Source organism: Siphateles boraxobius, unplaced genomic scaffold (assembly GCF_051911475.1).
Source record: "Siphateles boraxobius isolate OS27281-9 unplaced genomic scaffold, OSU_SipBor_1 49, whole genome shotgun sequence".
Classification (NCBI taxonomy): domain Eukaryota; kingdom Metazoa; phylum Chordata; class Actinopteri; order Cypriniformes; family Leuciscidae; genus Siphateles; species Siphateles boraxobius.
Genome location: NW_027509130.1, coordinates 665,165 through 774,863, shown reverse-complemented (window position 1 = coordinate 774,863; position 109,699 = coordinate 665,165). Strand labels below are relative to the sequence as shown.

The 109,699-nt window shown below is 40.2% G+C and overlaps 6 protein-coding genes across 7 annotated transcripts; all 6 read left to right on the top strand.

Moving 5' to 3' along the window:
* Positions 1 to 3,576: 3,576 nt before the first annotated feature.
* Positions 3,577 to 27,694, top strand: mei1 (meiotic double-stranded break formation protein 1). The gene is made up of 31 exons (XM_077202361.1): positions 3,577 to 3,752; positions 3,846 to 3,951; positions 4,243 to 4,293; positions 4,607 to 4,680; positions 5,158 to 5,263; positions 7,369 to 7,572; positions 7,965 to 8,077; positions 8,576 to 8,690; positions 13,318 to 13,437; positions 14,234 to 14,333; positions 17,068 to 17,202; positions 17,478 to 17,553; positions 17,640 to 17,719; positions 18,687 to 18,825; positions 18,901 to 19,012; positions 19,920 to 19,980; positions 20,115 to 20,212; positions 20,425 to 20,575; positions 21,332 to 21,482; positions 21,905 to 22,123; positions 22,463 to 22,625; positions 23,484 to 23,576; positions 23,643 to 23,753; positions 24,143 to 24,294; positions 24,377 to 24,461; positions 24,643 to 24,815; positions 24,911 to 24,992; positions 26,401 to 26,504; positions 26,755 to 26,886; positions 27,028 to 27,131; positions 27,273 to 27,694. The coding sequence occupies exons 1-31, from the start codon at positions 3,636 to 3,638 to the stop codon at positions 27,331 to 27,333; spliced, it is 3,588 nt and encodes a 1,195-aa protein (XP_077058476.1). The 5' UTR covers positions 3,577 to 3,635; the 3' UTR covers positions 27,334 to 27,694.
* Positions 27,695 to 27,831: 137 nt separating this feature from the next.
* On the top strand, positions 27,832 to 42,574 carry ccdc134 (coiled-coil domain containing 134). Its single transcript, XM_077202508.1, has 9 exons — positions 27,832 to 27,997; positions 32,586 to 32,690; positions 32,772 to 32,893; positions 33,350 to 33,434; positions 39,877 to 40,058; positions 40,144 to 40,215; positions 41,226 to 41,696; positions 41,810 to 41,868; positions 41,970 to 42,574. The coding sequence occupies exons 2-7, from the start codon at positions 32,591 to 32,593 to the stop codon at positions 41,349 to 41,351; spliced, it is 687 nt and encodes a 228-aa protein (XP_077058623.1). The 5' UTR covers positions 27,832 to 27,997; positions 32,586 to 32,590; the 3' UTR covers positions 41,352 to 41,696; positions 41,810 to 41,868; positions 41,970 to 42,574.
* Positions 42,575 to 42,657: 83 nt separating this feature from the next.
* On the top strand, positions 42,658 to 83,771 carry LOC143711106 (GTPase IMAP family member 8). Of its 2 annotated transcripts, XM_077202434.1 has the most exons (3): positions 71,373 to 71,594; positions 79,382 to 80,026; positions 80,179 to 83,771. In XM_077202434.1, exons 1-3 carry the CDS (start codon positions 71,570 to 71,572, stop codon positions 81,141 to 81,143), a joined length of 1,635 nt encoding a protein of 544 aa, XP_077058549.1. In that variant the 5' UTR covers positions 71,373 to 71,569; the 3' UTR covers positions 81,144 to 83,771. The 2 variants fall into 2 exon arrangements, 1 of the variants encoding a protein (XP_077058549.1); XR_013194745.1 differs by lacking the exons at positions 71,373 to 71,594; positions 79,382 to 80,026; positions 80,179 to 83,771 and adding exons at positions 42,658 to 42,874; positions 43,444 to 46,196.
* LOC143711152 (ecto-ADP-ribosyltransferase 5-like) lies at positions 55,774 to 58,861 on the top strand. The gene is made up of 3 exons (XM_077202499.1): positions 55,774 to 55,834; positions 57,688 to 57,774; positions 57,850 to 58,861. Exons 2-3 carry the CDS (start codon positions 57,727 to 57,729, stop codon positions 58,642 to 58,644), a joined length of 843 nt encoding a protein of 280 aa, XP_077058614.1. The 5' UTR covers positions 55,774 to 55,834; positions 57,688 to 57,726; the 3' UTR covers positions 58,645 to 58,861.
* LOC143711151 (NAD(P)(+)--arginine ADP-ribosyltransferase 1-like) lies at positions 67,124 to 70,653 on the top strand. The gene is made up of 3 exons (XM_077202498.1): positions 67,124 to 67,655; positions 69,504 to 69,593; positions 69,672 to 70,653. The coding sequence occupies exons 2-3, from the start codon at positions 69,543 to 69,545 to the stop codon at positions 70,461 to 70,463; spliced, it is 843 nt and encodes a 280-aa protein (XP_077058613.1). The 5' UTR covers positions 67,124 to 67,655; positions 69,504 to 69,542; the 3' UTR covers positions 70,464 to 70,653.
* Positions 83,772 to 108,886: 25,115 nt separating the features above from the next.
* LOC143711013 (ecto-ADP-ribosyltransferase 5-like) lies at positions 108,887 to 109,668 on the top strand. Its single transcript, XM_077202307.1, is given in 2 exon segments — positions 108,887 to 108,966; positions 109,042 to 109,668. Coding segments are annotated over 2 exon segments (678 nt in total). The 5' UTR covers positions 108,887 to 108,915.
* Positions 109,669 to 109,699: the final 31 nt, after the last annotated feature.

The following is a 109,699-nucleotide window of genomic DNA, read 5'->3' as shown; positions in this document are numbered from 1 at the left end:
TGATTGTGCTAGAATCAGCCAATCGTCGAGATAATTCAGTATTCGCACTCCCCTTCGCCTTAGGGGGGAAAGTGCTGCATCCATACATTTCGTGAATGTACGGGGAGCCAGGGACAGGCCGAACGGAAGTACTGTGTACTGGTACGACTGTCCCTCGAAAGCGAATCTCAGAAACGGCCTGTGATGAGGCGCTATTGGAATGTGAAAGTAAGCATCTTTCAGATCCACTGAGAGAAACCAATCTCCTGGGCGTACTTGCGCGAGGATATGCTTGGTTGTTAACATTCTGAACGAGCGAATCATTAGTGCTTTGTTCAGGTGTCTGAGATCTAGGATGGGGCGGAGACCGCCATCCTTTTTCGGGACGAGAAAATAGCGGCTGTAAAAACCTGCCTCGCTCAGAGAGGGGGGAACAGTTTCCACAGCGCCCTTTTCTATTAGTTTGCGCACCTCGGTGCGTAGAACATGTGAGCACTCTTTTCTCACTTTCGTCTCGACCACAGTCGTAAAACGTGGTGGTCTGCGAGCGAACTGGAGCGAGTATCCGTGCTTTACTATATTCAATACCCATTTCGGCATATCTGGAATATTTTCCCATGCCGCTGCGTGTACAGATATGGGCTGAATACAGGCTAGGGGCGGGCCGCTGTGACGCAGGGACCCGGCCAGCGAATCGCCTGAGCTCATAGCTCTCAGAGGCGCGGGCGCGCGCTGAGCAGCTGAGTGAATGGGCGCGTGTGTGATTACAGCAGCGCGCGCTGTGTCTGTAAAACTCGCAGCCTGGGCTGGGGTTGTGTTTGACACTGTAAGGACAGTGTTTATAAGTGGGGGTGCATAAACAGTGGTAGGCACACGCGTCACTTTTATAATGTTTCCCGCTTTTACTGGGGATGAATTTATAACTGTGTGAACAGTGCTTGTGTGTAGTGGTGCGTACATGACCGTAGGCAGGTGATCTACATTCATGGGGTGCGCAGCTTGAGCTGGGAATGAATTTGGCACTGTTTTGACAGTATCTGGGAATGCACACTTTGTGGACATGTGAACCCTTAGTGACACAGGCAGAAAAAGACTCTTTTTGTGTTTTCTGTGCGTCGCCGTAAAAACGGCGTTTGTTTGCAGGTGAGCGAGCTCTGTGACTGGCCCATTGACTGCTGTATGAACATATCCAGCCGCCTGTAAGGGGACTGGGTAATGCTTGAGCTTTTGCAGAGAGAGTGGTCCGGCTTTTGCGAGACACGCACTCTCTCTTTTCATTCTTGTGGCTAGGACGGCTTTCGAGGCTCGGGGTTCAGCACAATCTTGGGCCGAGGACCCCGTCGCTCAGAAGGCAGCTTGCGGTTGTGAGAGCGCGAGCGGCGTCGAGCGTCAGCCTGAGGCGCGGGCTGAGAGGCGGTGGGGGCTGTTCTAGCCCGCTGCGGCTGCGGCGGCCTCTGTCTGCTCTGCGATGAGCTGGAGCGCTTGGGCAGGAAATGCCGCATAGCTTGTGAAGCATTCTGGGCCTCAGTGAAGCGTTCGGCGAAACCCTTAACCGCCGGTCCAAACAGCCCGCTGGTGGAGATAGGCGCGTCGAGAAATGGCGCCTTATCCGCGTCCTTCATCTCAGTCAGAGTCAACCACAGATGGCGCTCGAGAACAGTCAAATTAGCCATGGCACGGCCGATAGACTGGGCGGTGGCCTTCGTGGCTCGCAGGGCTATGTCAGTCGCGCTGCGTAGGTCCTTAAAGGCTTCGGGTTCGGGGCCAGACTCGTCCATAGAGCGGAGAAGCTTGGCTTGGAACACTTGAAGTACCGCCATAGAGTGAAGCGCTGATGCAGCTTGGCCGGCGGCGGCGTAGGCGCGACCGGCGAGAGCTGAAGTAGTGCGGCAGGGCTTCGAGGGGTGGGAAGCTTTGGCTTTCCATCCGGTGGTGGAGGGCGGGCAGAGATGATTGGCCACGGCCTCCTCGAGGGGCGGTGTTCCCTCGTAGCCTCTTTCCTTCGCGCCGTCCACAGAGGAGAGCGAGGAAGAAAAAGAAGGCTTTAGGCGCGCAGAGTGGGGGGCTTTCCACGACTTGGTGAGTTCGTCGTGAACTTCCGGGAAGAAGGGAGAAGGCCTTTGCCGAGGGGCCTGCTGGCGCCCCTGCAGAAACCATTCATCCAGTCGGCTCCGGGTTGGTTCTTCGGGAGAAGACCAATCGAGCCCGAGGTCTTCCACGGCCTTAGAGAGAACGCGGATAATCTCGCTATCCATGGTGGAGCCCCCGCTCGCGCTAGCTAGCGTCGACGGGGCGGGGTCGAGAGTGGAGCCCGGCCAGTCGTCCGATGCAGCGTCGATTGACAAGCTGTCATCCATTCCCCCGTCGTCCTCGGACGCGCCGAAAGTCACAAGGCCCACCGCTCTGCTAGAGGGGTGTGGGTCCGGCTGGGTGAACTGAACCGGCGGTGGGGAAGGCAAGAGCGGCGGTGAAGCACGCGGAGACTGGCTCGGCGTGACGTCACTGAGCTCAGGTTCAGGAAGCCTCTGTGAGCGGCGCTTTTTCTTAGTGCGCGGCTCGAACAGAGGGATGGCGGCGATGGGCTCGCTCACGGCGAAAGCGGCGAGGCGAGCCCGCAGTGCGGAGAGACCCAGGTCGTCACATTCGGGGCATCCGCCCTTGGTCAAAGCAGCTTCTGCGTGGTCCCGGCCCAGGCAGCGAGCGCAGATGATGTGACGATCCCCGTCCGGGAGAAGGTCTCTGCACGACGCGCAGGAAGGCATTTGAAACAACGCCTTGGAATTTGCTCTTTTACAAGTGTCGCAGAGCGAACAGATGTAAATACTTGCGTGAGCAGTACGCCGGATGGCTCAGTAGGATCGCGTTAGAAGGCGGCTGAAGGTGCCGACGTCCTCGTAGCAAATCCCGCTGGTATGCTTTTCGACGGCGAAGCTTCAATAATCCGGAGGATCCAGCGAAGAAGGTGTTCGCTGAAGGAGATTAAATCTAAAGAACTCTCATGACGGGGCGCCCAATATATAGCTCTTGGCCACGCCCATCTTGGCGGGCTCTGACGCGCGCGGGCGCGAAGCGCGCTCATTGGTCGCGCATTCAGAGTCGCCCCGTCATTGGTTCGAGCAAGTTGCCGCAGCACAGCCAATGACCGAGCTGCCTTCGTTCATTGCTGTCAGCTGTGCAGCTGCAATGCGTTTTACATAAAGACTTCAATATTCTCGAGAAAAGGAGTTTTCCCATAGCGTAAGCTACTTACGCAATAGGAGAGACCTCTCGAAAGGGAACTGATTTTACTTCAGTGCTGTGACAAGTGAAATGGAACTTACACTTTGATTTAACGTTTGAAAATATTGTTAATACATGTTGTATATTGTATACAAAGTTATGTCATAAACATGTTATCTCTGTATGTTTTACGAGGAAAAAATAGATTAATTTTTAAAATAGATTAATAATTAACTTATTTTTCCCATTGTTGGATTTGATTGGTTAATGGGTCTCGTGACCTCGCTTTTATTGGTCAGACCGAATCGTCCTCGCGCGCGTTTACATTAGTGTCGTGATTGTAGTCTTTTAATCCTCTATGTTTTAATCTGTGTAAAACTGATCTTTCGTACTCAGAATCATCACATCAGTCAACTTCGTGTCGAATAACCTAAAACATGTCGAGTTCAGACGCGATCTGTGAGAAGATACACGACGCACACGGGTCGCGGTGGGAGCGCGGGGGCATTTGCGTCGCGTGCGTCCTGGAGATGATGGACAGATCGGATGTATCGGTAAGAACAGTAATTTTTGGATGAATATGAAATAATAAACGCGTTTAACGAACGTCACCGTGGGGAATTTCATGATTGACGTTCACATTGCAGGCGGTGCGCAAGCGCGCGGCGCTCGTGTCCGTAATGCGCGTGGCCGCGGTTCGTGAGCTGCTGTATCGCGAAGAAGGAAGAATAAACTTCATCTCATCATTACTGAGTAAGAGAAACGGTGTTATCTATTAAATACAGTCTACCCATCATTAAATACCACCAAATATGACATTTTTGTTACTCTGACATATTGTGCAATATGTTACAAAATGTCTAGATTATATTTGATTTGTCATTGGCTTTTGGACTATTGTACAGAAAATAAGCTCTGTGACCAACAAAAGTTTATGATTCTTATGTGTTTTTGTTGATGATAATCTTCACAAACTTTAAAAAGAATCACTTTGACATATCGAAACAACATAACTAACTTCCGAATATAAAACATATGTTTCAGGAATGCTGTTCAGCGCCGTGGATTCATCACTGCTCGATCAGACCGTACAGGGTGATCAATATTTAGATTTGTTTGAGATTTTGTGTACATTTATGACATGTAATTTCTGTTATTTCAATCAATCTCTCCATATTTTTTTCTCTCTTTTGAAAAGACGAAGACATTGTTTGTGTTTTTTTTTTCTTTAGCTATTGTAGCAAATATGAACACAAAAATCATATTCGCTGTCGTCTCCCATTCACCACCTTGGTTCACACAACTGTGACCCTGGAAATGTGGGAAAGAGGGTCTATCAGTTTTTGCTCATGTTTTGAGTTCTGCAGCGTCGATGAGATTGAGAAGTGTGTTTGTGTTTGTGTTTCAGTTCTGCTGCAGGTGACGCTGGATGTCCCGAATCAAGCACTTCTGCTCTTTATCCTGGACCAGATCCACTCACGGGTGTGAACACACACACACACACACACACACACACACACACACACACAGAGACACTAATTTTTTAACACTAGTCAAGCCGGTGTGATTCTTACCTGAATCTCTCTCTCTCTCTCTCTCTCTCTCTCACACACACACACACACACACACACACTCTGTCTCTCTCTATCTCTATCTCTCACACACACACACACACACACACTCTCTCTCTCTCTCTCTCTCTCTCTCACACACACACACACACACACACTCTGTCTCTCTCTATCTCTCACACACACACACACACACACTCTCTCTCTCTCTCTCTCTCTCTCTCTCTCACTCTCACACACACACACACACACACACACACACACTCTGTCTCTCTCTCACACACACACACACACACACACACACACACACACACACACACACACACACACACACACACACACTCTCACTCTGTCTCTCTCTCTCACACACACACACTCTCTCTCTCAGTGGACTGATGTCGGGGGTCTGAAAGCGTCTCTGTCCTCTGTCATGTTTCTGGGGAAACTGCTGGACGCTCATCCTGCTCTGAGCCAAACACTCACGTCCAGCCGCTGTAAGACTGTCTGATGAACACACTCACACTTGATGCAGTGTTTACTGCCTTCGTAGACTTGATTTATGCCAGCGATTGTCAAACATGTTTTCTCAGCAAAATATCTTTGGACTAAAATATTAAAGGGGTCATTAACTGGGTTATTTTATTATTGTATAATGTTGCCTAGGGTGGCCTTATAATGTTAGTATGATTTTTACATCAAAAAATGTCATAATTAAGAAATAAAAGGAAATTTTTCCTAGCCTGATTTTAGCCCCTGATTTAACCACTCTGTTTGAAGGGGTGTGTCTGTGTGAGTTTTCAGTGTAAAAGTGTAAACTGCTGTGATTGGCTGTGAGAGTTCAGTGTAAACGCCCACTGCTGTGATTGGCTGTGAGACTTAAGTGTAAACGCCCACTGCTGTGATTGGCTGTGAGCCTTCAGTGTAAATGCCCACTGTTGTGATTGGCTGACATCTTTGCATATGAAATAGCTAGTATTACTACATGTGGAATAACTCTCGAAAACTTTTACTAAGTTTTTACTATAACACCTATTGAGATGTATGAATCATGAAAAGTGTTGATTATATATTTAGATCTATTCCCATCACATGAAACATTAGCATTGCAACGCAATTTATGCACTCTCACAAATGTTTTCACCAAATAACAATGCAAACACAATGTAAATTCAGTAAGAGCTTCGTTGTGCAGTGTAACAGCGTCATAGATTTCATAATGAGTTTTGGCAAATGTCCAGATAAACTTGCGCTGTGTGATTGACAGCTTGGGCTGGGATCGTTCTTTGATCGATTTCTGTTTGTAATTTAAACACTGATCACAGATCAGGCATTAGAATAAACATGGTCACTTATGGCGCTTTTCCATTACCAGTACCAGCTCGACTCGACTCGCCTTGGCTCGCCTCGACTCGGCTCGCTTTTCGTTCCGTTTTCCATTGCAGAAAGTATCGCCACAAATAGTACCCGGTCGTCATAGCGACGCCTTTCGTTCCTCGTTGCCCCATCAAGCTCTCGCTGGATCCTCTCTAGTTCGGCAACCAAACAAAGGAATGTCTGCACCTCCTCGTTTGACCACGGCGTATTCTTCCGAGTTGCCATAATAATAGTTGTAAGTTTAGTAACTATCTCTGGCTAAACTATTTAAAAAAGGCGGGGTTATTCTGGATACTCCATCTGGCGCGTGCAATGATGACGCATTGAATAGTGACGATTCTCTCTGACCAATCAGCAGTCGGCATTGTTTTCACGTCACATTTTAGTATCGCCTTAGCTCGCCTCAGCTCGCTTAGAACCTCGCCGGAGGTGGTACGAAAAAAAGTACCCGAAAGCAGGTACAGGTACAACTTTTACACAGTGGAAAACCAAACAAAGGCGAGTCGAGTCGAGCCGAGCCAAGGCGAGCTGGTACTGTGTAGTGGAAAAGCGCCATTACATGTTTGTTTACATGTTACTTACAACACTTTCCTAGCATCAGGATTTTCGGAAGGTAATGGTATTGATCTTGTGTCGATCTTTTCACGTTCTCATGTAATTGTTCACTAACGCTCCAGTGGGCGGGGCCAAAGACGCGGTGATGTAGACGTAGGCGTTGATATTCTTCTAAAGGCGGCGGTCTTTCGCTGCTCTGTGACGTCACAAGTCTCCACTTGATCCTGTCGGTTTCTGGCCATAGTTTCAATAAAAGCTGTTTTTGTCAAAACTGTCAAAAGAGCAAGGAAAATTTTAATTCTGAGTTTTTAACGTAAGATATAAGAATAATATAACAACAAATTCACATATGATAGCGGTTCTCTGGCGCCAATTTATTACATGCAGGTAAACATAAAATATTTAATCTTTTTGAAGTAAGTGATTTATTTTGATTGTTTTTCTTCAAAAAAAGTTTACATTTTAATTAAATAATAATTATTGTTTTATTTAAAATGTGTTTATATAAGGATTTTAATATTATTAGACGTTTTTATTTGAATTATTTGTATTTAAAAAATTATTATTTTTCAATGATTTGATATTAATAAAAAAAGTTTTATTTAGATTTTTTTTATGTATGTGTGTGTGTTATCTGTGTGATGTGATGTGTGTGTGTGTGTGTGCGCAGCGCGTGTGCTGGAGTGTGTGTGTGCCGCTCTGCTCCTCTCAGATGAGGACCTGAAGGCCGGTGTGTGTTACGTGTTGTTGAGGATCTGGAGCTCCGCCTCCGCCGTCCAGATGCTAACAGACACTCTCCGCCAGCGCATGTGTGTGTTACTGCTGCACACGCTCTCAAACACGCACACCACAGCGCTCACCGTCAACTGCCTGGGTGAGAGTCCCTCTCAGAAACATGCACACACTTACATATAAACACCAGTTTATGAGCATGTTTAGCTAAGGACTATGGCTGGGCATTGACACATCACGATTCAATGTTGATTCACAATCTTGATTTTCGATTCAGTTCCGCTCTTGATTTGATGCAATATCGATTCATTTGGATATATATCAGGCACAGAACAGAAGAAAGTTTTTCTCAAGAAAAACAATTTCTCTGTCTGAACTAATGCTGTTAACTGTACAGGAATCGTCTTTTTTATTTCTGTGACTTATCCATGCATGGGATCTAAAAACATTTATTGTGAAATATGAGTGATTACCTGTACATGTGTGTGAAGCAGATGTGTCAGTACTCTGAAGTGGTGTGTGTGTGTGTTGCAGGTGTTGTGAAGCAGATGTGTCAGTACTCTGAGGTGGTGTGTGTGCTGATGAATCTGAAGGATGGCGCTGAAGATCCACTGCCGTATCAACCACTGCCGCTCATTCTGAAGAAGGTCTGAACACACACACTCTTTTTAAAAAACACTGATTATTGCAGAAGTAGCTTAAAAATTTTAAGCGTTTACAGAGATGCACTGAACAAAACATTTCTTATTTTATACAAAATATGTTTTACAAAATAATTTGGACTTTAATTTTGCTAGTTAATCAACATCTAACCAATTCGTGTTTCACATTTTTTCACAAAAATTGATGTTCCTGATTCTGTTATTGCGCTTGTCACAGATTAATACATTTCTCTCTCAATATCACATCCATGACAAAACAGCAGCCAGATAAGGAACCCTGAGAGCTTTCCAATGATTTTGCCATAATCAGAGAAAGATTTGATTATACAATAGTGCAGTAAACTGTATAACATGATATAAGGATTTAAGCACCACTAAAATATGTGATAGGGGAAAAAAGGCAAGTTAGATAACTGTAATGTATTTGTAATATGTATTTTGTATGTAATTGTTGATGTAAATGTGTGTGTGTGTGTGTTGTAGCTGTTGTTGAGCGCTCAGGACTCTCTTCAGGTGGTGTCAGTGCGCTGTGTGTGTGCCGTACTGATTCACGCTCCTCGACGCTTCACTGCCGCCTTCATTCAGGCCGATCTACCTGGTGAGATGCTTCACTAACTACCACATCAACCATACAAACCAACTGATCGCACCGCAGAACCAGTGTAAACATGAATGAATTAAATCATAACATAGTTAACATACATAAGACGTAAGACGTGACATACATTAGACGTAACATACATTAGACGTAACATACATGAGACGTAACATACATTAGTAGGGATGGGTACCGAAACCCGGTATTAAACGGGCCCCGGGGCTGAATTTTGAAAGACCGCTGTATCGATAAGCTCGGACGTTATCGGTTCTGTTGTCGGTCCTGGAGAAATTAAGAAAATACACATACTATTTATTATTGCTATAAAGACGTAATCTAGAACATGTTTATCTCGCAAGCCAGTTCTGTATATAATAATATTAAACCATTTGTCTGTTGTGCAATTTTGCTGAAGAGAGAGAGAGCGATCTCTCACGCGGAGCCACAGCGCGCACAACACGACAGCCCTGCTCAATGAGTGACACTGAGGACAGAACTAAACATTCAAACGTGGTTACACTTTAGATCTGGGATATTATTCTAATTTTATTTTAGATTTCGGATTTCAGAGATTATAAAAAGAAGATATTTGAGATGAAACCATTACAGACTAGACGCATTCTGTCTAGCGCAACTTCCTTCCCTTCACAGCGAAGCGCTGTCAGTTCATCCTAAAACCCAAACGTACCGTCAGAATCAGCACGATCGGTGATTGTTGTAAAATGCGGACGCGTTTAATCATTAAAAGAGCTATTAAAAGCACAAAAATCTGCGCAAGAGACACTGTTCACAAGGCGACGCGCGCTCCGAAATGGACTGCAACGAGACAAGAAAAGTATACCTAACTTTGGGCTTCATGTGCGCTGTGGCGAGGGACGGCCGAGGGACGTGAGAGAACGGCGCGAGGCCGGTGGTGCGATTGCTAATGAGCAACGACTGTATAGCACACCGGTCTCGCATCTCTCACGGAGGAGCGGAAGCATAAAGGGGGAGCGACGACATTAATGATCGAGAGAGGAACAGGCCTGATTTTAGTTGTTCTGGTTTTTGTATTTGTGTTTAATTTTAGCCAGCAGTCGTCTGCGAGTGGCTGCTGGCCGTTATGTTTTATTTTGGGTAAGCCAGCAGTCGTCCGCGAGGGGCTGCTGGCGGTATTTTAGTTTGTTTGTTTTATTTTAAATAAAGTTTATTTTGATTGTTCGCCGGTTCCCGCCTCCTTCTTCCCTGAACATTGTTACACTGGTGCCGAAACCCGGGAAGAGGGAGGAACGCGCTGTCAGAGAGTCCTCGCCGTTGTGGGGAATCCGCGGTGCCATCGAGCGGGTGCGCGAGTCGCCGCCGCTCGCCATGGGCCGGAGCCTGCTGCCATCCGCCGGACAGGGGAGGAGCAGGGAGCGGGGGACTCGCGGCCATTGACGCTCGAGGCGGTGCGCTGGAGTGAGTCGCCGGGGGGACGGCCGAGCTCGCTGCCGGCCGCCTGGGAGTTGGAGGGGCGGCTACCGTCCGGGAGGGAGCGGGGAAGTCGCCGCCGCTCGCCGTGGGCCGGAGCCTGCTGCCGTCCACCAGCAAAGGGGAGGAGCAGGGAGCGGGGGACTCCTGCCGACTGCCCTAGAGCCCAAGGAGCCGTCGCCGTCCACCGGGCGGCGGAGGAGTGTCGAGCCGTCCACCGAGGGCTACCCAGCGTCACCGCCAGGCACCGCGGAGGAGATCGCCCAGCTGGTGGAGGACCATGATGGCAGCGCGTTGTGGGAACCGGACCATGTTTTTTTTTCTTTTTTTTTTTTTTCTCTCCCCTCTCTCGATCTGTCGCTCTTCATGCTTCCGTCTCCGTTTCCCTCGGCTTGTCGGTCCATACCCCCAGGGATCGCCGCCGCCGGGGGGGAGTAGGCACAGGCTCGTGGGTGCCCCCCGGCCTGTGAGGGGCGATGGGGGTATGTGGCGAGGGACGGCCGAGGGACGTGAGAGAACGGCGCGAGGCCGGTGGTGCGATTGCTAATGAGCAACACCTGTTTAGCACACCGGTCTCGCATCTCTCACGGAGGAGCGGAAGCATAAAGGGGGAGCGACGACATTAATGATCGAGAGAGGAACAGGCCTGATTTTAGTTGTTCTGGTTTTTGTATTTGTGTTTTATTTTAGCCAGCAGTCGTCCGCGAGGGGCTGCTGGCCGTTATGTTTTATTTTGGGTAAGCCAGCAGTCGTCCGCAAGGGGCTGCTGGCGGTATTTTAGTTTGTTTGTTTTATTTTAAATAAAGTTTATTTTGATTGTTCGCCGGTTCCCGCCTCCTTCTTCCCTGAACATTGTTACATGCGCATCTAAACTATATAATATACATAAAAATATAAAAATGACTAGCTCTGAGATTCACTGAAGCACAGTTTATTCACTTAAACACTGTTTATGTCTTAAATGGACGTAAATAGTTGGGAGAAAATTATGGTGCATCAGTCACCTATTATGGTGCTTTTCCACTGCATGGTACAGCTCAGTACGGCTCGGCGCGGCACGGTTCGGCTCGCTTCGCTTTTCCACTGCGTGGTACGACTCGGCGCGGCACGTCTCGGTTCGCTTTAGCGCGGTTGGTTTTTCACTGCAGTTAGTTCCGCTTCAAAGTGGGTGGGATTATGACTGATCATTATAGTTTATCCGCTCCTCGGCAACCAACAAGAGGAACGTCTGCACTTCTCGTCCACTGACCACGATTCAGCCATTTCGTTTTTGGACGTTTTTTTTCTTCAAGCAAGTAGTTTTAAAACCGGTGCTACAGCGGTGGCTGTTATTGGTTATTTAAATTCAGCGGGTTTGATGGCTCGCAAATACAATGACGCTGGTAGTGACGATTCTGTCTGTCTGACCAATCAGTGGTCTGCAGTGTTTCACGTCACATTTTAGTATCGGTACGGTACCATTTAAAGCGAGCCGAAGCGAGCCGTACCGTACCATGCAGTGGAAAAGCGCCACAAGCGAGCCGTACCGTACCATGCAGTGGAAAAGCGCCAAAGCGTGCCGTACCGAGTCGAGCCGTACCGTACTATGCAGTGGAAAGCTCAAAAGCGTGCCGTACTGAACCGAACCGTACCGTACCATGCAGTGGAAAAGCGGCACAAGCGAGCCGTACCGAGTCGAGCCGTACCGTACCATGCAGTGGAAAAGCGCCATAAGATCTGCACTCGGTCTTAAAGGGGCAGCAGTCTAATAAACCTGCTGACGATTGAGCCATTAATGCAAAATTGCGAATCAAACAACAAAAGGCAGAGAAAATCACTCACAGCGCTTGAATGAATAGCTTAAACTTTAATAAGCATTAATCTATCTATGATAAACTATGCAGTGTTATTTTACATTCGATTACTAAATTAGATTTATTTTCAGACAGAAACACTTACCTGAAAAGTAATTTTAGTAGACCTTTGTGAAATTAAAGCACTGTGTATATAATTTGTATCTGTTTAATTGTATTCTTTTTGACCATGTGTTTGTACTTGCTTTTGCTTATCGTATCCTATCTCATGTATATAAAACAAAAAAGCCTGCACACTGCTCCATAACAAATAGATATTTTATTCGTTTTATTAAAGCATTGCTTTTTCTTTTGCTATAGATATTTTACATTTCAAAATATAAAGCAAATGTTAATTATTACCCAAATGTAAAAAAACACCAAAAAGAACCGATAAGAATACCGTTAAAGTACCGGATCGATAAGCAGTATCGGTAAGAGTAGTAATACCGTTAAAACCTTAACAATACCCATCCCTATACATAAGACGTAACATACATTAAACGTAACATACATAAGACGTAACATACATTAAACGTAACATACATAAGACGTAACATACATAAGACGAAACATACATAAGACGTTACATACATTAGACGTAACATACATAAGACGTAACATACCGAAGACGTTACATACATTAGACGTAACATACATAAGATGTAACATACATAAGACGTAACATACCGAAGACGTTACATACATTAGACGTAACATACATAAGATGTAACATACCTAAGCCGTAAAACGTAACATACATAAGACGTAACATACATAAGACATAACATACATAAGATGTAAGACATAACATACCTAAGACGTAACACCCAAGGCGTAACATATATAAGATGTAACATAAGATCTAAAACGTAACATACGTAAGACATAACATTCATAAGATTTAACATACGTAACACGTAACATACACAAGACGTAACATGTATAAGATGTAACACGTAACATACATAAGACGTAACAAATATATGACGTAACACGTAACATACACAATACGTAACATATGTAAGATGTACCACGTAACATACACAAGACGTAACATTCATAAGATTTAACATACGTAACACGTAACATACACAAGATGTAACATATATAAGATGTAACACGTAACATACATAAGACGTAACAAATATATGACGTAACACGTAACATACACAAGACGTAACATATGTAAGATGTAACACGTAACATACACAAGACGTAACATAGATAAGACGTCACATTACACAAGCTGATGTTGCACCATGTCAGAGTGTCTTCCATTCATTCCCACACATAAACAGGACAGCATATATATATGTGTGTGTGTGTGTGTGTGTGTGTGTCAGAGTTTCTGCTGGAGGTGATGAGCAGCGGCTGCACTGACGTGTTGCTGTGGTCCATCTTCAGCTGTTTACTGCTGCTGTCCGAAGACCCGCTCTTCTTCTCACAGTGCCACGCGGTCTACGGTGAGATCCAGCAGCTGCTGAACCCAAACTCATCCCTCTCCGCTCATCGAACACCAGATCATGAGCAGACGCGCATCACAAGCCGCGTTTCCATTACCCTTCAAATTGCGCAAATTGAAATTTCAAATTGAATTACGCCCAATGGAAACACGTCAATTTCGCAAAAACTCCCATATATTGCAAAAAAGTTTTTACGCTCGCATGAGGTGTTTTTTTTCAGGCATTTCGAAAATTGAATATTTCGCAAAACTGCAATGGAAACAGTTTTTTGTTCATTCACAGATCACCTGATGTAGATGGTGCGGTGTGTTTGGGCAGAAGACGAGACAGAGTTCTTTATTAAACTAATTAAACCACAAAGAAATGCCACAGTTTATCAAGAGCTTGAAGCAGAAATGAGGGAGAAACACCCAGAAACACTCATATGAGCCGCTCTCAGTATAAGAGTCTTTCCTTGCCAGTAATGCTTGGATACATGCCTACGTCTCCTTCTATTAATAATAATGGGTAGTGCGGTGGCTGGGATATAGCCTACGTAAAACTACCAATATCAGTCGCCATGATTTTTGGAATGACTTATCGCAAGAGAAAATAATTACGTTTTAGTCGCATATAATCAGTTAGTGGAAACGGCATCATTTCTAAATTGCGCAAATCTGTAATGGAAACACGGCTATAGAGAGTTCACTGCCATTAACGGCTGCTCTTTATACATTAATAATAATCAGAATCCATCATTCTTCAGAAGTGTAAGTGTAAGTGTAAATGTGTGTGTGTGTGTGTGTGTGTGTTTGAGGTATGGAGCCGTTAGTGCGATGTCTGAAAGAGACTCTGGGAAAGTCCAACACTGAGGTGCAGAAACAAGGACTGGAGCTGCTGTCGGCCATATTGGACAGGTCAAACATCACACGTTTGCTTCTCTCTTTCTTCTGACTTCTGTTGTCTTTATTAGGTTCAGGGCTCCAGACCGTGACCAAATGATGGCAATAGGTTTACTCGAATTCTCTGTCATAAACCACAGATATCAGATCAAATGAACAAGTTATAGAAGGATTTTTTTTTAGATTTTTCAATCCACAAATCACCAACAGTCACCATGGATTTAATGTAGTAACACTAACTGTAATCATGGTATTGTGGCAGACATTTTTTCACATTATTCATGTCAGGGTCCATACAACCTTTAGAGAGTGAATTTCAAGCACTAATGAAGGACTTTCAGGTGCTTCACATTATTTCCAGCACTTCAAAGCTAAATATTTAATATAAAATATTATCCAATTTCAATGCTATTTTTAATGTGATGACCAAAAAATCATTATTTGTTCATCTATCAAAGATTGTCCCCATTTGTAAAACTAAAAAGTTTCACGATGTAGGAAAACGTACACGTGTCAAACAAATGCTTTTGTTTAAAAAAAAATATATATATATATATGAAATGACCACTATAACCAGTAGATGGCGGCAGAGGAGCACTCACACTTATTAGCCATTTCCACTCCCTAATATAGGTTTTTCCACACGTTTTGCTTTTATATTTATATTTTGATATTATGAAAACCCTATTATATAATATCAAATCCTCAAGGAATCTATTTTTGTCAAAGACTGAAGTACTGAAGTAAGAAGTAGGACAAGTCACATGAAAAACAAAAACTTCCTCAAATTGCATTTAATAAGAGGAGAATATTATTTGAATGTTTCCTATAAAACTTTGGTTGTTGTTAAAAACAGGGGCGCAACTACCCAGTGTTAGAGGGGTATGCAGCAACAATTTTGGCGCCCCCCCAATACACACACACACATATATATATATATATATATATATATATATATGTCAGCTTTATTGTCGATTCTTCGCATGCTCTAGACATACAAGCAATCGAAATTACGTTTCCCTCCATCCCACGGTGAAGACAGAGAAAAAGAAAGAAATATATATATATATATATATATTTATATGAACAATGTTAACAAATAATAAAAGTTACAGAATAAACAGATACAAACATACACATATACACATACATACACACACATATATATATATATATATATATATAAAATAATAATAATCATATTGTGTGTAGCTGTCATTTGTATCAAAATGATCATCCATCAAATCTTCCTTATCCCAGAAAATGTTCTTTTTTTCTTTGCAAATCCCTGTACTTGTGACAATAACAACAATGATGACATAAATTATGTCAGTGAAAAAAAAAAAAAAAACAGAAACAGATTTTATCCAAGTGGTCAACAAAAGCCTTGTTGCTGTTTGCCAATTGATCATACATATTATATAGCACAGATCTTTAAAGAGAGAGAGAGATGTGACCCTAAATACAGCTTCCATGTCACCCAGTAGATGTAACTATAGTTTGTATTTCTGATAGCACAGCTAACATGAACATACATGAATGGTAAAACAAAATCTATTTGTTTCCATGATAAACCAGCCTTATTGCAAGTCATGTTTTCCAGCTTCTAGTCATTTATTGTGCATGCTACCTTATATTTACCAGTTGTTATTTTACTTTAATAAAATTGAGATATGTCATGCATGGGATTGGTACCATAAGGTTTAACCAAAATCTAAATGTAGATATCAGCAATATTATTTTGCATTAAGTTAGCAAACACTTGCTGTTAACATTAATATTTGCAAGCCTCCAAGCTTGGTAGCAAATCTACGCATGATTCCATGGTAAACCAGAGATATTGCATTAGTTGTTTTCCAGATTCTTGTCATTTATTGTACATGCTACCTTATATTTTTCAGTTTTCAGCTCAGCAACCTCGGTTTTGCATATTCTAAACTAGCTAGCTCTGGCTGCTACATTCCCAGAGTTAGCAAACGTTAGTCTGTTAACATGAATATTTGCAAGCCTTCTCCAAGCACAAACATCACATACCTGTTGCATTTCACCATCCACTTATTTAGCTGCTGTCGCATCCCTTGACATGCCATCTCCATAACCTCCTTCTTTTTCTATTTTTAGCCCCCGACCGCTTTTTTGCTTCATTCATCTGTTTCGAGTTTCAACGATAACGCACTGTGCTGCTCACTCAGCGCTCACGCGCGCGCCCCCGCCCACTCGCGATATTACCCTTCTATCTCAAAATAAATTCTATGATGGAATATTATGAGGGCGCCGGCGCCTACTCTAGCCTGTTAGTCCTCTAAAATGTATATAACTTTTTTATATTTAACTTGTATAACTTTTATATAAATGTATATAGCTTATAAAAAAATAAAAAAAATTTTAACCATCGCTTTGTCGCCCCCATGATGCTGCGCCCCTATGCGCCGCATATAGCGCATACCCACTTTTTGCGCCACTGGTTAAAAATGAGTTTATCTGCATCTAAACTCAAGCTCAGTGCTTTACTGTCAAACGTGCTTTTCAGGAAATAAACATGTAATTATATTTAGTAACTGCACTGATTAATGCAAAAAATTATTCATTTTATGATTAAATTAACTTTATGATTAAAAACACCCCAGCGCTATCGAATCAGGTGCTGGTGCCTACATCTGTAGGATCAGTGTGTGTGTGTGTGTTTAATCAGTAATAATGTGTTAAATAGTGTGTTTGTGTGTGTGTGTGTGTGTGTGTGTGTGTGCAGGCAGCCTGCAGCTGTGCGCTTGTTCCCGACCGCCTCTGAGTTTACAGGTGTGTGTGATGTCATTGTGGAGGGCGTGGCCACTTCCTGTATGCAGGTGTCCATGTGTGCAGTCCGAGCCGCCACCATCCTGCTCAGGTCACTCACACACACACACACACACACACACACACACTCAAACACACACACCTGTGTTGTACGAGCTGTCGCCGTCCTGCTCAGGTCACACACACACTCTCACACACACACACACTCACACTCACACACACACACTCACCCCTGTGCAGTACGAGCCACCACCGTCCTGCTCAGTTCTCACACACACCTGATACTGATGTAAAACGAACACTCACTGTTGTGTTTGTGTGTGTGTGTGTGTGTGTGTGTGTGTGTGTGTGTGTGTGTTTTCACAGGCCGAACCACCAGTCCAGTCCGGTTCAGTTCTCAGACGTCAGGAGAGTCGTGGAGGCCGTGATGTCCAAGTGCAGAGTGAGTGTGTGTGTTCTGATCAGTGGTCATGTGATCAGTCTGATCCACTCATGATCGTGTGTATGTGTGTGTGTGTGTGTGTTCAGGAGATCAGCTCTGGTTCAGAATCAGTGTCAGCAGCAGGAGTTTTACTGCAAACGCTCACATGCTTCGATGCTGCTTGCAGGTCAGACACACACACACACACACACACACACTCTCTCTGACAGCAGACGTCATGTGTGAGATAAACCATTCACACTTTTTTAAGTTAATATTTTAATTATTTATAAACCATGTTCATGGTTCTCTGATGTGCATTTTTATGGTTTAAAACATTTTTTTTAATCTTTTTTTTATATTCAATTCAATTCACGTTTATTTGTATAGCGCTTTTCACAATACACATCATTTCATTGAATTTAGTTCTGTTATCAGAGGTGACTAAGTTATGTATTTCAGAAATGCACATATACAATATCACAGTTAGCTAAGCTATATTAATTAAACAATGTAATATTTTAATGCAGTAATGAATACTTGTATGGCTCATTTTAATTTGAAATTTTTATGATTAAATGTTTCGTTTTAGTTTTTCATTTTGAAATGATTTATTTTAATTGAACATTTTTGTGATAATATTTTTTATTATGATCTTTTTAAATTTATTTATTAATTCTACATTTTTACGATTTCATGAATTTTTGGTAAACGTTTTATTTTGATTGTTTTTATTTTTAAATTAGTTAAATAATTTTTGTAATAAATATTCACATTTTCGTGATTAATTTTTTTAAAACGTTTTTTACTTTTTTTATATTTATTTAAATGTACATTTTTGTGATATATTGTTGGGTTTTATTTTGTGTTGTATTATTTTACAATTATTCATTTTAATTTAACTAATGTATAAGTCTATTAATTTAAATTACGTGTTTATTGAGTTTTGTATTGTTTTAATTTTATTAATCAATGTTTAATTTGAGTTTTTATTTAGAAAAAAAAATATTTTTCAATGGAATTACATATATATATATATATATGTATGAGAAAGCCTTGTTTGTGAAAGCCTGTGTTAGAGCATCCGAACACATCTCTGTGTGTGTGTGTGTGTGTGTGTGTGTTTGTGTGTGTGTGTGTGTGTGTGTGTGTAGGTTGCTGGAGGTGTGTGTGTGTGAGTCGGCTCTGACGGATGGTGTGTGTTCAGCTCCAGCGCAGCAGCAGGAGACGCTGGAGTCGGTGTGTGTGTTTCTGCTGCACTGCTGCGACACCACCTGCATCCCTGCATTCACTGTGAGTCTCACACACACACACACACACACACACACGTGCTGAACTCTACAGGTACACTGACCTCTGTGTGTGTAGGGCGTGTGTGAGCGGCTCTCGTCTCCACAGACGCTGCAGCTCTTCCTCTCGGTTCTGTCTCGTCAGTTCGCTCTGTGTCCCGCTCACATGACCTCCTTCTCCAAGAAGCTCGGTAAGACCAGGGGTCAGAGGTCACGGCTACTCTGAATCAGATACTCGATAAAACCGGCATGAGCTTCTTTTAGGGTTGGACAATAATTCAATATCAATAAATATCGCAATATAATTTTTTTCAATAACGGTCATATGATTTTTAAACACATTTTCGATATTTCACTATGCATTACAGCATTTGTCACTGAAGCACTTTTACATGCAACCAAATAATCTGTTAGTAATCGGATTGACGGCTCAATCGATGACGTAGAAATAGTGTAATGACGTGTTCATGTAAAAACTACATTTAGATTCATCAGTTGGAATGAATTCAGATTCATAAACACTCAATGTCCCTCAGCAACTTGTGTTTGTGTTGTTGATCACTCTTTTTTTCTGTTTTCTGCAGCAACGCTGAGCACGTTTCATATTCTTTATCCTGGCTGAGGCACTTTTGTTTCAATCTATAAGAATAATATATGTTATAGTTTAAAGTTAAATGTATTAATATTAATAAGTTGAGAGTCTTATGTTTATTTGACAGTGATTTCACATTTCTTGTTTGGATGAAGGCTAAATACAATTAAAAGGTGAACATTATTTTATTTGTACGTTTTTTATTGTATAAAATGTGATCGTTTTATAGGAGGAGGTTTCATAGACTTGTAAAATTAATTTGTCAGAAGTTTGTAGTTACAGACATCCGTTGTGGGCGTTTTATATTGTTAATTTCAATATCGGAATTATATCATATCGACCGAAATTAAGAAATATATCGTGATTTAAATTCTGGCCACATCGTCCAGCCGAGCTTCTGTTATTGGACTCGCACAATCATTTGCGTTATTCTCTTTGCCAATGGTTCTGATTCAGTGTTCATCTGTGTGTGTGTGTGTGTGTGTGTGTGTGTGTGTGTTTGTCAGCTGCGTCTGGATTCATCAGACTGACTGTGGATAGTAAAGCCCAGCTGTGTTCAGGGAACAGGTGAGACACACATACACACAGAGAGTGAGTGTGTTGAACTGCAGGTGTTTATGATTATGTATTGTGTGTGTGTGTGTGTGTGTGTGTGTGTGTGTGTGTGTGTGTGTGTGTGTGTGTGTGTGTGTGTGTGTCAGGAACGCATCTCTGAATCAGATCTGCTGTGATTTCCTCCTGAAACTCTGCATGTGTCTGATCTCAAACACTGACACCTGGAACCATGAAGACACGCAGGGTAACATCTGTCTGTGTGTGTGTGGATGTGTGTTGTTTTACAGTGTTTTATATTATGGTTTTTATATCAGTTTTTATATAGTGTCTCTCCAGCAAACAAACAACGCTCTCCTAACATTTTGAAAACCTAAAAAGAACGTTCTACTTTTGTAAAGATCACTGTTGAGTGTGTGTGTGTGTGTGTGTGTGTGTGTGTGTGTGTGTGTTGCGCAGATGTGCAGCATGTCCTGCAGGAGTCTCTGCCGTCTCTGTGCTGCAGTGTGTCCGACTGGCCCTCCCTTCTCCCTGATATCCCACAATCCCTCAGGAACACGCAGTTCTGCATCATCCACCTGCTCCACCTCTCGCTGCTGCACGGAGACAGGTGTGTGTGTGTGTGTGTGTGTGTGTGAGAGTGAGTGAGTGAGTGTAAGTGTGATAGAGTGTGTGAGAGAGTGAGAGTGATAAAGTGTGTGAGAGTGATATGAGTGTGAGAGTGTGAGAGAGTGTAAGTGTGAGAGAGTGAGTGAGTGTGAGAGAGAGAGATAAAGTGTGAGTGTGTGAGAGTGATATGAGTGTGTGAGAGTGATAAAGTGTGTGAGTGTGAGAGTGATAAAGTGTGTGAGAGTGATAAAGTGTGTGAGAGTGATAGAGTGTGTGAGAAAGTGTGAGTGATAAAGTATGTGAGAGTGATATGAGTGTGAGAGAGTGTGAAAGTGACATGAGTGTGTTTGTCTGAGAGAGTGATAGAGTGTGTGAGAGATTGTGAGAGTGATAGAGATTGTGAGAGTGATAGAGTGTGTGAGAGTGATATGAGTGTGAGAGAGTGTGAAAGTGACATGAGTGTGTGAGTCTGAGAGAGTGATAGAGTGTGTGAGAGTGATAGAGATTGTGAGAGTGATAGAGTGTGTGAGAGTGATAGAGTTTGTGGGAGTGATAAGTGTGTGAGAGTCTGAGAGTGTGTGAGAGTGATAGAGTGTGAGAGTCTGAGAGAGTGAGAGAGTGTGTGAGAGATTGTGAGAGTGATAGAGTGTGTGAGAGTGATAGAGTGTGAGAGAGTGAGAGTCTGAGAGTGAAAGTCTCAGTCATTGAGTAATGGAGAGGAGATGATAACCTTCGTGATCATGTGACACTGTGACAGGTTTCTGTGTGACTCGGCCATGTTCTCCTGCGTTCTGCGCTTCATCGTGTGTGTTCAGGATCAGTGTGACGACGCTCTTCCTGCGTGTGTGTTGAGTTCAGTCCTCTATCTGCTGTCTGTCAATCAACACAGCGGCCCTCGCCTGGACATGGTGACCGCACACACACACACACACACACACACACACACACACACACACACACACACACACACACACACACCTCATCTCTGTGACCTCACTCACACTTTCTACACATGAGGAAACATATAAATTGCAATCCCTTTGGAACCTCATCTGTTCCGAGAAACTTCACCGGTAACACACTTACTGTGTGTGATGAACATATCTGTCAGTCTGATGAGCACATAGCAACACCTTAGCAACCCCTCAGCACTCTGAGATTGAGTGTGAACAGCGACTGAAGCATGTGTGTGTGTTGTGTGTGTCTGTGTGTCTGTGTGTGTGTGTGTGTGTGTGTGTGTGTGTGTGTGTGTGTGTGTGTGTGTGTGTGTGTGTGTGTGTGTGTGTGTGTGTGTGTGTGTGTGTGTGTGTGTGTGTGTGTGTGTGTGCAGGTGTCGGTGAGCGTGGTCAGTAAAGCCCTGTCCTCCTGTCCTGCGCTCTTCTCGCACGCTCTTCCTCTCTGCGTGCTGAGCTTCATCTTCCAGTATCCCGAGCTCTCGGAGCGCTTCGGGGCGCCGGCTCTGACGGGACGACTCTCTCGCGGGCCAGAGGAGGAGCAGGAGCTGCTGGAGCTGCTATACACACACCCTGCAGCGCTGCTGAACATGCTGGTGACTCACACACTCACACACACATGCTCTCACACACACACACACACACACCCACACACACACCCTGCAGCGCTGCTGAACATGCTGGTGACACACTCACACACACCCTGCAGCGCTGCTGAACATGCTGGTGACACACACACTCATACACACACACTCACACACACGCGCACACACACACACAAAAACTTCAAATGAACTTCTTTTCTCCTAGATTTAAACTAACATTGTCTACTATGATGATCAACACACATAACTCTGTTCAAATCCCAGAAAATGTAGTTTAGTGTTTCCTGTGTGTGTGTGTGTGTGTGTGTGTGTGTGTGTGTGTGTGTTGAGGGCGTGGCATGTGATGCCGAGACCACAGTGTCTCAGTCAGCCGTCGGTGTGTTGCGATCGTTCCTGTGTTCAGTCGACGGCGTCAACATCAGCAGGACAACTGATCTCTCCGATCACATCCGATCCGCACTCATGAACGTCCTGCAGAGACACACACACACAGGTCAGACACACACACACACACACACACACACACACACAAACTCACACACATGTCAGACTCACACACACAGGTCAGACACACACACACAAAGGTCAGACACACACACACACACACACACACACACACACAGGTCAGACACACACACACAGGTCAGACAGACACACACACACACACACACACACACAGGTCAGGACTCAATGTTACGTGTTAAACATCATAAATAATGACATTATTTCACTCATTAATTGTTGTTAATGTTCATGCTGATGCGTCTCCTCACTGTTGGCTGTAACCAGTGTTACTTTAGTATAATAGTATATTAAATTTTACTATTTTATTTGTTACATAGTATTATTATATTATTTATTAAAATAATTAAATTAATTTATTGTAATATTTGGTCATTTAAATTTTATTTAAAGTTTTAATAATCTTGTTGTGACTTTTTTAATCTATTTAGTTTATATAAATTCTCTTCTGTTGTAGTTTATACACTTCTTGATTTAAGCACACACCGATCCTTCATCTACTAGTCAGAGGTGTCAAACGTATTCACATTCACATTACTCAGGTAGAAGTGTAGATACTAGGGTTTAAAAAGACTTCTGTAAAAGTTGAAGTATCAACTCAAGCTTTTTACTCAAGTCAAAATGTAAATGTAATTGTTTCAAAACTACTTAAAGTATAAAAGCAACTCTGGTACCGAGCCCTCTCCTCGGACAGCATGCCAAATATGCATACCATTTATTCTAGCTCGTTTCATACCATTTGTTTAGCTCATAACTGGTGTATGTGTGTTTGTATCTGGTGTGTTTAACTCATAACTGGTGTGTGTGTGTGTGTGTGTGTGTGTTTCAGACGGGCTGTCGGTGCTGCTGGATGTGTTGTCTGTGATTCAGAGTCACTCGTCCAGTCAGATGAACCATACAGACTTCAAACTGCTTTACCACGGTAAGAACAGAGTTTGTCTGCGGTTTTGAACGTCAGTATCACTCATACGTGTGTGTGTGTGTGTAGTCAGTAATCTGGTAGGAAAGATGGACTCCAGTGACTCTGAGCTGCTGCTGTCTGGGTTCAACTGTCTGTACTGCTTCCTGTGTGTGTGTCCGTCACACGCCACTGACAGAGGTAACACACACACACACGCGCACACTCACACACAAACACACTCACACATTCAGTCACTCTCTCTCACACACACACACACACACTCGCACACACTCTCACACACACACATAGACATGCGCACAATGTCACACACTCTCACACTCACTCACACACACACACACACACACACACTCACACACAATCTCACACAGACATGCACACACTCACTCACACACACTCGTACACAAATACACTCACAGACACACACACACACATATAGACACACGCACACTCTCACTCACTCACTCACACACACACTCACTCTCTCATACTCTCTCATACTCACACACACACACTCACTCACTCACACACACACACACCTACCTGATGGCTGTGTGTGTGTGTTGCAGTGGCGTCTCTGCTGCTGGGGAACGTGAGGCTGCTGGAGCTGCTGGAGGAGGTCTTATCTTCCTCTCCCTCTTCATCATCTTCATCCCTGCACTGCTCCTCTCTGCTCCTGCTCTCCTCCCTCGTGCTCCTGCAGCACAAACACGACGCTCAGGTGAGACACACACACGCGTCCTGCTCAGGTGAGGTGTGTGTGTCGCAGCGCTAAACACCTGATGTGTGTGTGTGTGTTAAAGGTGCACAAGAGCATCAGTGTGGATCTTCATCAGATACTGAGACGACTGGCCTTCAACAAGAGAGAGACGGACGCGCTGCTGCTCGGTTAGACACACACACACACACAAACACACACAGAGTTTAATAATGTAGAAAGTTCAATGAGCCTCAGGTTTGATTCTGGGAGAAAACACTGATCTGATTCCTCAAGTGATCAAGTTACAGGTTATCTGATTTAATGTGTCTGTGTTTGTGTGTGTGTGTGTGTGTGTGTGTGTGTGTGTAGTGTGCAGTGTGCGATTCGTGCAGGTGTGTTTGGATGTGGACGAGTCTGGTCTGGTGTGTGTGTGTGACGCAGCGCTGGAACGACCCCTTCAGACAGCAGACGGTGCTTTACACCCACTGGGACACAGCGGCACTACCAGCCTCATGACGGCCCTCAGCGCTCTCATGCTACAGGTACACAGACACACACACACACTCATGCTGCAGGTACACATGCTGTGAGTGACAGTACATCAGTGATTGATGTGTGTGTGTGTGTGTGTGAGCAGAAGCAGGATCTGCTGGTCAGCGCGGCTTTGAACTGTCTGACGTCTCTGATGGAGTTTCTGTGCCGAAGGACTCCTGAATCAGGTACACACACACACACACACACACCTCTTCACATGCGTGTGTTTGAGTCAGGTTTATAGTGTTTCAGTTATCAGTGTTTACCGGGATTATCAGTGAGGTTTCAGATCAGACATAGTGAAGCATAATGACAACGGTTCATCATTTTACTGTTTCTAAGAGTGAGCAGTGCGATCAAATAAAATGGCATGGTCACATATTTTAGAAATCCTCATAAATTAAGTATAATTCGAAAGCTTAAAAACTAGGGGTGTAACGGTACACAAAGATGACGGTTGGCAGAGAAACTAAACATAGAATTGCGTTTTTTTTATATTTTATCAAACAGTGGTTTACTAAACAAATTGTAAACCACGGACAAGTCGCTTTGGATAAAAGCGTCTGCCAAATGCATAAATGTAAATGTACATTTACCCAAATGATCCCGACGGCTAGTTTTCATCGGTAGTCCTTTGCCAGACGTTATTAGAGAAGCAGGTAAAACATAACAACAACAATAGAACTAGAACTTGTGAACAACCTCTCAATTTAACATATTATACAAAAAGACGATGTACACAATAAAAAAAAAAAAAGAAGATATTTAAGGGAAAAAAAGGATATTGTTATGAGTTAAATAATACTAATTATAATGAAATTATTAATAATAATGATAGAGGCAGCAGCATTAATGTTACGTTGTGTGTGATATAGGTCATTATTTATTTAAGCCACACTACTTATTGGCAACATTTTCGTGCTAGAACGCTGGTTTTTAGCGGGAATGCTATTAATTTGCTCAAATCAACACCGATTTGACCAATTGCCTTACAGCTACACTAACAGGACAGTTATTGTAATGTAGGCTGCACACAAACTAATGTTTATTAAAGACCAAGGCTAGTAAACGGCTCCTGTAAAACTGCTTGTTGGAATTAGACTAGCACTTAAGCCACACCACACACATGGCTTTTAATTGGTTTATTTCGTTAGCAAACATGTCACTATAATTAAATTCTTTTCATCGATCAATTTCTTTCTTTCACGTTTAAAAGATTCCATGAGGTTCACACTCTTACCACTCAATGGGGATTTGTGTCAGTCATTCGGGAAACGAGTGTTACGACGATAACCGAGATGATACTGTGGCAGAAATGTATTAATTGGTGACAGGAAAACACATCTGTGTGTGTTTCATTTTTTGGTATAGCGAGAAAACTCGACATTTACAAAGTCCTGCTGCTGACTATATTTACATTTATAATATTGTGAATTATTCCTTGTGCTGTGTGGGAAATATAGAGACTGAATATGGCTGCTTTATATGGAGAAATGCATGTGTGTGTGTGTGTGTGTGTGTGTGTGTGTGTGTGTGTGTGTGTGTGTGTGTGTGTGTGTGTGTGTGTGTGTGTGTGTGTGTGTGTGTGTGTAGTGCAGCACATGGTGGTTCATCAGCCGTGGACTCGTTTCCTGCTCTTCTCTTTACTGTCGTGTGACGGGAGCCTGAGACCTGCTGCACTGCAGCTGCTCACACTGGTAACACACACACACACACACACACACACACACACACACTCACGCACACACTCATGTTTGTACATCTATCTTTGTGAGGACATTCACTGACACCTCTAGCTCTTTACCCTAAACCTTAACCTAATTATAACCTACTATAATCAAACTGGTCCTCACAAAGAGTTATAGAAGTGTGTGTGTGTGTGTGTGTGTGTGTGTGTGTGTGTGTGTGTGTGTGTGTGTGTGTGTGTGTGTGTGTGTGTGTTTGCAGCTGGTGCGCTTCAGCGGCAGTGTCTCGCACTGGAAGTCAGAAGTTGAGTCGGTGTGTGAGGAGGTGGAGAGACGAGGAGTGACGGACCTCACTGACCACAGCAAACACACACTGAGCACGATGCTCACACAGGTCTGCAACACACACACACACTCACTCACTCATTATTTTGATACAATATTTGTTTTATATATTATATTTATTTGATCAGAAATACAGGAAAACAGTAAAATTGTCATTGGTGTATGTGTGTGTGTGTGTGTGTGTGTGTAGTGTTGTGCTGTTGCTCCTCCTGATGATCTGAGTATGAGGATGGATGCTTTACTGGAGTCTCTCCAACCTCTTCCTCCCTCTGACGCCTCGAACAGACACATGCTGTATCCTTCACACACACACACACACACACACACACACACACACACACACACACACACACACACACACACACACACACACACACACACACACACACACACATTCCCCTGACCCGTGTGTGTCCTTAACACAGAGTGTGTCAGTCGGGTTGGACGGGTCTCTGTCTGTCTGTCGGACCTCACAGCCAGCGCTCAGGACCTCTGATACGCACACACACACACACACACACACACACACACACACAATAACTCACACCTCTGCACAGTTGTACTTCTTTTTCTACTGAAGAGATTTCCTACTGAAATATGTTCATATGGTTATTTACATTAATGACTTTCAGTTACTCGTTTTATAATTTATGTTGTAACAAAAATGGTTATTGATTAATATTCATTATTATTGTTAAGAATAACTATACTTGTTTTATATTTTGTGAGTAGTAGCAAAAATGGTTATTGATTAATATAAATTATTATTGTTAAGAATAACTACTCGTTGTATATTTTGTGAGTTGTAGCAAAAAATGTTTTTAGTAGAAAAAAATAATTATTTCATGTTTCTGTTGTAATCTGTGTCACGTATTGATAAATCTCAGTATTGATCAGTTTTCATCCGCTGCGTCTAAAGAATTAACGCCTATCAAATGCTATCGATGATCGATCGTGATGACGCAAGGCTGACGTCAGCGTGCGTGCGGTGCGTCCCTCTAATCGCTCCGTGCGGAAATCGCGTGGCATCAGCGGACTGGAGGACGCGCGCGGCATGTGAATGACCCGATCGCACGCGACGCTCGCATCGCAACACGAGCGTTTGAATCGGCGGAGGGTCGACGCGTTATCCCGATGATCACGCGCGTTTCGCGTTGAAGGTGAAGGTGAGTGCGATCCGCATCACGCACGCGTTCACCGCTGCAACATCTGCACTGATAATGACGCGACGCGATGTAGGGATGCATTGAAACGGTGTCGTGATTTATACACTATATTACACACTTAATCCCAGTTCAGCTGCTAATGGTACTGATGGTGGACTCTAATACCATGATGGTGCTGTTGGAATAAACCAGGGTCGATAATATGGTAATCATTCAGTACTGCGGTATTTCCATGTGAATTATGGTGCTGGAACCTCTGTGTATGAATGATTATTTCTATGATATGAGACACTAGATAGTGAACACGAATAACCAGCTGGACTGGTTAACCCTTTGCTTTGCACTATGAGGAGGGGTTACATTATCTGACTGACTTCTAAATAATCAGTAGGCCTATATTGGTTATTAATAATATTGTTTACTATTAGTAATAGTGAAATAATATTCCTAATTATTATATGTGTTGTATGAAAGTGATTATTGATTAATAACTAGTCTGTTTGAGCGCTGTGACAGGAAGTAGAGCTGAAGCTGTGGGTTTAGCTCTGAGCAAACGCATATTAATATATTAATAGCATATGAAATATTAAACAGTCAGTCTGAAGTGGATGCTGGAGGATCACGTCTAAACAACAAACACACACTTCAGACAGTTTAAACCGTGTGTGTATCCAGTGTTGGGAAGGATAGTTTCAAAACGTATTTCGTTACAGAATACATGCCCAAAAATGTAATTTGTAACGTATTCCGTTACTCAATCTGAGTAACGTATTCTGGATACTTGGATTACTTCCACATTGAATTGCATTTTTCCTGCTTACTAAACAGGCCTATTCTGGTGTTTTTCTGTTCCAACTGGCTGAATGTGTTAGGCCCATGTCTTCCTGAAAGTGCAATATATTATAATTTGCTATAGAAGAACAAAGACTATAAGTGTATGTTGCGATCACCGGTGCGGTGATGAGGTGGTGAGGCGTTCATGTAACATGTAAGGGTGGCGCTGCCAATAAAGCACCTAAAAGCTGTCTCAAAGAACCGGCAAAAGTAATGACTGAATATGTTAGTGTCGGCTGCAAAAATGAAATTGACGATGCTGACTCGCGATCTTCGCAGCACTCTAGTGAACGCGCCAGAGAGAAATGCACATTTCATACGGATTACATAAACAGAGAGCAGTCTGTTTTCTTTCGTTTTTAATTGTTCTGTTTAAAAGTAGACATGTCTGTGAGGCTAGTAGGCTAGCCTACCTTATACGCTAAGTTTCGATTAATTTATGAGACGAGCCCCAGTTCACGTACCAGCGCCTCCGTGCCATGATGTCTATTGTCTGCTATATTTACTACTTATTTATTAATTCCAGGCAATTGGTTGATGAAACATTGATTAAAATTAAGATACAATTAATACAAATCGAAATTCACTTTAAAGAAAGGCTTTGTGCATCTGTTTGATGTCTCTGTGAAAGTTTTAAAGCAGTCTTTTAATGCCGCTTTCAGAGTGGTCACGTCCGTAACATTGTTTTTTCCTCATAAATGCGAACAAGAAAAATAAAATAAAATGAATATTTTATGTTCTGTGGAGAGCCAACCCTTCTTCATCTGGTGGGTATTACTTTTGGTTTTCGCAGTGTAGCCTAATTCACAGAAGTACTAAAAAATATTTGGCCTAAAAGTGAAATATTTTTTGTGTCACGCATGTTTATTTCCCTCATATTAAATATAAAACCCATGTGTAGACAGATATTTTTCTAATCTCTGGACTCCTTTATTAAGGGAGTATGGATATACAAACAGACGTTTCGATATATTGGTATTAAATGCATTTTCTGAGAATTTATATTTCAAGTTTTGACTGCAAATGTCACGTCCATAACGCAATTGCTAAATTTTACATAATTATTCCGCAACTAGTTTTGTGGTGTAGGTCTACGTATTTTATAATCTTAACTTCAAATAATACTAATAGTAATTTAAAGATGTGGTAGCATTGGATCTGGATGGGAAGGATAACTCTGGGAGTTGGAAGGGGTAAGTCGCAATTCTGACTTCTCGCACGCGACGCAGGTTCGTGGATCTGAGTGTCGCGATTTCGGTTTCATATCGCATATCGTTACAGCCCTGTAGCTAGTAGCCTACCTGATACAACTATAAAATAGCAAGGTGACCAGTAAAACTATAGCAGACGACTACCCCTGGCTAATTAAACAAAAAAAAAACTTTAAGATGCTTCTTCAGTTTGGAGGTGGAGTCTTTGGATGCTGAAAGGAGGATGGTTGCTTGCAAGCAGAGGTTGCATTGCACAGTTATATTTGTTCTCCCTTCTCTTTCTTTAATGTGAAATGCTGTTTGAATTTCCAAGATAGAAACGCATTCTTGCCCTGGCTCTGTTATTCCGGATCCATCTCTACATCTAGCTCCCACTGCTCCTCTTCCGACTCCATTGTGACTGATTACGCAAACCGCGCATCTTTTCGTTTTCATATTGGGACTTCTGGGAAATGCATGGAGTTGCCTTAATTTATTTAGAGAGTGAATAAACTCATGAAACAGAAAAGTATCGTCATGTAATCCATTGATCTCAACAATGTAACTGTATTATAAATACCAACTATTTAAATTGTAACTGTAACGGAATACAGTTACTCATAATTTGTATTCTGAATACGTAACGCCGGTACATGTATTCCGTTACTCCCCAACACTGCCAGCCAGTGTGGCGACTCTCTCCTGCCGAACGCTGAAGAAGATATTCTGGAGAACGCCGGGGATCAAACTACTTTGACTTCATTACATGGACAAAGACTAGAGATGCACCGATGTATCGACTGATTTATTATTATCAATTCACAACCAGCGGCTATAGCATGAGAACAGGCCGTATAACACACCGATTCATTAACTGCGTGAAGAAGGCACTGAGCTGTGTAATAGCTGATGCATAATCCAACGTTTTCTGGGTAAAATAACGAAACGCTTGCCAAAACTAAATGAAATCTGTACAAAATGCAGCATGCAATCCTTCGCATGTGGTTTTAAGCCTTTCGAATTAAAATATATTTAAGCGCAATAAAACACGGAAGATTCTCCGTTCTACTCACTGTGAGAAATTAGCACACATTAAGATAAAATCAGTCACTACTCAAGACTAAATAACTTTTTTTAACTTTAATAAGGATTAGTATGCGTTTAATGTATACAGTGCGGAATATGAAGTGATATTTTACAGTAGTGTACTTTATTTCTGTACCTGAAAACTACTGTTAAACCAGCTAAAAAAAAAGCACTGTTTATGTCACCTGTGTCTTGTTGTGTTTGTGTGTGTATGTTGCCCTGCTGAGTGTTTACTGGATTCAATCCATTAGAAATTATTTGATGATACAGCAATAAATTAAGCAGTACTCCTACCTTAATGTATACATTAATGAACTCTGCTAATTTAAACATGATCAAAACACTGTCCGTTTTAATGACGAAACTTCAAACAAGAGAGAAAGTGACTAATATCGGTTTGTTCAAATAGTTTGTTAAAATCTATATATGCAAAAAAAAAAAAAAAATCTATCTGTGTGCAATTCTGCTGAAATTTATTAGTATCGCGCTTTTCACAATATATATATATATATATATATATATATATATATATATATATATATATATATATATATATATAGTTTTAAAAAAGCTTCACAGAAAATGCATGTTTCAGTGATTCCCGGCTCAAATAAACAGAAACTCGAGCATTAAATCTAGAAATCACCTTTAATTAGGTCCAGGAGCGGAAAACTCTGGTTTATATCTCGGTCTTCTCGTGTTTCCACTTCAATCTGATGTTAAATTGGAATCATACATTATTCATTCATTTTATTTTAGTGAAAGGTTCAATAGTTTTTTGAACTGTAGAGAAGACTTGAGTAATTCAAACTCTTTTATAATTATGTAACTCTTTTTCCCATTATGTTGTTGATCAGATACATTTGTGATGTTTATTTATGCAATTTTAATTATTGATTACATAATTATTTTTGTTTTATATAGTATATTTTGTCGTCTTGTAACTGTACAGTATGAAAGCTTGTTTCATACTGTAAAGTATTTTATTTCATATTGTAAAGTATAGACACAATTTTGCATTTTTTCTCACAATGTGATATAAACTCTGAATTGCGAGAATAAATAGTACAAATATATAGAAGACTATTGCATCTTTTTATCTCGCAATTCCAACTTTTCTTCTCAGAATTGAACACGGAATTGCGAGAAGTCAAAATTGTGAGGAAAAATTTGCGCTTACCTTTTAAAATATTATATTTAATGGCGAAAACAAGCTTATGTAGTCTGGCACGTCAGTGTTCTTGTAGCTGTACAGTGTGAACGCTTGTTTCTGCAGATTTTTTCCCTCACAAATCTTGAGTTTATATCTCACTATTCTGAGGTTTTCACGCAATTAACTCATTTATAAAAAAAATTACTTTTTTTCTCTTCCGAGTTTATATCTCGCAATTTAGACTTTTCCTCACAATTCAGAGTTTATATCTCACTATTTCTGTGATTGTTCTCCTGTGTGTGTGTGTGTGTCCCTCTAGTGGTCATGTTGAGTGTTTGCGCTCTGCTTCTGCTGGCGGCTCCGGCGGCCCTCGGCTCCGACTCGGACACGCCGAGGCACCGACACGACTCCAACCTGGAGATCTGTATCCTCCTCACACACAGCAGTGAGTGAGTGTGTGTATGAGTGTGAGTGTGTGGTTTGTTGTCCTGAACGTCTCCCTCAGATAAGCGTCTGTTCGAAACCAAGAGGAAAGATCAGCTGAACGCTCTGAAGAACCTGGTGGAGCTCAACGACGTCAACCAGCAGTACAAGATCATCGACATCATGCTGAAGGGCCTCTTCAAGGTGTGTGTGTGTGTGTGTGTGTGTGTGTGTGTGTGTGTGTGTGTGTGTGTGTGTGTGAGTGAGTGAGAGCCTCAGTCTGATGAAGAGTGTCTGATCGAGTCTGTTCTGTGTGTGTGTGTGTGTGTGTGTGTGTGTGTGTGTGTGAGAGCCTCAGTCTGATGAAGAGCGTCTGATCTGTGTGTGTGTGTGTGAGAGAGCCTCAGTCTGATATAGAGCGTCTGATCTGTGTGTGTGTGTGTGTGTGTGTGAGAGAGCCTCAGTCTGATGAAGAGCGTCTGATCTGTTTGTGTGTGTGTGTGAGAGAGAGCCTCAGTCTGATATAGAGCGTCTGATCTGTGTGTGTGTGTGTGTGTGTGTGTGTGTGTGTGTGTGTGTGTGTGTGTGTGTGTGTGAGAGAGAGAGAGCCTCAGTCTGATATAGAGCATTTGATCGAGTCTGATCTGTGTGTGTGTGCAGGTGCTGGAGGACTCCAGAGCTGTTCTTATCGCTGCTAACATGCAGCCGGACGATCCGTTTCCACTCGACGACAAACTCAAAGAAGGTGAAGAGACTCTTACTGATATTTCTCTTATTATCTTCATGTCAGGCGTCTGAGAGCTCTTCACAAGACCTTACACTGATGTGTGAACGCTCACAACACACACACACACCCTCTGAAATCATGTCATTTATGTGTGTAGCGCTTCATGCTGTTCAGAGATAAACAGGAAAAACAAGATTCTTCAATCGCTTGTTTCATTCTGAGCTACAGAAGATTATAGAGATGAAAGATCATCGATCAAAAACAAGCTGAGTGTGATTACACTCATAAATCAGTGTTTGCTGAGCTAAAGTCCCCAAATCAGCTCAAATACATTAATATATTCATCAATATACTGTTTCATTTCATTATAGATTGACGTCTATCAGTTTCTAAACACAAGAACTACTGTCTGATCTTATTATGAATACATGTAAATGTGATATTGAGATTAATATCAACTATAGAGACACACTACTGGTCAAAAGTTTGTTATAACTGACATGTTTTCATGTTTTTGAAAGAGTCTCTTCTGCTCACCGAGACTGCATTTATGTGATCAAAATACAGTAAAAACAAATGATGAAATGAAATATTATTAAATGTAAAACCAGTTGTTTCATCAAAGTCTACACCGCCGTTCAGAAGATTTGGATCGGGAAGATTTGTAATGTTTGTAAAAGAAGTCTCTGTTCACCAAGACTGCATTTATTTGATTAAAACATACATAAAAGAAACAGTGAAATACTATTTTAATTTAAAACAGCGGTTTTCTATGTGAATATAGAAAACCGCTGTTTTAAAATAGTATTTCACTGTTTCTTTTATGTATGTTTTACATTCCAATGTAATATATGTAATACATGTAATATTTCACACTATTACTGTTTTCTTTTTTAATCAAATAAATGCAGCATTGGTGAACAGAGGAGACTTATTTTAAAAACATTACAAAATCTTCCAGATCCAAATCTTTTGAACGGCGGTGTAGATCATATATCATATATAGATCATAATATAGTACAGATGCACCGAATCCAGATTTTTGGGGTTCGGCCGAATCCTACTCCCATCCTCAGTCCATTAACCCAGTAAACACATTAGTGAAGTGAACAACGTCCACAGCAGTGTATTTCTCACTTTATTATAGTTTAACTGTGAAAAAAAAGAAGAAGAAGAATAGGCAACATTATGCCAGGATGACAAGTGTGAAAAACTATTTTGAAAATGACCATAGGCCTATATTTACCCTATCTCAAGATCCAATCAATATCCACGATATTAGCCTTTTAGATTTATAATCCCATAAAGAAGATGCTACCCCCGAGTACAGATGCAAAGAAAAGTTTTTTTGTTTGTTTTTATCAGAATATGTTTGGTGACTTAACTGAAATAAATGTTATTGAACAATTACTCAATAAACATGGATAGTAGGCTGTTGTTTAGTTTATAACAGTATAGGCAACGTTTGGAACAGTAGCCAAATATTACAAAAAATCACACGCGTCTCCTGCATCATAATTAAATGAACCTAAAACCTTTCACATGAAATTAGAGTTTCAGGCATTAACACAGAGGTTGGTGGCGCACAGAGGTGGATCGTTGCCGAAATCACTGCTGGTTTGTCCACCACCAATGAAGAGGAATCAGAGGCGCGCTCATCTCCACGTCATGTGACGGCCTCAGTATCGCTGCGGTACAGGTCGCCCCAGCCGCTCCAGATTCCTGAACAGTGTCGTTTACTGCGAAGTAGGGCTGTCACTTTACGCTCGATAATCGATTGCACAATCGATCGGACCAACCAACACAAGCTTCAAAACGAAAATAGGGAATCGATTTTAACGGCCTTTTTTCTTTTCTTTTTTTACCAAAAATGTGTTTTAGGTGGACAGATCAATACAGCACACAGAACATGTAGGATGTTGGAAAATAACAATGTCTTTTCTGTTAACCAAATGCTTTTTAATATTTGCTATTAGCCTACTTCAATGCAAGTGAACAAGCGTGCCGTTATTTGTTAGTGACGTGTGTTCAAGTGAGCCAGAAATGCGCAGATTCTGCAATACGCTGTATTTAATATATCATGAGGACTCACGAGTTGCGTATTTGCGCTAAATCCGCGCAGATTTGGCTTACACGAACTTCCCCAGCAAAGTGAGTGAACATAGAAACACGCCAGATTGGCTCGTGATTTGACAGCGTTACCCGCCAGAGTTAATTTTTACCCTCATTTGGCGGGTCGGAGGGTGTTAATTTCAATCCCTGAATGTTGCACTCTTGTTTGTCATTGTGCACGAAACTTCACGCCAATAAAACATCAGAAATATTGCTGACTTGTTCGCGTTTCCAGCGCCCTCGTTACGTTCGTCCTAATGCCTGTTAGTTGTTCGTGGATTTGCGTATATATATTTGGTGTTGAAAATGACATGGAAAATCGATTTTACAATCGATTCAATGATCACTTATGTCTCAAAAATCGAACAGCCCTAATGCTGTCAGGCCGTGTTCCTCCTCAGGCTGTTCGGTTGAAGCCTAGCAGATGCGTCTCGATCGGATTCAGATAAACAGGATACAGTTTATCCATCGGTCTTGAACACGTAGATGTTTGTGGCACGTTTTTGTTCTGTTAAACGATCGAACATCAGATTTGTCGAATTGCATGGTGTTGACGCGTCCTGGATTAAATGGTGATTCGGCGGCCCGAACTCCTGCTGTAGAGCAGAAAGCCTTGATTTAGCACTTGAAGAGTGCTTAGATACCTCGTTTCCACCAGAAAAGAACTGGTTCGTAACTGGTGCTGGTTCAAAGTTGGTTCAACTTGCGACCCTTCTCAGAACCTGTTTGTTTTTCCACTGTCTAGAGAGCCCAGCGAACGCCGTCGTTACATCAATAGCCAAGTTTCCATACACTTGTCAATCGAATTATCTGAGGTTCGGTAAAAAAACTCATGTGAATAAAGCTGGTGAAAGTGTGTTTCCATCCAACGGCTTTAAAGCGGATAAAAACCTGTGTGTGATGACATGCTGTCACATGCTGTTTTGCGATCAAATTGGTATATCGAATTGATTTGAGACATTTTAAGGTGTTTCCATTCATTTTCGTACTGAATTGCACAACATTCAAGCAAACATTTGCGAACAAAGTTTTGCTAGACAAAATGGATCGCGCATCTACCAACAAATGATCAGTATTGCACAAGTTGTAGCCTAATACTGCTTATGTGCCAGCTGATAGAGACACATCAAGCTATAATAAGACAACAACAACGCTATCAACACATTGCTATGATGATGCAGATGCACGTAAATTATGGCATTTCTTAGATTTTTGCTATCTAAAATAGCTGTTATATTTTTCTGTTAAATTAAATTCAAAAAGTATCTTGTCTCCTCGTTTGTCCACTTACATCTGTCTTTGTTGACACAGCTGCCATGTGTGCGCAAATAGAGCGTAAATACTGGGCGGAAATGAACTAAAACTTCTTCTTCAAATGTTTTGTGGCGGATTGCAACCATAAAATGACCTAAAACTTAATCGCAATTCATTATTTATTCGGCAAATAACGTTTCCATTAGCGTTTGTCGCATAAGCCGTATATCAATCAAGATAAAATCCGGTGAGTATTTAATTTGAGTCGATATTTATGAAATTCAATCGAATTTTACTGTTTCCACTTTCCATAAGGCATTTTTCATTCTATATCACTTAATTCGGATAAAAACGTGTGGATGGAAACATAGCTATTGTGTACGTCGCCATACGTCTTAGCTTTCCTGTCGTGTTGTTGGTCACAGTAACCCCCCCCCCCCCGCCCCCGACGTAAGCATGACGTGGTGAAAGAACGCTTCTAGTCCAGTAAAGAGTTGGTGGCGCTTTGGAACCAGTTTTCCTGGCCGAGAACTGGTTCTTTGACTGTCGAAACACAGAACTGGTTCGCGAGTATAGACACCGGCTCTCGAAGTGTTTTGGTGGAAAAGGGGTAAAGGTGACCAGCAGTTTTCCTGACCAGTGCGATCATGTCAGAGACACTTTGTAGTGATAACAGACTGTCGTGAAACACTTTGCGCACGTTTGCAGCATTGTCCCTCGAGACCAGGTGACGCTTGTTAACAGATCATCATTTCTTGCAGTGCATCGGCAATGTTTATTGCGGTTTGCCTTCCATCGAAGAATAGCACGTGTGTGCTTAAAATCAGCATCAACCCAGTGTGAGTTCACACTGATGTAGTGTAACTGATGTAGCAACGTGTGCTGTTATGCGGGAAGTGATGGATTCGTGATGTTTTTGTACCGTGTCTCAAGCAGACGGAGTAGCTCGTTGAATCCAGCGTCTCTCTCTATGCTATAGGGCTGTAAGTCAATGGCTATCATTTTCCCAGTCGCTGCATGATTGGCTTCGGCTCGTGTGTGTGAGCTGAGGGCCACTGTTTGTTCGGTGTTAGCAAGGCTGGTAATGGGCGTCTGGTTAACACAAGTTTTTAGCTGTGACTGTCCTTCCTTACTCTTATTCTTTCGGATGTTTTATGCGCGAATGTTTTAACAGCGGCGATGTTTTATGTATTATTTAGTGTGCTTGCCACCACGAGACGATGCAAATTCGGCAATGCAAATTGAACATGTAGCTCGACTTGAATCGCCTTCTTTTGACTGAAAGTACTGCCAAATAACACTTATTCTGCTCACGAGTTCCACTTTCACATTCTCACTGCATTCGAGCAGTCCTTATACCATGTTCTGGCTGAATACTCGATTCTGATTGGCTGCAGGGTGTCCATTGTCAGGTATTAATGGACGACGGCGAGGCGTGAACCGTCCGATGCGCAGCGGAGGTTTATAAACAGTTTATACCATGGTCTGGGTGAATACTCGATTCTGATTGGCTGCAGGGTGTCCATTAATAAGTGATAGAGGACACCTAGTAAAGGAGATCTGGTGAAACTGACTGTTTACCGTTCGAAATTAATAAATAAATGCGCTGGCTACATCAGCTGTGAGTAACCATAGCAACAGGCAGTCAAAGTAAACTGAAGGCTTCTACGAGCTGAGCGGACTATAAATATCAGGTGTAACCAGGGAAACCAAGTTATTGTTTGTAAAAACTTTAGATTTTGATTGTAAAACTAATTAAAATATAAACTAATGTTTTAAAAATGTGTTATTTGGCAAGTGACCATGGTATAAGCGGGTTAATGCCCTTCGAGCAGGGGTTAAAGTGGACCGGAACGGTCCGGAACTGCGTTCCGGCACCTCAGATAAATTATTAAATAAATAGATTCATTAATCTCAACGAATCTCGCTGGTCCCGAGATGGACCGACTGGCCGACCAACCTCCCTTCCTCCCCGCTGAACGCGAGTGATTATAAATGCGTGAAATGCACTCACGGTGGTTGAGCGCGGTAAAGTTAGTTTAATGTTCGATATTTCGCCGGACATTGTTTTCCCTTGCCACTGTTATAGGGTCGGCAGTCTTACAAAGATATCAACAGCAGGATTAGTTTTAACATTATGTAACCATTATCGACATTAAATATTCGTTCAAAATCACAGTGCATTAATGCTGCATATTTATACCCGAGAATGCTTTGATGCGTTTCCACAACGCATGCCTAAGGGAACGTCTGCCAATTTCATTAACTGCGTTAAACGTAGCCTATAATTTGTATTATTGAAAATTACTTTTCAAATTCCAAAGCTTGTAGAAGGTTCCTATTGGCAATGCTGATCTGAGTAAATTAACTTATCTAAGAAAATTATTCATAAAACTCATCAGTTGAGCCTATGTTTACTTTCTTCACTGACACAGACGAAAATGAAAAGACTATCAGTCAAAGTTCAGCTTTAGGAGGGGAAGAAATACAAGCTATTTATTATCCATTTTTTTGGCCTTCAAAAGTCTTAAATTGCACAAATGTAGGTCAGAGAAATCAAAATTTTCTTGGTGAGTCATTTTTCCCTGTTGCACCTACACAAAATTTGAGGGTTCCCCCACATACCAGATCCCACTTTAACCACTGCCTTCGAGGTGTCCATTGTCTAGGTATTAATCCGCTGCGCGTCGGACTGTTCACGCCTAGCCGTCGTCCATTGATACCTGACAATGGACACCTCGTCGGGCATTAACCCTTACATAATCAACGCCGGCGTGACATCGACCAGCGTAGCGCAATCCTAGGGTTCGGTTCGGGGGGGAAAAAATCTACGGTTAGGCAGAAACCGAAGCCCGTCAAAAAGCCCAATATTCGGCCGAATCCGAAGCCAAATCCTGGATTCGGTGCATCCCTATAATATAGTTCATTTTATTAACCAGAATAAACATTATTATCTGCTATTTTAAAACACAACCTGTTAGTAATGAGTTCCAGAAACTTTAAATACCTTGAGTGTAAAGGTGTATCACATCAGTATTGTAAAAATAAATATACAGTATATATTTATATAATATTTGACTGTGTGTGTTTGTAGCGTACTCTCACGTGGTGGAGAACACGGCGTTCTTCGGGGACGTGGCGCTGCGGTTCCCGCGTATCGTCCATCATTACTACGAGCGTCACGAGGACTGGAGCGCTCTGCTGCGCTGGGGCCTGCGCTTCTGCAACCAGACCGGCGTCTTCAGCGGAGGAGCGCATCAGCACGTGCTCACGCTGGTCAGCGCTCGGCATCATGGGAAATAGCAGCATCACTCGCACTGCTGAGGGGTTAATGAGTTTTACTTGTGTGTGTTTGCTTCAGATGTCACAGGAACTGGGCATCACCGAGAAATCTGCTGACTTCCTCAACCCGTATCGCACTGAACGAGACGACGTGAGTCACACACACACTCGCTCACACACACACACACACACTCATACAAATGTATGTGTATAGATGGATATTATATATTATAATAATCTAATTATAATGTGTTAAGGTGATGTTATTGTCATGTTTCTTATGTCCACTGCATTTTTTATAATTAAATTGGGGGTTAACCAATGTGTTTTTCAGTCACCGTACAAATTAAAATGTACATTAAATGTAAAGAAATGTTTTTCTTTATAATTTTACATTGAAATTCAATTTACTCAAATATTTGAAAACATAGTCTGAACTTACTCGTTTCATAAATTACAATAAAAAATGTTTTTAAAAATAATTTAAGGTCATTTATGGTTAATTTTATTTTCATTTAAAATAATATTCTAAAAACCCACTCATTTTACTCATGTAAACTCATTTTAACTAAATATTTGACATGTAGTCTGAATGTACTCAATTTAAAATAATTATCTGACCAGTTAATTAAAAACTGGAACACTTTACTCAAATATTACTCAAATATTAAAAAAAAAGTCTTCATATAAAAATAAAAGTATAAATTTATAAAAATATCTAACATTAAAAAAAAATCTGGAAAATTTTACTCAAATATATGAAACAGTCTGAACTTATTAAAGTTTAAATTAAATTGATAACAAAATCTAACTAATCAATCTCAAATTAGTTTTAATGCACTTTATTCATTCATATTAAAATATTAAAGTATTTATGGGACAAAGTCAGTGTGATTGATGGGCTGTAGTGTGTAGATGGAGCCAGTAGGTGTCAGTAGAGCTTCAGATGTTCATCAGTCAGTAATATAAACTCAGATTGTGTTTATAAAGACTTCTATGTATTCTCCTGTTAAATTTTCAGTAAATAAACCTTAATAATAATTAGCCATTAGATTTATTATAACTGTTTTGCTTTGATTTCTACTTGATTGTTCGACAGTGTACATGTATTTTCATGTACAGTACGAGTGTGTTGTGCTGAAGTGAGTCTGTGTGTTTCAGGTGCTGCACACGGCCGAAGCCTTCCAGAAGATTCTGCGTGAGGAAGAGAAGAGGAGGAGGAAGGAGGAGAAGAGGAAAGAGATCCGCAAAGGCCCGCGCATCTCTCGCTCTCGCAGCGAGTTATAGAGGCGGGAGAAGCTCACTCAATCAGGGAGCCTGTGCTGGATCTCTCACGGGCCTCGACAGGTTTACAGGTTTCACAACGAGTCTCTGAACACTTCAATCACTTCTGTTTGATTGAGGAGGCTCTGCGTTAGATCCTCTGCTGGTAATGTGTGTGTGTGTGTTTAGTGCTGTAGCTCTGTACTGGTTTAAGGGGGAGGGGCCATGGTAGGGTAAGGGGTCAGTGGGCGGGGCCACATAAGCGTTTGCGTTGACTGGGCGGGGTCAGATTAATGGGGTAGGTAAGAGTGGGAGGAGTGATCTGAGTGGGTGGGGTCATGTATAGTGGGTGGAGTCATCAGTGGAAGAGTTAAGGGGGTGGGAGTGGTCTCAGTGGGTGGGAGTGATATAAATGGGCGGAGTCTCCTTTGCAAGGGTAGGCAGAGTGGGCGGGTTTCATGTATAGTGGGTGGAGTCATCAGTGGAAGAGTGAGTGGGAGTGGTCTAAGTGGGCGGAAACTTCTTTGCAAGGGTAGGCAGAGTGGGTGGGGTCATGTATAGTGGGTGGAGTCATCATTGGGAGAATTAAGAGTGAGTGGGAGTGTTCTAAGTGGGCGGATTCTTCTTTGCAAGGGTAGGCAGAGTGGGGGGGACAAGTATAGTGGGCGGAGTCTTATCAAGGGTAGACAGAGTGGGTGGGGTCTGTTGAGTGGGCGGAGTCTAAGTGGGTTTGTGTCTCAGATGAAGGTATTTTGGACACTGCAGTGGCAGATTATTTCGATATTTAACACAAACTTGATACTTTTTGATAATATAAAGTCAGAAACTGTTGAAGTTTATATGAAATCCATTTGTTTAGATTCAGTATAAATGCTTTATTTGGGGGTACCTTATAGTCTAATAAGAGAAATGTTGGTGATTTAATGTCTTTCTGCTTTCTTTAGCAACTATTATTGATTTAAAGAGTTGTATATTTAGCCCATTGTCTGTGTGGACGGTGTGAAACTCAGATCAGAGCTGCACTGCCAGAGAAACTCTTTAACCATGAATCTGAATTAAACTGATGAATGCGGTTCAGTGCTGATTCTCTTTAGTTTGTCCAACAGCTGGAGAAGTTTCAGGCGATCGAGATGCTTTCATGCAGGGCCTTATCGATCCGGTCATGTGACTGTTAGTGGAATAAGTCTGTTCAGCATCTGTGGGAGATTATTACTGAGAGAATTAATAAAGTTTATTGAACAAACTCATGCTGATTCTCGTGTTCATTTGTGCTGAATGTCTCGTGATCATTCTTGCTCTCAACTATCAGTCAAGGACATTTTGCACACTGTACTAAAAATAGTAAGGAGAAGTACGTGCAGGAATCTTCCACAGGAAAACATAAGGGGAGGAGGAGAACTAAAATCAAACTCAAGATGAACAACAATATGTGTTTTATGCAAATATGATGGCATTATAAACCATTGCAAACCGTTGCATCTGTGAAGTGTTTTCATAGACTTGTGATCGGTCAGATCCAGTGTTGCCGACGGCTCCAGCAGCTTCTGGTAAGAGACCGTCTGTTACACTGTGTGTACATTAGCAATAGCTTAGTGTGTTTGTGTGTGTGTGGGGGGGGGGGGGGGGGGGGGGGGGGGTATTTGACTCTAAACTGTTCATTTTGGTTTGCAATATAGCTACTGTTTGCTCTAAATAAAAGTTTGGGAAATGCCTCTGCTGAAACATGAACTAACTTTAGTGGGAGAGATTCACATTATAGTTCTGTGTGTGTGTGTGTGTGTGTGTGTGTGTGTGTGTGTGTGTGTGTGTGTGTGTGTGTGTGTGTGAGGAAGAGGGAGAACGAGTGCGATCAAGCCGTTTCTGTGGTATTTGTAGTCTACAACAAAATAGTTTTAAAAACAAAACTAATAGCAAGGCCAAAAACCAACAGAAAACTGTGCGTAGCAACTCAAAATGTAAAAACTGCACATAATGTAATGTTTATATAACCTTTTAGTGGCTTTGTCAAACAGTTCATGTGACTGAGATAATCATTGGCTCATGCGGGTCATCAGTCAGTGTCTGATCGTGTTTATTTAGTGTTGTGTACCAACCAACTAGGCTCCTTCTCTCACAGGTAACAGACGGACTTCACTAAAGATCACCCTTCTACACCTACAGGTAAGAAATCTCTCCACACTGTTGATGCCAAGCGGATTTTTTTTACAAACGTTTATCTAAAGTATATACAGTATTCATTCATGTATAGGCCATAAATTTAATCTCTGTACTCTGGAAAAAAAGAATGAAAAGATTATTATTTTTTTTTATAATGGGCTAATTGAAAACCATGCTTTCCATTTAAACCTGTTTCCATCAGTTTAATACTCCCCATAAAAAATAAATGTTGTTTAAATGGTATTTACAATGGTGTGCAGCTTTACTGACTACAAAATACACAGCAATGACCTTAAACATATGCACAAGAGAAAAACAATACACATCAAATTTCCGTTTTTTAATCAGACTTCCATCACTATCCTGCGCATGCTGTATAATGTAATAAAAGCTTCTCAGGACAAAAAAAATAAATCTATGGTTGAGGTCAGTTGTAGTTCTTTTGTTCATCTATTTTCTGTTCTTGTTTTTCCTCTTTCCTTCAGTGATTCTGCTTGTTAACAGCAGGTGTTCATCACTAATGCTCAATCATCACTTAATCACTGAATTATTTCATTAACTTTTTTAACACTCTTTAGAGTAGGAGCATATATACTCTGAGCATTTATACCTGAACCTAAACTTAACCCGTGTAGTTACCGTATATTGCCCAGTACTTTCTTAGGTAAATACAGTTAGTACACAAGGTCATGTACTGTAAAATAAAGTGCAATCAAAGTTCAATTGAGTTTTCAATATTTTGTTGGATGAACTTCAAAGTACTTGAGAAATGGGGAAATAGGCTCAAATTGCGATAAATTAACGATGGTTTCTAGTGCATATGATGGCACAAATGTACACTGCTGTATATTATTCCGAGCCTCCGATATACGATCGACAAAGAAGTGTGAAAAACGTTCACATAAATCAATTGACAAAACCGGAGGTGCCTCTAATCTGGGATTCAAAACAGAATCAATTGTTGAGAAAAGAAATCGCGGATTTTGGCGATTTTTCTAAATAGCATTTGCGAAGAAGCTCGTCCTAGCAGATTTTACAGCCCTTTGAAATTTAGACAGCGAGTCTTTCAACATTTCATAGGAGATTTGCAACTTATCTTTCTTCCATTTCCGTTCACATTTTCTACATTCCCTTCTTAGGGATCTAGTTTGTCCATTCAACCATGGAGTTGGTTTGTGCTTAGCCTACTAAATGCACCTGCCTTAGAGGTGCTACCTGATCAAGTGTGTCTAAACAAACAGAATTAAAAATATTAACCGACTCCTCCACGCTAAACCGGGGTGATAATAAGTCCATTTTATTATCCTGCATAGAGTCCATTAAAAATTTGTTAAAATCCCCATGTATATTTTTTATCGAACGAACCAGTCTCTTTGTAGTACAGACTTTTTCCGGTTGATATGGAGGAAGAACAGTAAATAAAACAGGATTGTGATCAGCAACCAGGAAATCATCTATGATAATGTCACTGACTGATAAACCAAGTGACCGAATCAAATCCAGCGTGTGTCCGTGGATATGTGTGGGACCGTTAACCATTTGCTGAAGGCCAACAGAGTCGATGAGATTTAAAAAGTCTTTTGAAAGAGGATTTGTTGGACAGCATACATGAATGTTAAAGTCACCCAGTATTAATATTTTGTCATATTTCACAATAATATCCGTAAAAAAACACAGACAGCTCTGATATGAAGTTCTTAAGTCCAGGTGGTCGGTAATAGCACAAAGCATAGGAGATAACAGTTGCATTTCAAATACTTGGAGTTCAAAACTTGAGAAGCGATCCATATTGAGCCTATTACAAATAAAAGTATCCTTAAAAATAGAGGCCACACCGCCTCCCCTTCCCGTTTCTCGGGAGAGTATTAAGAACTGCAAAATTGCTGGGTACCACTTCTCCAAAAACAGACATATCCCCGGCATTCAACCATGTTTCAGTAATAAATAAAAAATCTAGGTTTCGAGCTCTAATGAACTCGTTTAAAATAAAAGTCTTATTTCTCAAAGAACGGACGTTTATTAACGCCAACCTGATTTCTGGTCTCACATCGTCCACTGAGATGCCGTTAGACTGCTGCAGGGCAAGTGGTACAAGGCGAAGATTCCGCAGATTAGCTCCCCTCCGGTAGGGACGCAGGGCATCCCACGGACGTGTCATCACGGGCTCCGCCAGTCCGACGGGCCGCACCCACCGCGGCATCGCTCCCCCCTGAGCGCCGACACAGCAACCGGTCGCCACTCCATCCCCACAGTAGCACATCAGCTGGGCAAGGCGCTCTCGGGAGAGAGATCAGGTACGCTTTAAGTTTCACCAACTTTCCTCCCCGCTTTCCACGACGGCGCCGTTTCTTTTCCAGGGGAGGCCAGGGCTCGCGTTTCAGCCAGGAGGGAATAATCAGCGGCGGCTTAGTGATTGGGGGTCGCAACTCACCTCTTCCAACTTCAAAATATTTCTCATATGAGCTTCGAATATTTAAAAGTGTATAACGATCATAGATCAGTGCGGAGGTAGCGTCGTGTATAAACAATGTTGTTAATAAAACAACCATAAAAAACAAACAGGAAAGGACAGAGAGACGGCATGCCATTAGCACCGGCGCCATCTTATAAACTATTAGCTGGTTTAACTGAGAGATGAAGGCTATAGTACTCATTTTGTCCATTACAGGGATGCAAACACATGTATGGTCAAAAAAGAGAGAGGTTATCGAAGCCCTCGCCCTACGGCAAATATCCATAATTGTGATGAATTTAATCCTTTGTAAGTTATCATTTTGCAGTGTAAGATTACAGTTAACACCTTTAAATATTACATAAGTGTTTTATGTATTTTTATTAAACTTAATGAGTGTATAAATCAGCAGCAAAAAGTAATTCTTGAAAAAATCTGCACAGTAATTTTATAAAAACTAAACATGTTAATAAAAACAAATTACTATTAGTACTCTTATAAAATTTAATCATGCAATCATACATTTCACAATTTTATATTTATATATGAATGTCAAGAATTCAGAAGTGTATATATTTATATAGCCTACACTACACAGAAATAATATACAATTAAATTATACTTATTTTAAATGTATTGTGCAGGATAGGTATAAAAAATATATAGGCTTTTAATAATCTTTTAGTGCGCAAAACCATGAACGCTTCAAAACAGCGTATGCGCATCGCGGGTGCAGAATGATGTGCTCAAAGCAACATGGAGTAACAGTGTGCAGCGCTGCACAAGTGCGCATTTAAAAGTTCACGGCACAAAGCGAAGAAATGTCGATCGCACAAATCCTAGTGTATATCTGTCCAACAGTTTATTGATCATTTGTTTCTTCACAGTTTTAAATTCCAGTTATTGTGCGTTTGAAGCCGATTCATAGTCCTTGTGCTAACAGGCACGGTAGCGAGTCGTTTAAAAACAGCAACAAACATAATATACAAATACACAAAATAAAGTAATTTTATGCAAATCTACAGCCTTTGTATCTACAGATCAAGCACTATAATGTGAATATATCATATTGGAGAGAGTTTTACCGTGATTCCTGCTGTAACCGGACGAGGCGCGCGCGCTGTTTGAATACTGAATGGAGAATGATTGACAGCCGCAGAGGAGGGGAAACGAGTTTCCGTAAACTTTAATTTAATGATGTAAATAGACTTCTGTCCCTCACATTAAGCTATGGCTTCAGATGACTTTATGAAATTATAATAAGACCCTCTCAGTCTCAGACCCAAGTCACCCAAACTGACGTGAAAAAGCGTGAGGCGCCGAAAAGCGCGCTGTTTGCATCCCTGCCATTAGCAAAAGTAAGAAATCTCTTGTAAAACTTTTTTTTTTCGGTCTCCATTATTTTGAATGACAAATTAAAAATTAGCTTTACTGACAATACAGTTCAATAAAACAAGTTTACAAATAAAGCTGTGTGATGATTATGATTAAATATTTAACTTTGTTATATCCCAATATTGAAGACATTGGTCAAGTTTCCAGATGTTTACACATATATTGCTGTCCATATAAAATGAAGGGACAATTGTATTTGCCTCTATAGACAATATATATTATTTTATTTGTATAAAGACACTTATTCAGTGTTGTATGAAGAAGTTCCTCATAACCGGTATTATATCGTGGTAAGCCTATATTGCAAATATTTGAGGCTTAAAAATCAGTACATAAATAATAAAATAAATAAAAACATCAATATGATTTATTGCTGATTTATGGCCATTTTACACACATATTATTAAATGACTTTAAACCTAAATATTGATTGAATGATTTTTTAAAATTTATATCCTACATGTGAATAAAAAAGGCCAGCCTTAGTTTGGAAATTTTAAACCTAGTGGGCATATTACAGAAACTTTTCATCTTATGTTGACTATTGTATTGTAATTGTAATGTTGGTTTTTGGACACCAGTGCGTCATAAAGTTTTCTTCTGTATGCTTCAGCTTTCCTAAGATTAAGATAAGTTAATGCACTTCTGCAATAGTGCTGGACTGGTCCTAAATGAGCTCCTGTGAAATTGCCATGATTACTAAACCAACAAGATATGATTCTGAAGTTAGGATTTTTGTAATATGCCACTAAGTCTGTTTTGTGTTACTTAGTATAGATAGTAAAATTGTATAATACTTACTTTTTCGCCAATATGAGCCAAAAAACAAAAGCAAGAAACAGTCTGTAAAAAGAAAAAAATGTTTTCTTTATTTAGATGCTGTTGGCAAAACTAATAATTAAAAATGTTAAAAAAGTGTCTGAAACTCAAAAAATATATAGTATATAAAATAATAAGTAAAAAAAATATACTCACAAAAAAGCCAAAGATGCTCTCAAAATAGCCGTTGGGGTGCTGCTGATGACAAAAACAAAGTGGAGAAAAAGACCAAAACATTAGTAGTCAGACACTGCATATTGTTTATTCATTAATGATCATTGTGAACATTTTTAATTAGAGATGATGCTAAATTGTTTTCTAAAATATATATTTGTTTAATTTGTATAAGGCATTACTTATGACTCTAACCTGCTGCATGATGTTTGATCTAAATGCAAATACTAAGAAAGTGTCTAATATACTCACAAAAAAGCCAAAGATGGTCAGTGCTTTGGCTCTCAAAAGAGCCGTTGGGGTGTATTTTAGCTGCTTGCTGCAAGACAGAAAAAGACACAAAAAAAACAGTATTCAGACATTACTGTTCAAATTACACATGTTTTTCATTAGATCATTTTTGAGCATCATGCCAAATCAGAGATTTAGGATGACTAACTTATTAGATTGATCACTTACCACAGTCAGATGTCAGTTAACACTATAAAAAAGAACAAAGAATAATTACTTTCATGTTATTAATGGTTGGGTTGTGTAAATATGTACAATAACATCTGGAAATGTTTTCGTTATGAGTCCGAAATAACATGGAAAAATGCAAAGTCAATGGACACTGTTAAAAAAAAAACCTGGTGTGGGCGTGGCCTAAATGCGCTCTGTCTCTAGACGGAGCTCGCGCACTTGAACTTGAACTTGAGGTCATGCGCTTTAGCTCAAACCAATGTGCGCTTTCCTTCAGTGAAAATATTGTTAATAATAATTGTAAAATTATTCATTTTTACTAACACCTTGACGGGTGTGATTCCAAAACCAAAGAGTTTTTTCTCAATTTGACTAGATATTCTCCATTCGCGCAAATGCCCAAATGACGTCACACAGGTATAACGACATTAACGGTTATTGACGGCGCAGAAGAGTAGACGGTAGCAAAACCCGTTTACGTGAACATTAAAGTTGGTAAAAGGTGGCCCGTCAAGTGATAATTCATTGGGTTTTATATGGGGGCTGATATTATTATTATTATTATTATTATTATTATTATTATTATTATTATTATTATTATTATTATTATTATTAATGTGTTTGAAACAGCCTGAGAAAAACAATTTTTTCCCTCAGATCGCATTTTTTTGATAATTCAAGATTTGATATACGTTTTCTTAATACTTTTAATTTTCATTGATATTTGTATTGGAGTTATAAGTTTTTAAAAGTTATTTGAATAAAATAGTTTAAAAAGTACTTTACCTCAGGAAACCTCTCAGTCAGGATATGTCCATAGATGGAGTCGTCGCTGTGCACGTGATTGCCGTTGATCAGAGCTTTTAGTCCAGTCCGGCGCCTCATAAACACACACACACCAGTGCCTCACAAACACACACACACACACACACACACACACCAGAGAAAGAGAGCCGAGAGAGGCGGAGAGAGAGCCTACTCGGATGAAAACCGCTTCAGTGAGCTCAATTAGGCTATAACGGCGCATTTTATTGTTAGTCTGGAGCCCTGATTTTAATAACAACAGAATAACGTTTATTTTAACATGTTAACATTATATTTAATATTAATACATACTAGTAATTATTATCATTATGATTTATTACACTTGCACTATAGCAGCTTGTCTTAGAAAAATGTAATCTGCAAAAATATCTACTTTGACAATAACAACACTGTATACAAAGTATAGTCTATGTTGTAAAAAATAACTCACAGTATCAATAAAGTCGGGGGCAGTGTTTGCATCAGAAGAGGCAATTTTAGTTATTTAATGGTGGGGGCTGATGCCAGAGCCAAAGGAAAACCGAAGTTACAACTCTGTCTCCTTAATAGATTGAATGAATGGATATACTTTTACTTTATATTTTTTTAATGCATAAAACTGTGCTAAAAACTAAAAATGTGTTGTACCAGTCGAATCCAGAATGACAGCGTTAGCAATGACTGTGTGTGCGAGTATGTGTGTTTTCGGGGCACGTGTGGGTTTTCTGTGGGGAAGCCAACAGTGGGTTGCCCATAGTAAATCCTGATGGGGGCCCAAATGGGCAAAACTGATATGGCCCCGCATGGGCTATCCCACTAGGGGCCTGTGTGGGTTTTCTGTGAGAAAGCCCACAGTGGGTTGCCCACAATAAGTCCTCATGGGGGCCCAAATGGGCAAAACTGATATGGGCCCCGCATGGGCTATCCCACTAGGGGCCTGTGTGGGTTTTCTGTGGGCAAGCCCACAGTGGGTTGCCCACAATAAGTCCTCATGGGGGCCCAAATGGGCAAAACTGATATGGGCCCCGCATGGGCTATCCCACTAGGGGCCCGTGTGGGTTTTCTGTGGGCAAGCCCACAGTGGGTTGCCCACAATAAGTCCTCATGGGGGCCCAAATGGGCAAAACTGATATGGGCCCCGCATGGGCAATCCTACTAGGGGCCCGTGTGGGTTTTCTGTGAGAAAGCCCACAGTGGGTTGCCCACAATAAGTCCTCATGGGGGCCCAAATGGGCAAAACTGATATGGGCCCCGCATGGGCTAACCTACTAGGGGCCCGTGTGGGTTTTCTGTGAGAAAGCCCACAGTGGGTTGCCCACAATAAGTCCTCATGGGGGCACAAATGGGCAAAACTGACATGGGCCCCACATGGGCTAACCCACTAGGGCCCCGTGTGGGTTTTCTGTGGGCAAGCCCACTGTGGGCTTGCCCATAGAAAGCCCACATGGGGCCCCAAAGGGTTTGCCCTTGCCCACACTGTCCCACAGAAAACCCACACTTACCCACAGTGGGCCCACACTGGCATGTTTGCTGGGTACTTATTGAAATTCGAGACGAGTTAATTTTCATGCATTTTTATACATATAATGTCCTGGGGACAGAAATGTCACGCTTTCAGTGCAATGGCTCCTAAACATTTTCTGAGATTTTGAATTTGTTTTTTTTTCATAAGCTGTAAGCCATAATCATCAAAATTATAACAAATAAAGGTTTGAAATATCTCAATTTGCACGTAATGAGTCTATATATTAGTTTCATCTTTTAAGTTTAATTACTGAAATAAATGAACTTTTGCACAATATTCTAATTTTTTGAGGTTCACCTGTATGTTGACAAAATAAACCATTGAAAACATATTGATACCGGGTCCGTGTTTATGATGTGAATTGCATTAATTATCAGATACTGTAAAGATGGCGACAGGGCCTGCACCTTCAGGTAAGAGATCGTAAACACGGTTTACTTTTGTTATACAGTGGATATTTCACTTCAACAAGTTAATTTGGCTTGTAGTTGACTTTGGAAAGTATTCTCCATTTTGTTTACTCTATATAAAAGTTCGAGAAATGACTGAATTGTGAACTGTAGCTTCTTAGTAGTGGGACAGATTGACAACAAAGTTCTGTTTGTTCAAGTAAGACTTCATGGTGCCTCTGGGCAGCGGCTGTAACAAAATAGATCATGCAAGAATATCCATTATTATCACTTTCATGAAACCGACAAAATCAATATGGCACTTTATATTACATGAATAGATCATAGAGCTCATAGTATACATGTAGAGTTCAGTGAGAAACATCATCAAACACAAGACTGGCAAGCTCAACTTTTTAATGTTTCTTTTTAAATTTTACATTATATATATACAGGTCCTTCTCAAAAAAATAGTATATTGTGATAAAGTTCATTATTCTCCATAATGTAATGATAAAAATTAAACTTTCATATATTTTAGATTCATTGCACACCAACTGAAATATTTCAGGTCTTTTATTGTTTTAATACTGATGATTTTGGCATACAGCTCATGAAAACCCACAATTCCTAGAATGTTTATAGTGCAGAACACTATAAATAATACATTTTCAGTCGGATTTTTTTTTTTATCTGAAGCAAAATTAGATCACAGAAGATTATTTAAAACACTCGACTTGCGTTATAAAGTAGGTTTGGAGCACAAACATGGTTTTAATCTCATAAATGGTCGTGTATTGATGGTGTGCTAAGCTAACCTGCCACCAGCAGTTATTGTTTTATGATTTTTTTCTAAATAGGAATGCTTACTGAAATGTTTCAGTGCATTTGATACCAGTTTCAAATATTTAGTGAGAACTTTGATATAAGAAATAAGGGTTTGAAACCCTATGAATAGCCTGTGAATAGCCAGTCGTTAGTAGCTATAATGCAGACAAAAGAAATGCATATTTAGAGCCATAACCAGTCTGGAGAGGTGTGAATGTGTGCAGGGGAGACTCACACTGAATGGGGCTCGTTTGCACCACAAAATAATAGAGACAAAAGACTGAATAGATGACTTAGAAGATGACTAAACATAAGTTTGCATTTTAGAGTCTAATCAAAATAAAGTAATTTGACATGATCTTGAAAAACATTTAACTAAATACAGAGTTTTAGACTTATCATTTTCAGATTTTAAATATAAAATGGTCACACATATGGCTTTAGCTGCAGTGCATTTCTAGATTGCTCCAGGGCCAACTTCAATTTTATTTTCATGAAGATGTTTCATAAAAATAAATTTCTAATAACTTTACAAAACTTTGAAGCTATTTTTAAAAAAAAAAAGTTGATTATGACAATAATTAATTCTACATTTACAATAAACTACCAGGTGTCAGCTTTCAAATGAGATCATACATGTGCTTTTAGTGCAAAGGGTTCGTGAACTGTATCTGTTTAAGTTTGGGTATGCCATTTCTGGGGATTTTTCAAAAGTGGGGTTGCAGCTTAACAGGTTAAATATATAATTACAGTGCAATGACACCTTAAAATAAAGTGTAACCCTGCACTGCATGAATCTGAGAAGGACTGAATCGGTTTCTCTCAGTTACTGCTGTTCATTCACATGCTTTCATTCATGTTTTGCAAATCTATTTCAGTGTTTGATTACAGTATATCCGTATCCAAAACTAACAATAAGCAATGTATTTTTACAGCATCTACTAACCTTTGAATTGGGTATGAAAAAATATAGTCGTTCCTTGTTAGTCCCGTGTTCATGTTTGTTTAACATCAAGATTAATAAATGTTGTATTAGTATTTTCACTCTTATATTAACCAATGTATTTAATTAATGTTAACAAAAGAAACGTTTCTTCTTCTTTGATTTACTTTATCGTTAATTTATAACCTTAACTATATTTTAGTTCTTGCCATAAATGGATAAATATATTTTAAATAGCAGCATCTGGATTATACAAATCTTTCATTTTTTGTGTTTTGATTGTTTTTATAAGTTTGTGTCCTATTATGTCATGCACAATGTTTTGTGACTGTATTATGTGTTCATCTGTAATCAGTATTTGATTTGTTTTACTGTCATTTTTCTGTTAGCTTTGTGACTGAAAGTTTATTGAACAAACTCTCTTATGATTGATTTTCTGCGTCTCTCTGCTGTTTTTGTGCATTAGACGTGTGTTTCTCGTGACTGAGTTTTAACAACGAAACTGATGTAGTTTCCAGGAATGAACAGGGAACTGCAGTGTTTTGCAGCATGTGGACTATAGGACTAAAACAGAAAAGCGAAACAACTACGTTCACATTTAGTAAGCACTTTCTGAAGGTTTATTCGGTTTAGAGTGAAGATGGCAGAGGATCGTTCCACTCTTCCTGGTAAGAGGCGTCAACAAATGCCTTCTGTATTATCCTTATTTCTATATAGGCTTAATTTAGTCATAGTGTCTGGTTGGTGTACCTTGTGTCCACTAGAGGTCTCTTCCCCTTACCGTCACCACCACATCTTGAACTGCATTTCCCAATATCCTTTGTCTGCAATCATCACTGATCATTGCACTCACATTGTTTGTATCTGTCTATTTATACCCTGTCTATTTCAGTTATTGTCATGGAGTCCTTGTTTAATGTCAGATTGCACTTCGGAGTACTGTTCTTGTGTTGTTTCTTGTGTTTGGACTGTGTTTGTATGGATTTTGACCCTTTGCCTGGCTGATTTATGATTACGGTTTACCCCATTAAACTGCACTTGGATCTTACCCTTTTGTGTGCATCTCGTGACAAATTTGTAAAGCTGTATTATTGTATTTCTCTGAATTGTTGCAGAGATTTTTGGGAGCAGTTTGTCTCTTCCTGTAACACTCCTTAACAGCGACATCACACTATTAAATAAAAACAAAAACATTATTTCTAACAAAAAAGTATTTAAATACTGCATGTTATTTAAAGGGTTGATATAAATTTCACACTGTTCCTCAAGGACTCCAAATAGGGTATGTAACATTGGTTGGGCTGAAAATGCCCCGGTGGCTCTTTTATACGCCCTAATGCAACCCTGGAAATAACCCCAGAATGGTTTTCTCCCTTTTATGGTATACTCATGAATATTTAGATGAGCTGCACGCTGATTGGTTGGTTTACAACGAGGAATCTCCAAAGCAAAGACTCAACATGGCCAATGAAGATTGGCAGCACTCACTGGAGGTGAACCATGGAGACATTAGGTGTGCAACCATATATATTTGATCCTGAATCAGAGGAAGAATCTGATGTAGAGGAGCAACCTGTCGCCCATAGATTGGAAATGATCATCTGTAATAGTGTAATACTCGCACTTCAGTGTCATAACCTAAGAATAACTTTGTATTAGTTTTGTTTTTAGCATTGTAAGCTACATAATAAGGCTGAAAAGATATGAAACCGAAATCATGACACTCAGATCCACGAACCTCTGTCGCGATGTGAGAAGGCAGAATCGAGTTCTCTTTCCCGTCCAGATCCAGTGCTACCACATCTTTAAATAACTATTAGTATTATTTGAAGTTATTATTATTTGAACTTTTAGCCTTTGTAGTGGAATATTTGAATACGGAATTGAATGTACCTCCAAATACACTCAGACATACACACACACGTAAACCCTGCACCGAAGCACAAGGGAAGGAAACAGTCAGAGGGACACACGAGAACTGTCGGTCTGCATCTATGCCGGAGTGCAAACTGCAAAAAGAACGTTAATGTCGCAAGACTGTGTTCTCCCCAGTTCTTCTGGAAAAAACCAAAAGCAACCGAAACCGGAACAATAGATGTGGGTTTTGGGTATATATACCTCAGTAAAAGTGTGTTCATTTTTTGGTGTGCATCTCTAGAGAGAGTGGATTCTCTCTAGACCCTTTCCTGCTCAACTCTGTTATTTTATAACCTGATGATCTCAAGATGAGAACAAGTTATTTTTAACAAATTGCTTGATTGAACTGCTTAGAAGTAAGTTACTCTTTGTACATCCATTCTCCAGGACCGCCCTGGGAAGGGATTAGCTGAAGAATCATAATCTGTAACCTTTTATTATTTTGCTAAAAGTTTTTTTTTTTTTGATTATTGTGTAACCAAGTATATTTCTCTTTTGTATAAATACATTTTTGATTTTATAAAGAAAAGTATTTGTCGTCTTACTTCAGCTGTTCAAAAAAGGTTCAATAACAATAAGACAGGCATTTGTACATCTTCACTGACCGGGACAAGAAAGAGTCCAGGAAGCTTTCACCGGATGGTAAGCATGAAAGATCCTTCGAGTAAATGATTGTTATTGTTGTATATGGTGTTAAGGGACATCCTTTAGATTTAACTGGTATAACACACTAGCCAAGTGTAGTAAACCTGACCTGACAGCAAAAGGCCACCTTAATATGGGCTATTCAGGCAATGAGGTAAATACCAGATCTCACCACACAGTCAGATGATGTCAACGAAAGTGAAAGTGAAAGTCTTATCTTAGAAAAACAACTTTTGCTGATATCTTCGGATCGGAGATGCGTCCGTTGTTCAAATTTCCCATGATCAAAGAGGACACTAATACACATGTGCACAGCAAAACTCACAACTTGTGTTGGCTGCGTACGCAAGTTATTTAAGGTGTCTCAGCGGGTCATCAGTCGGTGTCTGATCATGTTTATTGAGTGTTGTGCACCAATCAGGCTCCTTCTCTCACAAGTGACAGACAGAACAGGTAAACTAACTGAGCATTTTAACTGACAGTATACAGCTAAACACTGCTGCTACTGTTCTCTCAGCTTTTCTTTTGACTACATCCTCAATCCCTTTCATTTAAAGAGTGTGCTTTAATGTTTTGTGCTGGTTTTGTTTTCGAAGAAACATTACGCTTGTGATCTGTCTGGATTCACTAAAGATCAACCTTCACACCTAAAGTTAAGAAGTCTCTCCGCACAGTTGCTGCCAAGCTGATTTTTTAAAAACATTTATCTAACATATATAAAGTATTAGGGTAGAGTGGGGTAAAACACCTGTTTTTCCAAAAATAACCACTAGAGGGAGTCAAGATACATTTTTACTGTTGCTATGCACTACGTTGACAACGGGGGATATACAAATCTCCATGGAGACGCTGACACCAGCGACGTATTTGAAGAAAGAGGATTACATGGAAAGTGCTATAATTTTCAGATAATAGTAAACAAGTGTTTAAGAGAACATTGTTCTGCAGGATATCACAGTGATGTATGATAGTGAAGTCTGTAGTTTGAGAGCATACGTTATTTATAAGGAATATAATTATATAAAAAAATATATTAAAAAAAGTTTTTTAAAAGTCATAGCTTCCCAGCCAGCACAGCCATGTGGGGCCCACATGGGTTTGTCCTGGGCTATCTAACTGGGACCCAGCCAGTTTTGTCCATGGTTTCCATGTAGGCCCCACATGGGTTTGCCCAGATGAAATGAACACTGCTCAGTGTGCACACTACAGGCTGTTTTTTTTCCATCTGTTACATTTCTGTGTAACCCTGAACCTACCTCTAAACCTAACCTTAACCCATGTAGTTACTGTATATTACTCAGTACTTTCATAGGGAAATACAGTTAGTACACAAGGTCATGTACTGTAAAATAAAGTGCAAGCAAAGTCCTAAAATTCAATTGAGTTTTCAATATTTGTTGGATGAACTTCAAAGTACTTGAGAAATGGGGTGATTTGTGGGGATTTCTTTAAGTTTCTTTTCATTTTCGTTTTCTCAGTGAGAACAGTTGTACTGTCTTGTGTAATGAAGGGACATTTCTTATCATACAACACACACACATGGTCCCAGAATACATTACATACATTAGTTTTCATATTGTTATACCAGTACTGCCGTCTGTAATACCACCAGTGCACCACAGCCATGAGGGAGCCGTCGCCTGAGTATTGACTCTCATTACAAACACACTTGAACTCGATTATGCTTATCAGCCTGACTATAACTTGCACTGCCAAGTTGATTATATTAAAAAATTAGGCACCAACTGTTTTTAAGTGTAAATAGGTGGATTTTTACAGTGCATATATCAGTGAACATCAGATTATGTATGTGTGAAACCTGGTCGTTTCTTGCCTGCGCTTCATAATAGCTTCAGATCTACTGGATTGAGGGATTCGACTGAATCAAGATGCTGCTGATCATTGAAGCTCTTCTCATTTCAGCTGTTCTAGGACAGGTGAGCTTGTGTTTGAGTATGAATATTACAGACATGAATACTGATGACTGGTCATTATGATTCCTGTCGCTGCAGGATCACAGAAATGCTGTTGAAGGACAGATATTTCCACTGGATATGGCCGAGAATTCAGTTGATGACCAATTTTACTGGTGTTTAGAGGAGATGGAGCATCGAGTGCAGACAGAATTTCTGAAGAAGGAAATGATGTCTAACTCTGATTTTGCAACAGTTTGGACAGATGCTGTAAAGAATCACAATACACCAGGAGATAATTTGTCAAGGAATCATTCAGTTGCCATTTATGCGTACACTAACTCAGATTTTACTCTATATCAGAAATTCAATGATGCTGTTCGTACTGAAAAACAAAAATATAAATACGGGACATACTCATGGTATTCACTTCACTTTTGGTTAACAGAAGCGATACAGATTCTGAAGAAAACACAAAGTAAATGCTACAACACTTACCGTGGTACTGGAGTTGAATTTGATAAGAATGTTACGGGCAAAGAAGTTCGTTTCGGCCAGTTTGCTTCATCCACTCTTGATCGTACAGTAGCAGAAGGGTTTGGACATAAATCTTGCTTTGAAATCTACACTTGTGAAGGTGCTGATCTGACAAAATATTCAAAGTTTCCTGAACAGAAAGAGGTGCTGATTCCTCCATATGAGACATTTATAGTCAGTGATGTGAAGACAAGAGTAGAGCAGAAAGATCTCTGGTGTGACACTGTGTTCACTTTGAAAAGCTATAACACAAGAAGCTCCCTAAACTGTGCAGTTTCAAACAGTGGAAACCAAGTTGCTTTTTTTAATGTTTTATTAATTTTAATCATTTTTTGCAATGTGTTTCTAATCAGATAAATACTGCATCTTTCTTGTTGTTATTTAAATATTTAAATTGATTGTTATGCTTTATTGAATATCCTAATATTCATGCGCTGATCAGCAGTGGGAAAATATAATATATTGGAAAACTGAAATTTGAGTCTGCAAAATATGCAGATAATACTACTTTCAAAATCATTTTAATTATATTGCATCAAGCAAATTCAAAACTTTTTTTATAATATGTGCAATAAACTTAATTTGGTTATTAGTAATTTGTCAGGGAACACAATGAGCACAAAACTCAAGATCAAGAAAGTGTGTGAAGTTCATTGACCTTTGGGATTGTTGTCATGTGACACTTTAATGTGTACTTCCATTTTAAATTCCCTGGGAGAAACTTCAGCCCAAACTGAGTGTTTGCTGTGTAGCCGTCTTGCCAAATGCTGATGTCACTTTAAATGTAATGCAAATGCTTTGAGCTCAGGGGAAAAACCTGTGACTGTGACTTCTGAAGGGTATAAACTGTGAGACCTTCAACTGCTCGAGGCCGAACCTCGCGGTGAAGACTTCTCCCATGAAGATCATGTAATGTGTTAGCAGTGGATTCTAAGCACCACCATAACAAGAAATGCCATGTACAGTGATAGATTTACAAGATTACTTATTACTTTAGATCTCGAATATTTTTCTATGAATCTATTAAGCCTCATTCAGATTGTCCATCTAAATCCAGATCATATTCAGCAATATATTAGCAAAATATTGAGCGGCAAATAATCAAATGAAATTTTTTAAAAATGCGTTTCGACCTACATTTATTAGGGGTGAGAATCTTTTGGTACCTCACGATTCAGTTTAAAATAAACTTCGATTCGATATCATTTTGATTGTAGTTGACCGTTTTGTGTTACTTTTCTTATTTGACTGTGATAGACAGTTTAAAAAGTCCAGAAGAAAAGAAAATTCTACAGAATTAAATGTGAACCTTGAAATTTATTTAGTTTTTCTTCCCATTTTAGTCGGTTCTGACAATTAAAAGCAATTAAAAGCTTTCCACATTGAGAAACACCACATTCACTAGTAAATACCTTCCCAGCATGTAGGCCTACCTCTTAATTACCCACAGATTTTAATACAAAAGGAAGATATTTTAAATAAAAATAAAAAAAACAAAGAAAGACGAAAAGAAAATAGATACAGACTGGGGGTTAATCAAAGACACTAACTGGGAAAAGGATCCCTGACCCATCTCGTAAGTAATCACTCACTAGGCTACACCCACACGCAATGATTACTAAACCAACAAGATATGATTCTGAAGTTAGGATTTTTGTAATATGCCACTAAGTCTGTTTTGTGTTACTTAGTATAGATAGTAAAATTGTATAATACTTACTTTTTCGCCAATATGAGCCAAAAAACAAAAGCAAGAAACAGTCTGTAAAAAGAAAAAAATGTTTTCTTTATTTAGATGCTGTTGGCAAAACTAATAATTAAAAATGTTAAAAAAGTGTCTGAAACTCAAAAAATATATAGTATATAAAATAATAAGTAAAAAAAATATACTCACAAAAAAGCCAAAGATGCTCTCAAAATAGCCGTTGGGGTGCTGCTGATGACAAAAACAAAGTGGAGAAAAAGACCAAAACATTAGTAGTCAGACACTGCATATTGTTTATTCATTAATGATCATTGTGAACATTTTTAATTAGAGATGATGCTAAATTGTTTTCTAAAATATATATTTGTTTAATTTGTATAAGGCATTACTTATGACTCTAACCTGCTGCATGATGTTTGATCTAAATGCAAATACTAAGAAAGTGTCTAATATACTCACAAAAAAGCCAAAGATGGTCAGTGCTTTGGCTCTCAAAAGAGCCGTTGGGGTGTATTTTAGCTGCTTGCTGCAAGACAGAAAAAGACACAAAAAAAACAGTATTCAGACATTACTGTTCAAATTACACATGTTTTTCATTAGATCATTTTTGAGCATCATGCCAAATCAGAGATTTAGGATGACTAACTTATTAGATTGATCACTTACCACAGTCAGATGTCAGTTAACACTATAAAAAAGAACAAAGAATAATTACTTTCATGTTATTAATGGTTGGGTTGTGTAAATATGTACAATAACATCTGAAAATGTTTTCGTTAAGTCCGAAATGACATGGAAAAATGGACACTGTTAAAAAAAAAACTCCCCGGTGTGGGCGTGGCCTAAATGCCTAATTGGCCTAAATTCATTTTTACTAACACCTTGACGGGTGTGATTCCAAAACCAAAGAGTTTTTTCTCAATTTGACTAGATATTCTCCATTCGCGCAAATGCCCAAATGACGTCACACAGGTATAACGACATTAACGGTTATTGACGGCGCAGAAGAGTAGACGGTAGCAAAACCCGTTTACGTGAACATTAAAGTTGGTAAAAGGTGGCCCGTCAAGTGATAATTCATTGGGTTTTATATGGGGGCTGATATTATTATTATTATTATTATTATTATTATTATTATTATTAATGTGTTTGAAACAGCCTGAGAAAAACAATTTTTTCCCTCAGATCGCATTTTTTTGATAATTCAAGATTTGATATACGTTTTCTTAATACTTTTAATTTTCATTGATATTTGTATTGGAGTTATAAGTTTTTAAAAGTTATTTGAATAAAATAGTTTAAAAAGTACTTTACCTCAGGAAACCTCTCAGTCAGGATATGTCCATAGATGGAGTCGTCGCTGTGCACGTGATTGCCGTTGATCAGAGCTTTTAGTCCAGTCCGGCGCCTCATAAACACACACACACCAGTGCCTCACAAACACACACACACACACACACACACCAGAGAAAGAGAGCCGAGAGAGGCGGAGAGAGAGCCTACTCGGATGAAAACCGCTTCAGTGAGCTCAATTAGGCTATAACGGCGCATTTTATTGTTAGTCTGGAGCCCTGATTTTAATAACAACAGAATAACGTTTATTTTAACATGTTTACATTATATTTAATATTAATACATACTAGTAATTATTATCATTATGATTTATTACACTTGCACTATAGCAGCTTGTCTTAGAAAAATGTAATCTGCAAAAATATCTACTTTGACAATAACAACACTGTATACAAAGTATAGTCTATGTTGTAAAAAATAACTCACAGTATCAATAAAGTCGGGGGCAGTGTTTGCATCAGAAGAAGCAATTTTAGTTATTTAATGGTGGGGGCTGATGCCAGAGCCAAAGGAAAACCGAAGTTACAACTCTGTCTCCTTAATAGATTGAATGAATGGATATACTTTTACTTTATATTTTTTTAATGCATAAAACTGTACTAAAAACTAAAAATGTGTTGTACCAGTCGAATCCAGAATGACAGCGTTAGCAATGACTGTGTGTGCGAGTATGTGTGTTTTCGGGGCACGTGTGGGTTTTCTGTGGGGAAGCCAACAGTGGGTTGCCCATAGTAAATCCTGATGGGGGCCCAAATGGGCAAAACTGATATGGCCCCGCATGGGCTATCCCACTAGGGGCCTGTGTGGGTTTTCTGTGAGAAAGCCCACAGTGGGTTGCCCACAATAAGTCCTCATGGGGGCCCAAATGGGCAAAACTGATATGGGCCCCGCATGGGCTATCCCACTAGGGGCCCGTGTGGGTTTTCTGTGGGCAAGCCCACAGTGGGTTGCCCACAATAAGTCCTCATGGGGGCCCAAATGGGCAAAACTGATATGGGCCCCGCATGGGCAATCCTACTAGGGGCCCGTGTGGGTTTTCTGTGAGAAAGCCCACAGTGGGTTGCCCACAATAAGTCCTCATGGGGGCCCAAATGGGCAAAACTGATATGGGCCCCGCATGGGCTAACCTACTAGGGGCCCGTGTGGGTTTTCTGTGAGAAAGCCCACAGTGGGTTGCCCACAATAAGTCCTCATGGGGGCCCAAATGGGCAAAACTGATATGGGCCCCGCATGGGCTAACCTACTAGGGGCCCGTGTGGGTTTTCTGTGAGAAAGCCCACAGTGGGTTGCCCACAATAAGTCCTCATGGGGGCCCAAATGGGCAAAACTGATATGGGCCCCGCATGGGCTAACCTACTAGGGGCCCGTGTGGGTTTTCTGTGAGAAAGCCCACAGTGGGTTGCCCACAATAAGTCCTCATGGGGGCACAAATGGGCAAAACTGACATGGGCCCCACATGGGCTAACCCACTAGGGCCCCGTGTGGGTTTTCTGTGGGCAAGCCCACTGTGGGCTTGCCCATAGAAAGCCCACATGGGGCCCCAAAGGGTTTGCCCTTGCCCACACTGTCCCACAGAAAACCCACACTTACCCACAGTGGGCCCACACTGGCATGTTTGCTGGGTACTTATTGAAATTCGAGACGAGTTAATTTTCATGCATTTTTATACATATAATGTCCTGGGGACAGAAATGTCACGCTTTCAGTGCAATGGCTCCTAAACATTTTCTGAGATTTTGAATTTGTTTTTTTTTCATAAGCTGTAAGCCATAATCATCAAAATTATAACAAATAAAGGTTTGAAATATCTCAATTTGCACGTAATGAGTCTATATATTAGTTTCATCTTTTAAGTTTAATTACTGAAATAAATGAACTTTTGCACAATATTCTAATTTTTTGAGGTTCACCTGTATGTTGACAAAATAAACCATTGAAAACATATTGATACCGGGTCCGTGTTTATGATGTGAATTGCATTAATTATCAGATACTGTAAAGATGGCGACAGGGCCTGCACCTTCAGGTAAGAGATCGTAAACACGGTTTACTTTTGTTATACAGTGGATATTTCACTTCAACAAGTTAATTTGGCTTGTAGTTGACTTTGGAAAGTATTCTCCATTTTGTTTACTCTATATAAAAGTTCGAGAAATGACTGAATTGTGAACTGTAGCTTCTTAGTAGTGGGACAGATTGACAACAAAGTTCTGTTTGTTCAAGTAAGACTTCATGGTGCCTCTGGGCAGCGGCTGTAACAAAATAGATCATGCAAGAATATCCATTATTATCACTTTCATGAAACCGACAAAATCAATATGGCACTTTATATTACATGAATAGATCATAGAGCTCATAGTATACATGTAGAGTTCAGTGAGAAACATCATCAAACACAAGACTGGCAAGCTCAACTTTTTAATGTTTCTTTTTAAATTTTACATTATATATATACAGGTCCTTCTCAAAAAAATAGTATATTGTGATAAAGTTCATTATTCTCCATAATGTAATGATAAAAATTAAACTTTCATATATTTTAGATTCATTGCACACCAACTGAAATATTTCAGGTCTTTTATTGTTTTAATACTGATGATTTTGGCATACAGCTCATGAAAACCCACAATTCCTAGAATGTTTATAGTGCAGAACACTATAAATAATACATTTTCAGTCGGATTTTTTTTTTTATCTGAAGCAAAATTAGATCACAGAAGATTATTTAAAACACTCGACTTGCGTTATAAAGTAGGTTTGGAGCACAAACATGGTTTTAATCTCATAAATGGTCGTGTATTGATGGTGTGCTAAGCTAACCTGCCACCAGCAGTTATTGTTTTATGATTTTTTTCTAAATAGGAATGCTTACTGAAATGTTTCAGTGCATTTGATACCAGTTTCAAATATTTAGTGAGAACTTTGATATAAGAAATAAGGGTTTGAAACCCTATGAATAGCCTGTGAATAGCCAGTCGTTAGTAGCTATAATGCAGACAAAAGAAATGCATATTTAGAGCCATAACCAGTCTGGAGAGGTGTGAATGTGTGCAGGGGAGACTCACACTGAATGGGGCTCGTTTGCACCACAAAATAATAGAGACAAAAGACTGAATAGATGACTTAGAAGATGACTAAACATAAGTTTGCATTTTAGAGTCTAATCAAAATAAAGTAATTTGACATGATCTTGAAAAACATTTAACTAAATACAGAGTTTTAGACTTATCATTTTCAGATTTTAAATATAAAATGGTCACACATATGGCTTTAGCTGCAGTGCATTTCTAGATTGCTCCAGGGCCAACTTCAATTTTATTTTCATGAAGATGTTTCATAAAAATAAATTTCTAATAACTTTACAAAACTTTGAAGCTATTTTTAAAAAAAAAAAGTTGATTATGACAATAATTAATTCTACATTTACAATAAACTACCAGGTGTCAGCTTTCAAATGAGATCATACATGTGCTTTTAGTGCAAAGGGTTCGTGAACTGTATCTGTTTAAGTTTGGGTATGCCATTTCTGGGGATTTTTCAAAAGTGGGGTTGCAGCTTAACAGGTTAAATATATAATTACAGTGCAATGACACCTTAAAATAAAGTGTAACCCTGCACTGCATGAATCTGAGAAGGACTGAATCGGTTTCTCTCAGTTACTGCTGTTCATTCACATGCTTTCATTCATGTTTTGCAAATCTATTTCAGTGTTTGATTACAGTATATCCGTATCCAAAACTAACAATAAGCAATGTATTTTTACAGCATCTACTAACCTTTGAATTGGGTATGAAAAAATATAGTCGTTCCTTGTTAGTCCCGTGTTCATGTTTGTTTAACATCAAGATTAATAAATGTTGTATTAGTATTTTCACTCTTATATTAACCAATGTATTTAATTAATGTTAACAAAACAAACGTTTCTTCTTCTTTGATTTACTTTATCGTTAATTTATAACCTTAACTATATTTTAGTTCTTGCCATAAATGGATAAATATATTTTAAATAGCAGCATCTGGATTATACAAATCTTTCATTTTTTGTGTTTTGATTGTTTTTATAAGTTTGTGTCCTATTATGTCATGCACAATGTTTTGTGAGTGTATTATGTGTTCATCTGTAATCAGTATTTGATTTGTTTTACTGTCATTTTTCTGTTAGCTTTGTGACTGAATAAAGTTTATTGAACAAACTCTCTTATGATTGATTTTCTGCGTCTCTCTGCTGTTTTTGTGCATTAGACGTGTGTTTCTCGTGACTGAGTTTTAACAACGAAACTGATGTAGTTTCCAGGAATGAACAGGGAACTGCAGTGTTTTGCAGCATGTGGACTATAGGACTAAAACAGAAAAGCGAAACAAGCACTTTCTGAAGGTTTATTCGGTTTAGAGTGAAGATGGCAGAGGATCGTTCCACTCTTCCTGGTAAGAGGGGTCAACAAATGCCTTCTGTATTATCCTTATTTCTATATAGGCTTAATTTAGTCATAGTGTCTGGTTGGTGTACCTTGGGTGTCCACTAGAGGTCTCTTCCCCTTACCGTCACCACCACATCTTGAACTGCATTTCCCAATATCCTTTGTCTGCAATCATCACTGATCATTGCACTCACATTGTTTGTATCTGTCTATTTATACCCTGTCTATTTCAGTTATTGTCATGGAGTCCTTGTTTAATGTCAGATTGCACTTCGGAGTACTGTTCTTGTGTTGTTTCTTGTGTTTGTATGGATTTTGACCCTTTGCCTGGCTGATTTATGATTATGGATTACCCCATTAAACTGCACTTGGATCTTACCCTTTTGTGTGCATCTCGTGACAAATTTGTAAAGCTGTATTATTGTATTTCTCTGAATTGTTGCAGAGATTTTTGGGAGCAGTTTGTCTCTTCCTGTAACACTCCTTAACAGTGACATCACATTATTGTATAAAAACAAAAAAAGTATTTGAATACTGCATGTTATTTAAAGGGGTGATATAATGATTTTATAGGGTATTTCACACTGTTCCTTAAGGTCTCTAAATAGGGTATGTAACATTGGTTGGGCTAAAAATGCTCTTTTATACGCGCTAATGCAACCCTGAAAAATAGCCCCAGAATAAAACAAGCAGTTTTCTCCCTTTTATGGTATGTTCATGAATATTTAGATGAGCTGCACGGTGATTGGTTGGTTTACAACGAGGAATCTCCAAAGCAAAGACTCAACATGGCCAATGAAGATTGGCAGCACTCACTGGAGGTGAACCATGGAGACATTAGGTGTGCAACCATATATATTTGATCCTGAATGAGAGGAAGAATCTGATGTAGAGGAGCAACCAGTCGCCCACAGATTGGAAATGATCATCTGTAATAGTGTAATACTCGCACTTCAGTGTCATAACCTAAGAATAACTTTGTATTAGTTTTGTTTTTAGCATTGTAAGCTACATAATAAGGCTGAAAAGATATGAAACCGAAATCATGACACTCAGATCCACGAACCTCTGTCGCGATGTGAGAAGGCAGAATCGAGTTCTCTTTCCCGTCCAGATCCAGTGCTACCACATCTTTAAATAACTATTAGGATTTTTGAAGTTATTATTATTTGAACTTTTAGCCTTTGTAGTGGAATATTTGAATACGGAATTGAATGTACCTCCAAATACACTCAGACATACACACACACGTAAACCCTCCTGCACCGAAGCACAAGGGAAGGAAACAGTCAGAGGGACACACGAGAACTGTCGGTCTGCATCTATGCCGGAGTGCAAACTGCAAAAAGAACGTTAATGTCGCAAGACTGTGTTCTCCCCAGTTCTTCTGGAAAAAACCAAAAGCAACCGAAACCGGAACAATAGATGTGGGTTTTGGGTATATATACCTCAGTAAAAGTGTGTTCATTTTTTGGTGTGCATCTCTAGAGAGAGGGGATTCTCTCTAGACCCTTTCCTGCTCAACTCTGTTATTTTATAACCTGATGATCTCAAGATGAGAACAAGTTATTTTTAACAAATTGCTTGATTGAACTGCTTAGAAGTAAGTTACTCTTTGTACATCCATTCTCCAGGACCGCCCTGGGAAGGGATTAGCTGAAGAATCATAATCTGTAACCTTTTATTATTTTGCTAAAAGTTTTTTTGTTTTTTTTTGTTTATTGTGTAACCAAGTATATTTCTCTTTTGTATAAATACATTTTGATTTTATAAAGAAAAGTATTTGTCGTCTTACTTCAGCTGTTCAAAAAAGGTTCAATAACAATAAGACAGGCATTTGTACATCTTCACTGACCGGGACAAGAAAGAGTCCAGGAAGCTTTCACCGGATGGTAAGCATGAAAGATCCTTTGAGTAAATGATTGTTATTGTTGTATATGGTGTTTAAGGGACATCCATTAGATTTAACTGGTATAACACACTAGCCAAGTGTAGTAAACCTGACCTGACAGCAAAAGGCCACCTTAATATGGGCTATTCAGGCAATGAGGTAAATACCAGATCTCACCACACAGTCAGACGATGTCAACGAAAGTGAAAGTGAAAGTCTTATCTTAGAAAAACAACTTTTGCTGATATCTTCGGAATCGGAGATGCGTCCGTTGTTCAAATTTCCCATGATCAAAGAGGACACTAATACACATGTGCACAGCAAAACTCACAACTTGTGTTGGCTGCGTACGCAAGTTATTTAAGGTGTCTCAGCGGGTCATCAGTCGGTGTCTGATCATGTTTATTGAGTGTTGTGCACCAATCAGGCTCCTTCTCTCACAAGTGACAGACAGAACAGGTAAACTAACTGAGCATTTTAACTGACAGTATACAGCTAAACACTGCTGCTACTGTTCTCTCAGCTTTTCTTTTGACTACATCCTCAATCCCTTTCATTTAAAGAGTGTGCTTTAATGTTTTGTGCTGGTTTTGTTTTCGAAGAAACATTACGCTTGTGATCTGTCTGGATTCACTAAAGATCAACCTTCACACCTAAAGTTAAGAAATCTCTCCGCACAGTTGCTGCCAAGCTGATTTTTTAAAAACATTTATCTAACATATATAAAGTATTAGGGTAGAGTGGGGTAAAACACCTGTTTTTCCAAAAATAACCACTAGAGGGAGTCAAGATACATTTTTACTGTTGCTATGCACTACGTTGACAACGGGGGATATACAAATCTCCATGGAGACGCTGACACCAGCGACGTATTTGAAGAAAGAGGATTACATGGAAAGTGCAATAATTTTCAGATATTAGTAAACAAGTGTTTAAGAGAACATTGTTCTGCAGGATATCACAGTGATGTATGATAGTGAAGTCTGTAGTTTGAGAGCATACGTTATTTATAAGGAATATAATTATATAAAAAAATATATAAAAATTTTTTTTTTAAAAGTCATAGCTTCCCAGCCAGCACAGCCATGTGGGGCCCACATGGGTTTGTCCTGGGCTATCTAACTGGGACCCAGCCAGTTTTGTCCATGGTTTCCATGTAGGCCCCACATGGGTTTGCCCAGATGAAATGAACACTGCTCAGTGTGCACACTACAGGCTGTTTTTTTTCCATCTGTTACATTTCTGTGTAACCCTGAACCTACCTCTAAACCTAACCTTAACCCATGTAGTTACTGTATATTACTCAGTACTTTCATAGGGAAATACAGTTAGTACACAAGGTCATGTACTGTAAAATAAAGTGCAAGCAAAGTCCTAAAATTCAATTGAGTTTTCAATATTTGTTGGATGAACTTCAAAGTACTTGAGAAATGGGGTTACTTGTGGGGATTTCTTTTAGTTTCTTTTCATTTTCGTTTTCTCAGTGGGAACAGTTGTACTGTCTTGTGTAATGAAGGGACATTTCTTATCATACAACACACACACATGGTCCCAGAATACATTACATGCATTAGTTTTCATATTGTTATACCGGTACCGCCGTCTGTAATACCACCAGTGCACCACAGGAGGGAGTCGCCTGAGTATTGACTCTCATTACAAACACACTTGAACTGCATTATGGTTATCAGCCTGACTATAACTTGCACTGCCAAGTTGATTATATTAAAAAATTAGGCACCAACTGTTTTTAAGTGTAAATAGGTGGATTTTTACAGTGCATATATCAGTGAACATCAGATTATGTATGTGTGAAACCTGGTCGTTTCTTGTCTGCGCTTCATAATAGCTTCAGATCTACTGGATTGAGGGATTCGACTGAATCAAGATGCTGCTGATCATTGAAGCTCTTCTTCTCATTTCAGCTGTTCTAGGACAGGTGAGCTTGTGTTTGAGTATGAATATTACAGACATGAATACTGGTGATGACTGATCATTATGATTCCTGTCGCTGCAGGATCACAGAACTGCTGTTGAAGGACAGATATTACCACTGGATATGGCCGAGAATTCAGTTGATGACCAATTTTACTGGTGTTTAGAGGAGATGGAGCATCGAGTGCAGACAGAATCTCTGAAGAAGGAAATGATGTCTAACTCTGATTTTGCAACAGTTTGGACAGATGCTGTAAAGAATCACAATACACCAGGAGATAATTTGTCAAGGAATCATTCAGTTGCCATTTATGCGTACACTAACTCAGATTTTCCTCTATATCAGAAATTCAATGATGCTGTTCGTACTGAAAAACAAAAATATAAAGACAGGACATACTCATGGTATTCACTTCACTTTTGGTTAACAGAAGCGATACAGATTCTGAAGAAAACACAAAGTAAATGCTACAACACTTATCGTGGTACTGGAGTTGAATTTGATAAAAATGTTAAGGGCAAAGAAGTTCGTTTCGGCCAGTTTGCTTCATCCACTCTTGATCGTACAGTAACACAAGGGTTTGGACATAAATCTTGCTTTGAAATCTACACTTGTTCAGGTGCTGATCTGACAAAATATTCAAAGTTTCCTGAACAGAAAGAGGTGCTGATTCCTCCATATGAGACATTTACAGTCAGTGATGTGAAGACAAGAGTAGAGCAGAAAGATCTCTGGTGTGACACTGTGTTCACTTTGAAAAGCTATACAAAAAGAAGCTTCCTGAACTGTGCAGCAAGCAGTGGAAACCAAGTTGCTTTTTTTAATGTTTTATTCATTTTAATCATTTTTTGCAATGTGTTTCTAATCAGATAAATACTGCATGTTTCTTGTTGTTATTTAAATATTTAAATTGATTGTTATGCTTTATTGATGAATATCCTAATATTCATGCGCTGATCAGCAGTGGGAAAATATAATATATTGGAAAACTGAAATTTGAGTCTGCAAAATATGCAGATAATACAACTTTCAAAATCATTTTAATTATATTGCATCAAGCAAATTCAAAACTTTTTTTATAATATGTGCAATAAACTTAATTTGGTTATTAGTAATTTGTCAGGGAACACAATGAGCACAAAACTCAAGATCAAGAAAGTGTGTGAAGTTCATTGACCTTTGGGATTGTTGTCATGTGACACTTTAATGTGTACTTCCATTTTAAATTCCCTGGGAGAAGAGAAACTTCAGCCCAAACTGAGTGTTTGCTGTGTATCCATCTTGCCAAATGCTGATGTCACTTTAAATGTAATGCAAATGCTTTGAGCTCAGGGGAAAAACCTGTGACTGTGACTTCTGAAGGATATAAACTGTGAGACCTTCAACTGCTCGAGGCCGAACCTCGCGGTGAAGACTTCTCGTATTTTTTTATGTTGATTTTTATTCTGTCCTTTGTTATTAAAACAAAGCATTATTATAAAACAAAATTAAAGCATTGAATGTGGTGATTCGTAAACTTCTCTATAACAAGGCTCAGAGGGTTTTTCTTCTAAAAACTATTATTAACTGTTCAGCATCTTTGGGAGATTATTACTGACAAAATGAAAGTTTATTAAACAAACACTTGTTGATTCTCGGTTCATGTGGGCTGAATGCCATCAACAACTGATTATTTTTGCTCTCAACAACAAATCAAAGATTTGACAGAGAAAATTTGACAGAGAAAGAACATGCAGGAATTCGCTACAGGGGACAAAACAGGAAGATGAAATTGATGAAATTGCAACAAGCAGAAGCTAAACGAAAGTGAAACTAAAGCTGAATGACGCCTGAACAGCACTCGCCTCGTAGTGATTTGTTTTATGCAAATATGTTGACAATATTAACCATTGAAACAATATATTAAGATGTTTTTGTGATGTGAATTGCATTTATTTTCTGTGAAGCCATTTTGTGGATTGTTATCAGAAACTGTAAAGATGGCGACAGGGCCTGCACCTTCAGGTAAGAGATCGTAAACACGGTTTACTTTTGTTATACAGTGAATATTTGACTTCAACAAGTTAATTTGGCTTGTAGTTGACTTTGGATAATGTTCTGCATTTTGTTTACTCTAAATAAAAGTTCGACTAAATCAATATGGCACTTTATAACATGAATAGATCATAGAGTTCTAATATTTTTTAAACATGTCATCAGTAGATGTTAACTGCCCACAAATCACATCAGACTTGTATGATAATTGCCAATGTTCATGCTTTAACTTCACGTACATTTATAGAATTGGGATTGTATATCTGTGGTTAAAGGCCTGGTTCCAGAATCAAATCACTGATGGGGCTTTAGTAAACAGCAGATGTAATGTGTTAGCAGTGGATTCTAAGCACCACCATAACAAGAAATGCAATGTACAGTGATAGATTTACAAGATTACTTATTACTTTAGATCTCGAATATTTTTCTATGAATCTATTAAGCCTCATTCAGATTGTCCATCTAAATCCAGATCATATTCAGCAATATATTAGCAAAATATTGAGCGGCAAATAATCAAATGAAATTTTTTAAAAATGCGTTTCGACCTACATTTATTAGGGGTGAGAATCTTTTGGTACCTCACGATTCAGTTTAAAATAAACTTCGATTCGATATCATTTTGATTGTAGTTGACCGTTTTGTGTTACTTTTCTTATTTGACTGTGATAGACAGTTTAAAAAGTCCAGAAGAAAAGAAAATTCTACAGAATTAAATGTGAACCTTGAAATTTATTTAGTTTTTCTTCCCATTTTAGTCGGTTCTGACAATTAAAAGCAATTAAAAGCTTTCCACATTGAGAAACACCACATTCACTAGTAAATACCTTCCCAGCATTTAGGCCTACCTCTTAATTACCCACAGATGTTAATACAAAAGGAAGATATTTTAAATAAAAATAAAAAAAACAAAGAAAGACGAAAAGAAAATAGATACAGACTGGGGGTTAATCAAAGACACTAACTGGGAAAAGGATCCCTGACCCATCTCGTAAGTGATCACTCACTAGGCACCACACGCAATGAAACAAATCCACACTCAAGTGCGTTTAACACTACACCCCAAAAGTAGATGGGCCAAATACCCCCTTATACAGATGTCTCAGAGAAAACCCACAGCACTTAAATTACAGGTTCCACAAAAATAATAATATGAACAAAACACAGCAAATTTATAAGGGAGACAAATCAGTAATGTATTTATACTTTAAGACAAAACAGCAGCGTAGTCTGGGTCTGTGTATTCTGCTGATTACAGATGCCCTTACACGGCTCCGAGCTGGAAGTACGCCCCCCAACTGCGTCAGAAGTAACGTACATCAAGCGACTGCATGCTGTAACATGCTCTCACTGCACTAGCGACTGCAGAACAGGCTTTAGATTACACACCAACACAGGGCTCTCAAGTTTCGAAGACAGACAAGAGTGACAACTGTTGGCTAAGTTACAGACACTCGTAAAAAACTGATGCTAATTATCTGGCAAACATTCTCTAACAGCAGTCAAGGTGTCATTGTTTGTGTCAAACAAGTTGTGAATTTGTTGTAACATTAAAACAGGAGATCATGAGTTACTCTGGGCTCAAAGTGATGCTCGAAGCTCCAGTGGTTTCCTCTGTGGGTGAACGAAACTTTCGGAAGATGTTGTAGCAGAATCACATGAACAATTCCATGCTTTTTTTTCATTGGTTGTTGCGTTAGATCTTACCCAGATACAATAGTGCTATTTTCTGATTGGGTATTGTTTAGCCCCTTTTTTTTTTTTTTTTGATTGTTTGATAAGTGGCGGGAGACGCGCTTGATTCCTGCTTGAGAGCCTTGCCAATATTACACAGAAAAATTAATCACATTCCACTTTACACCTATCCACATACCTGAGATTGGACAAATAAGTGACCCAAACTACATGACTCCATCAGGAAAAGGCAGAAAAAGGGAAAGCAAGGGGGTAACTAGAAGCAGCTAACTATTTGTGCATCTTGCTTTTATTATAAGTGCAATCATGATATTCAGGGCCGGCCCGAGGCATAAGCGAACTAAGCGGCTGCTTGGGGCCCCTCGGCCACCAGGGGGCCCCCCAATCGAGTCGAAAAATCGAAAAAAAATTTTTTTAGATGACTTAAACAGGTGACATAAATGAATGAATTAAAATGAATGAATGAATGAATGAATGAATGAATAATTAAAGACAAGTAAATTCTGATTTCATGATAAATATACCTGCCTACAACGGCTGCTGGGTTTGCCAGCGTTTAAGTCTTGCGCATAATCTAGACACCTCGCGCGTGCATAGACAATTCGTGCGCAACTGTGCATAGTCACGGTAATGTTAAGCCATGTCACAAAAAGGACGTATCCCTCTGGTGCCGAAAATAGATAGACAAAAATGACAGAGGAGGGGACAAAAAGAACAAGATAAAAGTATGTTTGCATGATTATTTACGGTGTGTTTTATGCAGCAATTGACCCATTCCTATCTACGGCAAGCCCCAAGGGGAAAAATACATTGCATACACACATATACAACGAGCGCCAGTACATCATTACCGGTATTATATTAACAGGCTTTGTTGGATTCTGTCATGTACAATCCAACAAAGTCTGTTACAATAATAATAAAAAAAATAAAAAAGATTTTGAGGACAGTTACACTGTATTGAGACAGTTGAGAAATAATAATATTTTTACAGTTTTCAACAATAATTGTCATTGTTGAACCCTTGCTCTTATTATGTTTCTGATTTCTCAGTTTTGTCATTATTTTAGCAAATAATTTATATGATATGTTTTGAGACAGTTTGTTTTAAGAAGTTTCAGAGAGTTAGTAAAAGAGTAAAGTAAAAGTTTAAACTTTTTTTATTTAAGTAGGCTATCTATTTTTTATTAAGTATTTATTTTGTATTAATAAGACATAACCTCGCTGTATTAATTTATAATGTATCATTATTGTGTGGTATTTGTGTCAATAGTCGTCAAGCACAGGTGACTCCGCGTAGTGGGAGGGGGCCCCAAAATCAAATTCTGCTTAGGGCCCCCAAAAGGCTCGGACCGGCTCTGATGATAATGATTAATCTATCTGACACCGCTGAATCTATGGGGAAATTATTCCCGTTCTCCACCAGGGGGAGTAATGGAGGGAAATCCCCAATCTGCTACACATGGATATATAGTTACACATCCGATTTTCTCCCATTTGTTTTTGTTCGCGTAGGACAAAACCATAACAGACTGTGTTTAAATTGAAAACTCCAGTCCATACGATGTGCATTTTGACATTATTGTGTGTGTAGCTGTTAAAGAGAAATGAATTTGCGATTGCATGCATGTGAGAAAAGCAAAAGTGTGTAGGCCAGGCCAGCTGACAGTCTTGCCTGGGCCCGGGACAAGATAATCTTAGATTTAAGATTATCTCCCCCCTTCACTTTTAATTAAGCATGAGCAGCGCAGCAAAAAAAGACTCGGATCTGGCCCATTAACTGTCCACCGATGCCGACAGTGACGCATTTCAGCCGGCTTTTTATTTCTCATCGCCATAAATATATCTAGTAGTTAAGCTAATGCAAGGGCTAGAAATCAATGAATTCTTTGCTAATACTTCCTCATCATCATGGAGAGCGCAGTTCGCACCGCTTTCTCGTTTCCAAAAGCGAGTGCTCTCCCGTGCCGTCTGTCGTTGCTATGCAACAATGAACTTGCGCGCCTGTAAAAACGAGCGTGCCGCGTCGCTATGAGCTAATATCCAAAATATTTCCATATGTGGCTCTTTCCTCCTTTCTTATCAACAAGTGGATTTACAGCCACCACATCAGCAGCACCGCCGGTTGCAATGTCTCAGCACTTTTATGAAGAGGAGGTTACTGCACGTGCTTCGGGCATGCACGCACATCAAGTACTGGGTTTGAGAAAACCTGGTACCATGGCGTGACGTTTAAAAAAAAATTAGTACCGACTTGGTACACTGTAAAAAAAGATTAGTTGACTCAACTTAACTAAGTCAAGTAATCTTGTTGCTTTGACTGCGTTAAGTTGAGTCAACTTATAGTGTCAAGTTTATTGCACTTCAAAACACGAGTTGACTCAACTTCCTGTATCAAGTAATGTGGACTGGAAAACATTAGTTAAGAGAACTAAAAAAAAGATGTTGGTTGAACTTATGTTGGTAAATGGACTGCATTTATATAGTGCCATCCAGCTCGTCAGGAGCAGCTGGGGTTAGGTGTCTTGCTCATGGACAACTCGACACTTGGTCAGGTGGAACTGGGGATTGAACAACCAACCTTCTGGTTTGTAGACAACCTACATGAACCACTGAGCCACCTCCGCTCAGCTTTTATCAAGTTAGTTTACAGAAATTACTAGATTTCAAAAATTTAAGAAAACTAATATCTACAAAGAATCTACATGAGAATTGACAATTGGCCAGTCAAACTTAACACTGACACTCTGGTGGCGCTAGCCAGCTGCATTAACAGCGCTAAAAGTCGACACTCAGAAGCTGTGTTCAAAATCATATCCTATACCCTCATTCACTATCCCCTACATTAGTTCACTAATATAGTCCACTTGACTGAGTGAATAATTCAGTTAATTTTCAGTTAATTAAGTTAATTGAGACCCTGATAAACACCTGCTGTTAACAATCAGAATCACTGAAGGAGATAGGAACAAGACGAACAGAAAAAAAGACGAAATCAAGATAAAAGACATTAAATCTTAGCAAAAGATCTCAGGAGAGGAGGATTAAACATCTCCACAAACAGCACTACCAGCTTCACTTATTACTAACCAGACTGACTTTATTTCTGTCTGATGTCTACAGAAGTTCTTATTAAAAGGTGACAGAGGTTTAGATGTCATTTTATTTTCATTTGATGTTACCATAATGGTGATCAGTGATTGCTTTAGTTGGGCTCTTGACCCTTGACTTTTGAACATTAATTGTTCTTTGGCTGCTGTAGCTGTGTATTTAAAATACATCATCTATGGCACAAAGCTGAAGACAACAGGATGATAATGACTGTTTGTTAATAGTCACAATCATCATATAATGGCCTGATTTACTGATCTTATTTGCTGCCTAAACTTGTTAAATGGTTGATGTCTTGTAGTTTTGATTTTGTTGTCATTGAGATTTTACAGATTGAGATCTATCACGGATTTGACGTAAAGAAAATAATGATTTTAAAAAGGTTATACTCAGAACATTTTGAACTTCTTGATCAGCCAGGCACACACAGGCATCAATAATTGGTGTATGAATCTCAACAATGGTGACAATCATAAGTTTTATGCTGCAATGCATGTTGGGTACCAACAAAAAAAAAACATGATTCCCAGCATGCATTGCAGCATGAATAAATTATGCAGCTCATTTGTCTGATTATTTGCTGTAATTTTTACTTTTTGTTTTTATTTTTGGTTTTGTGTTGACTTTTATTTGCGTATTTTGGGAGGTTCAAATTTAATGTTATCTTTTTTGTTGATTGTCACCATTGTTGAGATTCATACACCACCAATTATTGATGCCTGTGTGTGTCTGGCTGATCAAGAAGTTCAAAATGTTCTGAGTATAACCTTTTTAAAATCATTTTATCATTATCTTTACGTCAAATCCACGATAGATCTCAATCTGTAAAATCACAATGACAACAAAATCAAAACTACAAGACATCACCATTTAACAACTTTTGAGATGAGATCAGTAAATCGGGCCATTATATGATGACTGTGACTATTAACAAACAGTCATTATCATCCTGTTGTCTTCAGCTTTGTGCCATAGATGATGTATTTTAAAGACACAGCTACAGCAGCCAAAGAACATCTAATGTTCAAAAGTCAAGGGTCAAGAGCCCAACTAAAGCAATCACTGATCACCATTATGGTAACATCAAATGAAAATAACATGACATCTAAACCTCTGTCACCTTTTAATAAGAACTTCTGTAGACGTCTGACAGAAATAAAGTCAGTCTGGTTAGTAATAAATGAAGCTGGTAATGCTATTTGTGGAGATGTTTAATCCTCCTCTGCTGAGATCTTTTGCTAAGATTTAATGTCTTTTATCTTGATTTCGTCTTTTTTTCTGTTCTTCTTGTTCCTATCTCATTCAGTGATTCTGATAGTTAACAGCAGGTGTTTATCAGGGTCTCAATTAACTTAATTAACTGAAAATTAACTGAATTATTCACTCAGTCAAGTGGACTATATTAGTGAACTAATGTAGGGAATAGTGAATGAGGGTATAGGATATGATTTTGAACATAGCTTCTGAGTGTCGACTTTGAGCGCTGTTAATGCAGCTGGCTAGCGCCGCCAGAGTGTCAGTGTTAAGTTTGACTGGCCAATTCTCAATTCTCATGTAGATTCTTTGTAGATATTAGTTTGCTTAAATTTTTGAAATCTAGTAATTTCTGTAAACTAACTTGATAAAAGCTGAGCGGCAGTGGCTCATGTAGGTTGTCTACAAACCAGAAGGTTGGTTGTTCAATCCCTGGTTCCACCTGACCAAGTGTCGAGGTGTCCATGAGCAAGACAACTAACCCCAGCTGCTCCCGACGAGCTGGATGGCACTATATAAATGCAGTCCATTTACCAACATAAGTTCAACCAACATCTTTTTTTTTAGTTCCCCTTAATTAATGTTTTCCAGTCCAAATTACTTGATACAGGAAGTTGAGTCAACTCGTGTTTTGAAGTGCAATAAACTTGACACTATAAGTTGACTCAACTTAACTCAGTCTAAGCAACAAGATTACTTGACTTAGTTAAGTTGAGTCAACTAATCTTTTTTTACAGTGTACCGAAGTACCGGGTCTTTGACAACACTCATAAACATTGGCTGTGCTGTTTCTTACCTTGCTCTACGTTGACTTTAAGTTACTAATGTTAGTTCCAGCTTCACCGTCACCACCTTTTTAAAAATATTTGTTTAGGACATCTCGACTTGAAGGCCTCTATTTTCTTCTTCTCTTTTCTTTTCTGAGCACCGGATTTGTGCTGTCCGGACATTTTGAGCGTAACGTTAGCCTACTGAACTTAAAATCAAATGACAACATGAAATTATTTTTTTTTTCATTCAAATTTTGCGTGGTTTATACGACTTTCTCATGCCATGTAAAACGTAAAGATGTCAGACGTTATTGGTAACATGCTGAAAGTCGCTGCAGAAACCAATAGTTGTGTTGCTGCTAAGTACTGGTCGAGCAAAAAATGACAGTATAATGGAGATGTGTTTTGAGAGCGGCGGGGACGACAGTCAAGTCAAGTCAGCGCAGAATAAAGCAGCACACACCAGCCTCCTATGTTTCTGACGCTGCCTCACACGAAATGAGTAAGGTAATGGTCAATTAAGGGGTGTTTAAGATATAATTCAAGTTAAAAAGCTGTCACTCATCTCATTTAATCACGATCTCATAAAGTTATATTATAATCAATGAAGCTGTCTACACTGCACACTGAATCTCTTATTTACATCGTGTTTACACTTTGTTATAAATCTGGTGTTTTGAGCAATGAGTGGAACTTAAACAACTCTGATCGGTGTTTGTGACTGGCTAAACTGAATAACGCTGTAAGAACATCTTGTAAATTAAAACATTTGAGTTCCCCAAAGCGCAAACACAAATAGACACATGTTTGTCAAATCTGATTTGTCAATATTATATTACTATATCAACTGAGGGTGCTGCCAACATGCAATTATCTTGACTTTGTATAATTTTTACATTCATACTCCATATTTTCTGTCTCTTTCAGAGATGTCAGCGATCAGCTCCAGTTCAGATGATCCAGTGATCCGGGTTCTTCTGATGGGCAGAAACGGTTCTGGGAAAAGCTCATCAGGAAACACTATACTGGGAGAAAAGAAGTTTAAAGTAAAGAAACATGAGCCTGAAGTGTGTGAGGGTAAAACTCAGATAGGAGAGAAGCAGGTGTGTGTGATTGATTGTCCAGATCTACTGGATCCAGATCTGAATAAAGAGAAGATGGAGAAGATGAAAGATCAGATGGTCTCTCGATGTTCAGAAGGTCTCAGTGCAGTTCTGCTCACCGTTCCTCTAGAGGAACCTGTAGAAAATGAGGAAGAGATCCTGGATTATATTAAGTGTCTATTGGGTCCTGAAATTCAGAAGTACATCATGATTCTGTTCACACATGAAGATGAACTGGAAGATCTGGATGAACCACAGACCATTGAGGAATATCTACAAGATCATGCGGATCTCCAGCGACTGGTCACTGAATGTGGAGGAAAGTTTCACTGTTTCAATAACAAGAGTAAACATGGTGATCAAGTCCCAGAACTACTGCAGAAGATCAAAGGAAACATGATGGAGAATGGTGGGAAATTTATCATGGAACAAATGAGGAGATCAAGCATGAATCATCATGATGTCAAGTGTAAGTTATTTTACTATTTTATATTATTAAACTACTTCAGTATTACAAACAAATGGCAGTTTGTTCACTTTAAAAATCACTAGTATTTCATCACACTGATCTTAAGGGACGAATCCGAGACTGTTCTATAAGTATTGATCTTTCTGCTGTAGTTTCAGGAGAGTCTCCGTCAGATGTGATTTCTGAGAGGAAAGATCTCAGGCTGGTTCTGCTGGGAAAAACTGGAGCTGGAAAAAGTGCCACTGGAAACACCATCATCGGCAGAAACGTGTTTGAATCTTCAGTCAGTTCAAAGTCTCAGACGAAACAGTGTCAGTCAGAAACTACAGTGAGGATCGGTAAACAGATCTCAGTGATCGACACACCTGGACTTTATGATACCGAACTTGATGAAAAGGAGGTTATTACTGAAATAGCAAAATGTATAACGTTATCCTCTCCTGGACCACACGCTTTTCTCATCGTCATTAGAGTGGGTCGATTCACTGAGGAGGAGAAAAACACAGTGCAACATCTCAAAGAAGTGTTTGGAGAACAGATAGAAAAATACACCATGATCCTCTTCACCCATAAAGATCAGTTAGAGAAGAAAAAGCAAACCATTGAAGAGTTTTTACAGCTCTGTGATTCAAGTCTTAAAAAACTCATACAGAATTGTGAAAACAGATTCTTTTGTCTGGACAATGAGTCTTCCGGTTACCCACAATTCAAAGATCTCTATAGCAAGATAGAGAAGATGGTGACAGAAAATGGAGGACACTTTACAAATGATGTGTTTGAGGGAACAGAGAAACGCATTCAGGAGATTCAGAAGCAGAAGCTGGATGAGAAAGTGAAGCAACACAAACAGGAGCATAAACGGGGCATTTTAACAGAATGGCAGAAAATATACTGGAGTTTAGTAGAGGAGTCACGACAAGAAGCTGAGCGAGTTATGTTTGCTGAAGTATACATAGCTGTAGCCAAAATCATGGGGAAGTTAAGGGTGACTGATGAAGAGAGAGAGAGTGCCATAAAGGAGGCTGAGAGCAAAGGAGTCAGTCGTACAGAAGCTGTTCAACTTGCAATCAGAGCCACAGGGAAACTAGCAAAACAGAAAATATGTAGAGTTCAGTGAGAAACATCATCAAACACACAAGACTGACAAGCTCAACTTTGTAATATATTTTTAATTTTACACATATAGGGCCTATATATAGGCTATGATAACACACTCGTAGCAGTGCGACATGGCTGTGATTCGCCTGTAGGTAATCACTGATATACAGCCATATCTCACGGCTACGAGTGTGATATTGCATTTATATAACAGTTCGATGGCACAAGCGAGTAAATAAATAAGAAACAACAACAGAGTGTCTTTAAAATCCCTCTGTTGTGCAGAACTTCTTCCTCCCGCCACAGATCTCACGTAAGATCTCAAGGTGACAGTAACAGTTGAGCCCGAGTCTTCGTTACTAAGTCCAGGGCCGGCTCTAGCGCTTTGGTTGCCCTAGGTGAGATTGAGTTTAAAAATACTTAAAAATGATAAGTATTAATTAAACTAAACACAAATGCTCTTATAGTCACTCCAAAACTTCAACAAGCAAATTATGACTCGAAGGATCAACTGTAATAAATTGTTCATACAAATGCTACAAAGAATGTTCAATGATATTTCTATCATCCTACATAGTTGCATTGTACAAATACATTTTGTCTGACCATGTAACTTGTAGTATATAAATGACAATTACTACCACCACTACTATTATCACTAATCTATTAGGCTGCTACAAGCCTAAGGGGGTTTCGGGGGTATGCCCCCCGTAAGAAAATTGTGTGCATTTTAATGTTAAATTCATCAATCTGGTGCACTTTGACAGTTCAAAATTAAAAGCTCCAACCCATATTCAGTGTGCAAATTGAACAAAGAAAACCTCTTTTAGTTACAGTGTCTGTCTACATTACACTACTACATAATAATAGTTATAATATTAATCCCATGACAGTAATAGCATAGGCTATATTGTAAAACAAATGCACTGAAAAATAAAGGAAACTTTCATAATTAGTTTTGTCACTTGGAAGTAACCCAGCGCCGCCAATTAAACAAAACAAAACAAAACGAATGGGCCGATGTACAAGTTTTATGGGCCACTAAGACAAAAAAAATTAATAAAATAAAAGTATGTGCACGATACTAAGTAAATTTATTTCGTTTGACACCTTAATGGCTGAGATGAGAAGACGTACCTCTATACTGGGCTTTCTTTTTATCTTGTTGCTTTCTCCGTTTTCGTCCGTGTGCACCAGAGGGTTTTGATCAACGCGCCAGTAGCTGAGCATTTGCCTAACGTAACGTAAAGTAACGTAACGTAAAAAGTCGCTGCAATACACTTCAAAATGTTGTTTTGAGTTGAAATATTTTATCTCACTCACTTGAAATAAACGTGAAGCTTCCACATAGAAAATTTCGCATTAATGTTTTAAATCTTACCTGTTTATAAATCCATTTTGTACAGCGTACAAAACAGTCGTCCAGACAAGATGATCACAACAATATTATCAAACTCTGTAAACAATAAATTAACTCTGATTTTATTTTCAATACAATCAAAAACGGAGACGCAAGATGGCAAGTTATATTTGAATGAAACGAGAGAGCGCGTCCGTTGTGATGCATGGATTTGCGCTGTTTCAATGCGTTGCTATTGACGACGGTCAGAAGGAAATGCCACAGAATAGAATCTTGCCTTAAAAAGTGCATAGAGCTGCTTGTTTTATTTGTTGTTTGTTGATTTTCAAATATAATCCTGATCGTTTTCAATACTCGTAATTCCAACTCCTGACTCGCTACAGTAGTTTTGACGGAACCAAATGCTTTTATACCAGGGGCTGCCAAGGGCGTTGTGAGCTCGCACCAAGGGCGTGACAGAGTTGTCAGAGAGTATTCTACGTCACAGAGTACCCCTACTGCAGGAGCTTTCCGTTTAACCTGAAGAGGGCAGCACTCAGACGTTTTTACACCATATATTTGAAAATTAAAACACTTTATACCAAATGTCAAAAAATGTACTCAAATCAAAGAACAGCATTTATGAAGCTCCATTCTTACAGATCATTAACTAAAAAAAGTTGTTTCAGTGTTTAGTTACTCTTTAACAGTATTGCTGTGTGAATCAAATATGCCAACAGTTAATTTCTGTTAAGTTAACTTAAAAATTAAAATTCTGTCATCATTTACTTTCCCTCAAGTTGTTTCAAGCCTGTTTGCATTTCTTTCTTCTGCTGAACAAAAAAGAAGATATTTTGAAGAATGTCGGTAACCAGTGTTGAGTATTTTTTTTTACTATGGAAGTCAATGGGGTCCATCAACTGTTTGGTTACCGACATTCTTCAAAATATCTTCTTTTGAGTTCAGAAGAAGAAAGAAATTCACACAGGTTTGAGACAACGTGAGGGTGAGTAAATAATGACAGAATTTAAATTTTTGGGTGAATTATCCCTTTAGTGACAGAAAGGGATATACAGTATAATATAATATATTATATGCTTCTTCATTAGCATATGTTGCTCATAGAAGAAATTCTGTACTGTAATGCTATGCAATGTTTTTTGCTTGTTTGTTTAGATTAGTTTGTTCTAGTTTTGTGATTCTATGATGAGTTGTTCTTCTGTCGTCAGTATTTAATTTTGTTTTGCTGTCATTATTCTGTTACCTTTGTGACTGAAATATCAGACTGATTAAAGTTTATTGAACAAATTATGATTGATTCTCTGCTGCGGTCTGGTGTTTTTGTGCACTTCGGTTTTTTTAAGCTGTTTTGTGTCTTGAAAAAGGTGGTTGCTAATAAATAGGACTACAGAGGCTGTCGAGGAACAGATAAACTTTTTTACAAACTATTCTAATTCAAACTTTCAGGTAAAATGTTTTAGAGAACTGAAAGAGTTGTTGGAAGCTTAGTGATGGTGAAGTTATGTCATCGTGGTGTAGTTCATTTATAGCCCACCTTTAGCTTTTTACTTCTGGTGACTGCATTTGGGCTTCAAAATGAATAAAAGTTGGGTTAATCTTTAAAAAATGATCTTCATGGACAAAATGTGTAAGTATCAAACTTTTGTTGATCACAGAGTTTGTTTTTTGTGATAATCCAAAAGCTTATGGAAAAAATCCTATTGGGTTTTCGACGAGGGAAACAGTGAAATGCAAACTGCCGATTGGATTATAAAGTGACATCATACTTGCTCCACTCCTCTGGAGTCAAATGTATCTATTTACAACATGTTTTTGCAGCGGTGAGCAATGTAGCCAATCAAGGACATAGTTGTTTATCTCATGAATGCAATGGCCAATCAGAGGTGCTTTATTCCTGTGTTTAACACTGAACTTAGTTTTCAGTTGAGTTCAAGGTGAGTTATTGTTCATCATATGGAGTCAAAGTTGACAGAAAAGCAGCTTTGCTCTTCACATTTTACATTCCAGCAACATGTTCATAATCATAATGTGATTTGTACTGTATTGTTTGTTTTTCATTGACTTGTTACGTTCGGAGTTCAATAGAGTGAATATGGCAATGGATTCTTGCGCACTTACTGGTAAGAAAATGTCAACAAATGTTATGAATCTCAGGATGAACCCAATAGCAGACAGTTTGCAGAACACACTGGGTTTATTGATGACAGAAAACAGGGAAAACAAAACCCTCAAGGGCTGAAACAGAAACAAATAATAAAGACAAGCAACACTAGACTAAGACTTGACAGTAAACTATACAAGAACAAACAGCTAACATTATCACAACTTTGCTAGACAGAACTCTTGAAAAGGTACTCACAGGTAAGTCTCATACAATCGACGACGACGACGACGAAGACGACGACGACGACGACGACGACGACGACGACGACGACGACGACGACGACGACGACGACGACGACGACGACGACGACGACGACGACGACGACGGCAACAATGAACCGCACAGGACAGCAAACACAAGGGGATTATATATGGGAGACACTAATGACAGGAACAGGTGAAACTCACTAGACAAGACAAGGTAACAAGGAGGCGGGGTTACGTAACGAGACAACACAAGCACATGGCCCAAACAAAAGGCCATGTGCTTGTACACAAAACATGAGTCTGTCATGATCCTGCCCCAAGACTTAGAGAAAAACAAGGACTAGATGGCAGAATGGTGTCACGGGTGGTGATGGCACAATGGATAAGACACATGCCTTTGGTGTGAGAGAGCCGGGTTCGAATCCACTGTGAGACGCCAATGTGTCCTTGAGCAAGACACTTAACCCCTAGTTGCTCCAGAAGACGACCTCTGACATATATAGCAATTGTAAGTCGCTTTGGATAAAAGCGTCAGCTAAATTAATAAATGTAAATGTAAAGAATCATGACAGAACCAGAACCCCTCCCCTAAGGGGCGGCTTCCAGACGCTCCTCAAGGGAAAATCAAACACAAGACATGACAGGCTGGGACATTGACACAAACCAACAAAACATGACAAATAGCAATAACGGCAAACACGAAAACACAACAACAGGGTTAGGATGACAAATCAAAAATAATAAACATGGAAGGGGTGGCGGAGGAAACACAGAGTTCATAGGGGATTGTCCAGGGTGCATAGGTGGACAGGGGGTCCTGGGTCTTTGGGACGAGGGCTGAGGACGAGGAATCCGGGCAGGCTTGGCAGACTTGGATGGGGAAACACGAGGAAAAGTCTTGGGGGAAACAGTCCGGGACAGAAAAGTGGCGGGGGTGACCGGGGGAACAACAGGCAACGGAACAGGACAAATGACAGGGGGTGTTGTAGGCGACTGTGGGGGAGAGAGAGACAACACTTTGGCTGGCTGCTGAGCTGGAAAGGAGTCAGGGTACTCCACCGCAGAATCAGAACCAGCGCTCCTCACATCAGACTCGGAAGCTGCGCTCCTCACATCAGACGTGGAAGCTGCGTTGACTGAAGCTGACCGGCAGGAATCAATCGCGTCTCCCCTGGAGTTCTTAGTCGAGCATGCCCAATCAAAAAAAATAAAGGGGCTACACAATAGCCAATCAGAAAATAGCACTATTGTATCTGGGTAAGATTTAACGCAACAACCAATGAAAAAAAAAAGCATATCCTGGAATTGTTCACGTGATTCTGCTACAACATCTTCCGAAAGTTTCGTTTTACAGCCTGTTCAACAGTTTTACAGCCTAGTCATATTTTCGTTATCACATGATGACTGACATATTTGTCACATTATAAACATCTCTCTCTCCAAATAGGCTTAATAATTTTATTAGCACTAAAGTGTATTGCATAGTCGATGTTATAGGTCACTTTTAAAATCATGTCATATTTTATAATTATGTCCTGGCCATGGATGCATTAATCATTGCATCTGTCTTTTAAAGATGTCAGATAAAAAGCAATTAAGCATTCTCTCATTCGCCCTGAGAGGAAAGCCCCTAAAAAGGCCCTTAGAGGATGCTGCCAGAGAAGGTGCAGAGTAGACAATTAGAGGAGGAGACAGAGGACACAGTGCAGGTAGAAGAGGAAGAGACGGTGGAAAAAATCGTTTCTTCAGCAAGTCTGAGCAATTATAAATAACAACAAAAACACAAATAATAATATTATACAACCTGTATCCCCCACCCTTGAGGGGATGTCACTCTTGCCTGTCTTCAAAAGTTGAGAGCCCTGTTAGTAATAATCCTGTGAGATTTTTGATGATCAAGGAGTCTGACAACAGCCGTTATAATCTGATCTTACCATCATCGAGTCTGTGTGTGATTACATAAAGAAACAGAAAAACTGAGTCAGACTAAATACAGAAGACATTAAGTTTGACATTTTGAAGTTTTGTAGGATCTTTAATAAGCCATGAGTATCCTAATATAGATGGTGTTTTACATAAGCACTGTTTTTAAAGGCCTATTAAAATATCAAATTCATTATAAATTTATATTTGTTGTGCTATTTATTTTATTATCAATTAAAACAATATACAGCATTACTGTAAATTTTATAACCAAGACAACATGTGGTTTTACTTTATCTCTATTAATTGTTACGTATAAAGCTTGACAGATCGGTATCGGCCAATCATGATGACAAAAAATTGGTAGTCGGTATTGGCTGCAATAATTTTGATCGGAACATCTCTGGACCGTTTAAATTCATTACAGGAATAAGGAATCTGTTTGTTTGCAAGTAAGACAAGCTGCTACAGAAATCTGTCGTAATTTCACACCCCTTGTTTTTTTTGATGAACAATGTTGACTTAATGTCACAAGGTCTGTGGAGCACATGTGTTCAAACTCTGACAGAACAGTGTCAGTCAGAAACTACAGTGAGGATCGGTAAACAGATCTCAGTGATCGACACACCTGGACTTTATGATAATGAACTCATTAAAAAGGAGATTATAAATGAAATACTGAAATGCATCATGTACTGGTCTCCTGGAGCACATATTTTTAGTATTGAAGTGGGTCGATTCAGAGGAAGAGAAAAAAATCTAACTCAAACAGACAAACTGTTTGACGAATAGATCATGAAATATACCATAATACTCTTCACCGCCATATCGAGGCACAAATCAGTTACAGAAGGAAAATAAAATCACCATATTTAAAAAATATTCCCTGTAAAATAGAGAATCGGATGGCAGAAAATGGACACTTCACCATAAAATGCTGGATGCAACAGAGAAACCCATGCAGGAGATTCAGAAGCAGAAAATGGATGAGAAAATGAAGCTGTTCAAACAGAGGCATATGGTCACTCAAACAGAAAGGGAGACTAGAGTTTAGCAAAAGAGTCACGACTAGAAGCTTTGCTTTCCATCATTAATGATTTTCACATCAGAGTTATAGCTGAAATCCCGTTGGCCATATAGTGTCCCTTGAGGAGAAAGAAAGCACCATAAAGAAAAGCTGAGAGCAAAGAAATCAGTCAAAGGCAAGAGATCCACAGGAAAACTGAACTAAAGCAAATCAGACGTGTGGGATTCAGTGAGAAACCACATGATCAGACACACAGTCTGCTTACAAACCGTTGACACTTTAATAAATGCTGTACTTCACAAGACTGAAAATGTCTTCAACCAAGAGCACCCAGAACCTATCCTTAAAGAGGATGTGGTGACTGACTTCCTGATTATATGATTTTCACGATTCATCAGGGTGTCTTTGTCATATACAACTATAGTTTCTATACTGCTTTTTGATGGAGAACAATTACATTTCCCCCCAAGATATGAAGAGTATTTTTTTTTCACTTAGACTTGTGCATGGCAAATCCGACAGGTTGCATGTTTTTTAAAAGGGAATGACATTATGCCCGTTCCTAAAAGCACCAGAGCAACTTAGTGACAGTAGAGCATTGAATGATATTACCACTTAAAACAAGGCAAAAAACATCCTAGGCCAGCTTATTAAAAAACTACTCATTATCAGTATTATATATAAAAAGCCTAAATATAAATATCAAGTCAAGTCAAATTATTTATTGTCATTTAAGCAATATACTGTATAGTACACAGTGAAATGAAACAACGTTCCTGCAGTATCAAGGTGCATAAAGTGCGTGTTTACTAACATGTGAAAAAAACATAATAATAAATTTACCCTAATAAATGTGTTTGTAGTGTTTTATCATCGCTATAGCTAAAGGCCTACCTTTGAACATCTGGGCCTCTTCACCACTGGATGCTTTTAAATCCAGTTTAAAGACCTATTTTTACTCCTTATTGTTCAACTGATGCTGTTTATGAATTTTAAATTAGCTGGTATTCTACGTTATGTATGTATATACAGTCTGATTGATTTTGATACTTGATTTTTATCTCCATTTCTGATTTTCTGATTCATTTTCTCTTTATTTTAATTTTAATGATTTATTTTTAGTGTATTGTAAAGCACTTCTCAACTACGGCTGTGTTAACCCTGTAAGACCCAAATATAGAAAAAAAAAAGAAAAAAATATTTCACCTGTCAGATGTTGTTGTAGGAGGCCTCTTGTGCAAATAATGAAGGATTTAAAAAAAAAAAATGTTTTATAAAGTTTTTAAGGAAATGTTGTAATATTACAACGTTGGGCCTATTTGGGATCAGAATTTCAGGATTTGCACTCACACTGTCAGAACAAATATACAGAACAACTAAGGGCTCATCATTTGAAGTGTGGATTGCTTACATAGCACCATAACAGTAAATATTATGAATAATAATAATAACCCAACAGTCATATTTTTATGAATTAGAATTTATTAAAAATAAACAAAATATAAATATTAAATACAAAACAGATTGAAAACTGTCAACAAAACAGTGTCCAGTGTTCACCTGCAATGGTAGTCCCAAAAGCAGTTCCTTTCCTCCGAAAAGCAGAGACGGAGATTGCACTTCCTGCAGAGTGTATTCGAATATCCTTTTTTGCAGTGTCTGCCGCGTCCTCTCATTCTGAAATGAAAATAATAGTTGTAAGAGTTAAGAGTATGTTCAAGTATAAATAATTTAAATGTAAATGAATCCAATTTATGTGATACATTCCACTGAAGCCTAGGGCTGGGACGGTTACCGCATTACTGCATTACCGTGGTCACGTGACGCCTACCGCGGGTCTGAGCTCGTCACCGTCATCACTGTAAAAAAAGATTAGTTGACTCAACTTAACTAAGTCAAGTAATCTTGTTGCTTTGACTGAGTTAAGTTGAGTCAACTTATAGTGTCAAGTTCATTGCACTTCAAAACACGAGTTGACTCAACTTCCTGTATCAAGTAATGTGGACTGGAAAACATTAGTTAAGAGAACTAAAAAAAAGATGTTGGTTGAACTTATGTTGGTAAATGGACTGCATTTATATAGTGCCATCCAGCTGGTCGGGAGCAGCTGGGGTTAGTTGTCTTGCTCATGGACACCTCGACACTTGGTCAGGTGGAACCGAGGATTGAACAACCAACCTTCTGGTTTGTAGACAATCTACATGAACCACTGAGCCACTGCCGCTCAGATTTTATCAAGTTAGTTTACAGAAATTACTAGATTTCAAAAATTTAAGCAAACTAATATCTACAAAGAATCTACATGAGAATTGAGAATTGGCCAGTCAAACTTAACACTGACACTCTGGCGACGCTAGCCAGCTGAATTAACAGCGCTCAAAGTCGACACTCAGAGGCTGTGTTCAAAATCATATTCTATACCCTCATTCACTATTCCCTACATTAGTTCACTTATATAGTCCACTTGACTGAGTGAATAATTCAGTTAATTTTCAGTTAATTAAGTTAATTGAGACCCTGATAAACCCCTGCCGTTAACAATCAGAATCACTGAAGGAGATAGGAACAAGAAGAACAGAAAAATAGACGAAATCAAGATAAAAGACATTAAATCTTAGCAAAAGATCTCAGCAGAGGAGGATTAAACATCTCCACAAACAGCATTACCAGCTTCACTTATTACTAACCAGACTGACTTTATTTCTGTCAGACGTCTACAGAAGTTCTTATTAAAAGGTGACAGAGGTTTAGATGTCATTTTATTTTCATTTGATGTTACCATAATGGTGATCAGTGATTGCTTTAGTTGGGCTCTTGATCCTTGACTTTTGAACATTAGTTGTTCTATGGCTGCTGTAGCTGTGACTTTAAAATACATCAGTTATGGCACAAAGCTGAAGACAACAGGATGACAATGACTGTTTGTTAATAGTCACAATCATCATATAATGGCCTAATTTACTGATCTCATTTGCTGCCTGAAGTTGTTAAATGGTGATGTCTTGTAGTTTTGATTTTGTTGTCATTGTGATTTTACAGATTGAGATCTATCGTGGATTTGACATAAAGAAAATAATGATTTTAAAAAGGTTATACTCAGAACATTTTGAACTTCTTGATCAGCCAGACACACACAGGCATCAATAATTGGTGTATGAATCTCAACAATGGTGACAATCAACAAAAAAGATAACATTAAATTTGAACATCCCAAAATACGCAACTAAAAGTCAACACAAAACCAAAAGCAAAAATAAAAACAAAAAGTACAAATTAAAGCAAATAACCAGACAAATCAGCTGCATAATTTATTCATGCTGCAATGCATGCTGGGAGTCATGTTTTATTTTGGTACCCAACATTAAACTTATGATTGTCACCATTGTTGAGATTCATAATGTTCTGAGTATAACCTTTTTAAAATCATTATTTTCTTTACGTCAAATCCACGATAGATCTCAATCTGTAAAATCACAATGACAACAAAATCAAAACTACAAGACATCACCATTTAACAACTTCAGGCAGCAAATGAGATCAGTAAATCAAGCCATTATATGATGATTGTGACTATTAACAAACAGTCATTGTCATCCTGTTGTCTTCAGCTTTGTGCCATAGCTGATGTATTTTAAAGTCACAGCTACAGCAGCCAAAGAACAACTAATGTTCAAAAGTCAAGGGTCAAGAGCCCAACTAAAGCGATCACTGATCACTATTATGGTAACATCAAATGAAAATAAAATGACATCTAAACCTCTGTCACCTTTTAATAAGAACTTCTGTAGACGTCTGACAGAAATAAAGTCAGTCTGGTTAGTAATAAGTGAAGCTGGTAATGCTGTTTGTGAAGATGTTTAATCCTCCTCTGCTGAGATCTTTTGCAAAGATTTAATGTCTTTTATCTTGATTTCGTCTTTTTTTCTGTTCTTCTTGTTCCTATCTCCTTCAGTGATTCTGATTGTTAACAGCAGGTGTTTATCAGGATCTCAATTAACTTAATTAACTGAAAATTAACTGAATTATTCACTCAGTCAAGTGGACTATATAAGTGAACTAATGTAGGGAATAGTGAATGAGGGTATAGAATATGATTTTGAACACAGCCTCTGAGTGTCGACTTTGAGCGCTGTTAATTCAGCTGGCTAGCGTCGCCAGAGTGTCAGTGTTAAGTTTGACTGGCCAATTCTCAATTCTCATGTAGATTCTTTGTAGATATTAGTTTACTTAAATTTTTGAAATCTAGTAATTTCTGTAAACTAACTTGATAAAATCTGAGCGGCAGTGGCTCAGTGGTTCATGTAGGTAGTCTACAAACCAGAAGGTTGGTTGTTCAATCCCCGGTTCCACCTGACCAAGTGTCGAGGTGTCCATGAGCAAGACAACTAACCCCAGCTGCTCCCGACGAGCTGGATGGCACTATATAAATGCAGTCCATTTACCAACATAAGTTCAACCAACATCTTTTTTTTAGTTCTCTTAACTAATGTTTTCCAGTCCACATTACTTGATACAGGAAGTTGAGTCAACTCGTGTTTTGAAGTGCAATGAACTTGACACTATAAGTTGACTCAACTTAACACAGTCAAAGCAACAAGATTACTTGACTTAGTTAAGTTGAGTCAACTAATCTTTTTTTACAGTGAATGACATTGTGTCTTACATGGATTCAAGGTTTTCTAACCAAAAAATATCAAAAGATGGATCAAATCCGACCTTTCGCGAGTTGGGGAGTTCCATGACACATAATAACATAACATTCGTATTAGAGATGCGTGGATGGGCTATTATTTCATTCGCAACCGCATCACAAAGCCCATCATTTGTCCGCCATCCATCCGCATCAACGTTTTTTGACCAATTTTCAAAACCGCCATCCGCTGATTGTTTTAAAGGCTATGGGCGATGCAAGGCACTGCTGCCGCGAGGCTAGAAAGCTCTTGGCTGTTCTAGAAAGGAGACTGAGCCAATGCAGCAAAGATATTTAAAAGCTAAAGTAGTAAAGTCTATTGGCTATGTTGTATCCCCAGAATATCAGCAGTGAACTCCCGTCTCTAATCGGCACTCAGGAACAAAAATAAATAAATAGCCTAAATAAAATGCACATCGGCAAACCTGACCTTACCTGACTAGGCTACTGTACAATTTTGATTAAAAGTAGACATTTCAAGCTTTCTATTTATTTCTCATGTCTGTGAGGCAAGTAGCCTATACGCTGAGTTTCGTTTCATTTTTGAGACAAGCTCCAGTTCCAGTATTTAACGCGGTTTACCGCTATACCGTGGGAATTTCTTGCTTTTCAACCGCGGTTATAAAAAATCCATACCGTCCCAGCCCTACTGAAGTCACACAATTCTAAAAGGAATATACAAACCCCCAGACCTCTTACATCCCTGGACAATGGACCATGCAACCCCCTATATGTCTGAACATCCACACCTGTCCTTGAATAACCACCTCCGAAGCATTCCACAAACAGTGTCTGCCTTGAACAAGCAGATATTTGGGCAAACAAACAAAGCCCAGATAAAAAAAAACAGTTAACTATATATACTGCTAACATACAGGAACAATTTCAAATACTGGTACTGAAAGGACTTAAAACACTGCAACCAGAAATAATTTATTCATTTAAAATTATTCAAATCTGAAAACAAATAACACATTTAGAATATTGTGAATCATCAACTACATTATATTTCTGTAAGTATTTCTCCTATATGTGAACATTTGAGAAGTGCAATGCCTCCATGTAATGTACAGGGTGCACATGCTATTTTGACTACCATTCTCTCCCAACGTTGTAAAATGACAACAAAGACATAACAAGCTAAAAATCTAATTTGATGCATGCATTCCACAATAACCAAGTATTTACATGAACTACACATTCTAACAATCACAAAAAAAAAATATTTCTGGGGTTTTACTTACTTCAATGTTGAGATATCCAGTCCAATGGAACAAGGAGATGCGATTCCAGGAAAGTTTGCAGGTTGTATGAGTTCATGACCTTATGGCAAGACCTATATACACATTTACTATCCAATGGCATTGCGAGGCTAAACAATAGGACCCATTGGCTATGTAAATGTGGTCTTTCAAAAAAAAAACTAATTTGCAGATGTGTTTTTGGAAGAGCTAAAAGTGATGTTGTAATTTTACAACCACGGGTCTTACAGGGTAAATAAAACTTGACTTGACTTGACTTGCACATGCATGACTGTATAACATACTAAACAAGTTTCAAGTTTAAATGCTCGAAAGTAGGATTCTGTTTGATTTGGAATGTTTCAAAGTTTATCATTTATTAGCTGGAAAAATATCGTTGTAAAAGTGATTCCAATGGGACTGTCACTTACACCTGGTCACTTCATACTTTTTAACTGATCAGATAGCTTATCTGATTTATCAAAACCATGCAAGTCTTACAGATAACTGTGATCTTATAATTACCACGCTAAATGCAAATTTAATGGAGTTCCATAAGCTGTAAGCCATAATCATCAAAATTATAACGAATAAAGGCTTGAAATATCTCACTTTGCATGTAATGAGTCTATATGATATATTAGTTTAACCTGTTAAGTTGAATTCTTAAAATAAATCAACTTTTTGATGATATTCTAATTATTATGCACCTGCACCTGTATATATATATCCAAACGCGATAAGCGCCGAACCTATTTTTAGCCTAAACGCGATATATCCTCTCGACCAATCAGAATTCGGTGAACGTTCTACGCAATCCAACACAGCGGCGATCTGAACAGAGGATTGTTTATGTTCATTCATTCCTCAAAATGAGTGCTAGTTTTCTAGTCGACTAGTAGAAGTTCATTTAAGCCATTAGTCTAATCACATATTTATATTGATTAAAGTAATTAAATATATATGGGAGAGAAATATGGGGGTAGAATTGTTGCATTATTCCAAATAAATAGATTATGATCCACAAATAAATGTAAAGAGATTCACAAAAATATATCAAATTCACAAATAAATAGATTAAGATCCACAAATAAATGTAAAGAGTTTCACAAAAAAATATAAAACTCACAAATAAATAAAATTAGATTTGCAAATAAAAATATATTTACAAATGTGTTTTATGCCACAAACACAACTTGGCCTGGTATTTATTTGTGAACTGCTTTCTGTGCATTTGTAAATCCCCTCACGCATTTGTGGATTTTGAAACACTTCTAGCGTCGACGTGCAGACAAATCCACAAATAAATGGACTCCACCCACCCTTTACCTAAGCCAATCAGATAACATCCACATTGAGCTGACCAATCGTAGCACGTTCTCGCTACAACCAATCACGTTAGGCTTTACACTCGGGGCGAGAACTGGATCAGATATTTGCACCCATGAAAGCAGCTGTAATGGGAGCTTCATTCAAATTAGCTGTTTGTGTGGTTTAAACACCCCGTTTCCAAAAGATTGTTGGAGTTTAAGGCTTCTTTATATTTATTATTCTTTATTATTAACTTAGGATTACACACAAATGATCATCACAGATCCCGATCATCTTAACACCCTCTCTACCAGAGTCAAGCGGCGCGTCAAAAGCAAATTGCCGATTATTTTCCCTGCTGTAGCAGTTTCAAATCATGTAAAACTAACATGTTTAGAATGTTAACACATTTTGCCCATGACGTCTGTTTTCTTACCTGAAAATATGACGTAGGCCTATAATCTTCTGCATTGACTATGCTGGCTACATGAAAATTCATAATTAGTGATAGTGTCTACTGGACGCAGCGCAGCGCGACACGATGATTCATTGATAGTAAATGGATGCCCGTTCTTCTTCTGAAGTAGCGGCTATACACGCAACTACGGAGGACACTGTACACATAATGTGCACATTTGCTCCTTTGTCCAATGTAGAAAGCCTCGATAATAAATTACAAAACGGATGATTTTGTCTTTTAAAGCACAATCGTTGTGTCAAACTGCTAGCTATAGGACATAAATATTATGTAGAATAAAATATCAGCCCAAATGACCATCATTGAAGATGTAACAGCGTGTAGGCTAATGGGGTTTTGGGTGGATAATGCAATGCTGAAAAAATACATATTTGCATTTATTTTGGATGCTGTAAGTAACTTTTACAATAGTATTATTAAGTCTGATTCATATGAAATATTATTTGTGTGATCAAGCGTTTTAACGGATAAATTCAAATCGCTGCTGTCTGCTGGGCATTTCACTTTTAAATGCATGTTATATATTTAATCATTAGATCCACGGACCTGCTATTTAAAACTTGAATGAAGAAGTGGGAAAAGCTGTTGTGACAGTAATTTCCCCAATATTACACAAACTCGCATATTCACAAGGTTGAATCCAGTTATTCATTTGCTCAGCAACGCATTGATGCTTTTCTGTTTTATCATGAATAACGTGGCGCTTCCATAACGCGTTGTATCCAGCGCAGTTTCTCTGCCATTTTCAAAGGCTCATAAAAATGTGTCTTGGCTTGATACACAGTCTAATGGTCTAACTCTAATGAAATCCAAATTTTAAACATATTTTACTGAAGCAATATTATGGGCCTTATAGCCTTACACTTCCAATGAACGAGCAAAGTTATTTCAGGGCAAGACCACCCTGATTGTAAAGCCTAACATGATTGGTTGTAGCGAGAACGATTGGTCAGCTCAATGTGGCCGTTATCTGATTGGCTTAGGTAAAGGGTGGGTGGAGTCCACTTATTTGTGGATTTGTCTGCATGAGGGGGTCTACAAATGCACAGGAACCATTCACAAATGCGTGAGGGGATTTACAAATGCACAACAAACGGTTCACAAATAAATGCCAGGCAGAGTTGTGTTTGAGGTACAAACAACATTTGTAAACATATTTTTATTTGAAAATCTCATTCTATTTATCTTCTAATTTATTTATCAATTTAACTCAATCTATTTATTTGTGAGTTTTATAATTCTTTGTTACATTTATTTGTGGATCTTGATCTATTTATTTGTGAATGTGATATATTTTTCTGAATCTCTTTACATTTATTTGTGGATCATAATCTATTTATTTGGAATAATGCAACAATTCTACCCCCATAGAGAAACCATAATGAGTTTTTTAATTGCCTATTCCGCATCTCAACGCACGCATAAAGCTTGCCACAAAGAACCGGCAAAAGTAATGATTATGCATGAAACATTTGAATTGTTTATTAATAAACTAATGTTTTCTGTCAGTCTCGGCTGCAAAGATAAAGTTGACGATGCTGACTCGCCATCTTCGCAATAGGGCTAGTGAACGCGCCTAGAGAGAAATGCACACTTCGTACGAATTAGCCTAAAACCAGAGAGTTGCCAATTTCTTTTCAATTTTAATTGTTTTGTTTAAAATAAGACATTTCAAGCTTTCTATACTTCTCAGGTAGGCTATGTGAGGCAAGTATTGCTGTTTTTCGGTTCATTTATGAGACGCGCTCCAGTTCACGCGCCTGCGCCTCCGTGTCCTTGTCTTGCTTCTCCAGTCAATTTGTTGATGAAACATTGATTAAAATGAAGATACAATTTATACAAAACGTAATTCACTTTAAAGAAAGGCTTTCTACTAAACAAAACTTAATAAGTGGTCAAAATCATGTCTGACCAATTCCAAATGTTTTCCGATATTCGAATAATAATAGAATAATACCCAGCGATCTTCGAATATTATTTTTTGCTTGAAATGCCCATCCCTACTTTTGAATATCGTTATCATTACTCAATATTTATATATATATATATATATATATTTCAAAATCTAAAAAAAATATCAATTTATTCAAATATTTGAAAAAAATAAATAAAGTCTTAATATACTAGTTTTGAATTCAATTGATAAAAATATCTAACATTAAAAAACAATTAAAAAAAATCAATTAACTAAAATATATGAAATCATATACAGTCTGAATTTACTCATTTTAAATTAAATTGATAACAAAACCTAACTAATGAATCTAAAATTAGTTTTAATGCACTTTACTCATTAATATTAAAATATTTATTGGACAAAATGAAGGTGATTTATGGGCTGTAGTGTGTAGATGGAGCCAGTAGGTGTCAGTAAAGCTTCAGATGTTCATCAGTCAATAAGATAAACTCAGATTGTGTTCCAGTGTTCCTGTTTAAAGAGACTTGTATATATTTTCCTGTAAAATTATCAATCAATAAACCTTAATATTTAGCTACAGATTTATTGATTGTTCTACAGTGTACATGTTTTTCATGTGTGAACTGCAGTACGCATGTGTTGTACTGATGTGAGTCTGTGTGTCTCAGGTGCTGCACACAGCCGAAGCCTTCTAGAAGATTCTGCGAAGTACATTTACACTTACATTTAGCTTTCTGCACAGGGCCTACAACAGAAACAGTTTTTGCTGGTCACCTGATAAGATGCGGTGTGTTTGGGCAGAAGACGAGACAGAGTTCTTCATTAAATTCATAAAAGATAAAAGTATGACGGAAATACTGGATTCTAAACCACAAAGAAATGCCACAGTTTATCAAGAGCTTGAAGCAGAAATGATGGAGAAACACCCAGAAACACTCATATGAGCCGCTCCCAGTATAAGAGTCTTGCCAGTAATGCTTGGATACACGCCTACGTCTCCTTCCATTAATAATAATGGGTAGTGCGGTGGCTGGGATATAGCCTACGTAAAACTACCAATATCAATCGCCATTATTTTTTTTAATGACTTCTCGCAAGAGGAAAAAAATATGTTTTAGTCGCATAACATCGGTTAATGGAAATGGCGTCATTAGCAATAGTTTTTTTATCGACATTTAGAAAATATCGCGAAAGTTTTGCACAAATCTGTAATGGAAACGTGTCTAGAGTGAATGTGGTTCTGATTGACTTCAGTTTCTCCGGCTGCTGGAGGAGTTTCAGACAATCAACTCGCTTCGAGACGCTTTCATACAGGCTTTATCAATCTGGTCATGTGACTGTTAGTTATGCCGATTTTCAAAGTAGTCGAGTCACTGTTCTTTTCAAACTGCACGACTATCTGGGGTATAGCGTTCAGTCGCTGCTGTGTTCACACTACATGACGGATCGGCGACAGGGGGTTTCACGCTTCCTTTACAAAAGAAAGAATCGACGACAACTTCTGTCTGGTCCACAAACTACGCTTCACAACTACACACGCGAGAAGTGATAAGGAAATAACACAAGATCATGCGTGCGCAGGACCGAATTGTTATTAAAAATGATTGCAATTCAAATTGACTGTGCGCTGATTTGCAGCGAAAAGAAGAAAAACAGATTGCAGGAGGAAATGGTTGGAGAGACGCGGGGAGCAAGGATTGTGTTTCTGTAAAGAGAGTTGGGGGCAAATAAATAATTTTGCAATGTGTTTCTGTTTGATATAATTGTAAATATATCTATTAAAATACTGATATTGTGGTCTATAACTCCTGCCCGAACTCTCCGCTGCCCTGTATCTTGCTCTCTCATTAACTGAAGGTCATCGCAGATGTAGTTTTCAGTCAGAACACATTCAGACACCTATTTGCCTATGATTCCGGGGATTTATCAGCGATCTCCCAAAACCTGTCGGCGTGCAAAAATCGGGATTAAAATCGTTTAGTGTCGGCATAAGTCTGTTCAGCATCTGTGGGAGATTATTACTGTAAGGCCCGGCTCGATCGGCCCAAAGAAGGATTTCTGATCAGCGGGTGAAGTTCTCTGCACATGACCGTCTTTCCTGTGGAAAAGTAATTTGATTAAATGAAACGTCTACGGTTACGTATGTAACCCTCGTTCCCTGAGTAGGGAACGGAGACGTTACGTCGGATGACGACGAATGGGGTTTCGCTTAGAAAGCCTATCAACTTCGAGTATTACAAAACGAGCCAATGGCAAAGAAATGCCATGGGTCTGCGGAATTTGCATGGCGTAACTCCGCCCCACCTCGTGGGTATAAAAGGAGGAAGCCGGCAGCAAGCAGATATGTTTCTTCGCTGAGGAGCCAAGACTGAGCTCAGGCGATCCCCGCGGTACAGCGGAAAGTGGCAGGCAGACGTAACGTCTCCGTTCCCTACTCAGGGAACGAGGGTTACATACGTAACCGTAGACGTTCCCTTTCGTTGTCACTCCGAGTTACGTCGGATGACGACGAATGGGGTTACCAGTCTAATCACGCCACCTTCTCAGCTGTCTTCCAGTGCCCTGCGTAAATCGAGATCCCTGTCAGCCTGGACAAAGGACTCCATATAACACAGGAATACCAAGGTACACTGGGAAGCATATCCCAAGCTTAGGGGAAGTATGCAATTAATGCCAGCCCGGAGGGGGGGGACTTAGAGAATACACATATGACCCGAAGGAAGCATATGGAAAACACTGGGGTGTCCAGCCGCAGGTGGAATATTTCAACCCCAGGGGTGGCAAGGTGGCTTGCCAAGGGAAAGACACACGCTCAGAGAGGCTTACAGTGGAAATACACATGTGGGGGTCGCTCAGAGGAGGGACCATGCACACGGGAGGCACCTAGCCGACGCACAGGCAATAGACACTGGCGCCGACGTCAGGAGTGCTGGAGGAGCTCAGGGCTTTCGGAGAAGCTCACCTGAGAAAAATATCGCACGTATCCAGTCCGTGGAGTGGAATGGCGAGCAAGCGAAGACACCTGAGCGGGTCCGGTACTAGCTGGTTGAAGCGAGTACACGAGAGGACACAGGCTCCACTCGGAGATTATAGAATCTGGCGAATGTGTTAGGTGTCGCCCAGCCTGCAGCTCTGCAGATGTCTGTTAGCGAGGCGCCATGCGCTAGAGCCCAAGAGGACGCCACACTCCGGGTGGAGTGGGCAGTCACACCAAGGGGGCACGGTCGACCTTGCTGCTGGTAAGCCAAAGCAATGGTGTCCACTATCCAGAGAGACAACCTTTGCTTGGAGAGAGCCTTTCCCTTCAGCTTCCCACCATAACAGACAAAGAGCTGGTCTGAGGTCCTGAAACACTGCGTTCTGTCTACATAGGCGCGGAGAGCGCGTACTGGACAGAGCAGTGCCAAGGCTGGGTCTGCCTCCTCCGAGGGCAGCGCTTGCAGGTTCACCACCTGGTCCCGAAAGGGAGTGGTAGGAACCTTGGGCACATATCCAGGCCGGGGTCTCAGGATCACGTGAGAGGAAGCCGGCCCAAATTCCAGGCACGCTTCGTCAACGGAGAATGCGTGCAGGTCCCCAACCCTCTTGATGGAGGCCAGTGCAACCAGGAGCGCTGTCTTCATAGACAGGAACTTAAGCTCGACTGATTGCAGGGGCTCAAAGGGAGCACTCTTCAGGGCAGTTAGAACCACTGAGAGGTCCCAAGAGGGAACGAGAGGAGGACGAGGAGGATTCAGTCTCCTCGCTCCTCTCAGGAACCTGATGATCAGGTCGTGCTTCCCCACCGACTTACCTTCGATGAGGTCATGATGTGCGGCAATGGCGGCAACATAGACCTTCAGGGTGGAGGGAGACAGCCTTCGCTCCAGCCCCTGTTGAAGGAAGGAAAGCAAAACACTGATCGAGCATCTCCGGGGGTCTTCTCGGTGAGAAGAGCACCAGTTGACGAAGAGGTTCCACTTCAACGCATAGACGTGTCTCGTGGACGACGCTCTAGCGGAAGTGATGGTAGCCACCACCGCTGGTGGTAGGGTACTCAAACCTGCCTCGTCCCATCCAGGAGCCACACGTGGAGGTTCCAAAGATCGGGACGAGGGTGCCATAGGGTGCCCCGTCCCTGAGAAAGAAGGTTCTTCCTCAGAGGGATCGGCCAGGGAGGTGCTGTCGCGAGGAGTACTAGTTCGGGGAACCAGGTCCGGTTGGGCCAGTAAGGGGCAACCAGAATGACCTGCTCCTCGTCCTCCCTGACCTTGCGCAAAGTGTGCGCAAGAAGGCTCACTGGGGGAAACGCATACTTGCGGCCCTGCGGCCAGCTGTGCGCCAGAGCATCCGTGCCGAGCGTGCCCTCGGTCAGGGAATAGAACTGGGCGCAATGGGTCGAGTCGTGAGAGGCAAACAGATCTATCTGCGCGTCCCCGAACTGGTCCCAAATCAGCTGAACCGACTGGGGATGGAGTCGCCATTCTCCAGGGAGGGGCTGAAGCCGTGAGAGCTCGTCGGCTGCACAGTTCAGCGCTCCGGGAATGAAGATGGCTCGAAGCGACCTCAGATGCTTCTGACTCCATAGGAGGAGGTGGCGAGCGAGTTGTGACATACGGCGGGAGCGTAGACCACCTTGATGGTTGATGTACGCCACAGTGGCGGTATTGTCTGAACGGACTAGTACGTGTTGACCCCTGAGCAACGCCCGGAAGCGGTGCAGGGCAAGGCGTACTGCCAACAACTCGAGGCAATTGACATGCCACAGCCGCTGGGGTCCTGTCCAGGAGCCCGCAGCAGCATGTCCATTGCACATGGCGCCCCAGCCCGTGGTGGAGGCATCTGTTGAGACAACAACATGCCGGGAAGCTCGTGCCAGGGGGACACCGGCCCTGAGAAAACCGAGGTTCGCCCACGGGGTGAAGAACTGACGGCAGGTCGGAGTAACTGGTACTCGGAACGTGCCGTGTTGCCATGCCCACCTCGGGACTCGGTCGCGAAGCCAAAGCTGAAGCGGTCTCATATGAAGCAATCCGAGCGGCGTGACCGCGGCTGCAGATGCCATATGCCCCAGGAGCCTCTGAAAAAGTTTCAGTGGAACCGCACTCTTGCCCTCGAATTGTCTTAGGCAAGTCAGCAGTGACTGCGCGCGCTCGCTCGTAAGCTGCGCGGACATGGCGACCGAGTCGATGTCCATACCGAGAAAAGAGATCCTCTGCACGGGGCAAAGTTTGCTCTTCTCCCAGTTGACCCGAAGGCCCAGACGGGCTAGGTGCCGAAGCACTAGGTCCCTGTGTTCGCAAACCTGATCTCGAGAGTGAGCTAGGATCAGCCAGTCGTCGATATAACTCAGGATGCGAACCCCTTGTTCTCGAAGGGGAACAAGGGCCGCCTCGACGACCTTCGTGAAGATGCGAGGAGACAGGGCTAGCCCGAAAGGGAGAACCGCGTACTGGTATGCCTGCCCCTCGAAAGCAAACCGGAGGAACGGTCTGTGTCGAGGAAGAATGGAGACATGAAAGTAGGCGTCCTTCAGGTCGATCGCTGCAAACCAATCCTGGGGCCGTATGCATTCGAAAACGCGTTTGGCGGTGAGCATCTTGAACGGCATCCTGTGAAGGGAACGGTTCAGCACGCGCAAGTCCAGGATTGGCCGTAACCCACCGGTTTTCTTGGGGACAATGAAGTAGGGGCTGTAGAAGCCGGACCTCATCTCGGCTGGAGGGACAGTCTCGATTGCACCCTTCGCCAGCAGGGTGGCAATCTCTGCTCTCATGATAGGGGCATTGCCACCGACCAAAGTGGAGCGGACTCCCCTGAAGCGGGGAGGAGACCGTGCGAACTGAATCGCATAGCCGAGCCTGACGGTACGCACGATCCAGTGGGACAGACGGGGAAGCTCTAGCCAGGCTCCCAGGAACTGAACCAACGGGATCATGCGAGCCACAGGCGTCCCCCCGGAGGGGCAGCGAAGCGGAGTAACTGGCCCAGATGTGGACGGCATAGCGGCCCGGAGAGGGGGCACAGTTAGCAACCGCGCCCTGGCAGAGGGGGCCAGGGGAGGACCAGGCTGGTCGTCCCGCGGGGGCCTGCTCTGCCAGGGGTCTGGCGACAGAGGGGGACAGCGGCGAAGCGGTCCGTGGACGGCACGCCATGTCAACCACCTCCGGGACAGAGGGGGACGAGGAGAGCACGGCTTGTGGGCGGCGCTCTGTGACGTCCGAGAACTCTGTGCTCAGAGACGGGAGAATCAGCTCTTTGGAGAATAAGGATTCTTCCCCGGCCCTCCCCGGGGAAAGGAGTGGTCCTGCTACCAACTCCTGGAAAGAACTGAGTCCCATCTCTAAGGAGCCCAACTCAAGAGCGCCGCTTAACCCGGCGTGTAGCGGGGTGCGGGGCTGGAGAGGACTGTGGCGTCCGACCGCGGCCTCCAGAGCCGACCCGGGTGAACGGGCGGGGTGGGAGCCGCGGGGGGGCGCCCTCGGCAGTGGGCAGACCGAGGGATCTGAGCGGACGGCGGGGCCGTCGGGACAGAATCAACCTCAGTCCGCTCCATCGCCGAGGTGCCCGTCTCACGAGCGCCGCTTAACCCGGCGTGTAGCGGGGGGCGGGGCTGGAGAGGGCTGTGGCGTCCGCCCGCGGCCCCCAGAGACGGCCCGTGAACGGGCGGGGTGGGAGCCGCGGGAGGGCGCCTTCGGCGGTGGGCAGACGAGGGATCTGAGCGGACGGCGGGGCCGTCGGGACAGAATCAACCTCACTCTGCTCATGGGCGGCTGAGAGCTGTTGGGCAAGCCCTCAACCGCACCGCCGAAGAGGCCGACCTGGGATATGGGAATGTCGGACAGACGGGTCCGCGCGACATCCAGCACATCAGACAGGTTCAGCCACAGACTGGTGAGCATCACCTGACCCAGGGAGCGTACGGCCACTTTCGTCGCTCAGAGAGCAAGGTCAGTGGCGGCGCGCAGCTCAGTGAAGAGCCCTGGGTCAGTCCCGCCCTCGTGCAGGTCCATGAGCATCTGGGTCAGGTGGACCAGCAGAATGACCATGGCATGCAGTGAGGCGGCTGCCAGTCCCGTGGCGCTATAGGATCTCGCCACAAGCGTAGACGAAAAACTACAGGCCACGGGCGGGTGCTTAGGATTGCGCCGAGAAGAAGCACTCTGAGGACACATAGCATCGCAACAGAGCGTTCAGCCGGGGGAACCCCAGTGTACCCATGGGCAGCGGCCCCATCGAGGGGAGGAAAGGCGGATGAGATCAGCGAGCGGTCCCGAGAAGACAAGGGGGTCTTCTTGGACTTCGAGATCTCATCATGCACGTCCGGGAAGAGAGGTATTGGGGTTTGCCGTGGACGAGGGTCGGCGGCCTTACCCAAAACCCATCGTCCCAGGAAAGCATGGTCGTCATCTCCGGATCAGACTCAGGCACAGCCGTATGCACACCGGAAGGTGGCAGCTGTGACGAGCCCTCACTTCCAGAAGACTCAAACCCACCTAGTGATGCTGCAACAGACATGGCATCTTCCTCTGTAGCTTCAACTGAAACACGCGGGCCACCAGAGGGTAGACTCGCGGGAATCAGCAGTTCACTAGCGGGCACCGTCATTGAAGAGGGGGGCTGGGGTCACGGACACATAGTCGGCGCCTAGATCCAGACCGTAACCCTCAGGTCACCCTGGCCACCAGCCGAAGATCGGGGGGTGGATGAGGGGACTCTCACTCTTGCGAGTTCACCGAGTCTCGACCTATATATGACGCGATGATCACGTTCCCAGCGAGAACATGAGTCACCCACGAGCGCTGTTCAAGCATGATCAAAGCCCAAACACACTAGACAGCGCTCGTGCCCATCAGAGTCCGATACCAGTCCGCTGCAACCAGAAATGCACGGGCGAGCCGTCTTTAAAAAGACGTGCCACGTGTAAGCTCTTTTAGTGAGAGAAAACTCAAGTGTTGAAGCACCCGGGGAAAAACGCACCGACTGGCAGACCACTGCAACAGATCAGCAGGAAGCACGCTCTCGCCGTAGATCGCCGTCACACCAACACTCGAGGTACTCGTTTGTAAAGCTGACAATTCAGAGATGGCTTGTGGAGAGAAGAATACACTTGGCTCCGAAGCGAAAACATATCTGCTTGCTGCCGGCTTCCTCCTTTTATACCCACGAGGTGGGGCGGAGTTACGCCATGCAAATTCCGCAGACCCATGGCATTTCTTTGCCATTGGCTCGTTTTGTAATACTCGAAGTTGATAGGCTTTCTAAGCGAAACCCCATTCGTCGTCATCCGACGTAACTCGGAGTGACAACGAAAGGGAACTACATTTTCTCACATGTATTAACTCGTTATTTAATCTGACTCCATAAATGAAAAAGGTTTTTTTATGATATCTCTACATCATTAACTGTCACCGTCCCGCTAGCGGGACGCCTAACTTTACTTCAATATATTACTATTAAATACTAATTTAATCATGACAAACTATATATCGTTGCAAAGGTCTAAGACTCCGAAATAGATATTTTACCGCTGTTTTTTTTTTATTAGAAATTATGTAGGAACAGTAATAGATGAATTTATGACAAGAGTGCACCTCAAAAAATCTACATCATTACAGGAGTTTCTGACCTGTCAAAAAGTCAACGCACACACTTTTAATAATTGAAACTTTGGTTTTTACTAAAAGTTCATAATAAAACATACAATCTAGTATTATATATATATATATATATATATATATATATATATATATATACAGGTCCTTCTCAAAAAATTAGCATATTGTGATAAGTTCATTATTTTCCATAATGTAATAATAAAAATTAAACTTTCATATATTTTAGATTCATTGCACACCAACTGAAATATTTCAGGTCTTTTATTGTTTTATTACTGATGATTTTGGCATACAGCTCATGAAAACCCAAAATTCCTTTCTCAAAAAATTAGCATATCATGAAAAGGGTCTCTAAACGAGCTATTAACCTAATCATCTGAATCAACTAATTAACTCTAAACACCTGCAAAAGATTCCTGAGGCTTTTAAACACTCCCGGCCTGTTTCATTACTCAAAACCGCAATCATGGGTAAGACTGCCGACCTGACTGCTGTCCAGAAGGCCATCATTGACACCCTCAAGCAAGAGGGTAAGACACAGAAAGAAGTTTCTGAACAAATAGGCTGTTCCCAGAGTGCTGTATCAAGGCACCTCAGTGGGAAGTCTGTGGGAAGGAAAAAGTGTGGCAAAAAACTCTGCACAACGAGAAGAGGTGACGGGACCCTGAGGAAGATTGTGGAGAAGGACTGATTCCAGACCTTGGGGGACCTGCGGAAGCAGTGGACTGAGTCTGGAGTAGAAACATCCAGAGCCACCGTGCACAGGCGTGTGCAGGAAATGGGCTACAGGTGCCGCATTCCCCAGGTCAAGCCACTTTTGAACCAGAAACAGCGGCAGAAGCGCCTGACCTGGGCTACAGAGAAGCAGCACTGGACTGTTGCTCAGTGGTCCAAAGTACTTTTTTCGGATGAAAGCAAATTTTGCATGTCATTCGGAAATCAAGGTGCCAGAGTCTGGAGGAAGACTGGGGAGAAGGAAATGCCAATGCCTGAAGTCCAGTGTCAAGTACCCACAGTCAGTGATGGTCTGGGGTGCCATGTCAGCTGCTGGTGTTGGTCCACTGTGTTTTATCAAGGGCAGGGTCAATGCAGCTGGCTATCAGGAGATTTTGGAGCACTTCATGCTTCCATCTGCTGAAAAGCTTTATGGAGATGAAGATTTAATTTTTCAGCACGACCTGGCACCTGCTCACAGTGCCAAAACCACTGGTAAATGGTTTACTGACCATGGTATTACTGTGGTCAATTGGCCTCCCAACTCTCCTGACCTGAACCCCATAGAGAATCTGTGGGATATTGTGAAGAGAAAGTTGAGAGACGCAAGACCCAACACTCTGGATGAGCTTAAGGCCGCTATCGAAGCATCCTGGGCCTCCATAACACCTCAGCAGTGCCACAGGCTGATTGCCTCCATGCCACGCCGCATTGAAGCAGTCATTTCTGCAAAAGGATTCCCGACCAAGTATCGAGTGCATAACTGAACATAATTATTTGAAGGTTGACATTTTTTGTATTAAAAACACTTCTTTTATTGGTCGGATGAAATATGCTAATTTTTTGAGATAGGAATTTTGGGTTTTCATGAGCTGTATGCCAAAATCATTAGTATTAAAACAATAAAAGACCTGGAATATTTCAGTCGGTGTGCAATGAATCTAAAATATATGAAAGTTTAATTTTTATCATTACATTATGGAAAATAATGAACTTATCACAATATGCTAATTTTTTAGAAGGACCTGTATATATATATAATATATTATTATTTTTTTCACATATTTTAGTAGTTATCATAAATTAGTTATCATTTGAAAGCTTACGAGCTCTGAATTCATCCTGTGAAAACCATTTTGAAATTGGACTTTGCGTTACCATAGAAAGGGTACTCTAAATTATTTTGAGTAATTTTGCCTTTCGGGCGTCATCATGTTTCATAATTTATTATCAAAACTTTTTTTAATCTTGACAAAACACATACTGCCAGAAAGGTCTGAGTCTAGTGACAGAAGTGATATTTGGATAGAAATTTATTAATTTGTTAGGGCAGAATGCATACAATCAAATTCAATGGAATGTAAGTCACCCGGTGGCTATTTTTGGTATTACGCCTAAACAAAATCTCATGGGAACTTCAATTTTTGTGATATCACAACTTTGGAACACAACTTTGTTAGATATATGGCTTTCATTTTATAGTAATTTGATAGTAAAAATATATTTTGTAAAATATTTATTTTATATAAAAGAAAAGATATTAATACAGTATATTTGCTGTATATTTGCTATTTGCTGATTTACTGTAAATTAAACTTCCATAACTTTTTCATACTTTCATTTTTTGAAGTGCTTTCACTTCAGCAGTAATCTGCTGACTGTTTTCTTTAAAGCAAGAACTTAGATATATATGCCAAAGCATTCTTGAATTACAACAAATTTAAGTGTGTATACTATAGTGCATTTTAATGTCCATTATCAAAAAGGGGGTGTGGGGGAGGGGAAGGGCAGTTTAAAGTGTGTGTGAATGTTTGACTATTCTTTTTAACTCTTTACTGAAAATAAAGTCAAAGCTGATCAGAATAAAATCTAATCTTTACAATTTATTATATCAGGTAAATGTATGACGCCAGTTGTATAATCAGTTCAAAGATAATAGATACAAACATCAAATGCTCTAGAATAAAGTGGGAAAATGCAATACCTTGACATTATACATTACATGATGCGAGGTGTTTTGCGTACACATAGGTGGATTTTTACAGTGCATATATCAGTGAACATCACATGAATTTTATATGTATGAAACCTGGTTGTTCCTTGCCTGAGCTTCACAATAGCTTCACTAGATCTACTGGATTGAAGGATTCGACTGAATCAAGATGCTGCTGATCATTGAAGTTCTTCTTCTCATTTCAGCTGTTCTAGGACAGGTGAGCTTGTGTTTGAGTATGAATATTACAGACATGAATACTGATGACTGATCATTATGATTCCTGTCGCTGCAGGATCACAGAACTGCTGTTGAAGGATAGATATTTCCACTGGATACGGAAGATAATTCAGTTGATGACCAATTTTACGGGTGTTTAGAGGAGATGGAGCATCGAATGCTGACAGAATTTCTGAAGAAGGAAATGAATAATCCTGAATTTGCAAAAGCTTGGACAGATGCTGTAAAGAATCACAAACCACCAGGAGATCATTTGTCAAAGAATCATTCAGTTGCCATTTATGTGTACACTAACTCAAATTTTCCTCTATATCAGAATTTCAATAATGCTGTTCGTACCGATAAACAAAAATATAAAGACGGGACATATTCATGGTATTCACTTCACTTTTGGTTAACAGAAGCGATACAGATTCTGAAGAAAACACAAGCTAAATGCTACAATACTTACCGTGGTACTAATGTTGAATTTGATAAGAATGTTACGGGCAAAGAAGTTCGTTTTGGCCAGTTTGCTTCATCCTCTCTTTGTCGTACAGTAGCAGAAGGGTTTGGGACTAAATCTTGCTTTGAAATCTACACTTGTTCAGGAGCTAATCTGTCAAAATATTCAAAACTTGCTTATCAACAAGAGGTGCTGATTCCTCCATACACTCAAAAAAATGATTCAAGCCCTTCTTAGAGGTGACACATTTAAATCTAATTTGCTTTAT

Coding starts and splice junctions, on each gene's coding strand:
- mei1 (XM_077202361.1), top strand. CDS start 3,636: ATGTCGAGTTCAGACGCGATCTGTGAGAAGATACACGACGCACACGGG. Junction 23,754..24,142: donor GTCACACGCCACTGACAGAG/GTAACACACACA, acceptor TGTGTGTTGCAG/TGGCGTCTCTGCTGCTGGGG. Junction 24,295..24,376: donor AGCACAAACACGACGCTCAG/GTGAGACACACA, acceptor TGTGTGTTAAAG/GTGCACAAGAGCATCAGTGT.
- ccdc134 (XM_077202508.1), top strand. CDS start 32,591: ATGTTGAGTGTTTGCGCTCTGCTTCTGCTGGCGGCTCCGGCGGCCCTC. Junction 33,435..39,876: donor CGACGACAAACTCAAAGAAG/GTGAAGAGACTC, acceptor GTGTGTTTGTAG/CGTACTCTCACGTGGTGGAG. Junction 40,059..40,143: donor ATCAGCACGTGCTCACGCTG/GTCAGCGCTCGG, acceptor TGTTTGCTTCAG/ATGTCACAGGAACTGGGCAT.
- LOC143711152 (XM_077202499.1), top strand. CDS start 57,727: ATGCTGCTGATCATTGAAGCTCTTCTCATTTCAGCTGTTCTAGGACAG. Junction 57,775..57,849: donor TTTCAGCTGTTCTAGGACAG/GTGAGCTTGTGT, acceptor CTGTCGCTGCAG/GATCACAGAAATGCTGTTGA.
- LOC143711151 (XM_077202498.1), top strand. CDS start 69,543: ATGCTGCTGATCATTGAAGCTCTTCTTCTCATTTCAGCTGTTCTAGGA. Junction 69,594..69,671: donor TTTCAGCTGTTCTAGGACAG/GTGAGCTTGTGT, acceptor CTGTCGCTGCAG/GATCACAGAACTGCTGTTGA.
- LOC143711106 (XM_077202434.1), top strand. CDS start 71,570: ATGGCGACAGGGCCTGCACCTTCAG. Junction 71,595..79,381: donor GACAGGGCCTGCACCTTCAG/GTAAGAGATCGT, acceptor TGTCTCTTTCAG/AGATGTCAGCGATCAGCTCC. Junction 80,027..80,178: donor GAATCATCATGATGTCAAGT/GTAAGTTATTTT, acceptor TTTCTGCTGTAG/TTTCAGGAGAGTCTCCGTCA.